Source organism: Momordica charantia (assembly GCF_013281855.1).
Source record: "Momordica charantia cultivar OHB3-1 chromosome 5 unlocalized genomic scaffold, Mcharantia_2.0 BLBB01000005.1, whole genome shotgun sequence".
Taxonomy (NCBI): Eukaryota; Viridiplantae; Streptophyta; class Magnoliopsida; order Cucurbitales; family Cucurbitaceae; genus Momordica; species Momordica charantia.
In genome coordinates this window covers 3,414,250-3,533,425 of record NW_028275163.1, presented here as the reverse complement: position 1 = coordinate 3,533,425, position 119,176 = coordinate 3,414,250, and the positions used below count along the sequence as shown (strand labels likewise).

At 34.4% G+C, this 119,176-nt stretch overlaps 17 protein-coding genes and 2 long non-coding RNA genes across 30 annotated transcripts; 6 read left to right on the top strand and 13 right to left on the bottom strand.

The window, feature by feature from the left end:
* Positions 1–1,775: 1,775 nt before the first annotated feature.
* Positions 1,776–3,235, bottom strand: ATAUX2-11 (AUX/IAA transcriptional regulator family protein). The gene is made up of 4 exons (XM_022291559.2): positions 2,945–3,235; positions 2,641–2,852; positions 2,449–2,548; positions 1,776–2,357 (listed from the first exon to the last, which is right to left on the bottom strand). The coding sequence occupies exons 1-4, from the start codon at positions 3,145–3,147 to the stop codon at positions 2,282–2,284; spliced, it is 591 nt and encodes a 196-aa protein (XP_022147251.1). The 5' UTR covers positions 3,148–3,235; the 3' UTR covers positions 1,776–2,281.
* Positions 3,236–21,663: 18,428 nt separating this feature from the next.
* LOC111016256 (auxin-responsive protein IAA14) lies at positions 21,664–23,521 on the top strand. Its single transcript, XM_022291568.2, has 5 exons — positions 21,664–22,035; positions 22,126–22,331; positions 22,666–22,801; positions 22,926–22,987; positions 23,144–23,521. Exons 1-5 carry the CDS (start codon positions 21,794–21,796, stop codon positions 23,179–23,181), a joined length of 684 nt encoding a protein of 227 aa, XP_022147260.2. The 5' UTR covers positions 21,664–21,793; the 3' UTR covers positions 23,182–23,521.
* Positions 23,522–29,198: 5,677 nt separating this feature from the next.
* LOC111016376 (E3 ubiquitin protein ligase DRIP2) lies at positions 29,199–32,233 on the top strand. The gene is made up of 6 exons (XM_022291763.2): positions 29,199–29,369; positions 29,485–29,584; positions 30,554–31,210; positions 31,314–31,364; positions 31,481–31,553; positions 31,697–32,233. Exons 1-6 carry the CDS (start codon positions 29,252–29,254, stop codon positions 31,913–31,915), a joined length of 1,218 nt encoding a protein of 405 aa, XP_022147455.1. The 5' UTR covers positions 29,199–29,251; the 3' UTR covers positions 31,916–32,233.
* Positions 32,234–32,388: 155 nt separating this feature from the next.
* On the bottom strand, positions 32,389–33,220 carry MPI7 (CAMV movement protein interacting protein 7). The gene has a single exon (XM_022291578.2). The coding sequence runs from the start codon at positions 33,083–33,085 to the stop codon at positions 32,555–32,557; it is 531 nt and encodes a 176-aa protein (XP_022147270.1). The 5' UTR covers positions 33,086–33,220; the 3' UTR covers positions 32,389–32,554.
* A 2,211-nt stretch (positions 33,221–35,431) lies between these two features.
* Positions 35,432–37,361, bottom strand: LOC111016261 (DNA-directed RNA polymerase V subunit 7). The gene is made up of 2 exons (XM_022291574.2): positions 37,171–37,361; positions 35,432–36,159 (listed from the first exon to the last, which is right to left on the bottom strand). The coding sequence occupies exon 2, from the start codon at positions 36,148–36,150 to the stop codon at positions 35,569–35,571; it is 582 nt and encodes a 193-aa protein (XP_022147266.1). The 5' UTR covers positions 36,151–36,159; positions 37,171–37,361; the 3' UTR covers positions 35,432–35,568.
* A 3,780-nt stretch (positions 37,362–41,141) lies between these two features.
* Positions 41,142–45,973, top strand: LOC111016310 (CRM-domain containing factor CFM3A, chloroplastic/mitochondrial). Of its 3 annotated transcripts, XM_022291650.2 has the most exons (9): positions 41,146–42,145; positions 43,158–43,653; positions 43,727–43,857; positions 43,944–44,294; positions 44,571–44,727; positions 44,806–45,098; positions 45,220–45,279; positions 45,370–45,456; positions 45,546–45,973. In XM_022291650.2, exons 1-9 carry the CDS (start codon positions 41,255–41,257, stop codon positions 45,690–45,692), a joined length of 2,613 nt encoding a protein of 870 aa, XP_022147342.1. In that variant the 5' UTR covers positions 41,146–41,254; the 3' UTR covers positions 45,693–45,973. The 3 variants fall into 3 exon arrangements, with proteins under 3 accessions (XP_087980017.1, XP_022147344.1, XP_022147342.1); XM_088123891.1 differs by lacking the exons at positions 45,370–45,456; positions 45,546–45,973 and having other exon boundaries at positions 41,142–42,145; positions 44,806–45,091; positions 45,220–45,280; XM_022291652.2 differs by lacking the exons at positions 45,370–45,456; positions 45,546–45,973 and having other exon boundaries at positions 41,142–42,145; positions 44,806–45,111; positions 45,220–45,280.
* A 1,596-nt stretch (positions 45,974–47,569) lies between these two features.
* LOC111016408 (Ribosomal protein S19 family protein) lies at positions 47,570–49,296 on the bottom strand. The gene is made up of 4 exons (XM_022291809.2): positions 49,148–49,296; positions 48,923–49,071; positions 48,784–48,841; positions 47,570–48,022 (listed from the first exon to the last, which is right to left on the bottom strand). The coding sequence occupies exons 1-4, from the start codon at positions 49,148–49,150 to the stop codon at positions 47,774–47,776; spliced, it is 459 nt and encodes a 152-aa protein (XP_022147501.1). The 5' UTR covers positions 49,151–49,296; the 3' UTR covers positions 47,570–47,773.
* Positions 49,297–50,081: 785 nt separating this feature from the next.
* LOC111016429 (calmodulin calcium-dependent NAD kinase) lies at positions 50,082–53,603 on the bottom strand. The gene is made up of 9 exons (XM_022291834.1): positions 53,394–53,603; positions 53,111–53,293; positions 52,776–52,999; positions 52,618–52,676; positions 52,192–52,413; positions 51,970–52,099; positions 51,530–51,861; positions 51,289–51,433; positions 50,082–50,621 (listed from the first exon to the last, which is right to left on the bottom strand). Exons 1-9 carry the CDS (start codon positions 53,470–53,472, stop codon positions 50,355–50,357), a joined length of 1,641 nt encoding a protein of 546 aa, XP_022147526.1. The 5' UTR covers positions 53,473–53,603; the 3' UTR covers positions 50,082–50,354.
* Positions 53,604–60,457: 6,854 nt separating this feature from the next.
* On the bottom strand, positions 60,458–68,045 carry TZP (zinc knuckle (CCHC-type) family protein). 5 transcript variants are annotated; one of them, XM_088123964.1, is made up of 8 exons: positions 67,776–68,038; positions 65,771–65,846; positions 65,195–65,685; positions 64,863–65,030; positions 62,366–64,565; positions 61,764–61,879; positions 61,503–61,597; positions 60,458–60,870 (listed from the first exon to the last, which is right to left on the bottom strand). In XM_088123964.1, exons 3-8 carry the CDS (start codon positions 65,655–65,657, stop codon positions 60,760–60,762), a joined length of 3,153 nt encoding a protein of 1,050 aa, XP_087980090.1. In that variant the 5' UTR covers positions 65,658–65,685; positions 65,771–65,846; positions 67,776–68,038; the 3' UTR covers positions 60,458–60,759. The 5 variants fall into 5 exon arrangements, with proteins under 5 accessions (XP_087980090.1, XP_022147351.2, XP_022147349.2 ...); XM_022291659.2 differs by having other exon boundaries at positions 65,771–68,038; XM_022291657.2 differs by having other exon boundaries at positions 65,195–65,846; positions 67,776–68,037.
* Positions 68,046–71,713: 3,668 nt separating this feature from the next.
* Positions 71,714–75,658, bottom strand: LOC111016417 (Polyketide cyclase/dehydrase and lipid transport superfamily protein). The gene is made up of 6 exons (XM_022291821.2): positions 75,112–75,658; positions 74,714–74,873; positions 73,574–73,750; positions 73,386–73,469; positions 72,666–72,747; positions 71,714–72,555 (listed from the first exon to the last, which is right to left on the bottom strand). Exons 1-6 carry the CDS (start codon positions 75,495–75,497, stop codon positions 72,125–72,127), a joined length of 1,320 nt encoding a protein of 439 aa, XP_022147513.1. The 5' UTR covers positions 75,498–75,658; the 3' UTR covers positions 71,714–72,124.
* A 3,041-nt stretch (positions 75,659–78,699) lies between these two features.
* Positions 78,700–79,694, bottom strand: LOC148211162 (uncharacterized). The gene is made up of 2 exons (XR_015790975.1): positions 79,332–79,694; positions 78,700–79,151 (listed from the first exon to the last, which is right to left on the bottom strand). It is a non-coding gene; the product is annotated as an uncharacterized LOC148211162 (long non-coding RNA).
* Positions 79,695–81,786: 2,092 nt separating this feature from the next.
* Positions 81,787–83,189, top strand: LOC111016353 (uncharacterized protein At2g34160). 2 transcript variants are annotated; one of them, XM_022291732.2, is made up of 5 exons: positions 81,805–82,333; positions 82,475–82,523; positions 82,615–82,677; positions 82,774–82,838; positions 82,942–83,189. In XM_022291732.2, exons 1-5 carry the CDS (start codon positions 82,136–82,138, stop codon positions 83,011–83,013), a joined length of 447 nt encoding a protein of 148 aa, XP_022147424.1. In that variant the 5' UTR covers positions 81,805–82,135; the 3' UTR covers positions 83,014–83,189. The 2 variants fall into 2 exon arrangements, with proteins under 2 accessions (XP_087980088.1, XP_022147424.1); XM_088123962.1 differs by having other exon boundaries at positions 81,787–82,333; positions 82,774–83,189.
* A 65-nt stretch (positions 83,190–83,254) lies between these two features.
* On the bottom strand, positions 83,255–87,944 carry UAH (ureidoglycolate amidohydrolase). The gene is made up of 12 exons (XM_022291731.2): positions 87,652–87,944; positions 87,484–87,569; positions 86,865–86,939; positions 86,616–86,744; positions 86,283–86,369; positions 85,895–86,097; positions 85,667–85,769; positions 85,007–85,098; positions 84,818–84,880; positions 84,454–84,694; positions 83,635–83,675; positions 83,255–83,455 (listed from the first exon to the last, which is right to left on the bottom strand). The coding sequence occupies exons 1-12, from the start codon at positions 87,856–87,858 to the stop codon at positions 83,358–83,360; spliced, it is 1,425 nt and encodes a 474-aa protein (XP_022147423.1). The 5' UTR covers positions 87,859–87,944; the 3' UTR covers positions 83,255–83,357.
* A 1,856-nt stretch (positions 87,945–89,800) lies between these two features.
* On the bottom strand, positions 89,801–91,879 carry KCS1 (3-ketoacyl-CoA synthase 1). The gene has a single exon (XM_022291673.2). The coding sequence runs from the start codon at positions 91,520–91,522 to the stop codon at positions 89,942–89,944; it is 1,581 nt and encodes a 526-aa protein (XP_022147365.1). The 5' UTR covers positions 91,523–91,879; the 3' UTR covers positions 89,801–89,941.
* Positions 91,880–92,130: 251 nt separating this feature from the next.
* LOC148211161 (uncharacterized) lies at positions 92,131–93,326 on the top strand. The gene is made up of 2 exons (XR_015791047.1): positions 92,131–93,004; positions 93,102–93,326. It is a non-coding gene; the product is annotated as an uncharacterized LOC148211161 (long non-coding RNA).
* A 1,635-nt stretch (positions 93,327–94,961) lies between these two features.
* CIPK9 (CBL-interacting protein kinase 9) lies at positions 94,962–100,338 on the bottom strand. 2 transcript variants are annotated; one of them, XM_022291674.2, is made up of 14 exons: positions 99,943–100,332; positions 99,762–99,824; positions 98,495–98,566; positions 98,224–98,331; positions 98,049–98,129; positions 97,646–97,699; positions 97,386–97,511; positions 97,204–97,293; positions 96,862–96,984; positions 96,527–96,634; positions 95,896–96,012; positions 95,748–95,804; positions 95,382–95,456; positions 94,962–95,275 (listed from the first exon to the last, which is right to left on the bottom strand). In XM_022291674.2, exons 1-14 carry the CDS (start codon positions 100,117–100,119, stop codon positions 95,201–95,203), a joined length of 1,326 nt encoding a protein of 441 aa, XP_022147366.1. In that variant the 5' UTR covers positions 100,120–100,332; the 3' UTR covers positions 94,962–95,200. The 2 variants fall into 2 exon arrangements, with proteins under 2 accessions (XP_022147366.1, XP_087980699.1); XM_088124573.1 differs by lacking the exon at positions 96,527–96,634 and having other exon boundaries at positions 99,943–100,338.
* A 3,631-nt stretch (positions 100,339–103,969) lies between these two features.
* On the bottom strand, positions 103,970–110,676 carry LOC111016320 (DHHC-type zinc finger family protein). Of its 3 annotated transcripts, none has more exons than XM_022291676.2 (8): positions 110,197–110,676; positions 109,634–109,874; positions 109,304–109,395; positions 108,717–108,843; positions 108,536–108,621; positions 108,069–108,134; positions 107,479–107,607; positions 103,970–104,789 (listed from the first exon to the last, which is right to left on the bottom strand). In XM_022291676.2, the coding sequence occupies exons 1-7, from the start codon at positions 110,386–110,388 to the stop codon at positions 107,491–107,493; spliced, it is 921 nt and encodes a 306-aa protein (XP_022147368.1). In that variant the 5' UTR covers positions 110,389–110,676; the 3' UTR covers positions 103,970–104,789; positions 107,479–107,490. The 3 variants fall into 3 exon arrangements, with proteins under 3 accessions (XP_022147368.1, XP_022147369.1, XP_022147367.1); XM_022291677.2 differs by lacking the exon at positions 103,970–104,789 and adding an exon at positions 105,776–106,841; XM_022291675.2 differs by lacking the exon at positions 103,970–104,789 and having other exon boundaries at positions 107,233–107,607; positions 110,197–110,675.
* A 960-nt stretch (positions 110,677–111,636) lies between these two features.
* GIF3 (GRF1-interacting factor 3) lies at positions 111,637–114,675 on the top strand. Of its 2 annotated transcripts, XM_022291599.2 has the most exons (5): positions 111,637–111,788; positions 111,882–111,989; positions 112,896–112,972; positions 113,679–113,763; positions 113,844–114,675. In XM_022291599.2, exons 2-5 carry the CDS (start codon positions 111,912–111,914, stop codon positions 114,252–114,254), a joined length of 651 nt encoding a protein of 216 aa, XP_022147291.1. In that variant the 5' UTR covers positions 111,637–111,788; positions 111,882–111,911; the 3' UTR covers positions 114,255–114,675. The 2 variants fall into 2 exon arrangements, with proteins under 2 accessions (XP_022147291.1, XP_087980701.1); XM_088124575.1 differs by having other exon boundaries at positions 111,661–111,989; positions 113,868–114,675.
* Positions 114,676–114,951: 276 nt separating this feature from the next.
* On the bottom strand, positions 114,952–118,664 carry LOC111016280 (rho GTPase-activating protein 3). The gene is made up of 5 exons (XM_022291598.2): positions 117,905–118,664; positions 116,651–116,771; positions 116,419–116,538; positions 115,929–116,159; positions 114,952–115,785 (listed from the first exon to the last, which is right to left on the bottom strand). The coding sequence occupies exons 1-5, from the start codon at positions 118,573–118,575 to the stop codon at positions 115,267–115,269; spliced, it is 1,662 nt and encodes a 553-aa protein (XP_022147290.1). The 5' UTR covers positions 118,576–118,664; the 3' UTR covers positions 114,952–115,266.
* Between the last annotated feature and the right edge of the window lie 512 nt (positions 118,665–119,176).

The window sequence follows — 119,176 nt, the reverse complement described above, 5'->3', positions numbered from 1 at the left end:
AAAAAAAAAAAAAACTCTAGTCTCCAGCTGAAATCTAAGGTTGAAAAATATCTATGTTTATGTAACAATTAAAATTTTAGTTAAGATAAAAAATAAATAAAAAAAAGGAAAAAACTTTTTTTTTGTTCCTACCAAGACTGTTATGTTATGTTACGCACAAACTTGAACTAAACGCTTGGAGTACATGAAATTCTATTGGATAAAGTCTTTATTTTAATTTTTGCTAGATATTTTTTTTTAAAAAATAGTTTAAAATTTTATCTAGAATTTAAAAGAAACAAACTTGATCCATTAAAATAATAATAAATAATGAACTATTATATTAAAACGATTCCTTTTGAATGAATAATAATGAAGAGAGAAAGAAAAATGTTGAAAAATACTTTTGTTACTTATACTGTGACTAAAGTAACAATTTAATTCCTGAACTTTAGTTTGTAATGATTTAGTATTTGTACTTTCATATTGATAACAATTTAATTTTGAACTTGAATATGTAACAATTTAATCCTTGTAATTTAAAGTTGGTAACAATTTAATCCTTATCGTGAATTTTTTTTGTTAAGTTTCTTATATATATAGATGGATAAACTAAAGAAGGATCAAATATATTTATAACTAGAAATATTAAATTATTATATGATAAAATTTGACACTTAATTTTAATAAAATTGTTTACGATAGGGACTAAATTGTTACAAATTTTAAACTACAGAGACTAAATTGTTACAAATTAAAGTTTATGGACTAAATTGTTACTTTAATGAAAGTATAAGGACTAAATCGTTACAAGTTAAAGTGTATGGACTTATTTTAGTAATTTAACTGGTGCAATTTTCTAGATATACAGTGATGAAGATGTTTGACCTGACTTGACAATAAAAATTTGACAACACTCTACTCTTTTAAAAAATAAAAGAAAACTGCAGTTGGTAGTAAAAATCTTTTATGTATTTTAAAACATGTCATCTGTTTTTTTTTTTTCAAATATAGCACAAATTTTCACTTATATCTGTAGCATATCAGATACTTATATCAGTAGTATAGCATACACTCATATCAATAATATATCAAATGTATATCACATACATATTGTACAAATACTCATATCATTAATATATCAGATGTATGTCACATACATATTGCAAGTATTTCAAACATCAGTATATCAGATGTACATCACATACATATATCAATATTCAAATATATTACAGATATATTACCAATATATATCATTTGGATAAAGTTGTTATTTTAAAATTAGACCTTCATTTCTTTTAAGTGCTATATTTAAAAAACTAAATGTGGTGATTGTTTTATTAATTTTACTAAATATTTTTATATATTTACAACTACCACTTTAAAAAATGTAAAAGATATTTTTCTCGTCTATGTAACATGTGTGAAGATTCTTTTGTTCTTGTTTTTCCTTATGTTTTTAATTTAAGATTTAATGAAGATTCTTTTGTTCTTGTTTTCCTTATGTTTTTAATTTAAGACTTAATGATTCCCAATCAAGCTCATAAATATTACTTGTTATAAATTTGACTTATTGTTCTTGATGAGAATTTTCTCCAACATAATCTTAAATTAATAAAATAAAAGATTAATTAGTGATAAAGAAAAACTATAATTAACCATATGAAACAGCCCAAAATTGACAAATTGAGAGGGAAAAACGAAAAGAAAAGGGAAAAAGTTATTGGCAAATGCCTTGAAGCTTAAGCACTTTGCTTGGACATGAAGAACACAACACATAAGGCCATAAAGGCCAATTTAATGGAATTTGAGTTCTTTCAAAATTAACTAACAATTTCTCATCATACATAAAGAACAACAAGAAGTTCAAAAAATTAATTAACATATTTTTGTTCATAAAATTACAACAACAATAATATCAATAACGAAACAAATCATCTTCTGCCACGTGCAGATCAGCAGATAAATGATTCGATAAAATCCACATTAGAGACGACACTCGCCAAGAACTTCCACAAAGATCAGATTATCAAAATGCAGGAACATCAAAATCTCTGCAAATCTTTATCTCTTTATTTATTTATTTAAAATTTCCCCCAACTGGGTTTTTTCTGTTTGTTTGGCTGCATAGAAAAAACTTCAACCTTTGAAGAAGCTGGAAGATCCTCCCCGAGAAAAATCTTTTACTAAAAAATCCTACATTTAATTTCTTCTTCCACGAGAACCCAAGCCCAAAATTTTCCCTTTTGGCTCTGAAAAGAAAAAAAAAATTTCTTTTTGGGGGTCAGTTTCTTCTCTCTGATCATGCTACACATCCCAATCCCTTTGCTTCGGATCCTTTCATGATTCTTAGTCTCTTGCAGCACGACATAAACATTCTGTAAAAACAAAAACAAAACAACCCCAAATCGTCAGATCATTAAATATTCAGACAAAATTTCAACTTTTTTAAAACGAAATTGAACTTACTCCCATGGAACATCGCCGACCAGCATCCAATCTCCATCTTTATCTTCGTAAGTTGGAACATATTCAGATCCTTTGTAACCTTCTCTCTCGGAATATTCACCTGAAACACCCAAAAACAAATCCAAAATAAATTTCAGGAAACATATAAAAAAAGGGTGAAAATTTTGGTTGAATTAATTACTTATTACACACCTACGGTGAATTTAAACATGTCCTCTAAAGTGAGGAGGAGCTCCGGGTAGGCTTTGTACAAACTCAGATCAATTTTTCTAAGATAAGGAGCTCCGTCCATGCTTACTTTCACGTAATTTCCGCTACTCTCCGGCGCCGCCGCCGCCACCTTCTTCGCCTGAAGGCTGTTCCTTCTGAACGACTGAACCGGCGGCCACCCCACAATCTGGGCCCTACATAAATCAATTACCATCTAATTAACAAACTAATTACATGCACTAAATCAAAATTGATTTTGGAAAATGATGGGTTTTGAATGACTTACTTGGAGGGAGGGGGGGTTTGGTGGGTGGCGTCAGAAGAAGTGGTGTTATTTGAACCGGAGGAGCTGTGGTTGGATTCCGGCAATGGTCTTTTGTTGGGGATGATTCTGAGACTTTGAGGATTGTTGTTGGTGTCGTCGACGCCGGGCGGTCCTAGCCGGAGCTCCGTCGCGTCGAGGTTGAGGCCATGCTCAAACGCCGCCATGAGAATTTGGTCAAAGTTTTGAGCTTTTGGAATGAATGAATGAATGAATGGTTGGTGGGAGAATGAGGGGAGGTGGTTGTATTTTTATAGAGAAGGCTTAAAAGCGAAATGGGGTTTAGTTTAATTTTGAGAAACGAGAGATAAAAATTGAATCTTTTTTGTTGGGTGTGGGGTTTGAATTGAGGACAAAGGCAAGCGAAGGTGTCGGTAGCAAAGGCAGCAACTTTGAGGCAAAGTGTGTGATGGAAGGAGGGGACAAGGGTGGGACAGCCGCGAGTCTGCCCACGAGGAATTGGGGAGTTGGGAGTGGACGGCTCGGATGACTTGTGGTACATGCTGGGAACACATCTGGACCGTTGATTTGTGGAGCATCCCCACGTGAAGAGGGTCCATATGAGTGCTCGGCACTGCCATGTGGGACATACACCCTCTCTTTCTCTAATTTAATTCATGTTTAAGATGTCACTTTTATTGGAAAACTTAATTAAAAGAATATGTGAATAATCTAAAGTTACTTTTGGAATTTGGTTCCTTCGCCATTGAGTTAGTATTACTTTTACAAGTTTAAAAAAGCTTGAAGATGTATATTGAAGAATAATAAATTAACCCTTAGCTATCCATTTAATTTTCTGAGCAAGTATATTGGTTATAGAGGCTAAAATCAATCGATTATGTCGAGTTTAACTTTTTACTCGGGATGAAATAGAATTTAGAGTAGTGTGTTTATGACAATCTCAAGTTAGATAAAATTGTGATAGCAGGAGAGCAAAGAATTGAATATGTCTTGATATGGGGACCAAAAAGCATAGTTAAGGCATCTTCGAGGATGGTTTAGAGATGTTGGAGAGAATTGGAGTGAATGTTATGGGGAAGATAATTTTTCATTAGATCATGTAGCTGTGATGGAGAGGCATGATGTGATCCCTAGATCAAGGGTTGGAACGAAGAAGAAGGAAGGAAGAGGGGCAATTACTCCATCGTACTTTGTTCTAGTTAATTCAAAATGTATAGGTAAAATATTTAAGATTTTTCAATTTTTCTCCGATGCCTTTACATTTTTAGGATTTAAAGATTATAAATACAAAAAAGTAATTAGACCTCCTAGGAAGATTTATGACTCCTCTCTTGATGTGTGATGGAGAGGAATTATGATCAACCAGTCAAGTAGACAGGACACAATTGAAATACAGAGGTGTAGTGTAGGCCTACCAAAATAGAGACAAATATGTGCTACACGTGTCATAGGTACAGCATAACTCAGATGGACTGAACCTAAGATCGTCGTTAGTAGGTCACAAGGAGGCTGGCACTATGTTCGAGATATTGATTCACCCATGAATTGTCCATGCCAAGTTACACTACAACAAAAAAGGTCTTCAGCGACATTAATTAGCGGCGAAGTTTTTTTCGTCGCTTTTCTAGTGACAAAAAGTATTTATCGTCGCAAAACAGCGACGAAAATAATTTTCGTCGCTGGAAATGCGACGAAAACAGCGTTTCGTCGCTGGAAAAGCGACGAAAACAGCATTTCGTAGCTGGAAATGCGACGAAAAAAACTCCGTCGCTGGAAAAGCGATGAAAATTTTTCGTCGCAAAATTGAAGCGGGCGCCAAAACACGTTTTGGCGCCCGCTTTGCCGCGTGTTGACATATGCGACGAAAATATTTTCGTCGCATATGTCAAACGACGTCGTTTTGATGGGAAAATTTTTAATTTGGCCATCAAAACGATGCCGTTTTGGGTGGGCGACGAAACTATTTTCGTCGCCCAGCCCCTCATTTTCGCAACCCTCTTCCTCTTCCTCCTCATTCAACGTTTCTTCTTCCTCTTCGATTTCTCTCCCCCATTTTCGTGTTCCTCCGCCGCCGCCCGCCTCAATGGTCATCCTTGCCGCCGGTTTCTTCAACTAAATCGTCGGCCGTTGGTTCGTTTCAATACCTAGGTAAGTATATTTGGTTTTTGAGTTTTATTTTTATTGATTTATACCTTATATGCCCTATTTTGTGTGTAGAATCGGCCCTCACGGTTTGGGACTTCTTTTCGTCAGAGTTCTTTCATCGATCCTTGTTTTGCATTGAAGGATTTAGCATATTGGTACAAACTTTTCTCTTTTCATTTTATTTAAAGTTGGTTTATTGTTTCAATTGATTTATTGTGTTATGCATGTTTTGTTTATGGTCCAATAATTAAATTTGTGTTAAATATATATGTTTAAATTTACTTTTGATTTTGTTGAGACTTTGATGAGAATTAAGTTTAAGATCGTTCATGTGCATTGAAAAAGTATGCCTATTGTTTAAATTTATTTGTGTATTATGTTTTAAATTTAGTTTAAATTTTATTTATAATTTGCTTTGAATTAATTTTAAGAATGTTTTTATCAAGTTATGTTTAAGTTATATTATTAATGAAATATGTTTGGTTAGAGTTCTTTTTAAAATTATTCTTTGTAGGTTTTTTAATTGGAATAATGAAATTTTCTTTAAAATATGTTTGGAATTAGTTTTGTTGTTTATAATTTGCTTTAAATTATACTTCTAATATATTTGCTTTTGTTTGGTAGAAGATGATCAATGACCTTAAATATATTATAATTTGTATAGGGTTGGAGTAAAAAAGTTTAGGATTGTTAGATTATGATTTTGTTGTGATATAATTTTCTTATAAATTCTGTTCTTTCATTTGTTTAATTATGTTAGTGATTAATTGTATTATACTTTTGACTAGGAAAAGTTATGGATAAAAGTTGGATAAAAAATCCGGATAGGTTAAGTAAAGAATATACGGAAGGAATTAGATCATTCGTTCAATTGTCGAAGAAGCATGTCGATAAAAGAGGGTTTACACGTTGTCCATGTAGGAAATGCCAAAACTTAGTATGGAAACGACCATGCGATGTGGAAGGTCATTTGTACTCGTATGAAATGTGTTCTTATTATAGGATAGGGACTTTCCATGGGGAAACTCGAGAGTTGCCTTCTAAGAGGATACATACAAGTATTAATCAAAACACACAGTAGGAATATGAAATGAGTGAGATGTTAAACGATTTAACAAATGAGAGATACACTGAATTTAGGGGAGACGATCAGTCAATTAGAGGCGAATCAAGTGACAATAGGCAAACTGAAAATACCAAGTTTCAATCAATGTTTGATGAACTTGATCAAGAATTGTACCCTGGATGTACGAAATTTTCAGTGCTAACATTCATGGTTAAGTTAATGCACATTAAAGTCCTTAATCTATGGAGTAATAAGTCATTTGATATGTTGTTGCAACTACTTAAAGAAGCTCTTCCAATTGATTGTAGTATTCCAGAGTCTTATTATGGTGCAAAAAAGATGTTACGAGATTTGGGTTTAGGATATGAAAAAATACATGCTTGCAAGAATGATTGTATCTTATTCTGGATAGAAAATGAGCAAGCTGATGTCTGTCCACAATGCAACTATCCCGTTACAAGACAGACAAGGGTAAAGGAAAAAAGATTCCACACAAAGTTTTAAGACATTTCTCATTGAAGCCTCGATTGCAACGATTATTTCTGTCTAAACATACGACGACAAAAGAAATGAGATGACATAAGGAAAGAAGAGTAGACAATGAAGGGGTTTTAAGACATCCAGTAGATGCAGAGGCATGAAAAGATTTTGATAGACAACATTCATGGTTCGCAAAAGAATCAAGGAATGTAAGATTAGCCTTGGCTACTGATGGATTCAATCCATTTGGAAGCATGAATTTGTCATATAGTACATGGCCAGTAATATTGATTCCATATAACTTACCCCTGGAAATGGAAGTGGTTGAAGTATGAAAGATATGGAAGTGGTTGAATGTGTTTGATGTTTTATTGTTGAAGTTTGAAAGATATGGATTATGTTTATTGTTGGAGCTAAAATATGAATGTGGTTTATGTTTATTGTTGGAATTTGAAACTTGTGAATATGAAGTTTGTTATATAGTTGTTGAGATGGGGAGCTTTTGAATGAGAATTGAATTTTGTTGGATGTATTTGATGTTTAGTTGAAGTATGAAAGATATGGAAGTGGTTTATGTTTATGTTTATCATTGGAGCTTGAAACTTGTGAAAATGAAATTCGTTATATAGGGGAGGGGGAGTTTAAACTTTTGGATGTATGTGATGTTTTATTGTTAAAGTTTGTTGGTCGAGCTTGAATATAGATGTGTGTTCATGGATGTATTTATGTGTACTTTGTTATATTATATATTATCATTTTGATTTTGGATGTATTTTTAAGGTCAAAAACATTGATCACATGAAATTATTTGTGCAGGATTGAAACTAATCGATAAACTTGTAAGGATTCGAAGATTCAGTAAACTTGTTGCTATTATTATATTAGATGAATGTGAAAAAGACTTATATTTTGACACATAACATATGTTTTGCTTTTCAAATTTGGATATTTTGTATTTACACTATGTTTAATTATAAAGTTTAGTGTGATTTATTATTTCTATATTATCATTTATCGTATTTTTTATGATTGCAGGAAATATAGCAATATTAAGTAGTTAATATTGGAGTTTAGTTTTTATTTAGCGACGAAATAATGAAAACGTCGTTCTATTTAGCGACGAAATCGCATAATGTCACCATAAGAAAGGAAAAAACGTACAAGTAAAAAATATATATATAATAAATAAACAGCGACGAAAATATAGCGTCACAATATAATTCCAGCGACGAAAATAAATAATCTTAAAATCAGCGACGAAAATCAATTTCGTCGCTAGCTCGAGCGACGAAAATATCTTTTTTCGTCGCTGGAACTAGCGACGGTAGCGTTTTCGTCGTGCGCGTCCACTGACGACGGCTTTCATGCGACGCGCTTAGCAACGATAATATTTTCGTCGCTGTTGATCATCAATGGTAGTGGTATAACACAATGCAAAGAAGACAAGATATGAATTCCTATGACGTTGAGTCCAAATCTCAACAAGATTACACATTTTTACCATATTTCAATCCTTGAAAGCCATATATATCTTAACCGAGAAAATTAAGTTTGTTGGTCACAATAATAATAGAGTAGTTGAACAAAATTGTAGCCTCCAACTTATGAAAGTGAACAATTTTCTCCATGGACAAATTAAGGACATGAATGAAGATAAGTAATGGGAAATGAGAATCATCCACAGAAAGATCAGAAAAGGATAACTACGAAGCTTCGCTGAATGAACAAATCTGAATAATTTAGGATATTTAATTATGTAACAAAAAGAAGAAGAAAAAAAAAAGTCAGAGGTTGAGGTTTGAGGAGTATAAATGATGTAGTTGCATTAAATGTTTTGCATGTGGTAGGGAAAGGGAAGGCCCTGTCTAATCTCATTTTTTCATATGCCCCGACATGCCGACCTCCTTTGCCTCTTTTTCACTTCTAACTTCTAAATTCTAATTAATGCCTTTATATTCTAACCTAACTCCTAATATTGGTTTTTTTTTTCAAAAAATAATATTACATATTTGTTGACGTTGGATTCTTGATGTAGTAGAGGAAAGCTGACTGATTTAGGTTGATGCAGTGGAGACTCGTCTGTTCGAGATGGTACATGTACCTCAAAACTTAACATCGATTTGGTGCTAGATCGGTTAAATGCACTGATCATAAGCTCAAGTTGGAACTCAAGTCGAAGAGTAGAGGTGGTGAGCTAAAAGTTAAGTGCAGAATGTTGCATCCTTATATAGGATGGATTTGACTCTGCATTTTTCAGAAGAGAGATTTGGGAGCACGAGTTAAAGTGGTTCTAGGTTGGAAAGATAAGACGTTCATTTTTAAGGTAGTTTTAAGCTAGAGAAAATACAAAGAAATTAATTTTTAAGGTAAATGGCCATCATGAATGTATGCATTTATTATCTCTCAATTTACTATAATCTCTCTCGACTAATGAGCTACCCATGATGGTCAGTAAATATATATTTATCAACTACAGAAGGTGGTATTTTTGAAATTTTATTTTTCAAATATGGTTAAAATTTTAATTTTATTATATGTTAAAAAAGAAAAAAGAATTTCAAATTTGACTTAAAAAAATGCTGGGTTTTTAAAATATGTTCGAATATGTTTATTTATTGAGAAAAGAAAAGTAAAAAAAGAAAATATGATGATGAAATGAGTCCTCAATAAATTAAAATCTAGTATTCTAAATTCAATTAAAGGTCACATAGATGCTAATTTCCAACTACTAATTTAGAAAGAAATTATTGTTTTTCAATTATTTTTTTGAAAGGCAGTTCAAACCCAAGTAGACATGAAGAATCTGATTGAAAGAGATCGGGTACAATATGGAATTTTATTATTATGATTTTGAAGTTGGAGTTGTTGTCTCATCATTGTTCTTCAATATATGATAATTTTGAGCCAATATAATTGAAAAATACACAGTTCTCAATTACCTTTAAAAAACTGTTCAAACATGAGTAAATCCAATTCCCTATAGTCTCTAACTCAAAAAATTTGTTGTATGTGAAAAAATAATTTTGAATTTGCACTAACAACAAAAGAATTAAAATGGGCAAAGTAGAAATAAAGGTTTAACTTTTTAATAATATTTTCCCCTTTCTTCTTCTTCTGCCTTGCCTACACTAAAGTCTATACAACCCACTATTAAATTTCTTGTTTTTTTTTTTTTGTTCCACTCTCTTTTTGCTTTAAAAAAGGGGAAACAAAGGGAATGAAAAGACACTGCTTTATTACAAGGGACTTGGGGCAGGTATTTGCCATTAATAAATTAAACAAACTTAATTACAAATTTCTAAGCTGTTTCACCATTGTTGGCCATGGCAGAACTGCCATTAATTGCTTAAAGAAAGGGAAAAAAAAATGTGTGTGGCAAAGCCAGAATGAAGAGCAGCCATCAGATTTAATTCTATACCTTTACACCTGTGTGGATGGTGATGAGCTAAAAGCTTGGAATTTCAGATCCTAGAGAGAGATTTGGAAAATTATGAATTAGATTTTGGTCAATTTCTGAAGGTTGGAAATGATTTGACTTGTCATTATTTAGGGTTTGCTGGTTAGGTTGGGCAGATTTTCTTTGATCCATCACTTTTGAGTTTTGATGCATTGTATTCAAATTTGTGTTTCCTATTTCCTTTTGATATATCATATCTTATATCTTCGCCCTGTTTTTGAATCTTAAATGAGTGGTTCTAAATGTTTGAGGAAGCTTTGCAAAATTTTATTTTCCTTTTTTATCGAAGATATTTTATATTATTTTGTTGGATGTATGCCAAAATTTCACCTTAATTAGAGAAAAAAGATCTACGATATATATAAGTGAGAGTCTAACATATCGATTGATACCTGATTTTTTTGATAAGATTAAAAACAAAGTGACGATTACTAGAATTTATATGTTGAAAGTGAATAATATCACATTTGTAGGCTGTGATTATATTAGAAAAAAATGGATTAAAATCACTCGCTAATATATATATATACACACACTTTTAATGATATTATGTGACATGTGATCGGTATGTTTTATTAAAAACATGTTTTAGTTAGCGTTTTTACGCTTAAAACACTCACTCTAAATATGTACTGTAGCGTTTAGGAAGAAATTTAATTCATTAATTAAATTTTTTAAAAAAGGAAAAATCTTTAATTGAGTTGGTAAGGTTTAGAGGGGTGAAAACTTAGTTTATAACTTTAGGATGCTGGTAAAGCCTATTTATGACTGTTGCGAGTATAGTTTAGTGGTAATTTACATATATTCCAATTAAGAGGGTGCGAGTTCAATCTCCCACCTCCATATATTAATACTAAAAAATATATATTATGAATATGTTAATTTTACGGGTATGAATTCACTTTTGAAACTCATATTTCAAATGGCACTTATTTTCTTGAGATGAAATATTCGACATAATTGAGCTTAAATTTTTACTTTAATCCAAACAAACAAAGTGTAAATAATCAAACATAGTATTATTTTAAACTTTGAAAATATGGTTAAAGATAATGGTACCCTCATACCGAAGTATCTTCACAATTGTATGATATTGTCTGCTTTTGACATAACTCTCACGACTTTGTTTTTGATTTCCTTTAAAATACCTAATACCAATGAAGATAATTTGCCCTCGATCATCTATATATTATCGATCCTGCTCTTCACTAGTCAATGTGGCACTTTGTTTACATTCTCTTTACAAATCCAACGATACAAAATACACCATCCAAATATACATATACAAATTAAGACTTTATCCAACTACAAGCTACAGAAGTTTAGATTTATTTAACAACATAATTGGACTTACTTTCTTCAACTAATTTGTAACTTATTATGCCAACATGTAAGTGATAATTGACATATATACTCCTTCTTTCAAAGTTTAAAGTTCAATCCTATATATCACCAAATTGTCGTACTAAAAAAATTTGTAACTTATTATGCCAACATGTAAGTGATAATTGACACATATACTCCTTCTTTCCAAGTTTAAAGTTCAATCCTATATATCACCAAATTGTCGTACTAAAAAAATTTGTAACTTATTACGCTTTAAAAAATTCAAATAAATGTACACAAACTACGACTTTGTATCGAACCCCAATAAACCCAAAAGTGTAGACTTATTAAATCCGCGAGTCAAACATACGATTTTACACTATATACAACCAAGCATCAAAATCAAGAATCACCCCACTTAAGAAAAAAGGGGATTTGCAAAGGAAGAACCCAAGAAAAAGGGGGGGGAAAAGAAAAATGTGTGTAAAGAGAGGATAAGGGGATATGTTAGATTTAAGAGACAGAACACACATGGAAAGATGAGAAAAGCATGTGTTGTTGGAATATGCAACAGTAAAACAAGAACAAGAACAGTAATGTCCTCTCCTTCCACCCATTTTCATTATTATTATAAAAATAGAAGGAAAAAGAAAAAAAGGGCAGTTCCATTTTGGTGGGACTTGAATGTTATAGAGGTCTCTCTTGTTATGGGATGTGTTTTTGGAAGCTAGGCAAAATTGTTTGTGTACAAAACACAGCAAGCAAAGGCATTTGTCAAAGGTTCTTTGTTTTTTTTTTTTTTTTGGTTTGGTTTTACAGCTCACAAAGTCGGTGTTCCTACCATATCCCTTCTGGTTCTGTCTCTGTGTCTATAGGAAACAAGGCTTAAAGCAGAAGATGATGATTAAATATGAACCGACATGGAGAACCAGAATCAACAATATTTAATTATCACTTTAAAAAAGCTTATGCCATTGCAAACCCTTGTGTCTCGTCATATCTTTGCTTTTGTTTTGTTTCACCCCTAAACCCACCAAAAAGAAGAAAATAAGAAAAAAAAAAAGGTAAAGGGGATGTGTTTCGGTCACGATCGGATCAGACTTGTGTAATTGAAAGGTTAAGAAGTCGAGTATATATTTAGCATGTTAATTTAATTTTCTTAAGCTTTTGATTTGTTCGCTCTTATGAACTAAAAAATTCGTGTTATGTAATATAGACTAAGAAAATTCACAATTTATACTACATATTATTTTTTTGCAAATCATAAACTCACAGATAGGGGATAAAATTTGAACCTTCCAAGTATTTATAAAAGGAGGTTATTGATGCATTAAACCATATTTGAATTCAACTTTGCTGTAAGTCATATTTAAGAGTTATATTTCTTAGCTGAGTTTATTTAGTTTTTTTTTTAATTATTATAATAAATGTAAGGATGAATGATTGAACCTCTAATTTTTAGGAATGGAGCCCGTTGTTCTAATCGCTGAACTAGCTAGAGTCATGTTATCCTTGAGTTTATTTAGCCGAATTATATGGTTAGAAATTTAGAAGAAATTGTTAAAGTTAACCATGTCAATATTGACATATTTAATCACAGTTTAAGAGATGAATAATATATACTGTACTCAAAATCTTTTTCTTCAACATGATATTATTAAATGTATTGTGTTCAAATTCATGTGTAATATCATATCTTTAATTGTAATAAATAAATTCAAACCTTTAGACTTCATAAAATAAGGTTTAAAAAAATTAACGGTACCCTATGTATCTTTATAATAGTCCGATATTAATTGTTTTTGGGCATAACCCTGATAGTTCTACTTTTAGTTTCACCTAAAATGACTCGTGTCAGGAAGATAGTTTTTCTCATCTATATACTGCAAATCACTCATTTGTCTCACAAACGTGAAACATTGTTTGCTTCATAAACCTTCCTTAAATTTGATTATCTCAAATTTAAATTCTATTTTTCTTTAATCCATATATTATACACATATTCTAAAAGCAATTTTTTGGGCATTTCACCAACTTGTGCAAATGCTTCACCAAGTTCCCTGCATTTTTCCTCAATATTCAAAATCTATCATCAATTACACGCACCAAACACACATCTTTTTTTCACGACACAGCCCCCACTTTTTATTATTATTATTATTGGTTAGGGTCTCTTTCAACCATATTTTCATATCATTTCATAATTATATGATATCTCTTAAAACATTTTATTATATATGAACTTTCAAGTAAAAGTTGATATATTAAGCATTCATATATCCTAAAACATTATGTCTTGTCTTCAAACTCATCAATAATGATTGGATTGAATGTTCATCCGATCGATCAGACAGAGAGTTTGAGAAAAATATTTCAAATGTGAAGTTGTCTCTTTTTTATTTTACCTCAATATATGGGTTGTTCTAATCGCTAAGGTGAGTTTGAAATGAGTTTTAGGGGCCGTTTGTTTTTTTGGGAATGTAGATGCTCGGAATTTGAGATGTCCGGAATTCAAGATAGACACGTTTGTTTTGTTGCAAAATTTATAAAGATATTTGGGAATATTTTTGGATAGCCACGTTTGTTTTGCACGATTTATTCTTAGGATGTTGTAAATTTATGTAATGTTCTAAAAATGCCTACATTGATTTAATATAATTTGTATTTATATTAGATTTGTTTTTATTAATTTAGTATTTTCTTATATGTTATTTGTACAATAAATTAATTCATATTAATATAAGATTTTTTTTAAAGAAAGAAAATACCCATGAAGACCCATCTTTTGAATAAAATAGAAAGAGACAGGAACGATGTAGAGAAAATTAAAGAAAGAACTACGATTCTGAGAGTCTTAAAATTGAGTGACAGAGAATGAATGAGATGGCTGGGAGAAAGAAAAATATTTTTAGCTGAATATAATAGGGTTTAGGGGTAGATTTAGTCATTTCATGATTTGGGTGAGAGGAAATCTCAAAAACTCATCTTTTAAACCATAATCAAAATAGCTACAAATCACGGATTCTAAAATGTCCGCCATTTTGGATGCCTTGTCATTTTAGGATTACCACAATTATTATAGATTACCACCAAACAAACAGGCCCTTAGGAGGGTGGAAAAATTTTTTTTTTCCGAACACAATTATTGTTATATAATAAAATATTATTTTTTAATTCTAAAAATATTAAAAAAAATGGAGCACAACATTAAGAAGAAGCATTTAATTACTGATTTTTTAGTTTGAAAGAAAGTATTGTGTTAATAGAAGAAATACTTATGACGTTTTTCTTTTTCTTCCTTCTTTAAACATCATTTTAAACTGATCACTCTTACCTAGTGTAAGAGATAAAAGGAAATTGTCATTATTATTAAGTCGGTACTGATTTATGAATTTTAAAATAATAATACATTTATTCACACCTTTTAAAAAGTGTGATATTTATATTTATTTTTATAATATATCTATCTAAAAGATATTTCTTTTTAAGAAAAGAAGCTAAGCAAATTAATTGTTTTCAAAGAAAAATGTCTTAAAAAGGCACGTTTAATTTTGTTGTACCTAACCATCTCATTCTAATTCCTAATTTCAAGGGAAGTTTACTTGATGCATTTTTTTCCATCACTTCAACCAATAATAATCTAAGTTTTATTATTTTCAAAAAAAAAATAATAATAAATAAATAAAACCCTAAGTTTTGATGCTTAAATACTATTGATTTTCAAAACTATAGTATTAATAATTCATTGGCTCATACGATAATTTTTTTTATTATTAATTTTGAGACTTTATAATTTTAACTTTTCGAGGATTTCAATTTGATACTTGTACTTTTAAAAATTTCATTATCATTTGATTAAAATTTAGACTATTGATATTTTTATAGACTTTGCCATACTATTATCAAAATTGTTCATGGCACCTATATGTTAGTCTTTAACAATACTTCTAAATCAATTCGCATCATTTATTTAAATTAGAAATCCTTCTCCACCTAACACCCCTCAACTATATACTCTACTTGTTCGGTGAGGAACATGAGAGTAAATAGTATTTAATATAAGAGACCATAAATTCATACATTCATTAGCCATCCAGACTATTAAGATTAATGGATTAACTATTAATAAGGTAGGAGAAATTAATTAACTTTTCAAAAGTCAGCAAAAAGAGTTGAGAAATGGAAGTCGCAAAGCTATAATGCTAAATTAAAACATATGCCCAAATTATAAGTATGAAATTGATTATTTAACCTAAGGAAGAAGGAAAAAAAATAAACAAACTTGTGTAGAGAATTGCGTGTGTGACAGAACGAAATGAGATGAGTGAAAATTGTAACATTTCCACGTTTCCAATTTTATTGAGAAACCTAAATATTTAACTATTTATGTTTATTGTTTCTCATTTTTTAGAAATGTTTCCGAAATTTATAAAAAAATTTAGGAAACTAAAAAAATTAAGAGTCTATTTGGTAATGTTCTTATTTCTCATTTATATTTCTTATTTCTAAAGAAAAATAGAATTGCATAGTCCTCACTACACATTGATGCAAGAATCATAAAACAAGACTTTTATTTATGTGGGATCAAATAGAAAATAGCAACGAAAAATAAAAACTTTATTTTTGTTCATTTCAAAATTTCTATACAACGAGAAAGTTAAAAAAAGTAAAAAAGAAAAATACAAGTAGTTGTCAAATATTAGATTTATTAATAAAATTGAAAACGAATTTCTTATTTTTTGTTTCCCACTTTTAATAATTTTATAAAATACAAGAAATAGTTAGCAACGAAAACATGATCAAACGGTGTGGCGTCGGCAAAAGCGCGTGTGGTGCAGGAGAAGCGGTCAGGTCCCATGTGTGGCGGTCTATAGGAGTGGGTCCCACTCAGAATCAGGAAGCCACACGGGAGGTACCATGGGGACCCACCGCATGATATCCCATCCCATTCATTACCATCCATATCACTGTACATCTCTGTAACTGTAACTGTACAAGGCCACCTCTTTTGGGCTCTCGGCCCAGCCCACGTACACCACCCCCTCCTTGATTTTGTGGACCCCTCTTTTAACATGCATGTTTGTTTGTTCCATGCCTTACTTTCTCTCGTCCTATACTTCCGCTACTCTTCACGCGTTCGATTGAGTTGGGTTCGGAAACGTGTTACTATCCAAGTCCATTATTCTGAATGAACAGTTCTAGTTCGATGATGGATCCAACCATCAATCATTTTGTTTGGTTGTTCTTTCACACGTATTAGCTTGATATATATCTAATGTATCTTTATTTACTGTAATAGCTATAATGAAGCAATTCAAGCAAATAAGATATCTATAATGAAACAATTGAGAGATCAAAACGGGAGAAACTTTATTTAATTCATTTTGATATTTATATCCGAATTTAACTATTTAAGAAACTTTATTTAGTTTCCACTATTTGAGAAAAAAATCCAATCACGAACTTGGGCTGGGCCTAAACGAAATTGGGCCCAAACGACATCACAGCCCAAACGATGTCGGTTGAGGTTCTTGTCGAAGGAGGGGAAAAAGCAGATCTGCCAGTTGTCATTATCAAAACAGGAACGAAAAAAAGAGAAACAACACAACTCATACGTCAATTATGTTCAAAAGATTCGATGAATTTGATGTTGCCGCCGCCATATGAACCAATTGAATTTGACCACCATGACTCCAATTTGCAGTTTTTTATACATTTTCTTTTCTTTTTTTTGACGATTCTTAACCTATCAAAATATTACCTATATTCTAAAATTAAATATTTTAAATATTACTACAAGGCTATAATTATATACACATTGCAGCTATATTCTACACATAATTTTATTCATCTCTGATTCTCATTTAATTATTTTCCTTACCCATCTCGAGATGGAAGCTTAAAGATTATTAGTTGAACCTGAACTCTCACAGCTTTGATTCTCTTAATTAGGACCAAATTTCATGTTAATAAATTAAAGGCACTTGGGTTTAGGGTTTTGATGGATGAATCCAATCCAATATCATCGTGTATTTATATTTTAGAGGTATACGTTGGTTTACCTTGAAGCCATCGAATTACATCAACTTTAAAAAATATATATATACTTTGGAGCTGAAGATGGTACGAATATTTAATGTAGGTTGATGAGGACAATTATCTCTACGCCTTTTGGATGAAATCAAAAGCAAAGTCGTGAGAGTCATGACCAAAACGGACGATATTAGAGTCATCGCCAAAAAAAAAACCTAGTTTGTATTCTCTCCAGTTCAACTAGGACCATAGGTCCTTAATTTCTACGCAAATCAAGATCGAGAAAAGGAAGTTTTCCAATCATTGACTCAAACCTATTGTGTGGGAGAAATTATTGGATATGAGACCGAACAAGAGTGATATTGATTGGTGAGCCTAATAGTCATTACGGAACATGTAGATGAATCTCCAAATTAGATAAAAAGTGCTTGAGGTGGCTAGCAAAGGCATGCTCCATGCTCGGGTGACGAGCAATACATGCCCTATCAAGTCAGGGTAAATTAATAGGAAGCCTATCATAATCAGGTAGAGTGATATGAAGCATGGTGTAGCTTTGTTCGAGAGGGAGGAGTTGAGGTGTGTGATAGAACGACCCTCTAGGTGTTCCCACAATGTGATTCGTGTAGTAAGTGTTATATCTAGACGTGATGAATAGAAAGCGAGCTCTCATTACCTGTCGAGAGTAGATATGAGTGCATGACTATTTGAGACGATACAAATGATACTTTGTTCGATGGGAAGATTGTTGAGTTTGTAAAATGAGTGCAAACAAAGTCTCACATTAGCTAGGGAATGAAGTGATCCGTGGTATGTAGATGAGAGCAATTATCTCTATTGGTACGAGGCATTTTGGTGAAACCAAAAGCAAAGTCGTGAGGGTTATGCTCTGAGGGTATCATTGTCCTTAACACCTTGTTCAACCAGTCGAGTCATCAATAATCTCATATAACCAACTCCAAGTTCAAGTTTTGCCCCAAGTTGTTATTTTCCAAAAAGCTGCATTAATTATTTCATGTCAAGTAATTTAGACTTTCGAAACTCTCTCAATCTTCCTGTACACAATTTAAACGCAAGCTACATAAATCCAAACTTATAAACCTAGGGAGGGACCCCGAAATGAATAGACATGAAAACGAAAACGAAAACGAGCAAGGTAGGGTTATTATAGTTTTAATGGAGAAAAAAAGAAGCATTGAATAGAAGAGAAAATTTGTGTTAGCTAGGGTTAGGTTTGACTTGAACAATAAATAGGGGTACGTAGAGGGGCATTTAAGTAATTGTGATGGAAATCGAAGAACAGTGAGGGAAAACGTTTGATTATATTGACTAAAACACTCTTAAAGCAAAGGGTGTCCTGCTCAGCCCCACCCACGGTACCATTGTCTCTTCTTCTACCAACATTTCGAATATTTTGTTATGGTGCGTCCAGATTCTTTCTTAGCTAGTTTTCTTATTTTAATTTAATTTTCTCCCTATATAATTTCATTTTATTATTTTTGTATTTCTTCATCATTTCCATTTCATATTTACAACCAACAAACTCACTCTCCAACTCCATCATTTATGGTACGTTTTTGAGACTATCTTCTCATAAAAGAGAGAAAAATAATTGTACCAATATGTTATGCTTTACAATGATATAGCATTGTGCACTTTTATTTCGAACCTCCGCTTGCATAGTTTGATTACTATAAAAGTTTTATAGTTAAGTGCAGGGTGGAGAAGGAGAGAGGAGGGGTAGAATTGCCCCATTTAAGTTTAATTTGTTAAAGAAAATAGATCAAACTCTCTCGAGTAAAACTAGTCTTGTCTATTTGATAGGTATTGATGATAGACGAAATCTGTCTAGTAGTATATTAGTAATATACGAGGACAAAAAGAGAATTATATACATCAAATATCTAAATATGGGGGCAAAAAATTGTTTTGTAAATATGATCACATGGAGGTGTGACTTGACATCCACTAAATTTTTCTATAAAATAGGCGGAGATTGATTTGGTAGTTTTTCTCTAATTTGCATCCACTAAAATTATTTTTAGAATTAGTATTATAATATATAAAGTTAGTAATTGTCTCCCCTTTCAAAAAAAAATATCTAATTTTGCTCTAATTCATATTACTGAAAGGGTTGTATTTACTGTACCGCTAAACTATCCCTGCACTAAAAAACTTAAGCCTATAGTTATACGTTCTAACTTGACTATCAATTTCAAGGAATTCAAACTCAAAACTGTGTACTTTTGATGTCACGTTTAAACCGCCAAGTAATCCCGAAAGTTAAGCTGGCGGCCGGTAAGGCTTTGTCGACCGGGTGGGCGTTTTAGAAGGATAAGAAAGGAGTTGGCTTGGGAAGAAGGCATAACACAACCACAAGCATTGCAAGGACGAAGAATTGGTTTGTTTGTAATGTGAAAAAAAAGTGTACATATTAAATATATATATATATATAGTCGTGGTTGAGGGTAGTGTTGGAAGAAGACGTACGTACGTGTGGGTTAGGAAAGGATTCACATCAGATTTATTAAGGGGCAGCCCAGCCCAGGAAAGGGCGATGAGGTAAATTAGGGTTAGGGTTTTGAGTTTAAATTTGGGAGAGGGACGTTTGACACTTGACAGAGCAAGGTTACCTGCTACCTTTACAAATGTTTCCTTCCCTCTCTCTCCATGGATGTGACTTGTCCCTAACTCATCACCATATCCTTATTATTTCCTTATATTTTATGTGTCGGGTTTAAGATTGTATCCCGAGAAAACAAACGTACCTTAGTTTTTTTTTGGATCAATGAGCCAACACATGATGGTTTAGAAAAAAAAATGAAGGTTTTTAAAAACTTGTTTTTGTCATTGAAATTTGGTTGAAAATTCAAATATATTTTCGAGATAGGTGAAAACTTACAAGTAAAACTGGATAAAAATAAGCCTAAATGCATAAAACTAAAATCGAAGTGGTTTTTCAAAGGCACCAAAAGTTTGTGCTTTTTTTTTATTATTTAGTCCTTTATTGTTTAAAAAGTTTAAATGTGGTGTTCTCTTATTATAGCTATTATAACACAATTTTCAATTATACATTTGCTAGGTCCCGTATATTTTCAATGTGGGATCTTTAATATGTCCCTCGAGATCGTTACTCTTGTTTGAGCTTGTTAAGCTTTGATACTGTTTATGCAAAGAATTGCACAACGTTGTTTACAAATTAAGCTCGAACCCAGTCCTCGGCTCAACCTGAACCTTGGAGTGAACCTGCACAAGAGGGCAATCTCTCCGACGATCAAGTCAGTATAGGTCGGACTCAATATTAAGCTCGAGATGAGATTCGATACCAGTGTGAAATGAGGCCCTCTATTTATAGGTGGTGGGTCCGACAGCACTTACGACCGGCGGTTATCTTTGTTTTTTTTGTCATGTCGAACATGTCGGGTTTGAGCAGATCGAGCCCCTTCAGGTCGAACCCCGACTTTTTACACAGCCTTGGACATGGACAAATTTGGTCTCCTCAGCAGGTTCGAGGTGGACCTGGAATATTCTTTTATTTTTAAGCACCACTGAGCGCCCTCCACGTGTCCCAAATATTTCTTCCCCCAAACAGATACCATGTTAATATTCATGAGATTCTATCTCAAAACTAATCGACAATAAGAAGAGCAACTCATGTCTAATATAAATTTTTGTTAGCCTAGCTCCTGTATATTATCTTCAATGTGGGATCCTTAACAAAATATACTCAGTGAGTTTGACATAAAACTAGAAGAGGAATTAGACCACTTAAGACAAGAAAACGCTAATTAACTTCTCATAAAATTTTTGTCTCTTCGACGACTTAATTTTTCTTGTAAATTTCGGCCACCTGGCAAAGCTAATAATAGTATGGTAAAACATGTTAATTGTAGCATGATGATTAATTATGAATGGGAAATCAAGGGGTGCATTGGGAGTTAGTGTGGAGTTGTGTGCATGTGATTAATGGTTGACTAATTGAAGGGAGGGAGGGGATCATGATTGGGGGCAAAACCATGTTACTGGCTCCCTCAAAAACCAACCACAAGTTGCTCAAAAGAAAATCACACATCACATTAAAAAATAGCCCCCTTCCAAGATCCAACGCCCCCTCTTTCTCCACGTGGCGTAATCCCACCACTGAGGAACTTGATAAGACATGCACATGCAGCCACGCTACACAAACTTCCACGCACTTAATATTATTGCCCCCCTCCCCTATATTATTTCTCTCCCAACATTGCCCAATTTCTTCACTCTTCAAATTTCAGCACACAAATTAAAAGGTGGCAAACGGAAGAACAACACACCAAGCTTTTACAAGTTATCTCCTCAGCCTTGCCGGAAAATGATCAACATGCTGGAAACTGATCTCTGCCTTGGGCTTCCCGGCGGCGGCGGCGGCACCGAGCCGGAGACTCCGAAAGCTAATGGCAAGAGAGGCTTCTCCGAGACCGTCGATCTGAAACTCAACATCCAGTCCAAGCCAGGAGTCGCCGTTGATCTCACCCCTCAGAATCTCAACAACACCACAAAAACTGACCATGACGACAATCTTAGCTCCAAGGATCCTGCAAAGCCACCTGCCAAGTAAGCCTGATTCAATTTCGATAGCTTACAATATATTTAATCTTTTTATTGACGAAAAAAAATGATTATGATTTTATATATGGTGCGTAGGACACAGGTCGTGGGGTGGCCACCCGTGCGGTCATACCGGAAGAATGCGATGACCCAAAAGAGCCCGGACGGTAGCCCGGCCATGTTTGTCAAAGTTTGCATGGACGGTGCACCCTATCTCCGAAAGGTGGACCTGAAGATGTACAAGAGCTACCAAGAGCTCTCCAGCGCTTTGGCCAAGATGTTCAGCTCCTTCACCATGGCTGGTTAGTCGTACAATCTCGCTAAGAATATGAATAAACGATTAAATTCGATAATTATTCAGTAGATAATTATTTTCAGTTTTATTATTTGAAAATATGTGTGATAAATTAGGTTAGATCTAGGAACAGAAAATCGTGATGCCAGAATATGTGGGATCATTTGGAATCATTATCAAAGGCACATTACAGCCTAGCTAGGCTTTATATTATTTCTTTATAATGATTATTATTATATGCTTAGGATAAAATAATTTAATTAACCAAGTGTTTGCTTTAATTATTATTATTATTTTGTGTGTGTTTTAATATGATAATGTTGAATAATAAAATGGTAAAGGTGAATATGGGGCCCAAGGAATGATAGACTTCATGAACGAGAGCAAGTTGATGGATCTTCTGAACAGTTCTGAGTATGTGCCAAGCTATGAAGATAAGGATGGTGATTGGATGCTGGTGGGAGATGTACCTTGGGAGTGAGTTCCTTTTTCCTTATTCCAACCAACTCCTTCCTTATCTCCACAACCAAACAACACCAATTCTTAATTACCTAATCTAATTACATATATATACTTTCCCATTTTTTTTTCTCTACTGCAGCATGTTTGTTGATTCTTGCAAGCGTTTAAGGATAATGAAGGGATCAGAAGCCATTGGACTCGGTACGTCAATTATTCTCGATGTTAAAATTTTTAACCGGGTCCATACACATATCGTATCACCACGACTGATATGATCTTTTCAAAGCATCTTTTGAAGAAAGTACGATTGCTTTTTAACCCGGGATTGAAAATTTGAAAATTTTTAATTTTTTTCAGCCCCAAGAGCAATGGAGAAATGCAAAAGCAGAAGCTGAAGAAATTGAAATTAAAAGTGGTTTTGGGGAGGTGGTGGGTGTGGCTTATCTCCATGATTTGGTCGACCCATAAGCAAGCAAGACAGATGGATCGAGCAAATATATGGATCTTGTTTGATTGCAATATCTGTACTTTTTTTTTTCTTCTCTTCTTTTTTAATGTTATATGATTCGTATATAGATATTAAAAAAGAGATTTGGGACATTAATTAATTTGTAATAGCCAACAACAAAAATAAACTCTCTCTCCTACCCTGTCTGGCTGGTTGTTTGTTTGCTTTTAAATGTTTGTTTATCAAGGAAAAGAAAAAAAAAAAAACTGTAATGGGCTTTGCTTTTATTATTATGCCTTCTCCTTTGTTAAATTTGCTAGCTAATTTATTATTTTTGTTGGTTGTTAAAGTTTGTTTTGATTCCCTTTATTTTTTAAAAGCTGTTGAGTTAAGTTAATTATGGCTAAAACAAGGTGCTCAATATTAATTAATTCCACTCTACTTTTATTTTATTGTATTAATTATTGCATATTGTAATGATTCTAGGGTGTGGAAGCCATTAGGGTTTATTTATTTATTTATTTTATATTATATAAATTTGAGGAGAGGAGGGAACATGAGCATGTGGGTGCTTATGAAGATGTTTAATATATTATGTGTTTATTATAAGGTAGTTGTTTTTGGCCTGCCCAAGACTAACCCAACAGCTGAGGGGTAAATGGGTAAATTATAACGCAAATACCCTATTTGACTATTGATCACTAATTAATATCAATGAATTAATTTTTTTTACAAAAACTTTTGATCTATTAATATATTATACATGAAAAGGATAACTCAGACATAACATCGTGTTAAAAAAATAAGATATAGTGCAAGCTGTAGTTCAATTGGTAAAAAAATCCTCAACTAAAAGGTTAGGATTTCGAATTCTCACTTTAAAAAAATATATATATTTTTTAATTTTATTATCAACGTTTCGTTTTTTATGAGAGTAATCGAAATCCGAATTTGAAGGGTAAATTCATTTCCACGTGCTCATAAAAAACTAATATATTAATTGATGGAAAAACAATCATATATAAAGTTAATATTTTCGAATTTTAAAAGTATGGTTGTTTTTGTCCTGCTCGAACACGATTGAGAGTTAAGTATTAATAATGAATCATCAAAGTTAGCATAGCTCAGCGATAATTGACATATATCTCCAACGAAGAAACGGTAAGTTTGATCCCACTCCACATATTAGTACTCAAAAAATAATAATAATAATAAATTTATATTAAATAATTAAAATTTCAGTAAGTATTAGATTAAACAATTCCAACCACATAAACTTTTAGAACAGAAATGGTAGCACAAACTTTTAGACTAACCCAACAGCAGAGGGGTAAATGGGTAAATTACAACACAAATACCCTATTTGACTATTGATCACTAATTAATATCAATAAATTAATATGTTTACAAAATTTTTTGATCTATTTATATGTTATACATGAAAAAGGAGAACTCAACATTGATGTTAAAAAATAAGAAAGAAATAGTGCAAGGTTTTTTTTATTATTATTATAATTAGTTCATTGGTTAAAAAATATATCCCCACCCAAAAAGATTGGGAGTTCGAATTCTCACTTCCATGTGGTTAAAAAATATATCCTCAACTGAAATCTAATATCTTCGATGATAAAAAAAATTATATATAAAATTAATATTTTTGGGCTTAAATTCATAGTATAATATCATTGATATAAGGAAAAGGTGGGATTGTTATCTTACCAGGTTTTTATTGACATTGATTATTGATGTGAATTCTTATAAATAATTGATAGTGGAAGCAAATAAAAATGTTTTAGATATACTTCTAATCAACTCTTTAGTGATTTACACATCAAAAATTGTTATTATTATATTCACTATAATTCTTAATTAGCATTATGAATTTATAGTGGGAAATTTTTGTTTTAGATATGTATTGGTTGGATTTTTTTTCAAAGTTATTAGTCGGATGTTGTAATCAAGATTATTGTAAAATCTAAATAAAATGAAAGAGAATAAAGCAAAATAAAAACATTTTCTAGATGCTTAATTGATCCCAAAGCAACCAGCAAATTAACGGAAATAGTATATATAAGACATGATTAATTAAATAGTAAAATTGGCTAGTGAAATAAAAAGAAAATGAATAAGTTAAAGTAGAAAAACTAATAATAAAGTAAAATGTTATAGCAAGTAGTAGTACCATTTAGATAATGTTATTTTTCATCAACCCGAGATACTCGATTTGACGTAGAATATATTTTCCATTTGTAATTTATCGACATATTGTAATAAGTACTTTATCCACCAAGCTATACTTTGGTAGAATGGTTTTTGCTCTATTATTTGGTGCATCTTGCTAGAGAGAAATATTCGCTTATTTTTAAAAATTTTCAGATCTCCATCTTGTGAGACGATACAATAACGAAGGTTTCATCGGGTCATCCTAATCGACCTTCTTTTGTAATTATGACATTCTTACACCCATCTCTCTGAACTAGAATGTTTTTATTTAGCCACCTTTTGATGTATGTTTCCTGCATACTTTTTAAATAAACAGTGTGTTATCTTTTCAAACAATAATACATAACAGCTCAAAATTTACATTAAAAGTAGATAGGACCGAACTTTTCTTTCACATCTTTCTCATTCTTCTGCACATACTCAATTAAGGGGAAAAAAAAAAACTTTTTTGACTGGAACATAATTCTAGACACTGATAATTCTTTTTATTATAAATCTAAAGTTTGAATGTCTAACTATAAATTTAATAATACTCAAGAAAAATCATCCTTTGAACCATTTAAATTGTAACAATGAGATTTTGACTCTTGAAATTTATGAAATATGTGGTCTTCTCTTAACCATATCTTTATCCAATGAATAGGGTATGGATGCTTCTGCTATTGTTTTCCCCATATATAAAAATCCAAAAATAAAGAGAAAAAAAAAAGGTCCATATGTTATTGCTTCCTTTCATTTCTTTGATTTCTTGGATCTGACGCCCTCCATGCATATAGTAAATAGTGTATAATATTATAAGTTCAATGAAAAATATTATTAAAGTATAGTTTATATAATTTCGACAAGAGGGGAAATTATTTTAATCATTTGATCAAATTTATGACATATGCACCGAGAATATGAAATGTACATATCACTCTAATTACATAACTCTTAGATATATGCTTAAAAATGCGAACTTTATTAAATATGATATAATGTAACGTCTAATATTATAAAGATCAATATTTTGTGTTATGGTTCTTACATATCTTAGTCTCCCTTGTCTTCTGCCAAAGAAATCGAATCATGTCGTGCATTAATTTTCTTTTTCTTTTTTTTTTCTTTTTCTTAAAATAAATGTTGGAAGTGGGAATCAAACTGAAAAAAAAAATTTATCAAACCCATTTTTGTAGTAATTAATTTATTCTATAATTATATTTTTAAAAATTAAATTTGATGAGTGTGTTCAACGTATCTTTTTAGAATCATGAACAATTGTTTTAAGTAATTGAAATTATTTTTTAGAATTATCAAAATATTTGACTATATATATACCATGTATGTGAATTGTACCTTCATAGTCAACTATGTAGTTGTTCCTTTTATATAAAATGGTAGAATGTCAATTGGGAAAATCGACAAACTAAAATAAATTTTTTCAAAAATTTAATATATCCTAATGAGTATGTAGAGAGGTAAATATTAATGTTAGGGATATTTCTAAAAAACTCATAAAAATTAAGAAAATAATCATTTTAATGGATAAATACATTATAGTTCATCTTTATTTTGTAATGAGTATCACATCCCATTTAATTTTCAAAAAATATAAGTAATCAGAATTAGTGGAGTTATTCAAACAGATTTTATTATATCACTTTTTTGATCGGATTAAAAAACAATATTGTATCCTTTCGAAAATGAATAGTAATCCTGTAAGTATGATATTAAAAATTAAATTTGAGTTTACGATTTTTTTCTTTTTTATTCTCATTTTTATATAGTAAGCCAGATTTTAAGTTATCATGAGAATTTCATGTTTATTTATTAAAATATTAGTTAAATCTGATTTTGATATTGGTTGGAACTAATCTATTTGCCGGATGAAAAATGGCCTTCAAGCTTCAGGCCCAAAATGAAGTCGTCCAAGGCCCAATTGGGCCGTACATATTTGGAAAATTTAACGGAAATATCATATATATTACCAACATTTTTTTTCCTATATATTGTTAAAAACTTAAAGTCAGTCTCCCACTTTTCTCTAAAACTAATCTTTGAGACGTGACGCTTGTAATTTATTCTGTCATATAATTTATTCTATCATATGATTAATTTATCAGCTTATATTAAATAATTAAAATTTCGATAAGTATTTGATTAAAGAATTCCAACCACAAACTTTTACAACAAAAATAGTAACATAATTAACTATAAATTTTTTCGATTAATTATGTTATGGGAAGAAAAATATAGAACGGACAAAACAACAGAAGAGTCGTCGAAGACCGTCGACTCGGGCCAACCTGGACCGACCCATGGTCGACATCGAGGTGTTCCCGACCAAAAAGCCGAGAACCATAATTCTATTTCCATCGATCCTTGTGCAGTCCAATCCGAAATCTCGTCTGATCTCGACCCTTGATCCGACATTAGGTCAATAACGAAACACATGGGTCCAGAAGTTCATATCTCTTAAAGATACAAGATTCGACTTTTATAAACTGATTCAACTTCTATAAATAGGGGAGTATGTCAAACCTCTAAATTAAGCATTGGAGTTCGTGTGGTAAAAGTCAGTTTTAGTGTTATTGTGTTTTGCAGGTCTCGTCAATCTCTTTATTCTAAAAGATTGGTACGAATTTGACGGAATTTCAAGAGCCCAAAATTTATAACTCACTATTCATTTGCACATAGATCATTTCTCGTGAATATTAATAATTTAATAAAGAGGAAAAAAGACATTCATTTAAAAATGTTTAATTGAATGTTCCTAATTTTTGCAACCAGAGAAAGAGGCAGAAATAAATCACTTGAGGATATCACAACAGCACGAACAAAGCTCAATTGAAAATTTTCTTTTTTTCAAATATTAAAATTTAAAATTCTACGATGCCCAAAAAAAATTAATGTAAAAATAAAAATTCATAATTTCAGTGGACCAAAATAATATTTCTCTTTCTCTATGCTCCGGCTATCATTTATCCTCTTGATATTTATAATTGGGTTCACCGTAGTAACAATTTCAATAACATATTGAATTAAAAATATTTTAAATTCTCCTAATATTTTAAATGTAAAACAAAAGAAAAATATATCTTCTTTCGACCTAACAAATTCATTATATCCTTGAAATCAATTGTGGATAAATTTTTTGGTTGAAATTATATTTTATTGGACTTTCAAACTTTAGTATTAGTTGATAATGATAATTCAATATCTTAATTGATATTGAGAAATTTATTATTGACCAATTTTACATTTACATTAATGATAAAATATGATACATTTATTTCTTCAAATTGTACTTCGATCTTGAAACATTTTATTATATATCACTACTTGAATTTAAGTTCTCTACAAAACATTAATTTTAATCCATATATTTTTAACTTTGGTTCAATCCAGTTATTAGTATTTTTAAAATATTCATTTTAATTTTCTATATTTTTAAAAGTGACTAATTTAATCTTTATGTATATTCTATAAAGACTTTTAATATAAATTAATAGTTACATTTATAAATATTTGTAAAGTAGAAAGACTCTCGTTAAAGAGAAAATAAAAATTAAAGAAAGGAGTTGCACGTGGAGCGTGCATTGGAAGGGCGAGAAACAAACATCCGAAACAAAAGGCTAAATGTCGTTAGTCGTTACGCACGAGAAAATTACTCCCACCCTTAATTTCCCTTTCCCCTTTTTTTTTCTTTTATTAATTAATAACTCTCTTCGTCAAATCCAAACAATCTCCATTATTCTCCCCATCCAACAAACAAACAGCCCAATTCGCGTTTGCCGGCGGCGGTGGCGGTGGCGATGGGAAGTGATGTGGCGGTGAAAGTGAAGAGTGAGAAACTGAAGGCTTGTTTGACATGCCCTCTCTGCACTAACTTATTTGCCAATGCTACCACTGTATCAGAATGCCTTCACACCTGTAAATTTAATTCTCATCACTAATTCTCCTTAATTTTTTCCCATTTATATATTAGTGTTGTGTAAATGATTACGATGTTGGATATATGTGTGTATATATTTGGGTTTGATTGCAGTTTGCAGGGATTGTATATATGACAAGATTACAGCAGACGAGTTGGAGGGTTGTCCCGTCTGCAACACTAATTTAGGGGGTGTCCCTCTCGAGAAACTCAGGTTTTTATTTTTCAATTTTCTGATTATTGGATAATATTTAATACTTAGTTGGGAAGAAATTACAATAACCAAAAATAATGATTTTATCAAAAAAAAAAAAAAAGTCTTTTGAATTAGTTTTGCCATTTAGGTTTTTTTAGTACAACATGTGAGAACGAAGGTTCACTTACCACCTTTTTTTTATTGAAAATAGATATTTTTATTTCAAACTCATGTAGTCAAATTAGATAGCCATGTTAAACATATTAAAAATATGTTAAATTTATTTCAACGGTGTCACGTGAGCTTTTTGTCTATCTAAAATTTTATAGACTAATTGAAGTTTTAAACTTTTTTCAAAAGAAAAAAATTTGAATTTTTAAACAATTTAAGTTTATAGAGTAAATATAGATATTTAAAGTACAATAAATATCTTTATAAAAAAAACAATATCTTGGGTTATTTTTTTAATTTTTTATTTCTAATAGTAGCTTCTAAAATTTCAATTAAAATTTTAAAATAGCGACATATTTTTTAAATACTGCTATTTTAAGCTATGTTTGATTACAACTTCAAAACCATTTGACAATAACTAGCTCTTTAAAACGAGCTAGTTTACTTGTTGTTTTCTTCTTTCAGAAAGCTTTTTCCTTTTTTTTTTAGAAAGTATTATGACGTCAAAAAAATTGATATTTTGACTTTTTTTAATTGAATCTAATTTTAATAATATTTTTCAGACGTCAACTACAAAACAAAGTTTAATAAACAATCATAGTTTCTAAAAAATCATTATTGGTTAAATTTAACCTTAAATTTTACATTTCATCCTATTGGTATTTAGTTAAATTGCCGTTTATTAATTTTTTGTAAGTGTGAGATTTTCTTTTTACGACATTTTGGTATTAGGTGATCTGAAGGGGAAGAAAAAAAAAGTTGTTAAGATAATTCCTTCCAATGGTTTATAAGTTTTTACTGTTTGACAATCCTCAGGGCAGACCACACCATGGATGATCTGAGGGAAAAGATTTTCCCTTGCAAACGAAGAATGGAGAAGGCCCCTGAAACAGCAGAGCACCCAAATTCGCTGCCAGCCAAAAGAAAAGAGAGATCGTTCTCTTCTTTAGAGATCGTCGAAGCGAATACAGAAACTTCATCTCTCAGCAACACAAGAACACTGTCGAAATCTGCAGTACAAGAGAACCTCATCCCACAACAATGCCCTGCCACATTGTTTGCTCACAGAGAACTCATCTTTGTTCCAACTAAGCAGGACAATACCCGAGTAGTGGAAAGGGAAACTGATGTTTCAAATCAAAGAATTCAGGAAGAAGCAAGTGTAACAAGGTCAAATGATTCTAACATACAAGATACTGTTGCCAAGCCAATTCAGATTGATGATAACTGTTGTAATATTCAAGAACATGGTCACAAGCCAATGATGGATAGAGTTGAAAGTGGACTAATTTCTGGAACTTCAGGCTCTGTTGACCATGGAAAATCACAGGATGTTTCTGGGGGACTAAGATTAGCCAACATGAACCGACCCTATGATCAGGCTAGAGGCGACGCTGATGCAGATAGACAATGCAAAACGTTATCAAATGATTCAAATCCAATATGGTTTGCATTAGTTGCTTCTGATCACCAGTGAGATTCATTACTTTAGAATAAGATAAAGAATGGTTCTGTTCATTATTCTACTCGTGCAAATAACCGAACGTTGATCTAAACTTGTAATTGACTTTACCAGGGAAGGAAACGAGCCTTTGCCTCAGATCTCCTCAAGCTACTTGAGGGTCAAGTTAGTAAAATCTCCTACACTAATAGTAGCCCATTTGATAATACCTACCCCCCCATGTTTCTAGTTGATCATTGGATTTCTTGTTTTGGTTTTCCTTCTGATCTTCAAACACACAGAGATGGCAGTGTACCTGTGGCATTTATCAAGAAATATCTCATGAAGAAACTGGGTCTAGCTAGCGAGATCGAGGTAACCCAACATTATTTCCTCCTGTTTGAATGATCTAAAAAGATTCTACATATATATATGCAAAGTATGCAAGAGTGGAAAGTAAACATACATGTCACATGAACTGTTGCATAGAGTAATAACATTTCCATAAATATTTACAGGTGGAGATCTCATTGAAGGGTCAGCCAGTGAGTTCTACATTGCACCTGCATGACGTTGTAGAACTGTGGCGACAGACAACCACAAAAATAGAACGAATACAGATATCTGTGGGTAGCTCAGCCAAGGATTTTGTGATGGTTCTATCTTATGGTCGAAAGGCTCATCCCCCTGAACACTTCCCAAATATTTGTGCTCACTTAGATAACAGAGTTCAATAAGAGACCGAATAGGCACTTTTACGCATCCTCTCATAAGTTTCCCACATAAGCTACAATTTACAGAGTCAACTTCTTTCTTCTACATTAAAATGTGATGACAAGGTAAACAAATCCTAACAATGAAGCATGTATATATATAAGCTAGATTATCGACAATAAGAGTACAACTCACATTTGGGTCTCATGATCCTTCCTACTCACCCTAAATGATAAACATAATCATTAATAGGAAAAAAGTAATCAAGAGAACAATTTCATATGTTTGAAACCCAAACGAAAAGCAATGGATTGTTGGCTCAACAATCCAATTCAGCGGCTAAGGGAAAGACATAGAACAATGATAATATCCGTAATGACTAATCTCAATCACATAGACTAACGGTTAAGAGCAAATGGAAGGCGCCATTGGATCAAACTCTCGGCACCACAAGCTCCAACTAAGTAAAAAGAACTGTTAAAAACTCTGAGCATAATGGACATGAATATTTTTCTGCAATTCATTGTGTTTTGCAAATGTACATTTCATCTAACAATACCAGTATATAGACCAACAAACTATCAAGCTTCTACAAACTAAACCAATTGAAAAGAAAAACAGAACTTAAATTGTTAAACCGTGAGACAAACTCACGGATTCAATCAGATGCCGCTGTAATCACCTCTTGGGCTCTCCAACAGCGCATCCCCAAAAGGGTCTTGCAAATCTCCAAGAAGATCCTCAGTTCCCCTCAAAGCCGCATGCAAGGAAACCACCACAGCCCCAATTGCAAGCGAAATCAGCACATTCACAAAAACCCCTGTCAAAGCCAGCGCCAATCCGGTAGCCAACCCAAGAATGATGACCAATACCAAATCGTCCAACACAAAACCAAAAACCCTAAGTGGATCGTCGCGGGAGAAATAGAGGAAGAACCAGGCGACAAAGACTAGCAAGAAGACAATCATGGAAAAGGGATGGTAGATGAGGCCGAGAAAGATGAGGAGCAAGATGAGGAGGCAGTAATTGGAGAGAAAACGAGTCAAGTTCTGAGAAATCTTCGTCGTAGCGTCGGAGAGGGAAGAAGGAAGGCTGAGAGCCGTCGGGTCTAGGAATTCCCGCCATGGGCGGCGGGTGGCGATGACGGATCGACCAGCTTCCTTGAAACTGACGGCGAATTCAGCGGTAGACATCGGAAATTTTTGCCGGAGCTACGAAATACTGGTAATGAAGTCGAGAAAAAAACCTTCCTTTCTTGTGATTTATGAGTGATGATCCAGTAGAAGAAGAATTTTGAGGTTGAACGAAAAGGAAGAGAAAAATGGTTTGTACCAAATTAAATTTATAATATATAATTAAAATTTAAAGAAAAAAACAAAAAAGGGAGGGCAGTCGACGGTCACATTGGCCAAATTGAACATTCAAAGAAATAAAGATCTCTGTTACTTTAGGAATTATAAATTTAAATTTCGTACCAGATTTAGAAATGAATAACTTATTCAATATAATATAAAATTTTTAACACCAAAGATGAAAACACGACTAAGTGTAAGAATTACAACAAAATTAGAATGTGACCAACATAGATATGATAAGCGCATCAAGAAATCTTCGTCCGATTAGAATTTTAATCTAGATAGTAAAACTTATGTTCAATGAAATGTCGGTTTGATAAATATTTTATTTTTTAATTTATTTTTAAAATTAAGCTGTATTTTTTTTGCTTGGTTATACAATTTTTATAAACATTTTTAAAATCTAGGCTAAATTTTGAAAAAAGAATATTTTTAAACAACTTGTTTTTTTTTCTAAATTTAGTTAATAATTATACGTTTCCAAGAGGATAAATTATATAAAAATAAACCTAATTTTTAAAAACATAAAACAAAACAGGAAAGGATTATTAAACAAGGTTTTAGTATTTACATATACAAAATTTATCCTTTTAGGAAATGACTCTTTACTTCAAATAAAACATTGTTATTAAGGTACAATACAACCATATAAACTTAACATGTTTAGTCTATCTTAATTATATAGTAGGTGATGTGTTTCAAAAACAAAAAACAATTTTTTCTACCGATACAAGAATTGCTACTAATTTAGAGAGTCGTTGAAGTATGTTTGATGATGATTTTGATTTTGCTATTTCTTAAGTTACTTCTATCATATCATTTCTCAAATATTATTGTTCTAAAATTTAAGCAATTTTGGCAATGACAAAATTAATTTTAATCCTACCAAAATCCCCCTCAAACATGTCATTATTATAGTTTCATAAGTGATTTTTATAACTAACAGTCTATTTAAAGGGAAAAAAATCTACTATGTTTGGTGGGAATAAATAAGACACTCCATATGTATGAAATATGAAAAGAGGATACTAAGCCTCTAGAAGCGGGAGGTTTGGGTATTGGGAACTTGAGGTTTAGGAATGAGACTTTCTTAACTAAATGGTTGTGGTGTTTCATTCATGAATCTAGTGCCTTGTGGCGAAGAATTATCGTGAGCAAGTATGGGCGGCATTCGTTTGATTGAGTTCTGACAGGTGGGTGGTGAGTAATTGTAATCCTTGGAAGGCTATTGCTTTGTGTCTCCTCACTTTCTCTCAATCTTTACGTTCTGTTGTGGGGGACGGTTGGAAGGATACTTGGGTAGGAGATAAACCTCGCTGCATTGCTATCTTTCTGAAAAAAGGCTTCTTTACGTGGCTGAGATTATGAATTTTGAGAAATTTTAGAAGATCTCTTTGGAAGATTAAAATTTCGAAGAAGATCAAGTTTTTTGGGTGGCAAATCTTACTTGGGAAAGTCAATACCTTGGATCGTATCCAGATCTCTAGGCCCACAGTGGTGTGTTCTCTATAAGACTGTCTCAGGAGACCTCGATCATTTGGTGTGGACTTGTCAGTGCCGCAGGGTTTATGGTTTCGTTTCTTTATGTTTTTTGGGATGTCCTGGGTCCGTGCTAGGGATTGTATGGCAATGATGGAAGAGGTGTTGTTATACCTCATTTTTGTGACAAGGTCGTTTTTTGTGGCAGGCTTGTTTTCTGACTACTTTAAGGGATACTTGATTGGAGAGGAATCATAGACGATTTAGGGAGTGGAGAAGTCTGTGGACTATGTATGAGATCTTATTAGATTTAATAATTCGTTATAAGACTCGGTTTCTAAGACCTTTTATAATTACCCGCTAGGTCTCATTCTTTTGGATTTGAGTCATTTTCTTTAGAGGACTTCCTCTTTTAGGGTGTCTTTTCATTTTTCTCAACGAAAGTGTTGTTTCGTATTTGAGTCATTTTCTTTAGAGGACTTCCTCTTTTAGGGTGTCTTTTCATTTTTCTCAACGAAAGTGTTGTTTCGTATCATGATTGGAAATATGGGATCATCTTCAACCTTCAGAACTTAAAATAGGAACCTCCCTCCCCCTCTCTCATTTTTGTTTTTTCTCAGCCAATTGACCTCTGAAGTACAAAATTGAAAACATTGATTCTGTTTAGACCTTATAAATCAAAAATCCTAACCTTGGATTAGGATATTCAACAACACAACACAAGAATATTGAATTCTCATTGCCCAGAAAACAGCAAACAGAAAGATACAAAATGAAGAAATCAGTAAGGCATGTAAGATTTTATATTACAATGGAACATTTCCATGTTTTTGTTTCTAGATTTACAAGTCAAACTCATCCGATTCGGACGAAGAAATCGGACCGAGTGAGTTGTTACCTTCTAAGCTAGCAAGCATCACAAACTCCTTTTTGATGCATCCTCTCTTCTCTATCCATCTCACACCAAGCACACTGAAACGTACAACCACGTCGTTTTCTATTGTCGCACATTCGTCACTCGAGAAAAGTGGATTTTTGCCACCGACGTAACGGTAGGTTGGCATTTTACGAGCTGAGAGAAACACATACTTGATAGGTCCACATCTTAAGAGTAATCCACGCCTAAATATGTGACGAACAACTCCGTGCAAGATCTCCCCCTCGAAAGGCAAAAAGGTTCGGCAACTAAACGTCACCGGGAATGAAATGCATTGAGATTGAGACTCATTCTTAACCTCTCCCTTGCCTATGCTTTTCAAGTTAGTAACAGCAAGAAAATAGCCATGATCTCTGCTGGCCTTCTCCTTCAATAGGTTTTCTAATAGACATGTTATAATGTACCTGTGAAAGTTGTTGAAACCATCTCTCTTTTCATTTTCAGCCATGACTTCCACATCTCTTGCTAGTTCCACTTCACAAAACATATTCAAGATCTGCCAAAATTCAAGAAAAATAACAAAATTTATCAATAACAGCTCTTAATCTACTCCTTAAAAGAAAGGGTAAATGCATCAGTGCTGGGGAAACTAATCATAAATGAAACAAACAACTGTTAGGAACTGATGTGCAAGAAACATTCAAGCTTCATCTGATAAATATGCAACCATTAAATGTAGAGAAATTCACCCACTAAGAGAAAAATGCTTCAAACTATGACATTTTTGCCCAAATCTCCAACCATACTTGATATGTTGTGAAAACCAGACTCTGGTCTTCGGCCACTTGAAGCATAAACATAAACATAAACCAGAAAGGAAACTTTGCTTCATGTTGGCCTCTAACATTAGCACTATGAAAAGAACGTAAAATAAAAGATCAGAAATATCCATGAACTAGCAAACAAGAAAGTTCCTCAAGTGTTTGAGGATCCACAACAGACAAGCTGTTTACGGAGGATTGCATCTGCTGCACTAAATATAGTTGCAATAGGGAGAGTACATTAGCACCTAGAAGGATTCCAAATCAGGCAATTGGCACCTCAGAAAATGAAAACTCTTAAGCAAAGTTAGCAGAGTGTTAAAGAATGTCGAGTGAGCGAAGGATTCACCCGATTATGCTTGGCGATTTATGTATTCATGGCTGCAAACCGAAATTTGAATCTCTGTTCACGAATCGACCACGCCAAAACTTAAATTGGACAACGCAGGACAAACTAGAAGTATCGATTATCGCCACTCAATCACAATCCCCAAATAATTTCAACGATCTCAACAACCCAACAAAGAATCGAATCAATAATCAAATTGCATGCGCGAAATCGCAGAGCCTGCCCCGAATGGCAGATGTACAAAACGCATTGAAATTCAATTGTCCTACAATACCCAGATCCCCAATTCAAAATTCGAGTACAAACCCAAATCCCCGAAAAGAAAAATTATGATGCGAACCAAAATCTTCAACACACGGATTGCAGAGGGGTGGAAGAAGATGAGGATTTAAGTTACCTGTTTAGAAAATTTGAGAGAGGCGGGGGAACGGGGAGGCACCGATGACCGATCAGAAAAGTGAAGAACTAGAAAAATGGATTTGGGCGCGCATTACGAACAAATCACATATTTGGATTGGGTGTGGGTGTAGAGCATCGCAGACCCAGTGGATGAGTAAAGGCTGTTGCTTTTGCCATTTTTTATATAAACAAAATCTGGATCTCGGAAATGGAAGGGAAGCTGCTATTTGAGAAATTGGGATTTTTGACCCATTCCAATAACTATTTTTAGACTTTTGACCCTCTTTTTGACCCCTCCACCTCAGATTTCTGACCCCTCCCCTTATTTTGCTTGGTAAAATTACCAAGTTACCCTCCATTTAAAAAAAGAAATCAAACCCAGCCCTCCCCTCCTTTCCCTCCCTGTCTCGGTCCTTCCCCTCCCTCATTCACTATCTCGTTGTCCATCCCAGTCTTCATCCCGGTCTCTCCCTCACAACCAGAAAGTTCATCTTCGTCGTTTCTCCTTTGTCTCCCTCACTTCGTCTCTATCAGAGCTTTCCCCCTTCCCTAATTGAAGTAATTTTTCATCTCGGCTTTAAGCCCGGCGGATTTAAGACCGGGATGAAACCCTGAAAGTCCATTCCAGAAGGATGGACTTTCTGGATTCCATCTAGGGCCTCATCCTGGTTCGAAATAGACCGGGATGAAGACCGAGATGGTATCCAGAAAGACCATCCTTCTGGAATCTATCTTAGGACTCATCCCGGTTCGAAATGGACCGGGACGAGGCCCGAGATAGAATCCAGAAAGTCTTTCTCGATCTCGATGTTTCTCTACCTATTTCACACCCTATAATTGCAAATCAATGGAGCTTCTCTCGTTCTCGATATTTCTCGCTCTCGATCTTTCTAGCTCTCGATGTTATAGCTCTCGATATTTCTAGCTCTCGATTTTTCAAGTTCACTGTCGAGATCACGATGATTCTCGATTTCGCTCTTCCTAGCACACTCACGATAATTGTAAATCAATGGAGATTCTCTCGCTCTCGATCTTTCTAGCTCTCGATTTTTCTAGCTCTCGACCTTTCATGTTCACTGTATTTCTCGATCTCATTTTTGGCTATTTCAACATCAGCCCCCCCCCCTCAGTATTAGTTTTCAAAAACACGATTTTAGTCTCAATCGATTCATTTCCCTGGCGCCGATTACATATTATTTTCCTCTTCTTCGAAAGCCCTAGATGTGCAGTGTAAAAAATCCACAAAAATCGGTCCCGGTCCCGGTCGTATCTGGACATGAAGGATCGGGCTTGAGTTTACCTTCTATCTCGGTCTCAAACCCGGTTCTAAATTTCATCCCGGTACCAATCCCGGTCCAAGATAAATTCTAGACTTCATTTCTGTTTTCCGTAAAATAACGTTTTTTTTCTAAAAAAATGATAAAATTTCGTATCATTACAAGTTTGAAGAAGTACAATATTCTAAAATGATGAAATGGACATACCTATATTGTGAAAACAATGGATTCGAGATAACGGATTATGTGGGGACCGATCGATTGGATAATGTGGACCAACAATCACGTGGAGAAAATCTTGAGTATTGGAAAAAAAAACGTGACTTGCGTGTGTGTGGTGATTTGGAGTTGAAAAAACAAAGTGAGAATTGTTAAGTTGGTGGTTGGTGGGTTGGTTGGAAATTTATTATATCATAAATGCATTTATTATGAAATGAGGGCAATTTAGTCAATTTACATGATAAAATAAGGGGAGGGGTCAGAAATCTGAGGTGAAAGGTCATGAATAAGTAAAAAACAAAAGGGGGTCAAAAATCAATAGTGGTTATTGAAAGGGGTCAAAAATCCCAATTTCCCCTGCTATTTTCGTCTTTTCTCCTCGATATGATATGATCTATGACGTGTAATTAAAAATAATTCCGTCCTTTCCTTTCCTACTTTTTTATGTAAAAATACTATTTTTCATAAAAAAAAAAATCAATTAGATATATTCTTTTAAAAATGTTCAAAAGTTTTGAACCCACTCTCTAGAGACAGTTATTTGTGACCCTCCTAACTTATTTTGGACCCCTTCCAAATTTTACAATGGTAAAATTACATATGATCTTTTTTTTTTTTAACATAACGGTTGGGAAATTGGAATTTTTTACCCAACTTTTAATTTTATTTTGACTTTTGATCATTTTTTAAAAACACTCTTAGGTGCCGTTTGTTTTTTAGGGATGTAGATGACCGACATCTAAAGATGTCCGGAATTTCAAATGTCCAAAATGTTAGATATCCGACATCTTCAAATAACCACGTTTATTTTGTAGAAATATTTTTAAAGATATTCAGGAATATTTGGATAGCCACGTTTGTTTTGCAGAATTTATTCGACGTGTTAAATTTATAGAATGTTCCAAAAATACTCTCAAAAAATTCATATAATTTAAAATTCGTCTACTATAATAGATTTATTTGAATTAATTTAATATTTGTATTTTTTATATGTTATTTTATAGAACAAATTAATTCATTATTAATTTAATGTAAGTTTCATTTTCTAAGTTAATAGTTTTCTAAAATGACAATTATATAATTTAGGTTATCTTTGATAAAATTTATTTATTCTATCATCACATTATATTTTTTTTAAGAGGAAAAAATCTCACGGATATGTTGGCTGTAAAAAAAACGTTGTTTTACAATTATATATTTATGATAATAAAATATTATTAATAATATAATTCCTTAGCAATATTAAAGTTAATTTATTAGACGATGAGTATATTAATTTATTTTAATTATAAAATTAAAAATAAAAATTAAGAAAATTTTAAAAAAACTGATGAAAGAAAATAGATGGAGAAAAAAATAGAGGGCAAAAATGTAAAAAAATGGATGCCCTCGGAATCTTGTGGACCCGTGTTTCAAAAGGGCATCCAAAACTGGTAAGATGCCCTAGGATACCCAGGTATCTTGAGATATCCGGGTATCTTACATTACTACAAAACAAACGTGAGAATCCAGATATCCGTTTCACGGGAATCTTGGATTCCCACGAAACAAACGGCACCTTATTTGTAAATCTTCCATTCTAACTCTGTATCTTGTAAAATTATCAAAATATTTACATTTTAAAAAAATAAAGTTTTCTACTATTTTGACTCCTTCTAGCTCTCACCTTAATCCTCACACTCTCTCCCCAATTTTAGTGAAACAATCGCAACCTTTTAATTTGAAGAATTAATTAAAAATTAGAAAAAAAAATTAAAATTTTAACTTAAAGAATTTATTACCAATCTAATATGAAAAAAAAATCTAAAAAAAAAAACAAATTCAAATTACATAAGATATTAAATATTTAATCGTTCAATATGAATAATTTGATTTGCATAATCGTCGTATAAGATTACATAAATGTCGAATTTAGTTTAAAAAAAAATAGGATTTCATGAATCTCGATTCATGATTGTATAGATGTACAATATTTAATTAACAAATAGGTGTAGCCCATATTTATTTATAAAAAGAACGTGGAATTGTATGCTTTCTCATATCGAGATAGCACAATTCTGATCAGGGATAGTACTATCTCTATTCGAGGTTATGCAATCCCAGTCCGAGATTGTGTTATCCCGACTCGGGATAGCATGCAATTTCAATTTTTATTTATTTATATATTTGGGTATTTATTCTTGGTCCTCCTTATTAATTAAATTCAGGACATTTTTACCATTGGTAATTAATTCTTGAAATTAAAATGTTAATTTTTTTTCCATATAAGAGGTTCGTAATTGAAAAAAAAATGAAAAAGATAAAAAAAAAAAAAGAAGGAAGTTAGAAGGAAAAAGATGATGGGAGGATATTCTAGTCTTTACAGAAGTAAAAAAAAAAAAAAAGTGAAAAGAGGTAAAAGAAAAAATATATATATGCTGTGGGTCAATGGGTCAAAGATGAAACTTAGTTATTGAAATTGGTAAAATCCCAATAAGCCCGAGACGCAAAATCCCAATTGAAGCTCACAGCTTCCATTATCTGATTTTGGCTTTCTTTCTCTGTCTTATTTTGGTCTGGCGAGCAATTATGCTTCTGTAGTCAGCGATGGTTCTCACACACGGTCGTCTATGCCACGCCACCAACTTCTTCGATTCATTCCATACTTCCTTCTCTGAGTTCAATGGCTCTCGCGTCTTATTGAAGTACGGTTCGTCGATTGTCTTCAGAAAACGCTCTTTCTGCGCTCCACACGATGCTTTTACGATCGATACATTTTCCAGTCGAAGCACACGAAAACCCATTTCCGGATATAATTTGAGGAGGAATCTATGTCGTGCTAGTTGGATAGATAGGTGGAACGAAACCACGAAACAGAGCCGCCCAAAACCCCCTCGCGCCGTGCTGGATTATCCAAGTAGTGACAACGAAGAAGTTTCAAGTTCAAATTTGTCAAGAAGTTACAGAGGTAGTAATCGAATTGAGGATGATGGACGAGGAGGAAGTACAATGGAGAAGATTGTGAGAAAATTGAAGAAATTTGGATACATCGACGAAGAAAACAAAGAGAAGGGGCCTGAGAGCGCCATTGAAAAGGGGTCGGTGGAGGACATATTTTATGTTGAGGAAGGAATGTTGCCTAATACTCGAGGTGGGTTTTCCAAGGAATTGCCTCTGGGAGTTGAGAATGTGTTTGGAAGTAATGGGGAGGAGGTTAGGTTTCCATGGGAGAAGCCAAAAAAGGAAGATGAAGATGGGGTTTCAGCTAGGATAAGAAGCAGGACATCCTTGGCAGAATTAACTCTTCCTGAATCAGAGTTGAGAAGGCTGAGGAACTTGACATTTCAGAAGAAGCACAAGATGAAGATAGGCGGTGGAGGAGTGACTCAAGCTGTTGTGGATGTCATTCATGAGAAATGGAAAGCGTCAGAGATTGTGAGGCTTAAAATTGAAGGTCCTCCTGCTCTTAACATGAAAAGGATGCACGAGATATTGGAGGTTTGCTCTCTATGAAGATCATTATCTTGTTTATTTCCATGCACTCTTTTTTTGTACTTTTTAAACAATAGCTATTTGATTTCCGAATGAATTCATAATATTATCTTGCTAATAACCGAAAATTAATCGTACAACTAACTCCCAGGGGTGCCTCAGATGGTTTGGACTGAGATGTTTGGAGATACCCTTCAACATCTTGGGTTCAAGCTTCTAAATTGTAAATCTTAAAATCCTTCTTGTGTCCAAGAGCTAGCCTCCGAGTGGGCAAGCCTGTTTGAGGATTAGTGGGGGTGGACCATGAACATAATGGAAGGAGTAGTACCTCCGATATCCTAGTTATAAAACATAATTGTGGGAATGAAGTTGTTATATAAGATATTGACGTATAAACCAATAAGAAGCTGGCATGGTAGTAGCGGATCAAAAAGCCGTAAGGGCCTCCAAGCTTGCAACCTTTCTGCTTAAAATAGGCTGAATATGAGCATATCATGACAGTTTAAGCGTCTTTATTGTAACAGTTGTGATTACAATTTAGATAACTGTTTTTGAGTCATGTCTCTGCGAGGTACAACCAATGAAAAAGAGAGGAAATTGAATATGACTTTCTTTTCTTAACGTGCTTCCATCTACTGTGAAGTGTGGATTAGCCGATCAAAGCATATGTCAAACAGGCCTGATTTAATGTAACATTCACGAGGAGATGCTGAGAATAAAATTTTACAATGTTTTGGTGGCACCTTGATCTAAGCACACTAGCAATGAAGTAGAGTTACCCTTCAAGCTTCTGGTGTTGATGGCCACCAATAATTGCAAATTTTTCTGTAAGCCATTAGTTATGTTTATAATTTACTTTACTGCAAAGTTGACGTGCAAATTTTTGCTGATCTGTCGTGCACATCTTGGTTTTGAGTTCTGTAAGAAATGGTCGTGTTTACAAACTTCGTTTGAGATATAGATTACTTCGCTGCTAAAGATGTGATCATTTATCTTCTCCCATTTGTTCTTTTAACAGAGAAAAACTGGTGGACTGGTTATTTGGAGGTCGGGAACTTCTTTATCTCTATACCGAGGTGTAAGCTATGAGCTTCCTGATGCACCACAACTTAACAAACGGATTTACAAGAGAAATGAGAATACCCCTTTGCCTGAAACTGGTGTAAGTACTATAGTTCCTTCCAAATCTTCTTCTCACAGCAACGTACATGAACCACAACCAAAGAGAGCAGTGAATTCCACAGTTGGTGGACAATGCAGTGAACAATTGACAGAATTGCAAATGAATTATGAGGATGAAGTAGACAAATTACTGGATAGTTTGGGTCCAAGATACACAGACTGGCCGGGATTGGATCCTCTACCAGTTGATGCAGATTTGCTCCCGGGAATTGTTCCCGATTACAAACCTCCATTTAGAATACTACCCTATGGAGTGAGATCTTCTCTTGGAGTTAATGAAGCTACAGCCTTAAGAAGACTTGCCAGGAAACTTCCTCCTCATTTTGCTCTAGGTATGTCCTTTATTGTATATGTTGATAAAATCTTTAGTGATGTCTGCTGAAGGTGTGATATTTTTGTATACAGGTAGAAATAGGCAGCTCCAAGGTTTAGCTGTTGCAATGGCTAAATTGTGGGAGCGAAGTTCAATTGCAAAAGTTGCACTGAAACGAGGTGTGCAGCTGACTACTAGTGAAAGAATGGCCGAAGAGATCAAGGTAGCGTCCTTTTGATGACTAAACGTAATATATCTGCATTACTTTACATCGAGCGAATGAATTGAGTGTTTTAGTGGTTGATGTAGAAATTGACGGGGGGCATTCTTTTGTCAAGAAACAAAGACTTTCTGGTCTTCTATAGAGGAAAGAATTTTTTGTCACCTGAGGTCACTGAAGCTTTGTTAGAAAGGGAGAGATTGGCAAAGTCTCTGCAAGATGAAGAAGAACAAGCAAGGTTGAAAGCATCGGCCTTGGTGGTACCTGGCATTGAGAAAACAGAACAATCTGGAACTGCTGGTTCTCTTGAGGAAACGCTGGATGCCGATGCTAAATGGGGAAAGCCTCTGGATGACCAGCACAAGGAACAAGTAATGAGGGAAGCCGAATGGTTGAGGCACACCAACCTTGTTAGGAAGTTGGAACACAAGCTTGCTTTTGTAAGTTACTTGAAATTTGGGTTTATTCTGTCAATGTTGCTATCTGAGATGTTCTGTAAATTGTTAATTGCCTTTACTCCATCTAGAATTCTACTCTTGTTATGCCAATCAAACATGTCTTTTTACTGACAGTTTAGAATCCGAGACGTGTTTTTTCCATTCACCATGTGATTCTGACATTATAATTACAATGCACGAGCTGACGAGTTAAGACATGGGGTTTCTTAACTCCATTTTGTAGATTCTTTTTTACATGAATCACTTTGTTTTATCCAGGCTGAAAGGAAGTTGGTGAAAGCTGAACATGCCTTATCTAAGGTGGAAGCGTTCTTAACACCAGCAAAGCTGCAGGCTGAACCTGATAGCATAACTGAGGAAGAAAGGTTCATGTTTCGTAAGCTCGGTTTAAAAATGAAAGCTTTCTTGCTTCTAGGTAAAATGACTCCATCATTACCAACCATCGTCAATTTATCCATAATTTGCTATCATTCACCGGAATGTGTTGTTTCAGGTAGGCGTGAAGTTTTTGATGGCACAGTGGAGAACATGCACTTGCACTGGAAATATCGTGAATTGGTCAAGATCATGATAAAAGCTAATTCGTTTGAACATGTCAAAAAAATTGCATTACAACTGGAAGCCGAGAGTGGGGGCGTCTTAGTTTCTATTGACAAAGTCTCCAAATCATATGCTATAATCGTATTCCGAGGAAAGGACTACCAACGACCTTCTTTGCTGAGACCCAAGAATCTTTTGACTAAGAGGAAGGCTCTGGCACGGTCGATTGAGCTCCAAAGGCACGAGGTGTACCGTTCATGTAACTTTTCATTCAGTAGTAGAATGCCCCTGATGCATATGAACTCTTAGATAAAGGACAAAGTAAACATTTACTAATGTATGGTTTTCTCATCAACTTATTATTCAGGCCTTTCTGAAACATATATCAGCACTGCAAAGTAGAGTGGACAAGCTAAGATCTGAAATCGTAAGTCTCTTTCGACTGCAGGGAGGAATATTTTTAAACTCTCTGGTTGTTTAAGTTGAGTCTTTATTTGATATCTTTAATGTAAAAAAGGAACAAATGGAGACGGTGAAAGACCGAGGGGACGAAGTATTATACGAGACACTGGATTCTGCTTATCCTACTGACAATGATTCCGAGGTATATTTAACTCACTATTCAGATATCTTAGTCTGTAAAATCTGCAGATCTAAGTTCACGTTTCTTATTGATCGTTTCCTTTGTTGTAGGAAGAAGATTATGATGCATATACCAAGGCATATGGCCGGGACAGTGATGCAGAAAATGAAGAGGATATCATGGCCAGGGACGATTACCTGGAAGGGGATGATTTTTCACATGGAATCCAAGTGCAAGAATCTGAAGACGAATACTAGATAGCTGAATCACATCGTGTATAAAAATGTCGAACATGTCACGGTCAACGAAGAAGCAGGAAACAAGATAAACAGGGATGGAGGTTGTAAGTGTTTATAAGAGTTGAGAGTAGTTAACTAGGATTATGTTCAGTGTGAGCTGAGGTCGTGTAAATAAAACCACAACCATTATTCCGTCTCATACCGCAGAAATCCCAATTTTTTTTTTTTTTTGAAATAGAACAAGCGTAAGAAAATTAAAGAATGTAATCCAGACACTCTAACTCAAGTTCACTATTCAACTCTCCTGGCCAATCCTCAATCCAGATGCCATGATCTTGAAACCAAAGAACTCTCTGAGCAAGTATGTGCGCTACTCTGTTGCCGTCTCTTTTCATGAAGGCTGTAGGATGCTTGAATGACTGTAACCACTTCCATTTTGACAGTTTGAACAATATTTCCGGTTTCTGACAAATCCTCCACCTCATGAACGAAAAGGTTGAAGATTCTGGCAGAGTCCGTTTCCAGCTGCACTGGATCTCCAACGCCAACCGTAGGCCCTCCGAAGCCGCTAAGGCCTCTGCATCATCGACCGACTGAACATGCTCTAGGTATTTCGTAGCAGAAGCCATCACTTGGCCTCTAAAATTTCTGATACCCCTTCAATCGATGGAAGCCAACGAGTTTCTCTAGGAGGATGGTCCCTTGATAGATGATTAGAATTTGCTGTTCGAAAAGCTGTGATAGATCATTGGTTGTCCTGTCCAAATCCAGATTAAAAGCCTTGTACCCAAAACTAAGAAGGTGAGAGAACTTAGAGTGGAGCCCATGAAATCTAACATGGCTATAGGGAGCCTATCCAAACATAAACCCAAATAAAAACTTTGATTTTGTTGGGAATCTTCACATTCCAGAGTCCTTTACCCACTCTTAACTATATACACCGTCGTCTTAACTATATACACCCCCGTTTCGTAGTGCCATATCAGTTTATCCCTCCCATTTCGGCTCCCCAACGGGATATAACTAAATCATGATTTATCAAACTATGAACGGGATATAGCTAAATCATGATTTATCAAACTATCAAACTATGAACCATTGACTCAATAGGCAATCTTGAAGCTGATAGAAGTGGTAAATCGTCGAATGAATTTAAAATTTCTGTATCTGGACCAGACAATCTCTTCTAATTCCTTTTGCAAAGACATGTTCTCATCAAAATAAAAAATATATATAAAAATAAAATACTTCAAAAGCTTATTCTCTTCGTTCGGCTATTTTAATTTCTATACTTTCTATGTTTATATTTTCTTTTTTCTTTTACATAACCTCACTCAATCATTTTCTTGAAATGTAACAATAAATTTATAATAAAATATTTTCATTGTATAAATAATTTGTGCTAAGATTATACCAATAAATACCAAAATGATTATTTTTCACAATATAACGATCAAAGCAAACAAAGGCTAAAATAAGAAAAAGTTAAGAGGAAAAGAATGAACATTTTAGACCAAAAATGAATCAAAATAAACATTTAAAAATATATAAACTAAAATCAAAACCGAAGGAACAAAAATAGCATTTAAAACCACTCAAATTACTAATGGAGAACTTTCCATTACATAGCAGTCCAAGGAGGCATTATGCACAGTCGCCCTATTGTGTAAGGGTCTTGTGTAAAACCCTTTTGCACATTATTTATCTTAATTTATCTTCATTCTAAGTAAGCAAGTCCAACAAAAAACCAGTTCTTTATATAATGTCTACTTTCTACCTCTAGCAACAAATAACAAATAAGTGAAGATATACCACACTGTTGCTAAGTAGAGATATACCGCACCAATGAAACATCCACCATGTAACAAAGAGGAGCAAATAACACACAAGGCACATCCTGCAAACAGCTTAAGAATTCTTGGTAATAAGACAAGATCTCTCTAGTTTAACAAGTGCAGCATCATACATCAAAATTACGTTTCATTGTTTATAGAAATTAAATTCAGTCAAAAAGTCGCCAAAAATAGACTAATAAAGAAAAAATAAATATCCATGAAGGAAACCAGAGTATACTCCAAGACTGAAATTCTATTCTCTTTTCACTTCAGAGGAATGAACCTTGATGAGTGAGTAGCACCAATACCAGGTCTGCCGTGCTTGACAGGCTTGTACGAGATAGAAAACTCAGCAAGGTAATGGCCAATCATCTCAGGCTTGATTTCAACTTGATTGAAGGTCTTCCCGTTGTAAACTCCGACAATACTTCCAATCATTTCAGGTACTATAATCATGTTGCGCAGGTGAGTTCTAACGGGTTCTGGCTTCTCACCGGGTGGTGCCTCACGTTTCTGATCAGAAAACGGGAGAAAATATGAGATTGATATAATAATCTCCAGACCACTACCCCATGAAACATCGTCAGTGAGCAGTAACGTTCCATAGTAGAACACAAATAACAAATAGATTCATCTGGATGAAAAAGCCGATAGAAAAGATGAAAATAAAAATTAGTCATGATTAGTTGAGGTATTATTGTCTGCATAAGACTCAGATTCTTGGAGCATCCAACAATCATTCAGGAGATTGCATTTCCATGTCACTACATCTTCAAAATTGAAGTAATGAAAAAAATAAGGGAATTGCTCAAACAATGGGAACCTTCCAAGTGAACTTCGAGTATTTAAGAAAGAAACCAATCGAACCAAACCCCACATTTTCATAAAAGTTGACGTGCTAGGGATAATCAGTGTGATATCCATCTAAATTTCTCACAATTCAGATTCACCCTAGATCTCATATTAACTGAAGTTAAAAGTAGTACAAAAAGACACCAAATTTTTTTCCCAACACCACTCAACGAGTATCAACCGATGAAATCATATAACCGGCAGTCTTGAAAATAGCACTCTATGTTAATGTAGCGCGAGAATTAAATTGAACTTGAAAAATAAAGATCTATTTTTCTATCTAGCATACCCGTAACCAAACTATACATGCACACACCAAAGTTGACAAAAATAATCACATAAACGGAAATCAGAATTTATAATTTACAATTTGTACGCCTCCAGCTACAAAATGCGAGAAAAATAATAAGTGAAACAATTACCGCTTTGCGTAGCTTCTTGATCAGAGCCATTGGCTTTCTTGTCAGACCCCTTCGGAACCTAAAACAGAAAATTGAGGAGAGGGGTCAAGATCAAGTAATAAATCATTCAAAAAGATTAACCATATGTCATTTTCACTACCTTCTGCGAGCCCTGGCAGTGAAGAGCTTGACAAGCTCATCCGTGGACATGTCGAGGAGAGCATCCAAGTCGACTCCGCGGAAACTGAACTTCTTGAACGTCCTCTTCTTCGGCACACCCGCCGCCGCCACATCGGGATTGTCGTCCGCCTATGAACACAGAATCTCGGTTAGAAGAAATTGGAAAAACTTCATACCAGAATGCTGGAATGCCTTTGAGCCCTACCATGGTTGGAGTTCAGATATCGGAATACGCCGTGAGTGCAATTAGCGATTCTGGCTGCTAGGGTTTCGAGTGAAGTAAAATTGTCGATCAAGCTTATATAGAAACAATATCGCGAATGTTGGAATCCCTAGACTACGATTATATTTGCATAAATGGGCCTTTTAACTTGTAGAAATCAACTTTCGGCCCAAAAACTGCAAATTGGACTCGGAGATAACCTACGGAAGAAAATGGGCCGAGTAGATCGAAGCCCAGAAGGAAAATTTTAATAAATTAACACAAAATTGAAAAAAAAAAGTATAAAATTATCAGATATTACAAAAATAGCTATTTCCTTGATCAGTCGCCTTTTTTTTTTTTTGGCAAAGGTCAGTCACATTTTATTATGTACCTTTTCATATTTATCTCGGTTTTTAGATTTTATGTGGATTAGTTTATTTTAATTAGATTTATCTTGTATTTATTTCATTTAAATTATGAGGTAAAGTTTGCGGATAATTGTTTTTACTTAATACGATTTTGGGTTTAATTAGAAACAAAATTTGTGTACTCACTCCAGTTAAATTCTTTTTTTTTTTTTGTATTTCCGTATTCCATTATTATGGGGTAGGAAGAAGGATGTGAGTGATATAAAGATTTGAGGGAGTATTTTTTTTTAAATTGAGATCAATAACATAATTATGTGCGACTTTAATTAGGTTGTAATTTTTCTCCGATTTGAGAGCTTTTTTTCATAATCTTTTGGGTTTCGATTATTTTTTTATTACTCTTACCGTAGGAGTAGAAATTATTTTTCTCTTACAACTACATTTTTGTTAGTTATTCGAATCTTTTTGAGTTAAGCATGTGTGGATATGATTTGAACTTCAACTTTTTGATTGAATGAAGGCATAGATTAACCATTTCGCTGGTAACTATAAAAATACCAACATAGTAAATCCAGAACTTAAGGTTTGATATCATATATTCATTTGGAATGGCCAGCAATGCCTCTCTCACATGGTTCGAACATTCTTACGAACGAATCTACACTTCTAATGAATCAATACGCAAATGTGGAAAAAGGAGAGGCAAAAAAAGAAAAAAAAAATTGTATCGTTCGTCAGATTTTTCAAAACTGCAAACGCTCCTTCTTTCAAGAAAGTGAAGATTTATCATCATTAATTTTACACTTCACCTCAATCGCCATGAAATTTACAAGTTCTTGTCACTGTACAGTTTCATCTAAGATTGATCTTGAACTTTCTAGCTTCTGAATCGCAGATCTGAGCTCTTTCTGAGAATGGATCCTCGAAGGGGACACACCAATTTCTTTCCAAACGGACTCGGGTTCCACAAACGGACTCGGGTTCGGGTAAAGCTCGTAAACAGACTCCGCGGCGGCGTTCAAATTGCTCAGCGTTGACAAGTACGCATGTGCTTCCGGGTCAACCATTTGAGACGGGTCATCGTCGCCGTCTTTTCTAATGAGCAACTGCGAAATTGGAAACACGTTTAAATATTGAAATATTTAATAGTTTAATATAACTGCAATTTCACATTTTCTTGCAAATACATTCAAAGTGGGAATTAGTATTCTCCAAATATTAGTCCATACTTCTAGAACTACATTCATTACATCTCTAAAATTAATTCGGTAATACATTTTTATTTAATCCATGTCATTAACCAAGACTACAGGTAATCTTGTACTAAAAAAAACATAGTCGTTGTACTAAAAATATATAGTTGAATCGATGTTGGTCAAAGGAGATCTTCTGCAGATACGTATAATTCAGAAGAATATGTGAGTGATTCATATACAGCATCTCTTTCTTTTATCAATGGTTCTACCAATTTATATGTTTCCACAAATAATTGAAATTCAATTTCTTGATCTGTATGGGAAATGAAGAAATCTAATATGAAAAGAGAATCGGATTCTATTTGTACTGTATCTGAGATGAATCTTGGCCATTCCCAACAAAAGTCCACAGACCACCTAATTGACACCAACGAGTAAAATCTATCTAGTCTCATAGGAGACGAGCATAGCTACTCGGGGTCACATCACGGCAACTCAATTAAAATTGATTCTATAGGTTTGTCGTGTGGATATAGTTAGTAAAAGCATAGGAATAATTTTATAAATCAAGACATACCTTAGGTGGGTTGCCAATGGAATTTGTGGAGTAGAGCCTGACACTATCAACAACTTCAGAGTATTTTGGAAAAGCATTGGCAAATCTCTTGTGGGATTGCAACTGGGAATTCACCCTCACAGCCCTTCCCATCATTATGGCTCTCCTGTTCAAATCCATTACAGCTTTTATTAGAACCAAAACTGGCCTTAAAATGTCATTACTGTAAGCTCAAGCTTCAAAAGTTGACTTGTATCTTTACCTGATTCCTCTAACAACAGCTAGATGAGCATCACAAACAACTCCAACCAACTCTATTCTATATGGCATTCTATTGTTCATTTCTCCATCCTCCTGCAATTCCTCCTCCTCTTCTTCACTTACAGGTTCCCAGTAATTCTCTGTTATATTTCCATTCTCTACCTTGTACCCAACTCCCATTCGATATCGACGCTTGTGAACGTTTCGAGCCATTTCGATTGTTTGCATGACGTAGGGATCCCAGGACAGGGTGCTGTCCAAGATCACATCCCGTCCCTCGTTTAACGCTGTGACCAGCAAGGAAGATGCAGCGTCGATTGATGACTGGTGTACCTGTTGCGGTTCATCGTGTAGTTAGTTAGCTTATTCGTGTTCAAAAGATTGGGCATGTAAATTGGGGAAAATAAGTGTGTGGTTGTGCTGGAGAGGAGAGAAACTCACCAATTCGGCAGTCTGAAGCATGTCGTCGTGGTAACCCATCGAGCTGATGGCTTTGTAGATAACATCAGTCTCTTTGAAGGCATCTGCCTCTACAAATACTGGGTTTGTTGCTGCTTCCAACCAAAAAGGCCTGCATAATCAGTGACTGTTTATCAACAAACTTTGATCTAAAAGAGGTTTCGTTTTTGCAAAATGAACGAGATTTGAGATTGATTTACGCACTCTTTCGAGATGTCTTTGAGGACAGTGCTCTTGCCAGCCCCCATGCCACCACCCATAAGAAGAAGCACAGGGCTCCTCTCTCTTTGAACTGGCGGTATCGTGTGGGAGCATCTCGACTCGCCCTTGGACGGAGCACAGCCAATCTTCTTCATCTCCTCCACCAAAGTAGAGAAGACCCGAGTCACTTTCAGATCCTTACTCACCCTATCGAATCTCTGCTTCCTATCAGTTAGCCAGAAACCAAAAAGGGAAACAAGAAACTCAGAATCTTCATTTATATTACAGCCATACAGTGGATGTGTATCTCAATTCTAGAAGATGCATCATGGTTCAACAAAAAGGGGTGCTGGTGCATTCAAAGTTCAAACTCAGAAACCAATTATGACTTCTCAGGCAAATTGACAAAAGATGGAAAATGGAAATCACCTAGTCGCTGCCACCACGAGGTCTTTGAGCCTTTTGTGCTCGGAGTCAACACCCAAAACCTATCATTAAATTCACCGTTAATCAAGGGATATGATGGGATTCTAAAATCATGTTGACTTTTTTTTTTTCCTCTTTCCTTTGGGGTTTATGAATTTTACCTGAGTAATCATCAAGGAAGCTTGGCTCCAATGGAATGCGAAATAACTCAAGATGCATTGATCAAACTCCTCCATTAACTTCACATACAGAGATTCTGCCTCGACTTCACTCGCAAAATAGGCATAAATTTCTTCCTCGCACCCCTTCGTCTTCCTCAAATAGTTGTTTGCTAACTTACATAGTTGAGGACACTCATCCGCGTCAGAAATCCCCAATTGCCTCGCTGCAAAAAGTCCAAACAAAAAAAAGAAAACCCCAAATATAAGGGTTAGATTTTCCATTCTACACATAGAGAGTACTTTAATTTATAGATAGTAATGGCGGATGATTTTACCAACATAATGGGAAAATCTCTCCAAGAAATCAACGCGGCCGGACTCCGTTCTGTGTAGATGCGGAACCAACTTCTGATAGCTGGTTACACCATTCGAAGTCCGCCGGTAGTGGCGTTTTCCGGCGGCGGCAAAAGAATGGGTAAGAAAGTGCGACGATGGAATGACTTTCCCGTAACCGCCATCTAATCAATCACAGAGCAAGAGAGTTATAGTTACTACTCCTCAACATTTGGTGAACTTCAAAGATCAAATCAAAGGATTGTTTGTAAAAATTAGCTTTACCTTGGTGCTTCATGATAAAAAAATCAAAAAAGCAGAGAGATCGGAGGAAGAAGATGAGGATCTTTGATTCTTTGTTCATCGGCTGTGATGGTGGTTGGAAATGGGAGCTCCATAAATATATTGAGCTCCACGGATTTGAAAAGTACGTGGGTCAGACTCGCACTTTCTATGTGATTTGAAAGAGTCTGAGAAATCAACAGAGAATTTGGAAAGCCATTTGTAGTGTATTCTATCAGCAATGCCACTACTAGCTGGCCTTTATTTAGATCATAAAAAACAATAACAATATTATTAAATTTTAATTTTTAAAGTCATCCAAACTTTTTAAATTGTAATTCTTTTTGAACTCACAACTATCGATTACACTAAGTTATGGTCACTCCTTACTTTTTGTTCAGAGATAAATGTTTTAACCATTTGAATTATGCTCGGTTTAACAGTAAACATCACCACTTGAATTATGTTTTAGGTGATAATTTATCCAAGCATATTCACTTGTGACTTTTTTTATCGAAATTATATTGTGCAAGAGAATGTTTACCCCAGCGTTCTTGAAAAAGTGGTTTGTCTCCCAGTTTTATTTATTTATTTTATGAATATCCCATAACCAAATTTGTGCTTTTCTTTTCTATCCATGAAAAGTGATAAATTGTTACCCCACTTTTCCACTAAATTCTTTATATTAAAGTTTATAACAGGCAACCACGCACATCACATGCTTTATTTTATTGTCCTATTATTTTTTTAATGAAAATAAATGAAGGTAGGGATGTACAAATTGAGTAAACATTTTAAATTAGTTGAATTTTCACAATTAAATATTTTGTGTGGTTTTTATTTAATAATAAATAAAATAAAGAAATGAGATCTAAATCCAAAATAAGTATTCCTAATAAGCCAAATGATTAATGGACGGTGTAATACGTAAAGGATTAGTAAAGTTTTATCCTAAAAAATATATATTACATAAAGTAATGAAGTAATGTCCAGGTGGATCACGTGCAGTAACAAGCAAACGCGAAAAGAAAAGAAAAAAAAAAAAAACCATCGTTGATCTTTCCTCAAACAGAAAAAAAAAAAATTGGTATAATAGAAATTATGTTTTGATATTTAGAACTCTTAGGATATGTATTTTATTTTCTAAAACTTTTAAAAATATTTATTTTGCCCCTCAACTTTTAAATATATTAATTTTTAAAGAGTATTTATTTCTTATAGTGGATCCTTCCGGTACTTTAATCAATCCATACAATTCTAATACATACCCATGTAAGAAAATTTGATAAAGGTCAAAATAGTAATATTAAAAAAATAGAAACTAAAATAAATTTTTGAAAATTTAAAAAATAAAAATAAAAGGAAGTTGAAACTCTATAGATTAAAATAAACGTTATAGAAATTTTAAAATTAAAATAGGATGATAGTAAATATCTGAGACCAAAGTGAGGTTTGGATCCCAACAAAATTATTTTTTTATAAATATAAAAGCATAAATGTTTATAAAACAAATTTAATTATAGATTATTGGAGATCATGATAAAGGTTCAGTAGTATCAATTTTTCTTCTTGTTTTTTTGAGTTGAGTCGCAGTAACATTTATGTTCTTATTTATTGTTTTATTTCTAATTTTTAGAAACATAAACTTTTGATAATTGTTTTTATTTTGTTCTTGAAATTATATACTTAAATTATTTGTTCTGGTTTCTAATTCCGTTAAAAAATTAAATTAAATTATTATTGACTTATAAATAGGCAGTAAATATAAAAAATTCATAAAAAGTTAAACGGTTTAATTAAAAAATTAATCTCATATTATTTTTTTAGTTTTAAAAGTTTAGAAAACGTTAAAAAAAATGGAAACCAAAAGCACTTATTATTCTTTTTTCATTAAAAAATGATCAAGAAACATTACACAGTTTGTAATTGTATTGAATCTAAAAATAAGCAACATGAAGTTACACACGCTAAATAAAAATAATAAAATTAAACTTTTGGGATTGTCAAATCAAAAGTTTGGATGCTTCCATGGCTAAGTTCATCTCATTCTTTATTATTTCCAACCAAAAAATTGTAAGTTCGAATCTCCATTTTGGTAGCATTAATGGGTAAAATTAAAAAATAAAGAAACTTTAAGAGAATAAATATTTGAACAAAACAAAATTAAAATTTAGAAACATGTTAGATACAATAAAAGTTCAACCACTAAACTTATAATTAAACTTGAAATTAATTGACATATATTAATACACATTAAAAAAAACTTTAAATAGAGTGAGAATGAAAAGACTGGGATATATATAATTCACATATTAAAAAAAAAAGACTATAAATAGAGTGGAATGAAAAGACTGGGAAATGTTAGAAAGCAAGGAAAAAAAACCCGGTTTGACTGGTAAAAGGCAAAGTCAAAGTCAATAAAGACCGGAATAATGAAACTTCCTTGTAATTACTGCGCCGAAATAACAAATAATTTCTCCAGACAAAACACGACCCTATTTTTTTTTTTTAAAGGGAAAAAAAATGTCAACGATCTTTCGGTTAATTTTCCAGCTCATGATCAGTTTTTGGTCTCAACTTTATTTTCGTCTATACGTGCAAAAATTAATTATTATTTCGTATTAAATTTGTATTTTATCTTCAGATGGAAACAATAATATTGATAAATGTCTGTCCCCCAAGCAAGTTCCAATCTTAATATATTGTTTATTTGTTTATTTTTGGTTTTTGGTTTATTATATGCTCATTTTCGTGGTTTAAATATTGTATTATCTTAGCTTGTTAAGTTCACTTGATTTGAAGATCTTGGAAAATAATTTAATACGCAAGCCAGCTTCAATGAGAAAATTGAAAAAAAAAAACTTATGAACGTTTCTTATTGTAATCAATGATAATGTCTCCCAAAGGTCTAGGAGATATCGATTTAATATAATTTTTGAATTTCTTTTAGACATGGAGTGATTATCTTTATATATTATATACGAATTTGAGTTAGATTTGGATTATATTTGTTGATGCAAAATCCTGTCGAGTTGTCGAGGTCGACCACATGGCAATTGATCGAGCTGACGAGGTGCAAGCTCATGCAAGGTAGGACCTGCAAAAAGAAAGTAAAAATTCCGACGCTCGATTAGTCAGTATAGGTGCGAGCTCAAATAGGTCATTCTCGGAATAAAATTGCATACCTGAGTAAGATGAATGGAGATCCTTTTATAAGCGGAGTGAAAGGACACGTCCATTATGGCCGTTACGACAAGGCGGTTAGATGTCGGGCCATAGGTCTCGACAATGATTGAGGTCGGCTATGGATGAGCTTAGTAGCTCAAGCTCGACCATAGGTGAGTTTATGAGCTCGACCATAGGTGAGCTTAGGAGCTCGGCCGTAGGTGAGCTTAAGAGCTCGATGATAGCTTGACCATATCTTGCCACGTAGTATGTCATATTTTTGTCTCTAACAATATTTCTCGTTGCTTGTTTTTCTTAAAGAAAAAAAAATCACTATTAATTATTAATATGTAGTTAGAAATTTATCTTGAAGTTTAAACTTTGCAAATATTGCCCAAACTTTTTGAAAACCATTTCTAGAAGAGTAAGATTTTCTAGAATTAGACTGTGTCAAATATCGAGAAAAGAAAGAAACAAGATAACAAAATCAAATAATTAAGCCCGTGTATATTAGTCTTTTTATATTGGAAGTTTCAATGTGGAAAGAAGAATGGTAAGTAAGATCACATAATATATTAATTATCAATATCGAATTCATTCAATGTTAACTATTATCTTAATGAAAATTTTATTTTACCATTAATTAAATAGTCCGCAAAATTTTAAAGTCATTTTCGAAATTTAAACTAAGTAGACTTTATTGATTATTGTTCTCACACATCGGTCATTATACATACATAAAATAACAATGGATTACTTCTTGAGGATTTTATATTAAATTATAACGTAGTTACTTCATAGATAAGTTATGAATATATTTAACTTAAATTTTGATGTTGGAGTTCCTAACATTAGATGATCGGAGATAAGTTAAAAGATTACATAATGTTAAACCATTCAACCTAAAATATTTGTTAGGGTGGAATTTAGACAATTATATTACTTGATTTTGGTTTTTTTTCCTTTTTTTCCTTTTTTCAACAAATCTCAATTTTTTTTAGTTCATTCGCTTTTTGCCCCTAAAATATTCTTTTAGTGTGTGGTATTTTACCTTTACATTATTCATCCATTTAATTTTTTTTTTATTGATTCAATAAAACATTGAAATAGTGATTAATAAGATTTTTTTTTCCTAAAATATTGACTACACTAGATGTCAGAATGATGGCTTGGACCTTCGATATTGTTGAACTATGCTCATGTTTACTTGTACGTACAAATCTTAATTTTAAATACTTTTTGTTTGTATAGAATGGAATACACTTGAATTAATCTAACTATTACTACTTACACACCACCGCCAACTAATAGAGACAACCACCACTAATAGAAAGTGGATACGACTAAATCGTCGTCTCAAGCCCCACCGCTAATTGAGACACACCAAACTCTCGAGAGTGCTTTTTCTTTCGTTGTTCAAATTTTTTTGATAGACCTATTGATTAAGTATATATCTTGATTAATTGAGTTATGACACATAATTGATGGATATGTGCTTTTTATTAATTTTTTTTCTTATACCATCTTTAATCTCTCACAACATATGTTTCTTTGTTACTTATTCTCTACACATATTTTTTCACTAACATCTCTCTACACATTTGTAGTTAAGAAAACAATTAACAGAAAAAATGAAGCAACTCAGGAAGGAACACGATAAGTTATCAACCTTTAAATTAATAGAGGGGTGAGAGAACTAAATTTAGAAAATAAAACTAATGGAATATTTTGTATACATTATTTACCCAAATATTAATCATATCAACTTTACTTTGAGAAGATGAGGTTGTTTGTTGGCCACTGACTTACACTTCGTAACATTTGTTTCTTATCGGTATGACTTATTTATTCTTACTCGTTTCTTTCCACACCGAGTAATTTTCTTTCATGGATTTCTTTTCCCATGAATTTTCTCTTCCTAATCCTCCCTACACATGCAATTCATATCATTAATCTCTATCTAGGCACATTTAATTTTTTTTATAATTTTTATTTCATGATTTTAATGGTTCGTTGAAATTAGAAATGTTTAAGTAAATATTAATCTTCAAAAGAAAAAAAAAAACTCTTCTAATGAAATTTAGGAACACTTTCGAAATATTAAACGAAATACAAGGAATATTTTATTTCTCAACCTTTTTTTTTCAACTTAAAGAGTTGTAACTTTTTTATGAACGCACTCCAAAAACCTTTTCAAATTCAAACACACCTACACTAATTTGAGAAATTGTTTGAAATCGGCCTTTCAAAATAATAATAATAAATAAAAGAATAATAGTGGAATCTGAGTCAATAAAAAAAAAATTAAAAATCACAACAACAATATTAGGAACTTTCCTTATAAATTACTTCCGTCCAAATAAAGTTAGGTCATTTCCCAATTTCCAAACAAACGCGGCCCATTAAAACAGCCAACCAGCTTCTTTAATATTCGGAATTTTATTTTTATTTTTGAGGTTTTTTTTTAACTTTCTTCTTGTATGAATACGTGCAAAAATTCATTATTATTTGGCATTGAAAATCACGATATTGGAAATTTTTTAATCAATGTTTCAATTTGTGAAGTTCCTTATTTTAGTTTTTACCCGTATGTATGTATATATATAGGTTTAAGTACTAGTTTTGTTTTTGTAATTCTGTCTTCGTTCAGATTGTCAATAATTGTCATCTTGTTCTACTTTTAAAAAGTGATTAATTTGTCTTTATTTACAAAATTTTAACACAAATTTTATGCCTAATGAAAATTTTTTAATTCAAATTTATGCCTAAATTTAAAAAAATCTAGAGAGTGAAAGTGTCATGCCTAAATTATGATCGATCGAAAGATATGTGATAAAAAATTAAAATTAAAATGAATGAATCAAAATAATCACTTATTAAAAGACAACGACCAAAATAAACTACACTTTTAACATGTCCTAAAGTGCTTATGGAAGATTAAAAATATTATGTATCTTTTTACAGTGTTTGGTTAAAACGTTAAAAAGTGATTTTAACCCATTAAAAGTACTTTTAAACATTTTTCAATAATCAAAAGTGGTTTGAGAATTTCCAAAAATCGTTAAAGTGCTTTTGGATGAAATGCTTAATTTTCTTCAAAAATATGCTTAAAAATGTACTTCACTTGGGACGTTTTTTCTTTTTCTAAATGGCATCCTAAACTTCTACTTAGGGTGAATTTAAAATAATTTTTAGATACCCATCTCCAATGTTTTGTAAAAAATAATTTTAAAGCAATCTAATTTTTAAAAAGAATATTCTTAATTTATTAGCAAACACTAAACCAAAAAAAAAAAAAAGGCTTTTTTAGTCATCTAAAATCACTCCTAAAACCGTACTAAAAATATTATATATGATACTATGAATAATTCTTTCAAAAGTGAAAAAAAATGGGATGGAAGACTCGGCTGAAAGTGCTTATTCTTTTTCATATTTTGTTCAATTAGCTGACGCCATCACAGTGATCTAAGGACTAAGCCACATTATTTATTACTTTCTTTTTTCTTCCATTTTATTTAAAAAGAAAATGGTGCCAATGAAAAAGGTGGAGTGGATGTCATGTTTAAGATTTGTAGAAAATGATTTATAGTTTTTAAAACATATTAATTTTCCAATAATACTTTCTATATTTTTCAGTCCTAGCTAAAACTTTATACAGCTTAATTATTATTATTTTTTTCCAAAAAACAATAAACCAAAAACAAAATTACTGAGGCGGCTACGCTCCAATAATTTAAATGTGATAGAATACCAATAGATTATGACTTTAAGAGAAAAAGTAGAGAGAAATTTTAAAGCTAAAAAGTTGATGATTCATTATCCACTCTTGACTTTATGGCTAATAACATCTTTTCTTGCCCAATATCATATGATAAAAACAAAAGAAACAAGGGAAAAAATGATTATATAAAGATGTAATATAAGATTGCTTTCATAAGATCCAACAATAATACACCATATAGGAATAAAATGTGAAGGTATTGTTAAACTTAAACATTTTGGTATTTGTTTGTATCATTGGAAAGCCCATCTAAGGCTAAATAATTCTATGTGCACACCCATCAACAGGAAGCATAGCAAGTTTCTTAAACAACAAATTTGATGACACTGTTCAAATTGAAATTTGAAGCTGTGGGTATGGGCTGTATGGTAATTCTATGTACAGTTTTTGAGAGATGAACTGATATTTGTCCAGACCAAACTGCTAGAAACCCAACTCTTTTTTCTTTTTCACTTTGGCTCTCAAATCTGCTGCTGGAGGAAGCACTTTGCTGCCATCTTTTGAGGCCACGCACCACCATGCCTTCAGCTCATCCTGCAAGGAGTCGTGGGAAGTGGGGTTTAATAATAAGCTGGAGAAATCATCTCATTATTTTCTCAATATTTAGACCAAATCTCCATTCAGAACCAAATGGGGTAGTATTCTCATTTTAACATCTTGTTCGCGTTTTAGTCGCTTGATGTGAAACCGAGTGAGAAGAAATCAGAGAAAGATAGCAGCAAAACGATTGTATAAGCAGATTATTTACCTTTGAGATTGTATTGAATTCAAAAAGTATGACGATCATAATGATACTTGAATATAAATTCAAATGACAGAGAAACAACTTGTGGCTAGATGATACTAGAAGCAAATGGATGTAAACGTCTAAAATTTATCAAAGCAACAATGTCCAACAATTGTGATTTTCGGTCGGGGGTCATGCCGAACCACGAGTATTGGAAACATTAAAGACTAACATAACACAGGAACAATATGGCATGAACAGCAAATGTTTCCCCCACAGTTTTTTTTGCAAACAGTCAACTAAATAGAGGACACAGCAAAAGGATGCTTGAAAAACAAAACAAAATGCTTGATTAAGGTCATACTGACATGTACCTAAAACACTTTGAACAATGGGGGAGTGGGGGTAGCTAAAATAAAAAAAGATCGAACGTCTATACCTCAAGAAAATCATGGTTCGAAATGTACTGGGTTTTAACTTGGCATTCAACCCCTTGAACTAGGACGGAAATAGCGTTTTTTGCGAGTTGTGCACCTGGGAATACATGGAAATGAAAATGTCAGAAGAAATTAGAAGAGAATAATGGTGGGTTAGAAGATAAAGGGTCAAAAAGATTAATCTAAACGGTGAACCAATATGACAGTAAAAGTTAGGCATGGAATCAGAGAACTTTTCATGATAGTATTAATAGGCATTTTACCCCTTATGCAAGCCACATGGTACCCAGTTCCCCCAAGTCCTTCTTCCCACTTCCCAAGCCGAATACGCAAGAAAAAACCATCAAGGTGTGACAGTGACATGTGGGAATTCATAAACCTGGTGCCGATGCCAATAGAGAAAATATCAGTTTTGGAAAAATACACTTCGATAAGGAAAATATCAGCTTTGGAAAAATACACTTCGATAAGGAAGAGGCGTTTCCATGTCTGATCATTGTGAGAAATGAAATTACATAAACTCAGAACATCCTTCAGGAAGTGATATCCATGCAGGGGAGTGAAGTTGTGATGCATCAAACCCAATAAGAACGTTAAATGGCAAAAGAAAGAATGTGTAAACAAATACCTTGCTCCAGCATCTAAAGGACACCAGAATGCAAAGATAATCAAATCTATGACAAACTTAATCACCTATCATTTTATAGTCCATTGTAACTTGATTCAATACTTGAATCATGAATGTATCAAACCGTTGGACTCAGTATCTCATTTTCACTTTGTGAAGTATTAAAGAAGACTTATAATTGCATGAAAAAAGAGTAGCAAGTGAGATTAGCAATGATAGAAATATATTCCTGCTTACTTTAGAATATTGCTGCGAGACAATCGAAGTTTTTTAACTGCGCTGGAGACCACTTGTGGTAGATCGGAATCCTGCTTGTCCATGAAGCTGTCAACATGGACCACCTCACTCTCTTTCAAAATTTTCTCTGAAAATCTTGGAATTGGTATTGCTGCAGACTTCACTTCTTCAGTGACTTTGCATTCAAGTTTAAGATCAGTTTTAATATTAGGATCATCAATATCATCTAGCACAGATACAACCCCATCCATTTTTCTGTTCTCAATAAGTTGAGGTTTTGCACTTAAACCAATCCTACCAGTGTCGTTGCGATCAGGCAAGGAAGCATGGGCCTCAGATTGCTGTTGACCTCTTGAGGCTGCGAGTGGACATGCAATAGCCCAGTGATTGGGCTGAAAGCATCTTAAGCATACACAAGGGAAGTCATCTGTCTCCTTACATAACCTGATATTTCTAGAAAGATCCTCAATTTCTCTTTCTGTAATTTCAGAACAACTTTGTAGATGATGACCTCTTGTGCCGCAAAAGAAACAGGTCACGATTTCATGACCCACATTTACTGTCAAATCTGGTGGTATGATGTGTTTGAATGCACCTAATCTCCTAGCAAAAACGGAAGCAATTGCCTCCGAACTTCTTAAATTAGGAGAACGTAAAACAGAGTTGAACTTACTAATGGATTTCTGCTCATTACGGCTCTTGAATTCCTTATGACCAGGGGAAGCCTTGGTAATAGCTGTATTGCATTTTTCCTTACTAACAGCCGTGTCCAAGTCATCCACGGAGTGATCATCAATGTGATTTTGAGTGGAGTGATCATCAATGTGATTTTGAGGGCAAGGAATAAGTTTAGCGCTATGCATGGAGCCCTGGGAATCATCCTTGGTATTTTGGTTGCAAGTTTCAGGGTTTAGCATAATTCCAGGAGTTTTTGCAGCAAAACGGGAAATCCACAAGTTTTTGAGAGGGTCGCTCGTATTGGCATAAATATAGGCAGTCTTTGCAGATGGTAGATCACAGCCAAAATTCTCTGTACTGTTAGAATTGCTCTTGCCCAGAGCAGAGTTGTGCATAACTTCACCTGTTTTAGCACCAATTTCAAGATTGCACGAATTTCTGTTCTCTTGAGACCTGGTGTTGTGACTCTGATGACTGCTACAAGAAATTTCAGGTGAATTCCTAAGTTGTATTGGTGAAATCGCTGCATTTCCAGATTTAGAGTCTGTGGCGTTCTCGTTATTCAGAAGCAGCTGTTTGCCAAAGTTCTCAGACCCTCCAAAACAGGCTATTGGAGTAGCATTAACATCACAACTCATTTCAATCACTTCAATCTCCTTAGCTTGTTGTTTGGCTTGACAATTTTCACTAGGTGCTCCTTCCTCACCTCTCGTGATTGGATTATACAACAACCGGAAAATAGATTGGAAACCGATGCTGCAGAACCCAGGATCATTACTCTTCTTGAACATTGTTTCTTCATTCAGGCCACCATGTTCGACATCAGGCTTTGCAAGGGCAAGATCAAGAGAAGGAGCCTCATCTTGGACCGGCTCTGAGAGCCCTTTCATCATGTTTGAAATCCAATTCATAAAAGAGCTATCTTGACCGAAGTTCGAACCAGGAGTTTTATCATCTTGCCTTTTAACTCTTTTGTTCCCAGCAATTAACTGTTGCTCAAAGCTCCATCGCCTCTTAGCCGTCGAAAGAAAAGCACTACTACAGCTTTCAACACTTCCATAGCTGTTGTCTTCATTCTTCGACATTCTTCCATGGACATCACCATCAGACAGAGCCTTTTCCTTGCCCTTCCTTTGTTTCCACTGCACTATACAGTTAGCTGGATAAGCTGAATCTCCACTGCCTTTGCAATTGTCTTTTTCATCTGGCTGGTTACTGCCTCTCACTTCTTGGGAAGAATCTGTTATTATAATTTTACTTCCCTCGCACCCAGCAGTTTTATCATTCATATTTTGCAAATCATTTTCTGCAGATGATTCCAATTTTCCCAAAATAGTTGGATGAGAGACAGAAGGCTCAAGAACTTCCACGGGATGAAGAACATCCTTTCCTGCTGTAATATTTCTACTATCTTCATTGATGTCTCCACCAATTGAATCCATAAATAACAATTCATGTTGCACTCTATCAAGCTCAGGTTCGTTTTGTTCCATTGATACCTCATTTATTCTGTTCACGTCAACTGCAAGGAAGATGAAGTCAATAAAATTTCAACCATGAATATTGAAACAGAGGAGACAAACTTTATCCTTTCAGCAGAACGTTTTCAAATGCAAATAATTCTTATTAAGAGAAACAGAATTCTCCTCGAGAGCGGGAAAATGAAATATTCTTTTGAAGCATTTCATGATGTTATTAATTGGGCTTTAAATCATTGAACAATTCCATTGTATTTTATTATCAAGTATTTGAAAAAACTTTTAATTCTACTAAATTTGTATTTCCAGTCCATAAAGAAAATATATTGGTGTCAGCGCACCTGGTAAGCTTGAGCAGTTGTTTTTCCCAATAATCGATCCTTTGATCACCGGATTGTTTCCGGCGTAACCTATATCCATTCCTCCAGTTGCTTGTAAATCCTCCTGTTTAAAACGTACAACAGAGACTTCTTCCCTGCTATCTGTTTTGTTTGCATAGCTCCTCATTCCTATAAGGTAAGTGCATCAGAACTGGGAAAATTTTTAAGGAATAGAAAGAAATATCTAGCATATTGAACAAAATATAGTAAGAGATGCAGTAAAAATATGATCAATCAGTACTCCCAAAATGTACACATAATGTACATTAAAACAATCATATACACAGATATACCTTTCTCCAGTGTATGCATTTTTACTTCATTTGTCATGCAGGCAGGATCACCAGGACTGGTCCTATTTGAAGTTTGTTTACCCTCAGATATATCCTTCAAATGACTCTCTGCTTGTGGCAAAATAACAGTTCTGTTATCAAGTAAATTATTAGCAGAAGACTTTTCAGCTATTACACTTCGTGGCAGTGCAAATCTTGCGTTATTGGCAGCCACATCCCACAAGATCGAGCTTTCCCTATTATTGAAGCTGGAATCAGTGCATCTGAGACTTAAACCTTTCTGTGGAGACCAAACTAATTCAGACAGGGAGTCGGTGGTAACATGTTTCATATCCACCATTGAACCTGCATTTGCACCTACACCTGATTTGTTGGTCAATCTTCCCTGAATGAATTGGTCTGTGTAACCCAAGCCAAGCCCTATTTCCTTCCCGGGTTCAAGGCTTTTATAGTCCTCATTCATCTTCAGTGCAATACCTCAATTTTCAGTACTGTAATGCTATCCAGCTCATGTTAGTTGTGTTTTATTGTGCCTTATTTCTTTTTTAGAAGAAAAAGAGAAAAAAGAACTCCTACCTTCAGTTTATTGCATATGGGGGCCAAATCATGCAATATTAGGGGTTGATACAATTGCTAGCACGTAAATGGATGGCTACGCAACCAGAAAGGAATATGATAGAACAGAAAGGAGAAAGTTAAGCAACCATTATTTCAACTCATGTAAAGATCATTCTAATTTGTTCCAAACTAAACTGACTCAACAGGGCACCTCCTAAGATAAGAAATCATTCAAATAGTCTTTAGAGAGAGATCAGCATTTGTATGCACGTTATGAAGAAACAAGACTATCCAAGTGGTGAATAACCAAAAGATACTGGTAAAACTCGTGTCCACTAACTTTAGCCAGTGTATAAAAGCTATTTTGAGTTTGAGATAAAGTTTGTCGTGGGTTTGAACGATAAAAGCTCATTGTTATGAGGTACCAAGTGTAAAAAAAAACCATGCAATTTTCACATTTGTCAACCTCAAATAGTCACAACATTCTCAGGTCTGATATGCTCTGATATTGGGAACTATATAATCATAAAAATTCAAAAAAAAAAAAAAAAACTGACTTCTGACCCTGCAAGCACTTAATGATTCAGAACATAAAAGAAGAAAGTTAAGCAAACAATGTCGGCCCGTTTGGTAACGTTCTCGTCTCTTGTTTTTCGTTTTCAATTATTTTAAGAAATCTAAGCATTTTGCAACTAACTATATTTCTTGTTTCTCCCTTTTTTTTGGAACATTCTCAAAATTGTACCCAAAACAAGTTTATTCTTTCTTGTTTCCATTTCCAATTTGTTCCAAAATATAAATAAAAGATTGTTTTATCATACTTGAATTCATGAAGGTTGGGACGATGCAATTAATTTTTCTATATTAAAAATGAAGAAACAGGAACGTTATCGAACATGACCATAATGTCCCATTTCATTACCCTAAATTTACACATGTGACTGTTATGTCCTATCATGGTTGTGATATTTCCAGGCTCAAACATTCATTTAGAGAAACTATTGTGCACAATCTTCTCTTTCTAGACATACTGAAAGAGCCTGCGGAGTGTAGAGTGATTTCTATGAGCTCTCTTTACAGAATCTGCACATCACTAACAGTACCACACTGGTGATTTAGAAGTCTTGAGAAGACTAGGAATGGCAACTTTGAATTTACAGGCAGAAGGAAATATATGACGACTTGTATTCGGTCATGATCTATGATTTCCTAGTTACATCAAGAGAATATTCATAAGCTCGTTTTACCAGAGGCTAATGCAATGTTCGCCATTTTCACATAAAAATGCAAGAAGATGATGCTGAAATGGAATGAATTTGAGCATCCATAGTTGAATGCCTAACTACTAAATCCCTTGGTAAAACTTAACACACGTGTCTGTTCAACTTAATGACAATTATTTTAGGCACAAAAAACCCAAAAGTAAAAAAGAGTAATCTGACGACACACATTATTTACAGGACATTACATAAAGACAAGCAAGAAACCTCCAAAAAGTTGATAATTCATCTCAAGGATTAAAAATAACAAATTAACTTGGATAAGATGTAACTGGACAATCTCAACAGTCCCATCTTTAAAAAGTTGGCCACTCTCCATGTGGATCCAATTCCTAGAGAAGAAGAAGAATCAACACGTTTGGGTTGCAGTTTATGTAAAGAGCTATCCAAAGTACTGGAATAGTAAGATGTGCTAAGGTAATGTTAATTCATTTTCTCTCGTATAACTATAATAAAGCATTAAGTTCCAAGCTACTCCATGAAAAAAGATCTCCAACTAAAATTATCACAATCCAAATGTGGCCCAGAGAGAAGCAATCACAAATTAGGTATACACTCAAAGCCATACAAAGCACACCAGAAGTTCAAATTTCACCAAACCAAATTAACGAACCATGGAGAGAAAGGGGAAGGACTAAGAACAACAACAAAAAAACTAGAACAAAGAAACACAAAAAGGGAACAGTCAGCAAAATTGGAAGACACCCATCAGAGCAAACTGAAATCAAGGGATACCCACATACCTCTCATCCCTCAAATCCATAAAAATCGCCTTCTTCTGCTGCTCACTTCAACAGACGACACGAAAATGATTGAAAATATCAAAAATTCAAAAACCCCTTAACAAAAACAACTATAAGGAGACGGAAAATGAACACAGAGAGCGAGGGAGGAATGGATGGATAAAAAGAGAGAGAGGGAAAGTTCAGAGTGAGACAGACGGGACTGCCATGCGTCTTGCGGTCACAGTTTTCATGAAGCTCTCGAGGCTTTTTTTAAAACTTTGATCTCCAAAGATTCTGGAATATGAGGATACAAATTGGACACGTATCTGAATGCATGCCAGTCCACACTATTTGAGAATTATGTGCCCAACTGTATCAGCTGCCAACTGCGCTTAGTGTTACTGTTCTTGCTCAGTTGTTGGGTGTTCGCTTCAGCACCAAGAAAAAAGGGAAAAAATCAAAATTCCTTTTTCGGGACAAAAAATCCCAGAAGAGGAAGAGAAAGCAAAAAGATAATTCAGCTTAACGAAAAAAAAGTTAAAACCATTTGAGATTTCGGATTAAGAGATTATTAGCTTAATGGGGTATCTAATATCTATGTTAATCTGACTTTGAAGCCAAAAGACAAATTTTTGTAGCAAAGAAAACGGCTTGTTTTCTAACCAATAATAGAAAGATTACTGCGATATTAACAGTAATATGGGATATGCTTTCGGGGAATTCTTTATGAAATCGTGTGGACGTTGAAATTTATTAAAAGAAACTAAAAGTTTGTTCTTATTCATAAACTTTTGGTCTTCAAATTCTTTTTTATTAAAAAAGATGTAGAAGTTGAAATTCAAACTCGGACTAAGTTTTACTTAGATTGGCTTATATTTTGGATTATGAATTTTATAATTTGTAAAACAGTTGTTATTGACTTTTACAAATTATTTAATAGCATTAAAAAAAAGCTACTGTATTTAACCATCTGGATTGTGAAAAAGCTATTAAATTTTAGTAATAAAAAATTTATATCGTCAAACTAAAATATTATTTTAATGGTCATGTATTTAGACACGTAAACAAACTATTTAGATGTCTCCTTAGAATAAATGAATGTTTCATGGTGGAGGGATTAAATTTATCCAAATTCACGTATCAAGTGATATTTAGATATTTAAATATCTAATAAAACAAACTTTTTAGCGAAACATCAATTTTTTATTAACAAATTGTCTGTTTGAGTATTTATTAACAAATTGTCTGTTTGAGTATAGTTGATCTGATTAAGACGTATATATGATCAAAGAGTCATGTGTTCAAATCTCCACATTCACATGTTGGTGTATTAAAAAATATATATGGATAAAGTTTAGCAATTTTTTATGAAATAACATTTAAATATTAACTTAAATAAGATAAATATACCAATAAAATATAGCTCAGCGATCATAAATTAAATTTAGATTCTAGAAAATAAAAAATAAGTGAGATTATTTGAAGACTAAGTTAAGAAATTGGTATAATATTGTCTACTTTAGGCACATCCCTCACGACCTTACTTTTGATACTATGAATCATATTTTTCCCTAACCAATGTGGCCTTTTATTTGCATTACCCTTACAAATCCAACGAAATCTACCTAACCTATTTTTAATCAAAGAATAGGGATATGAGCATTTGATTTTATGAGGTAGATTGGTTGGGTTATCTTTTGGCACCACTTGTTGTTAAGGGTTTTTATTAGTGTTTTTTTTGTTTTTGTTTTTTTGGCACCACTTGTTGATATATTTGGCATATGAGTAATGATATTCCTTTTGGTGATAATCCCACCACCCATAGTCATCTTGTGGCCATTATCTTATCCAAAGTTTTATGTGTTCTAATGAAAGCAATTTTTTATACTGTGAATAATCTCTACTAAATCTTGTCGGACAAGCCGCGCGACTTTATAATACCGAATTATAGATAAATTAATAATTTTATCTTAGATAAATGACCACCATACCATCTAAAATTTTTCGTCTTTAGATTAATCTACGATGGTTAGTTAAATAATGATGGGATGATGAATAATTGTAGAAAAAAAAATATTTACCTCCATATGAGCGAAGATAATTGGAATTTTTGTTGACTTTCTGGTGTGAGTTATTTTGTTACTCTATTTTTATTGGTAGGAGTAATATGAAAAATTTTCATACTATTATACAGTATGAGAATTTTTCAGACCAATAAAATTTAATGAGCTATATTTAAATAAGCTTAGAAGTGTATAACCTAAGAGTTGGATCGTGAAAGTTATTGTTAAATATATGGTTTTCTTTTTCAAAATGTTACTCTTTCTTTCTTCTCGATGCTCCACCTATGGTTTTATTGTAGCTCCCTCCTAACATTTTATCTCTCATGTTCTCCTTCAATCGTTCTTTAAAAAGCAAATTTATTGATTTTTTCTCTGTATATCCAACATTTTTAAAAAAGCATATATTTAAAGATTATAAAAGTGGTTTAGAATATAACATTACAAATATGGATGTAAATTTTTTTTTTAGTTTAATAATTGTGAGGTAGAGAATCGGTAGACTTTCTTTTTGGATGGTATTAAGGTGAGAAGCTAAACTTTCCGCTTATACAACTATACTAGAGTTGGATAATGGGTATAGAAGCATTATGAAGGAAACTTGAGAATTCATTGATTTTTGAGTGGTCAAGTTGCTTTCAAGGCTTCAACATTCTAATTTACAACCATTGGTTTAGTTTCTTTTTAGCCATGTGACAAAAGTGGATAAGGTCATTTCCCTAACCCAATAAATGAGTTTGATGAAAGATTCAAGAGTACCAAATTCGCGTTTGGTGTATTTGAATCTCTAACTTTTAGGAAGGTAAGTAATTGTGACACCCGAGTAGAGAGTAGAAGTACATGAATGACCTGATACCACATTAAAATAAGAAAGATCCTGAGATCATCGACTTCTTTACTAGGAACCATGTGACTGAAAACAAAGCATGCTAGAAGGACTTGTGTTGATCTGAAGACCATCTTAGATTTGGATAAGTCTGCATTTTCTAGACTTCACCTCTCGTAAGGTCGTGGGGGTCAAAAATGGAATTTTTTTTTTTAAAAAAAGGAAGGTTAAAAGATATTGCTACCCAAGGAAATGGCTCTTGAATTATTTGAAAAGACAATCTTTTGTGACAAAAAACAATTGTTATGTTAGGGAGAGGATACGGAAGGGGGGATGGTTATGATTATGATTATGGTTATGGTTAGGCTCTAAACGTGATGTGGCAAAAATGGAACTGAAAAGATAGCGACAAGGAATTTGACAAATGGAGAAAGTTGGGACCCCATTTATTAGGTTTTTGGTTAGGGGCCAATGGCAACCACAGATCAGATCCATTTCTTAACCATTCTACACACTTGGGACTAATCAGTTTTGTCTTTGTTGAATGGCTCCACAACACCATTCCTTTGCCTTGCCTATCTTATTAAATTTTTGGGTCATTTCCTAGTTGTCAATGATCACGACCGCCTTCCGTTTGATGTGATGCCTACTTTTACACTCTCAATGAGGTGCGTAAAAATACGATATACAAAGGGGATGTCATAGTTAAATCTGTATTTGGTATGTAAATTCTCTCGGTATAAAAGTTAGTACAGGTCCAAAAATCAAACTTCAAATTTTCTTTTCCAAAAGTTCACAATGATTGGAGCAAAAATCATAATCATCACAAATTGATTGAGCAGCCTTGATTCATTGACAGACATGTTTGTACTACGTTTGTTCTCTCCCGTCTTGCCCCTGTCAGAATATTTGTTCTTTCCTACTTGCTTTTGTCAGTATGTTAGAGGAAATTATGAACTTGATATTCAAATATTAGGCCCAAAAACGAGCCCAGTTAATCCCTATGTGACTACTTGACAAAGAAACATAGCCCATTTAAACAGCTGAAGTCATCTATACACAATCAGAAGAACAAATAAACTGGGTGTTCATCAAACTTCATTATAGGTATTAATACATTAACAAACCTCCCCATTAATTTACATATCCACCAGAGCAGAGCTAATTGATTCTCAAGGAAATATCTCAAGTCCCTATCATAATCAAGTTCAAGAAGAGAAAGGGTGGCTCAAATCTCTATTGAGTTCCATTATAACTTCATATACTAAATCATTTCAGCAACAGAGACACATAAAATCTGGGACTGGGAGGTCAGAAATACAGAAGGTTGTACATGGGGGAGGCTTACTCTATCACAGCCATTCATAAAAATGGGTCACATGTTAATCTCAATAATGGTTGATTTGATATGTCGGACTATTAATAAGAGACATCTCGAGCTTCAAAATGCATAGTAATACAATGCCTAGTTTAAATATCTCTCACCTTCGGGCCATTCTCTGTCCTGCCCCAAGTAGCATTGCCTTCCCAATGGCACCTGTTCGAAGTCCACAGACCACAGCCACAGTCCCACCAATGAGTATCCACTTCCAATCTATGCCAGAATCTTTTTGGTGCTTTCTCTTCATTACTAGAGTTCGTACTTCACCAGATTCTGGATCCGAGGAATCCGTGCTTCTGTCAAAAGATATTTTTGTGGTGATTCTCGCCATCAGTGCACTTCTGGAAACAGAAATATCTGATTTCCTAGCATTCTGGTATGCTCTGAAACCAGAGTGCAACTTCTTGACAGTTCCCCACATTCCATGACGGACTCCCAACTTAGCCACATCCTTGGGAATTCCCATATCCTCGTAATGCACAAGGATGACCTCACAAGCAGACCATAATCCATCTCCTTTACGAGACTCCACTGCATACGTTTTCAGATTCAACAAGTTAGGATATTAATCAAAACAAATTTGCATACCAAATCCTGCAATTTTCAGAAAGAAGAAAAAGAAATCTTCTCTAAGTCCTCACCTGCCCTGATGATCCAACTTGAAAAACAAAGATCTACACGCCTAGGTTTATCACGTCTGGGTAAGCTTGGATATTGCACGCCCTGTAGAAGCAAAGTTCCATATTCTACTTAGACACGTCACAATATGGACAGAGCACATAATCAAATTCCACTTTTGCAAGTCAGCAAGACATGTGTGGAGATCAGGGCTGTGCTTACAATCATAAATCAAAATATAAATTTTATTATGTGAACTCTTTGGAAAACCCAGAGTTGGATGGCAAAAAGAAATAGATAGAGAATGCAGAGCACAAGGAAACTAAGTTTAAGATCTTATTTGATATTTTCTACTACTTATTTACAGGTCGGTCATATAAGTCCTTTAGTCTAACAAGTTTTCTAGCATACGTACAACCAATTGTGATAACATCTGGTAATCTAGACAGGGGCCGAACTAGAGCAACTTAAACTGTTTGCTAACTGCCTAACTGCTATTAGTTTCTTCAATATGTTCCTTCCCTCTGATCACACATGTTGTTTGATGTTTCCCATAGAATCTTCTCACCATCCAAAGGAGATCTAAAAGTTCAGACATCTAGTCTAGGCATACAATCATGCCATAATGGCAGCCAAATATAATTGAAGTAAGCAATGGAGGGTGGCTAGAGCAAGTCAAGACAAGTGTAGCTAGCAACATGGAGTAGCAGGCAAAATTTTTTTGAACAAGGTGCAATATCTACCTTTGTTACGCAATAGTAAGCCTTTGCAGCCTCCCATATTCTACGACCCATGACATATTCTCTATCACTGCAGAAAAAGGGAAACTGCAAAAAAGGAATATAAAATGAGGTATTAACCCACATAAATTCTAAAATAGTTAATGCTATTATACTCCAAAGATATTCAGGTATCTCCTTGTCCTACAAACCTTCTTAATCCAGTGAACAATCATGGTCCCTGTATGAGGGCATTCATCCAATATTTTGAAATACGTAAGCATGGGATCCCATTTAGTCCGAAACTCATCATCCCAGAAAAAATCTCTAACCATCTCTGGGGTTGCATCCTCAAAGACAGTTCTGCTACGATAAATTGTTGGTCTGTTCTGGTGAGGGGGAAAAGAAAGATATTGGAACTTTATAATACATCTAGAACAGAAATCATAAGCTAAAGCTGAAGTGAGGAAATGAGAGATGCAAAACATGGAAAAATATCCTGCACACAAAAAGCCGTGATTGGTCACAACTTGCATTGCTTGCACCATGACTACAAAGCTAAAGATAACAATTTGATATAGACACCTATTGCCCAAAGACAATGGTGCAATGCTACATGTGATATGTGCATAGAAAAGGCAGACGCAGAAAGGACCCATGGCACAGTCCAACATGAAAATGTGGTACCGTACAAATTTTAGAGTAAGAATTTGTGATTAAAGAAAGGCTAACAAGTTTAGGTTTACAATTTGAACCATAGCTTTGCCAAAACTGAACACAAATGATTAAAAGTAGAAAACAAATTTCCCATAATGCAGCTGCCTCCTTACTGGTTAACCAAAAGTAAACCACCTCTTTCTTGAGTCTGAGTTTGAAAATCATCAACAGATTTTAGAAAAACAAGCTAATACTCTTCCAGAAGATGCAATCCCAGCAAAACTTTAGAAGTTTAAGGAGGAATACAGGAGATTCATAAAGACTTTAATGAACTTAAGTTACTATGGTAGCTTCCAAGTGGCATACAATTTTCGAAATTACGTGATTCCCCCTCTTTTGATATGCACCAACTGGAGGTTTTTTTTGTAAAGCTTCCCTGGTTAGAGGGGCTCTCCCTCTCCCCTCTCCCCTCTTTCTATTGTTCTCAATGAAAGATTAAAGAGTTTCTAAGATTAATGCAAAGGGTTTCAAAAGCAACAAATCAAAGAATGTGCAAAATCAAGAACTTTAAAGGATGGCAAAAGACTACTCCAAGTGCGGAAAAAAATGTAAAAAGAGAACGCCAAAGAGCTCTTCGAAATTCTAATAACGCAAAAGATGGTAAATTCGAGCTACAATCCTCATAGACCCAATACCTCAGGCTCAAGGCGCCAAGCTTGATATCCGAAATTTGGGGTGGACCTTTGCATCATATGTTGCCATTCTGCCTCTCCATCTCTTCCTTCAAGAAGTTGCAATAGATGATCTAAATCCTTCTCCGTAACAGTATCCTGCTCCTTTTCCACATCTGTATTGCTGGAGAAGTGAACAAAGATAATTTCGCATGAGAAACTGTTTTATCCAACGGCATACATAACATGATCACAACATGGAATTAATCAAAGATATTGCTTATGAAGCCCAAAGCAGTCATATTACAACAGTCAGCAGACAAGGAATTATCCTAGAACAACAACAGTTATTTTCTTCAAAGATGACGCGGAAGTGACTAATTATAAATATGAACAAGAAACAAAGTAAATTTCAAACTCACGCAATTGTGTCCCCGTTTCCTTCAGCCGAGTGCATTGACATGGATTCCGCCGGAGAATCCGGGGTCGGCGGTGCGGGTATCGCTTTCCTCTTCCCATTAAAATTGGACCAAAGAGTACGGCAGACGGAGAAGGCAGAGAGAGCCGTGAAGGCCAACCAGAGGCGCCGAGCTCCAAACCCCGGGGGAGCAGTCCATAATATTCTGAACTTGCTCCGAAAGCCAAGGAAAAGCAATCCGGTCCACCGAGGCCGCCATGACCAGCCGATGACCAAGCCGATCATGACCGCGAGCCAGATCGGAACTGCGCATAGCAAAATGTCGACGAATGTTTCCGCGATTGAGGGTTTCTTCAGAAACTCCACAAGATCGAAGAAAGTTTCCTCCATTTTTGTTTCCACGGAGCCAGAAAATGAGACGAATCCAAAACGATTGGAACTACATTCAAAATGTGTTCTACGCCTTGTTCCTCAGAAATTGAATTCCACCAGTTTCTGCCCTCTGCGAGACAGATTCACGTAGGAATTAGAGAGATGGAGCTGTTGGATAAAATAATGATTAAAAAAACAGAAAAAGCTGCCAGGCCGGCGATCTGTTTCCAAGCGAAATATACTTATGACGTGGCGCTATCAGAACCGTTGACGGTTCTGAAATTAAAATCACATTTTGTTGACTTTTTTATCAACTTTGAACATTTTTTAGTTTTGATACTTTTATTTATATATATTTCTAGCTGAATATATGTTTTAATTTTTACGAGTTCTTTCCGTTTAATTTTTATTATTTATAAAGTTTTAATTTAGTCCTGTTTTACTTTTAACATTTTTTTAAATTTAGTCTAAGGCCAAATTTTTGCTGCAAAATAAATAGTTTATTTCAATAATAATATATGACCGAAACATAATAGTGCGTGAATTGGTAAAATTCAAAAGAGAAAAAAATATCATTTAAGAGAAGAAGACTCCAAATTTTTATCAATTTCGGTGAAATTTAAATGAATAATTGAAGACTTTTACTCCTCTAAATTTCTATTCATTTATCCAGGTGTATTATGTTATATAAGTTTGTCATTATCCAATTTTAACACTTATCAAAAGTAATGGAGTTATTTGAAAATGGTTAAGACACAATAGACGGTCAAATGAAGATATATGTCAATTATCGATTCATGTTAAAGATATATATATATATATATATTTTAATTTTTTTACAAAGTTCTAAGGACATGTTAAGATATTTTTCCACATTAACTTAAAAAAAAAAAAATTTCCACACGTGATTTCACTTCTTGGGCCGACTCGGGCCCAAGGCCCACGAGTTTTGCACTTTTAGGTAGTACGACCTCTGTGGTCAATGAGCCCGAACAAAAGTACAAAAGTTTCAATATCACCACCACATTATATTGCTTTGCTTCAAAGTTCATAGATTGTTCTAATATTTAAAACTTTAAACTTTAAAATTGAGTCTATTAATATGAAACACAAGAACATAGATTAATAATTTATTTGATTTAGTATTTGTTGAAGGAGATCGAGTATGAAAATAAGCGTTAAGCTTTGACCATTAAATAGTTTCAAAAACACCGTGAAAAATTTCCAGTGATATATCTAGATTGAACAAATTATCTTAATTGTTAAGAAAATATTATGAATACTTATTTTATATTTTAAATCATTGCTTCATTTTGTTTACATGGATGGTAGATTAATATATTTCAGAACTACCATAAAAAAATGAGAGAGAAAAAAATAACATTGGTTGATTTGTGATTCTAGTTGAGATGACATGTCAGCGACAACAACAATAGTGTTATGTGTGTGGTGCTCAGCCACTTACGCTGCGAAACTCAAGTTAATATTAAGTCTGATTTTAGTTTCAAGGTAAACTTAGGTAGAATGTAAGAAGTTTCGTACCTTTTGAGAATGTGAGATTCCATACCTTTTCTAAGAGAGGAGCAATGAGAACTGAGACTCTGTTGTTGTCATACCTATTATTCAACAAATTTTTTTTACCAGCCATCACTCCCAAGAAACGTCAGCAAATTCCTTGCTGGTCAGAATCTTCCCCATGTTAGAACCAAGTTGAACTTTACTTCCAAAGTCGCGGACCCTTCCTCTTCCTCTTCAGAGTATCTTGAACAAACGTGTCCAAACAGGAGAAGGCCACGTGTTGTGCTTAATTTTACCCCATAACAACATTATCGAGACAAATCCTTACCAATCAACTTTATTCTTTTTATTTTTTTGGGCATATATATTTTCTTTTTACCTAATTAAAAAGAGGAATCTTTCTTCAAAGCATATAAGGACCCAAGAACAAGTTCATCCATGAACCTTTTAATGGCAAAATCCACATTCAAGAAAAGAAAAATATATTTTGTGATTGTGATGCCTTACAAAATCCCAATCTTTCTTTCTTTCTATCTTTCTTCTCCTTTTTTTTTTTTCAACAAACTTTTCTAAGCTTTTGTTTTGAAAATTTCCATGTGGAATGGGAATGCTTTTTGTGAGAATTTTCAAGTGGTCAAGTCATGGAAAAAAAAAGAAAGGCATCCATCTCCTCACAAAAAAGTAGTGTGTTTGGGGAAAGAGATTTTGAGAAGAAATTCCCAAATAATGGCTTTTTCAGAGCATGGGAAAAATATATTTCTCAATCTCTCCCTTCATCATCTTTTTGACCCCCAACAGAATTTTCAAGTACATAAATACTTCTATTCCCATTCCTTCTGATAATCCACGTGGCATTTCTTTTCTTTTCTTTTTAATCTATATAAAAGAAAAAATCTTAACAAAAAATTGCAGCCAATAATAATTAATGAAGTTTGCTCCCCTTCCTTTTAAATTTCTGCCAAATTTAAGACCTTTTAGTTTCCTCTTTTAGAAGTTGCATTTGTTATTTTTTCTCAACATTTTCTCAAAAACTTTCTTTTTGGACTTTTTCTATAGCATTTAAACCTTGATCAAAGTATCCATTAGTGAAAAAAAAAATTAATAATTCGAATAGTTAGTCTTAAATAGTATAAACTTGGAATCAGATTATATTCTTTTTTAGTACAACAATTTGGAGATATAAAAGATCGAATTTTCGACCTTCAGGGAAGGAGTATATGTCAATTACCAAACTATGCTCATGTTAGCTAGACTCAGATTATATTCCTTCCCAATTATGCCTTCATAATCATACCCTAAGCTTTGAAAAACATCCCTTAACCATAAAGTGGTTCTCAAAACTTTTTTGAATTCAAGTTGGTCGGGAATGAGGATTAATATTTATGTAAGGGAAGATCTTCTGGTTCTTCTTCCTTCCATAGAGTTTTATATCAAAATCAACGGATAATAAGAAGAGTAGTTCATGCATTTTCGAGGTGAAATTCTTCTTGCTGTATTGTTTATATATCCCAAAATTAGTTGAGTATTCGATATATTTTTGAGGTGTGATCCTTGAAATTTCAAAGGTAGTAATTATGAGGCAAAGCAAAAGAGAAGCACATAAGAAATTGGAGGATTTTTGAAGCCCAAATCTGACCCACACGGTGTTTTAAGAAAGTGGGGAGTGAGCAAGAAACCAAGCAAAATGGCTATCATGACAGTCTTGAGCTTAAAAACCAATAAAGGAAATTGAATTCAAACCCCTCAAACTTTGAATTCCATTTTCTTTCTCTCTCTCTCATTGCTTCATAAAGTGAAAGGTCCTCAAGCTTCTCCTCAGCTCACATATTCTTTGTAACTCTCTGCAAGCAAAGCTAATTTAGGGGCAACATTTCTACACACAAAAGATGAAACCCCATGACTTTTTTTTTCTCCCCCATCCCATCTTTTCAGTCTGTTTTTCAAACTTTCTAATCTTTTTATTATACATGAAGTTTCGCCGACATGGACTTAGTTCCGCCGTAATTGATACATATCTCTGCATGCAAGGTTATGAGTTCGAATCTCACATCCAATTATACATAAAATTTAAGCACAAAACTCTTAGAATACAATATCCTTCTGATCTGATCTCTCCCAGCTTCTCAAAAACAAATTGGGTTCTCACATTTTGTTCTGTAAAAAAAAGAGAGAGAGAAACATGAGGAAAAAATGGATTCACCTAACACGCATCGTTGTGCAATCAAATTTCCTCCTGGGGTTTCTTCAACTCGAAGGAAAAGGTAAGAAAAGTTGATGAATTGATAAAAAAATATGGTGAAAGAAAAAAAAAAACAGCACAAATTAGAAACTTACACATTGTGCAAGAGAGAAAGATCTGCAACCCATTTTTGTTTGTTCAATCTCGAGTTGAGGGGAATGAAGCCTGGTCCGAGATCGTTCCCACCGCGGGGCGATGATCGACCGAAGGGTCTCGAACCAGACAGCATTCCTCTCAACATTTTCATGATGGAGAGAGGAGAGAGGAGAGAGGAGGGAGAGATTTGGAACCATTTGGTATTGAGATGGCCATGCATAGAGAGTTTGTGAAATGGCTGTTATATACGTGAGAGAGAAGAGAGAAAAAGAGAGATATGGAGGTGATAAAGCGTCCCACATACAATAGTTGCCCCAAAAACACCCACTCTAAAGCATGAATTAACTACTCCAATGCCCTTGCTTGTGTCCCTTCTCTTTTGGGAAAAATCAAGACCAAGGCCTTTTATCATAACCAAAAAAAAAAAAAAAAAATTGCATCGACCACCCGTCGTAAAAGGGTAACTTTGATTTACTTTTTTACGTAGTTAATTGTTATTAATACGAGATCTACCAGCTTATATATTAATATGTATATATTGTAAATGAAAGTAAGTATGAGCTCTTCTTTTCTTGAAAAAAGTGCAAAAGACACGTTGTTAATATATTTTTATTATTGTGTGAATGAACATGCCCTAAAGGAATCGAGATTACTTGGGATATTAGGCCAAGTGATTTAAAGGAAAGGAATTTAAAAGAAATAAAATAACAATGGACGGATTAATTCTTATGAGAAATTTCAAGAAATTGTATGAAATAATAATGTTATAGAGTTTGGTGAGGAAATTAAAAACTATCTGTCACAGAGATAATGAAAGTGGTACAAATAGAGGAAGAATTGGTGTAAGATTGAGGTAAATGCAATGGCTTGTTATGGATACCCAAGTTAAGGCTATATAAATAATCCCACATGCCACACTTTACAATTTTCAGAGGCAATGAAATAATATTTACTTTTAATTAGAAGCTTTGTCAATGAAGTTTTGGTACAGAAGTAACCTCCATTTAATGACCCACTTAAATAAGTTTGGTATCACCGTCATAAAATATCAAATATACATCAGAGAATATATATTCGGTCTCTATCTACGTAATCTTAACACAACTTCCTTTAATAAAAATTCATGGCTATATTTTAAGAATTTTTAGTAAGCATAGTTATAATGGAAAGAAATGAGATAGAAATAAAAATGAAAAGACCACCAAATTGATCACTTAGAAGTACAGAGATTAAAATAAACCGTTTGAAAGTATAGTAGTTAGTAACTAAAATAATGTTAAATTCCCCTCATGCCAATGAAGATAATTGTCTCTTCTATGTACTCATGATCATTCCCTTCCCTAATCAATGTGTGACTTTGTTTGCAATCACCTTACAAACCCAACATAAACTAAAATGAACGTTTTGAAAGTATAGGGACCCAAATAAATTAAAATTAAAAATCTCGCTCAATTAAATTAGGGTTTGAAATGAAACGACGTAAATGTTATGAACCAAATATTAGTAAGGAAATCACATGGTGTGGACCATTTAGTGTATGGTCAAATCCAATTTGTTTTAATTGGAAATAGAGGTTGAAGGAGTAGGCACTTTACGCTGTCATGGAAATCCCTTTTTCTTTTGCTTCGTAAGACTTTTCATAATGAGGCACTTACGTAATCATGGAAAAAGAAAAATCATATCCCAACATTAATGGGACCCTCATCCCTCCCTTTGATGATATATAGAAATTGGAATTATTCCATAATCCAACGTCATGTTTAACTATTTTAATTTTATTACTAAAAACGAGTACAATTGAACGATAATAGATCTCAGATATACAAAATTAATAACAATAACTTATATAGTTAGGTAGAAAAGAATCAAATTGATCGATTTAATAAAAAATTTTAAAATATAAGGAAGATAGATGCAGCCTTGAAAGTTCATTAACAACTTTTAGTTAAATTACAAGTTTAATCTTTGAATTTTGAAAGTTGCGTATGATTAGTGTTTCAACTTTAAAATGTGTCCAACAGGCGTTTGAAATTTTAATATTACGTCTAATGAGTCACTAAATTTTAAAAAGAATCTAATAATTAAGTTTTCGAACGTTCAATTTTTTTTTGTCTTTAAACTTTAAAAAGTATCTCATAAATTAGGATTTAGTAGATATAAAATTGAGAGTGTTTTTCAAAATTTAAAACCTATTAAACACAACACTAAAAATTTTGAAATTATTATATATATATATATTTTTTTTTTTAAATTCAGAAACCTATTATACATAGCTGAATGTAATTTAATTTTAAATTGTTTATATGTTTAGAAACATATTACATGCTTCTTAATGTTTAAAGGATCTATGCTAAAATTTAAAAATTTTATTCGCCATTTTTCTAAATTCGTTATATAACTAAAGTTAACTTTAATTTTACGTACTCAAAAAAAGAAAAAAAAAACTTGAAATTTTACTTTGACTAAAAAAAAATTGTAAATTTTACTTCAAATTTATAATATTCCTCATATTTTCCGTTGCTTTCATTTCTTCATACAAGCAGTGGCGGAACAGTCACCGGAAAATGCAGTAACTGCCGTGCCGGTGTATGGCCGCTTAACGAATCCTTTGATACCCTTAACCGCCAAAACGCCTCCATCGGAACGAACACTGATTTCCTTCAACATCCTTCGCCTTCCAAATCCTATATAAATTACTTCTGCAATTCGCTTTTATTGTACCAAAGTTCTTCTCAATTTGTAGTAGAATCTTTTCGTTCCTTCTGCACACTACTCTTTCAGCGACACGCAGAGAAATTCGGCAATGGAGTCCGCCATAGTCGTCTCGGAGGCCACTGAGGTCAAGAGTGAAATCCGAAACGAGAACGAAAAGCTTCTCGTCGTTGCTCCTGATGGTAAAGTCAAGGAGATTGCTGTTTTGACCGAGTTTAAGAAGAAGAAGAACCAAATTCAGGTTTCCAACGTCAAGAAGCCGTTCTTCTACTACTACAATCTTTCCAAGGTAATCTTATATACGTTTCATAATTCGTAAACTTTCTTGCTTCGATTGGGGGAAATTCTGTGGAATCGACTTCTTTGTTAAGCTTCGTCTTTAGAAAATCAAAATCTTGGTTGGGGTTTAACGCTTCCTCCTGTGTTGCAGAGGTACATTAAGCAGTACAACGAAGTTGAGCTCTCTGCCTTAGGCATGGGTATGTGTTCTTGAATCCATTTCTTTTCACAATTTCACAATTTATGAACAGTTCAATGAAAATAACTGACTTCCATTCATTCATAATACAGCTATACCCACAGTAGTGACAATTGCCGAGATTCTCAAGAAGAATGGATTGGCATCTGAAAAGAGTAAGAAATTTTTTATCGAACCCGTTGATCTTCTTTATATCTTTCGGTGAAGGGCAGTCTCTAAACAGAATCAGTTGTTTTGGGAAAATTCTGCAGACTTGACGATATCTTCTGTCAGTTTGAAGAATGGAGAAAATGACCGGCTGGTTATGAAACCTAAGGTAAACGCCTACAAGATGCATACTAAAGAAAATTTGTCTGATTTACTGTGCAATTTCTGGGTCTTTCGTGGCTTAGTGATGTATTCTTTGTTTTCTTTGCTAGATCGAGATTGCATTGGTAAATGCAGAAAAAACCAAGAACATTATGACTGCTACAACAAGTGAAGATTGTTGATACAAGTTTTGATAGCGTAGTATCATTCTTGGGTCTGGCTTGTCTTTAGAGGAAGCAGATTCAATCTAATAGAAGTTAGAACCTAAGGAGAAGAGTTCCTCTTTTTTCCCATACTTCTTTCTTTGTAACTGAAAAACAACTTCAAATTGGATAAACAGACTGATCCCTTTTCTCTCTCTGTGTCTCTTGCACTCACGCACACACTAATTATCCAATTCTGAAGTCACCCACCAGGCGTCCATATGTAAATTCAAAATTTATTATAACAATTCATAAGGGACAAGGCTCCAATTTAACAAGGACTTCAAAGAAAGTATAACTTTACAAGAATTTGGAATAAGATATCACTGCAGCGATAATTTGGCAAGGGTAAGGGCCAGTACCTTAACTCCATTTGCCATATCCTTAGCAGAAGCAAATTCTTCGGGCTTGTGACTGTACCCTGCAAGAGCAGTAGCATTATAATAGGCTCAAATTTTCCCTAAGGGCTCTGACTCATTACAAAGGAAAGATGTTTCCAAAAGTTCTGTCTGTGCTGAAAACATGTTAGAGACAGAAAAAACTGTTTTACTTGAGCATAGTACTGCTATTTACTAGAGGATAGCAGAGTAGATAAATTACCTTTATAGCAAGGAATGAAGATCATACCCATCGGGGATACCCTGCAAAGTAGTACATATGCAAATTTAGCATCGAGTTTCCAATGATGAAAAAAACAGTAGCTTTTCCAAATGAATTGAGTAACTAAGTCGACAATTCCAAAGTTTTTTTTTTTTTTTAAGAAACTTAATATATAGAAAAAAGCATAGACAAAATACAGCCTAAGGGCAGGGGGAAGAGGGCTCCCCCTCCCAGAAAACTAATGAAGTAAAGCACTCCAATCTTGCATAATCGACGAGAGGCTGTAATTACAAAAGAATTTTCTATGCCTAGAACACCACCAAGAAGTGTGTAACTGTCCTGTATTACAAAAAATTTCTAACGTAGAGGACTTATCTTCAAAAATTCTATTGTTTCTTTCCATCCAGAGGTTCCAAATAAGGGCTCTAGCAGCACAATTCCAAAGTTTTCTAGCCATTACTAATCTTCTGCATTGTCCAAGGAAACGAAGAAAACTATCCTGTTGAACAAATTGTGACTTTTTTGAAGGCAGAAGCTAAGTATTTGGAATTTGTTAATTGTCCATTAGTTGTTTTGCACCATTTAGTAGTGTTCTTTTATGTTATTTGTATCTTTTTGACATAGTTTTCTCTAGTTTAAACTAGTGTATAGAGTTCGTATTGTCCTCTTCAGTTTTCCAATTTAATTTGAACTCTTAAATATTTAAGAGAGTGCATTTCACCTTCAGAATCGTTTAATAGGGATGTGATTCCCAAATTATAGGAAGCTCGGAAATTAATAATTATTGTACTTGAAAATTTGATATTAACACTCTGTTACCTGGCCATAAACAGCGAATCATGGTATGCTCTACTAATCATCAGCTTGTTTGTGAGATTGAGCTCTTTTGTTGCAGAAACCATTGCCTCTATTATTGCTCTCTCAGAATGCGCTGGTGGATCCTGGTTTATAATTTTGAATTCTGATAGTTTGACCCGTCGCCTTTGAGCTATTTCAATGGCAGATTCGTGAATCTTCTTAATTACGGTGTTTCTACGCTCTTCATCAATATCTCTAGTGTCTGTTATTAGAAAAGAGAAAACTCAAATGAACATAAAATGCAGTCAAAATACACAACCATATCTTCACTTTTTTCATATGGCTTAAACTTTTGAATTATTAAGATTTACAGGAAAACCTCAACCTATTTCCAGATGAGATTTGCTAGGGATGCTGTTGATTGCTCCAGGATGAAGCTCCAAAATACCTAGAAAAGTTTGTTTTTAATCAACTTCAGGTTTCGCAAGGTAGGTAGAAGAAAATGTTTTTTTTTTTTTGCTAGATATAGGATGTTAAAGAATGACATAATACACACTTGGTTATGAAGAATTACCAACGGTACCGACAGTGTCGATAGATCCAGAGCTCAATACATGCCGCTCAACTGCTAGTGCTAGCTCCGCTGCTGCCAGTCCAGCATCATTTCTGCTTACATTTGAAATTTACAGTCTATTACTGTGATCCAATAATAACTTTTTTTTTCATTTAAGAATTATGTCTCTTTAAGGCGAATGACAGTATAGAAAATATAAGCCGAACAAAAACACATGTGAAAACCGAATAATAAGTTTGAGTTCCACTTGTTCGTGATGGAAAAACAGAGGAAATCAACAAGAAAAAGTGGGGCATTTAGTTGTATGAACATTGAACACTGCACAAAGAGAGGCATTAGAGTTTTTGACACTCTACAACTCATATCAAGATCTCTCTACACCCTCAAGCACCACCCCTTGACCTTTTCTGATCAAATTTTTAATAAAATAGCAAACAAAGCGTTCTGTCAAATAAGTTTCCCATAATCATGAAAGGGAGGATGCAAAATGACTTCATCATAGTATTCATTCTATAATGCAATATGATTAAACCCTTTTTAATATTATTCAATACTATGTAATGAACGAAATGATATGCAGAATCAAAGTAAAAAAAAATGATGTAGGCACTACTAGTACTAGTCTGGATAAGAAATATTAATCTCCATATAATTTATCACCTATATGGCATCAGTACAGCACCGGCATGGCCTCCGGTGCCTTCAAACTCCACCTTTATACTAGCAGGTGCTGCAATTGCAGTCACTACTCCTATAGGTATACCTGGATTGTAGATTAATGTCACTCATGAATGTTCAAAATTCCTATAGATATACCTATATTATAAATTATATATTAATTATGACAAAAATCAGAGGATTTAAGGAACCAAAGTTAAAAGGACATACCTTCTTCCTCCAGAATGGGACCCTGCTCTATGTGCAATTCCAGGAAAGCAGAGTAACTTCCTTTCTTTAGAAACACCGTCGATATCTGAGCTGGATCAGTTAAGTAGCCAGCAGAACTAGCAGCATCAATAAATGATATATTCTGACCATCAACAGTTGTCTCCAAAGCTTTAGCAAGTGTATCACTCCCCGCCAACAAACGGCTACCCACCAAAGAAAAAGTGAATGAGCATCAACTAAAGACTGATATTATTAAAAAAAAAAATTTTAAAAATTAAAACCAAAATTTGGGGGGAGGGGGCGAGGAGGAGAAGGAAATAGTAGAAGGTTGTTATTTGTAAATAATCTTCATTTTTGGTGAACAAGATTGATTGGTAATAATCCTCACCTACCCAAGCAGCTGATTCCAAAGCGTGTAGGTTCCTCAGAAGTGAAGAAGATAATTTCCAGCGACCTTTTAGGTCTAAACCCAGACCTGCCAAAATCTAAGTTAGAGGTTTGAAACTTAAAAGAGTTTCTCTTACTAGTATCCTTCCACATACTTCTTTACACTATTGCATGAAACAATTCATATAAGCTACATAAATTTGAACATGAAGCAGTTAATTTTTAATAACTTGACTGAATAAGGACTCAGCTAAAAGCTACTCTTTTGTCCCAGGTAAGCAAGCGAACTTGCAAATTCAAAGACCCTTCAGAACTGTTTCTAAAAGTAGCAAACCTTTTCAAGACATTGACGGCTTCTAAAGCACCTAAAACACCAACAACTCCATCATACTTCCCAGAGAATGGAATTGCATCAACATGAGAGCCTGTTGCAACAGCAGGAAGCTCTGGTTCAGAGCCATCCCTGCATAAAAAGTAAACAAGAAAAGACTCCATCAGACCTGAGAAAATAAGACGTAGGACACAATTGATCTTATGCTTGATAGTACATAAAGACATGGATGGCCGTTGCAGATTTACTCACCATCTACCAAATATGTTACCAACAGCATCCTCTCTAACAGAGAGACCAGAGAGTTCCATTAAGTTTTTAACGAAACTGCAAGCAAAGAAAGAAGTAAGGCCAACGCACATAATGCAACGAATGAATCGCTGTACAGCATCTCATTCTCTTCAGCCTAGATAGTAATCAGGAAGAAAACTGCAGAATTTAACCGTGAGCACAGTTAAAACACATGGCACCCTTGTCGCAGACTGGTTATGGAGAATTTTAAATAGGACGACCGAAAGACCAAGAGAAGAGTAACACCACGCCACTGGGATTTGAAATGGGAATTCAATAATAGTTGTAACGTATAGAATCTTCTAACTAGCTAATAAACACCATGCCAGTTATAGCAGCAGCCAGCAGACAACAATTAATTACCAAGCACACCTTGCTTCTGCATTTGAGAAATTGATCGGAGAAAAGTATACCAATGCTTTCATGAAACTTGATCAGGGTCATATCAGGGCAACCGATAATCATTCTCATTTTTGTACAAGTAAACAAACAAATAATAATACAATGAATTAAACAAGTAATTGAAATGTCCTCCCTATAGTAAATGTAAATTTGGGATTAGAGTCGACAGAGTCCATACCTTCGTGCCAATACATCCTTCTCAGTGTAAAGAATCCTAGTAACCGATGGGGCAGGAGAGTCCGAGAAAGTAGAAAGCTCCTCAATCTAAATGCTCAATTCCACAAAACAAAAAAATAATTTATAACTGATCAAGACCCTCTACGATTGCAATCCATTTACTTCATACCTGTTTCACCAAGTTCTCCGCGTCAACAGACAGAGAAGTAACGGGATTTGAAACGCCAAAGGAGGATGGTTCGTGAACAGGATACCCAGAGAAAGCCTCCATGGTTTTGATCGTTGGGTCCTCATAATTTTCAGCTAAGGCTGAAGGAAAAGAGGAGAAGAAGATGAAATGAAGCAGGAGGGCGAGGAATCGCAGGAGGGGAAGCATCGGAAGAAATTGGTTCGACTGGAAGAGAAGTGATGAACACAGTGGCAGTGATAAATGGGCCCGTGACTCGCTGGTTGGTGCAAATTCGACTCTTTGCTTTTCGTACTCTTTTAAGCTAAATATTAATTTTAAATTCCACCATTAACATTTTAAACTTTTTAGTGTGCTAAAAAAAAGATATGTATAGAGATTTTAAATCACGATGTATATGAAATAATTTAAAATGTTATTTCATTGATATATTTAAAATATGAAAATAATATTGTTAAATTGAATATAGTTTAGCAGTAATTAGCATATATCTTCACCCAAAAAATTCAAAATATAATATATACATATATATATATATTTCTTAAGAAAATTAAATTTTTATAGACGACATTTGATAAGATAATAAATTAATAATTTAACAAAAGTTTCTTTTTTTTTTCACACCAATATGAAATTATTGAATAACATCTATTTCTTTTCAATTCAGAGATTCAAATTTTATATATCAATTTGTCAATTATCACGGAGTCGTTTTGATATTTTTATTTTACTTTTTCATCCTGATTATGTTTTGAAATTTTGTTTTATTTTGCATATTATATAAAGAAAGTTTCTTTCCTTTGGAAAGAAGATGAAGTTATATAAGGATAAGTTATACAAATAAAAAATGAATTAGGGGAACTTATTAAACTTCCTTTAAAATTATTTAAATCTTTATTGAATTATATAGACTTTATTGATTTTTCGTTATTAAAAAAAATATTTTATCATTTAAAATTACACTTTCTCAGGCAAATAGCAAACACTTCCTTTTATGTTTTATTGATAAAATAAAATTTGTTAGAGAGTAAATATATATTTGAATTTTGAAATTGATAATATTGATAAGGTACACGCCATGAGATATACTTCTTATTCAATATAAATAATTTCAGTTACATTATCTGTTATTTCTAAGTGCTTGAAAAGAAGATTTGTTTTGAATATTTCCTTTTGAGCCCTTTTACATACTTTTTCTTTTGTCAACTATGTATTAATAATGGAAATTAATCTTTTATCAACTTCAATTCATTCTCTTCAATAGTATAGATTTGCATATACGAGTCTTGATGGTTCGGGGTAAGTAATCTTTCTGAATAGGAATTTAAAATATAAAAAAAATTTATCTTTTTTCAACTGAGTTGATTGTCTTTCTTACAATATATTCTAAATTTTAATAATAACAAAATTGTTGTTTAATTATTTGTCCCCGTCACAGTTGAAATCTTGTGTAACAAAACATTCATTCTTCATCAATTATTCCATTAACACAATGATTCTCCTTCTCGATAGTCTTTTCAACTAGTTTTCTTCGCACCCTTACCAACTTCGACGCCAAGAGCTCCGTCCTAGGGCACCCATGTCCCCTCCCCAACTCAAAAGACATCAAAAAAAAATTTTATATTAAACTCACTCGAATATTGAAACTTGAGATCTCTAATTTAGTAGGTCTAAGAAACCTAAAAAGAGTTTGGGCTTTCAACCAATTACAAATAGTTCACATTTTTTTTAGATAATTTTCAAATTCTTATTTAACCTTTTAAAATTCTAAAATTTATTTTTAATGCATTAAAAATTATCAATTAGGTCTTTTAAAAAAGATTGAATTTTATTAATAAAATGTGATATATTGTTAAATTATGGTTTTTATTGGGCATGCAACTCTACATTCCACCCAATAAAATATTGATTTTGTTAATTAGTGGGTCGAATTTTAAAAATGAATTAGTCCAATTTAAAATTAGAATGAGATGTTAACGTGTTGAGATATGTTAATTAAATAATTATTTAACCATTATTATACTTTTTCTTAATAAACTTGTTAACACAAAAAAGACAATATAATATGAGAATTTGAAATACATTAAAGGTAATTTTTTTTAAAGATTAAAAATTAAATCGAGAGACTATGGGGTGTATATTTTGCCTTTATGTTTTCTCATTTTGTTTTTTTTGGAAAGAGAGAATTAAAATAAAAAGGACCCACAGCCATTCATAATCTCCCACGTGGGTTTAGCATTTATGGATACTGTGTATCACATAGAGGCTACGATCATTCAATGGGAACCTTGACCGGAAAACTGTCAATTGAGTCGAGCCACGGGTTGACTCGGTCGCACTCGGTCGCCGGAATATTCCTCAGCGCCTTCCAAACGGCGCTGTTACACTTGAAACCGGCTCCGAACGCCACCTGCCAGATCCGGTGGCCTTTCGAGACTCGATTCTTTGCTTCTGTATAAGCTAATTCGTACCACAGCGAGCTGCTCGATGTGTTTCCGAATCGGTACAGAGTCATCCTCGACGGTTCCATGTGGCACTCACTGAGTTGCAGGTTCTTCTGCAGCGCGTCCAGTACCGCTCTTCCGCCAGCGTGGATGCAGAAATGCTCGAAAGCGAGCTTAAAGTCAGGTACGTAGGGGTTCACATTCGCTTTCAGCACTTTCTTTTTCACCATAGAAACGAAGAACGCGAATTGCTCTGAAAATGGCAGTACCAATGGACCTAGAGTCGTAATGTTGGTCTTCAATGTCTCACTTGCGACCGCCATTAATTCGCGCGCGAGTGAGACTCCGATTTTTCCATTATCGTCCTCTCTCTGATACACGCAATTATAGCTCTTATCGTCGGCCCCTTTGTGAGTCCGAATCGTGTGAACCAACTCGTACTTCGACCGGACTCGATCGCCGGGCTTGTTCGACAACAGCACGGCGGCTCCTCCCATCCGAAACAGACAATTGCTGACCAACATCGAACGATCGTTGCCAAAGTACCAATTTAGGGTTATAGTTTCGGTGCTCAGAACGACTGCGTACGTGTTAGGGTTTGCATTGAGAAGGTCCTTAGCGAGCGCAATGGAGATCAGACCCGCGCTGCAGCCCATACCACTAAGATTGTAGCTCTTAATGTCGGTTCGAAGCTTGTAGTGGTTCACTATCATGGCGGATAGCGATGGTATGGGATTGAATAAGCTACAGTTGACGATTAAGATTCCTATTTCATTGGGGTTCAAGCCGGTTTTCTCGAACAGAGCATCGAGTGCGCCGAACATTACAGTCTGCGCTTCGAAGCGAGATTCGTCAAGACACAAATTCGGCGGCTGAGAAGCAATTCCTCTGGATAAGTAGGTTTCGTCGCCAAGACCGGCTCGCTTTGCTACTTTCGTCATAAACGGAATGGCCTCCTCTTTAAAGGCACCGCTCTCTGCGCTCATCTCGATGAAGCTGTCCACCGTTACCTTCCTCGCATCCTCCGGTTTGTAACAGGCAAACTCCACCAAATAAATCGGTGTGGATCGCTTGGACCAGTAGAGGCCGAGGAGAAATATCGACAGTAAACCGGAAATGGCCGTAGTTGCATCAATCCCATAGAACTGAAATCTTGTGGCCGGCAGTAAGTCAGACACCCGGAAGAGTTTGAAACCGGAAAGCTTGGAAATGAAAAGAGGCAAGATAACGAGCAACATAAGAGTAGTGGCAGAGTTGGATGAGTACCCATATCCTAATCTGACATATTTGAGCTTAACTGACTGTAAAAAGTCCGGCAAGCCTCGCCGGATTCTGATGAGGATGGAGGAGGAGTCCTTAAGCTCTACTTCTGCCGTTAATCCCTCGGTATCCATCTCAATTCTCTCCATATATTATAATCTTTTGCTAACTTCTCTCTGCAATCTTTGTGCAGCTCCCTCTCAAGTCTCACAGTTCTGGTTGAGTTCTTGAAGAACAATCTGTCCCAGCTTATATAACCGCAAGAAGAAGGCGACCCAGAGAAGAAGAGGGATATAGGCAGAAATTAATGAAGGTAAATGACTTGCACACTTACAATAGAGGGGTAGAGAGTCAGAGAGGGTTTGGCACTTGGCAGCAGGCCAAGCAAGGATAGATATAATGAATAGAGAAGAATTAAAAGCAAGGAGGGGTGTCCTCTAAAATAAATGGGAGTATTTCCAAGAATGGTGAGATAGCTCAACAACCACACATCTCTGCAAGTAAGTTGGACAGAAAGAGCTTTCTAATCAAAAACTTAATTAATGTAGAAATCTTTTTTCAATTGTAGTGGTTTTGAGATTGGTAGTTAGAAATTTATTTGCAATTTTCTTCTTAAATGACCTTTCTCCTCACTCTTCTAGTTAGCTATGATTATTAAGATCTGAATCAGTTCCATCTAGCTTCTTTTTTTCTCTCTCTCTGCAGATGAATTGATCATTTATGTTCGTGCCTAAACTTTTCCTCCAAAAAGGTACTCCTATCACTTTCTTGTTAGCTTCTTTGAAAATGAAAGAAGGTAGGAGAAAAGTTCTTAGTTGTTTTGGAAGGATACCATTAGTTGATGTCACTGTTATCATACGACTGCTGTGTGTCCCAAAGAAGCTGATTAGAGGAACCATTTTCTTGCATATTTTCATCTTTCAATCTACTTTAGCTGGTCGTGCCATTTTCTAAGAGTCCGTTTTGATAACCATTTTGTAAATAAAAGTTAAGAGTAGATTTGTTTACGTTTCTCATTCCCTTTCATATTTTTATTTTGTTCATTTTCTTTCATTGTCATAGATCCAATTTCCTCTATGCTAAGATAGACACTCTTATCTAATTTCATTTTGTTTTCCTAAACTACCCTCAATTGAATTTCCTCTAATTTCTCTTTTAGACCATGTACTATACTTTCTATATGCTTCCATTTTCCCTTGATGACTTGTCCAGCTCATCTCTATGCTCGGATTTCTTTTATTTTTTCCTTAAACTTCTAGGCTCCCTTCTTCCTCCCTCCCTTAATTATGCTAAATTTTTAGTTCTTTCATGTTAAATAATGGTCCAATAAATATTTTACCTAATGTACTAAATAAATCTTAATCAATGACTATGTTTAATATTAGTTATTGTTAGTTAATAACAATCATTCTAATCTATCTATTAAAAGTAATGACTAACCACATTCGCCTAATCTGATTATAATGAGGTAATTATTGTTTGGAAATAAATGTGAATTCTTTCTCTTGTCAGGTGTGCCAAATTAAGTTTGAGAAGCATTTGAAGAGAATAGGCTTAGAGAGTGCACTCTCGAATTGCTGTTGGGAAATATACAAGAATAGGTTGAGTTCTATGATCACTAAGACCTAAAGGTATCATATTAATGGCTTTTAATAGAATTAATTTGTCTAATCAACTCAATTGGCTCAAGGTGAATATGTATGCAACTATTTGATTACCTTAAAACAGAACAGCACAACTTTTCGGAATCGCAGAGGAGAAGTGATGGGTACCATACTCGAGGGATATTTATGTGGACCTGTTTGGTAATATTTTTGTATTTTGTTTATAGTTTTATTGAGAAGTTTAAGCATTTGACAACTATTTATGTTTCTTGTTTTTTATTTTTTTAGAAACATTCTCAAGATTGTATAAAAATTTTGAAAACCAAAAAAATAAGGGTTTGTTTGATAACGTTTTTGTTTTTTGTTTCTCGTTTTTAAATTTCTTAAGAAATCTAAGCAGCTAATTATATCTCTTGTTTCTCATTTTTTTTTAACATTCTCAAAATCATATAGAAATTTTAGAAACAACAGGAAAAAAATTTTTCTTTTTGTTTTTATTTCTAATTTATTCCAAAACATAAATCAAAAGATTGTTTCACTATGACCCAAGGTCTTGCAATTCATTTTTCCTTATTAAAATTGAAGAAACAGAAACAAGAAACATGAAACATGATTGTTACCAAACAGACTCTAAGTTTTTTTGTTTCTTGTTCCCGTTTCCAATAAAATCAAGTTTTCTTCTTTTTTTCAATAGAAAATATGAGAACAATTTCGAGTTTCCATCTAGAGTTCGTGAGTTTCGCAGTCAAAGTTTGAATAATTGCACTCTAAGAGTAGTAATAGAACGGGTAAAGTAGAATGCTTTATTAAGCTATCTCTTAGCAAATGTGACATTATCATAGGTTCTCCAAAAGAGTCTTTGGAGCTAAATATGATCATCGATGATTATGATTTTGCTCCAAGAACTCTATAAATATGTTTCCCTCCTAATCTAAACTCTTTAAGTTGGATTTTTTTTTTTTTTTTTTGTCAACTAAAGGCTTTTATGACCATTAGAAAAAATTATCATAAAGATAAATTAGCTACGTTTCCAGCTTAACTTTCTTTTGGGGAAAATGCAATGCATTCGGAATTATATAAGACCAACTCTAAAAGAATAGACAATTTATTTAATGTAGTCACATCGCAGCCACTCTTTCTTGACTCTTGTATCAACAGTTAAACCATAATTTTTAGTTTTTCTCTCCTGCATCCAACAATTTAAAATTGTCGAAAAAAATATCATGAGCTTATTCAATTATTCTTCTAATCAATTTTTCTAGTACTTTTATTATGAAATATTGTTATTTCTCTGGTTGATGTTTTCATATTATGAAATATTATAAATTTTTTTATGAGGAACATGTCAAATCAACATTTCATACAAAGATAGAATAAAAGTATAATTTATAGTTTAAGAATATGATAAGATTGTCAACATGAGTATAGTTAAGTAGTAATTGATATGTACTCATTTCTTCAAGGTCGAAGGTTCGATCCCCCCACATTCCCAAATTATTGTACTAAAAAAACATGATGAGATTAAATAGACACTTTAGCAACTAAAATTTATAATTTAATCTATAATCTACGAGCTTCATAGAGATTTTAATTTCAAATCCCTCAAATGATATATCCTTCCCATTTTCTTAAAAATAGTCCTTGTGTTAAGCTTTATGAATCAAATTAATACTTCAAAACTAAAAAATTCCTAATGAGAGATGCAAAAGTTTCTGCAGATAAATTACTTGGAGAGTTTTTTTTTTTTTTTTGACTTTTACTTGGAGAGATTTAAAAGCCTAATGAAAGTATAATTTTCAATATCACAGTACAATATTAGTTTGCTGGAGAGAAAAGATACTCTGCCTCAGCTTCACTAGTTTGATCTCCATTCTTGATAGCTACGGACATAGGGCAGAGAAGAAGTTTTGTCATGTCATCTATTTTTGTGTTTCTATACGAGTTTTGTGGTAAAACTCAACAGTAGATCAAAGTAAAAGCACTCTTAGATGCAAACAATTCACTTCTCTCATTTCAGAAACTGATATTATTTGTACAATTACTCTGTATATAATGAGTTCTGAGAGATGAGAAAAAAAAAAGGTAGACTTCTTATGCTTCTATAATTCATACACCACGTTTCGATGTTGTTTCGACGTGTGTGACTGACAACAGAAATCGACCCATTGAGGATATGTTGCCATCGGCTTCGTAACAGCAAGAGGAGAGGGAGAGAGAGAGAGATTAGCTCCCTTCAACAGTATTTTCATCAGTTCTCCACATTATGTCTTTTAGTCCCGAAGAGAAAGTTTTGTAGAACTGTCATATGGAAATGCAAAAGAAGTTTAGTATATAGCATTGTACAATTTAGCTATGAAATGATGAATTTACTTTGCAATTTTGAATACGAATACTGATGACATGCCTTGTGGAACTCAAGCGTGTCGCCACCAGTTTTCCGAAGCTCGACCATATGCAAGGAAGGAGCCACCTCAAACACCTGGAGTTGAAAGGGCAAACATATTTTGCATAATGCGTGGAAAGAAAGCCATATAACTTCAAATAAAGCTATTTGTGGGGAATTTGTGCCAACCAAGAAAACAGTTTCATGCCTTTGGTTCTAAATTTCCAATCACTAAATTGAGCCTGATGATGATGAGGGCAACTTATGTTAATTCAGAATTAAGACTCTCTAGAAGCTCTGTCCTTTTGCATTGTCTTGAAACGAGCTCGATACACCAGATAATGAAACTAGTTAATAATGTTCACCATTAATAATATTTTCCCCTACCTCAGTAGCTATGGAGAGTTGTCCTTTCCTCCCAGTCTTGTCACCTTGCAACTTCATCTGCAGTGGTATCGCACCTCATTACAAGAGTTCCAAAAAAACTCATCTCAGAAACATAGGTATCTTACACCTTCAGTCAATTTTGGGTTACCTTATAGTCCCGCTTCCGAACATTGAAGCCCAAAGGTTTTGCAGTCTCTTCAATCTTCGACATGATCTCGTTTGCAGGGCTTTGTGAAGTAAAACGAGTTTCTCTCTTTGCATCAGCCTATAGATAAATTTTTTCAGTCAAGAGAATTGATAACCACTAAGGAATTAGTCATCCAACCAATCCCCCTAAAGAAACGGGATATGGACAGCTATATTATTGCAAAACTATCATTTCGTTAGGAGGCTGTGTCTTATAAGTTTTAACTAATTTAACATGCTTCAATCAACTGAATCCACCTGTCTTTGTTCTTTCAACCGGGAGTTGGAGGTTTACTCCCCAATACCTGGAGGCATCTACGCCCGCTTCAAGGCCCAGACCCAGGAGATATAAGAGTTTTTAGTATTAAGCTCATCTAAAGGTTCGGACTTGAGACCCTTAAGTTGGTATGACAGTCCTTACCAATAAGGCCGCCCTTAGGGCTCTGAATCTACTCGTCATTGTAACATCAAAGTTCAAAGTCGAACATGAATCTTTCTTCTACTACTTAAAAATTTCAATTGCAGTTTTGCATTGCCATTAATACATGTATCACCAATTAACTTGCTACACAGAAAAATTATGATATAAGTACCTTCTGCTTCTCAAATAAATTTTCGAGACTGAACCCCGGTGACCTAGAGATAAGCTCAAAAGCATTCATGGACACTGGCTTTTCTTTTCTTTCTGTTATAAGGTTTTCCTGAGTAAACAATTAAAAGAAAAAGAGAAGTTAAAGAAACAACTTTTGAGGGAACTTTAGTCTTTAATAGGATTGAATCAAGTGTGTGTGTGAGGAAGAAAGCAACCCAAAAGAAGAGATTCAAGAAAAGTTGTGTGTTATGAATGCCAGTAATGAAGACATTAACTCTTATTTACACCAAATTAACCTTTGGCTCAAAGCAATTAGTTTGGTTATAAAATTCTCACCCTCGAGCTGCTAAATGCGGCATCAACATCATCGAGAGTTATATCCTCTTCCACTTCAAAATGAGCAGGTGTGAAGCCCTTTTTGAACCATTCATTTTCTTGAATTTCAGCTATTGTTATTCGCTGCAGTGTAATGAAAAGAAAAGGAGGATTATATAAAAGTAACAGTTGACACATTCGAGGCTACAAAATTACAACTCTTCGATATACCGAAATATGTGAGGGATCATTTCCTATCTAACCAAGCATTCAGAAATATCACTATATGGGACCAGTGGCATACACTTTATGGAAGATCACACCAAAAGAGGGAGTAAATTAAAACAGGAGTCATAAACTTACTGTAAGAGGGTTTGGATCAAGAATGCGACGAACTAACTTTTTAGCACCATTTGAGAACCATGGTGGAAAGCTGAAATCGGCCTTGGAAATCTGTTATTCATATGAAATATACTCTGAGAATACTCCTCTCCGTTTAGTAGGAAAAACAAAAAAATAAAATAAAATAAAAAATAAAAACTAACTTTTCTATACAAAGACATTAGATTTGGCTCATCGAAAGGCAAGAAGCCAGCCATTAGAACGAAGAGAATGACCCCGCAAGACCAAATATCTGATGATGTACCATCATAACCTTTGTCCTTGAACACCTGATATAGTTTTTCATAACCAGAGGCAACAACTTAGTACACTTATGGATGAAATATAACTCACATTCTTCACTCAGATATAAAAATAGAAAAATCATCCCAACCGAAATAGAAGTACGAACAAGTATATATACCTCGGGAGCTACATAGTTTGGGGTTCCACAGGCAGTGTGAAGCAGGCCATCCGCCTGCAATAATTGTGTCAGTGATATCTCTCTTGACATTATAGGAAACAGAATATTTCTCGACTGAAATCTGATACCAAAAAAACCAGTAATCCCATTCTATGTTTGAGGCATCTAATGTATGCTACAACGTATTTTGATAAAGAAAATTCAATGGAAGCATCTTCGAACATGCCCTTACTAACAATTTGGAATCCGTTATTTTCAAAAAAATTTCACCCACAAGATAAGAAACTAAAGTGAAAATGAAGAAAGAGACATAAGCAACTGGGAAACAACAGCGCTGAAGAAAGAAAACACTTGTCCAAAGCAATCTTGATAGAATGTCTGGCAAAATATGAGTAATACTCACTCGTACTTGCTGCGGAAATGCACTCAATCCAAAATCTGATACTTTAAGAACATCGTGTGAGTCCAGAAGAAGATTTTCAGGCTGCAAAAGTAGACAGAGTAGTAAACTAAGGTCCACTAATCTAATTGCAAACACTAAGTTAGGTTTCAAGAAAGATCAGAATATCATCTAAAACCTTCAGATCTCGATGGTACACGCCTCTACTATGGCAGTAATCTACAGCATTAATAAGTTGCTGGAAATATCTCCTAGCTTCATCCTCTTTAAGCCTTCCCTTTGCAGCCTATAAATCGAAATTATCCAAGAAATATATAAATGTACAGGCAATAATAATGGCTGCTAATACAGAAACTCTTACAAATAAATTTAGGTAAGAAACAATAGAGAACATCCAAGTACAATGTGAAATACAAATATGAATATGAATCTCATCATCGATGCCTTACTATTTTGTCAAAGAGCTCGCCTCCATCCACAAACTCCAGGACAATGTAGATTTTCGATTTGCTTGCCATAACCTATCAATAAGAACAGGAGAATTCAGACACAAACATACAAAAAGTATCTTACTTTCTTTTCACTTTTTTGACTATAATATTGAAAACAATGTACTAAGAAAAGTATGTCTTTCAACTATAAACTAGCATATCAGTTTTTCACAAGAATCTTTACTTCTTTTTTTCCTCTTCTGTGGACAAATAAGGGGAAAAGAAATCTACTATTTATCTTGAGATATAATAATGATGGCATCTTGTTTCTGATGCACCATTTTACAATGTAAACAATCTGTAAGCAGCACAATGTTCAATCGCACATGTAAAACCTGTTAATCCTGTGAAATTATATGGCCTATTTACTACGCTCGGAACTTCAAATCAATGAAGTTTGCAAAGACAACATTACTAATTTAAGTCTAACAAAATACTAAAACATAACTTCTTAAGTAATTAAGAAAAATACTTAGTGAAGAAAACGTATATATCTATAAGGGGCTCCTCTAAGAATATGGAAAGAACAGGGCAAAAGTCACACAAAACCACAACAGCTATGGAAATAAAGTAAGGGAAAAAAATAAAAAAGAAAAAAAGAAAAAGAAAAAGAATATCGAAGTCGTATTTAATGGCAACAACCCAAGCTAGAACAAGAGAAGCTAAGCGACATGTAAACAGAAATACTGCATCATAATACAACCAAACGTTCGAATTAAATGTTAATTCCATGAACCCACTCAAATTGGTTTTATCCTAAATTCAATCTCTTTGTAGAGCAATAAACTCTCATCATAAAGATTAAACTACTACCAATCTCATACATTGACTTCGAAATTGAACTAATCTCACACATTTCACATAAAACTACAAACATGAGCGTAACTTAATGGCTAAGGCATCAACAATAACCTTAATCCAACATGAGCATTGCTCAATGGTTTTAACCCTCACCCCACAATTGTTCATGCTCCACATACAGAGCAGTCGCAATTGATCAATAAATGCCTTTTCACGAGAAAGAAGTCCATACTACTAATTTCACAATCGCTCAAGCGTAACAACCTTCCATACCAAATTAGTAGCAACCAACTCGCCAATTAGTTTCATTTAGAAGTGAAATAAAGCCTTTTAAATCAAGTACGTGAACCCGTAATCTTTACAAGAAAACAAACAATGTCCAACATAACAAGGAAACAAAATCAGGGTAAATCGATCACGGTACCTCGTAAATCTTAACAACGTTCGGATGCTTTATCAGTTTCAAAGTCGATATCTCTCTTTTAATCTGCCAACGCCAACACCAACGCCATCGCCATCATCAATAAACAATCAAGCTCGTGGATCCGGACAACCGACGAATAACAAAACAAGAACAACCCCACGAAACAAAAAGACCATTTTACCTGTTCGACCATCTTGTGGCGAAGAACTTTTTCACGGTCGAGAATCTTGATGGCGACATAATCACCGGTCTCAACGTTCTTCGCGAATTTGACCTTTGCAAAAGTGCCCTCGCCGAGGGTTTTACCGAGCTCGTACTTCCCAACCCGAGTCCGCGTCGCCGGAGTTTTCACGTTCATTCTCCACCCCCCGTCGGCGAAAAGGAATATAAAGAATTGGGAAACTAAATTAACGATGTTAAATCGGCAATGCTCCAAAAACAAATTGGTCGTTTGGAACTGATTCAGGAAATACAAACAAAAAAAAGGTGGAATCGGAGGAATTGGGGAAAAAGACGCGCGAAGGAGGCCCAATTGGATAAGGTGGGACCGTCGTTTCGGAACGAAAGAATGTTCCGTGGCCGATCTTCTCTCTTCCACATCTTTTCGTTGCATTTGTTTATTTGTAATCATTCAAAAATGGATCTTCTCTTCTATTGTATTAATATTAATTTAACCATATTCCAAAAATGCATGCTTTCAATTCAACGCATGCTCAATTCTAATAATACATTATTTATCACAAATATTATATTTTACAATACCATTATTCTCACTGGCTGGAATTTTAACCTTAAAAATGTATTAATTAGTTGAATTATAATTTTTGGATAAATTTAATTTGTGATGTTCTTTCGAGATTGAACTCACAACCTCTTAGTTGCTCACTTTGTCCAATTTAATTCGTATGTTGGAGAGGGAATTCAAACTTACAACGTCTTGGTTGGAGGTATATGTCATTTACTGAGCTATGCTCGCTTTGACAATTTAATTCGTAATATTAAACTTGATTTTGTATTAATTTATATATTGTAAGAAACAATCTCGGGACTTTTTAGCTCATCTAGTTGATGATATTTATTTATAGTTATAATAAATTTTGGCTTACATGAACGTAACTCAACGTAATTGACATATACTTCTTCTCTTGAGATTGGAGGCTCGATCTCTCATATCTCTAAATTATTGTACTAAAAAATTTGTTGTAATTTGTGATCAGTCAAAATCTATTGCTCAACATTTATGCTGACAGTTTTATTAAATAAAGATATGATACAATAATACCCTTTTAAATATTTCATTAGTATATCGTTACCTATGTGTAATTTTATTAAATTTAAAAAACAATCTTGCTCCACCCAACGCTATGTCAGCCGCGAACTATATGCCTTAAATATATGTCCATGTGTCCATATAGTATATAAAATCATGCCATCTATATATACTAAATTAATGGAAAAGTAATGATTAACGATTTAAATGATTGGTTTTTTATAAGTTCACGAATCAAAATAAAATAAACTTAAAATTTTATATCAAAAATGAATTTAAAACCTTATAATAGAAGATATGGATAGTCTCGCAACCGTTAAGAGTGATAAAAACACTTAATATATATAATATTATAAACAAGGTAAACATATTACATTTCTATTATTGATGCGAGATATTTTGGAAAATTTTAATGGATGGCAGATTGTCATATTTGGAAATATAGTAATAAGATTATGATTTTGCAAATATTATATTTTCTAAAAGTATAATACGTGTCTATTTAGATATTTCTATATACTTTTATTTTTGAGATAATATCTTGGTAGGCCTGTTTTAGAAACTTGTCTAAATCTCTATAAATTTACACTTTTAGATTTCTGCAGGTAAGATTTTAATTTAATTCCGTATTTACTCCTATTTATTGCATTTTCATTTATTAATGAATTTGAATTTTTTAAATATTAAATTGTTATTTCCATAAATTAAAATCACAATCATTTAATAAATGTGGGCCCCGTAGATATTATCTCAATTCAAATTCCTTAATTCTCTCCTCCAAATCCCTCAAATAAGATTTATTCCATTTTTTTGTTTCTCGTTTTTTTTTCTTATTCCTTCACCGCCCAGGGATTTTCTTCTTCGTTCATTTTTTTTCTTCCATTTTTTCTTCTTCGCTACGATGCTACGAACAGTTTCCCTTCGATTTCTGCTATGGTCCACGGTGCTACAATGTTTCAAAATGGTAATTTAAATTTTCTGCACTACTCTCACATTCGAACTTGTTCAAAAAAAAAAATCAATATGCTGTTTGCACGCCACTGCCAAGAGAAACAATCCTAGTTCAAGGCCAAAAAAGTTCTATAAGACATGATATAAAATATAACATATTGAATATATAATATATCCGATATAACATAGACTACACATCATGAGATATAAAATTTATCCATTTGTATTGATGTAAATCCTTAACGGTATATATCCAATAGATTTTTAACTTTAAATCACCATCCGTATATATCGAGATACATAAATCTTGATATATAATATATATCCTTATCTAAACACTATATATCCCCACACATACATTACTCAGAACAAACGAATAAAGAAAAATATACTCGTATATACCAATGTAATACCGAAGTTCCCATGTAAAGTTCAGATATATTATATATCCTAATACATTTTCCATGGAAATTGTTCCTAGATATATATTATATATCCTAATCAGTATCACTATATTATATATACTCAAATATACAATGTTATAAATGATAATACCATATAGGAATAGATAATGGAAACATAGAGTAACATATTCTGTCAAAAAAAGAAACCTAAATTGAGCATATACAATAAGAAATATATACCTCGATTCTGTGCAAAATTGAAATGATGTTCACCTATAAATGCAACGGAGGCCGCCGGAGATCAGAAGCTTGGGTACGTAGCCGGTGACAAAAAAAAAAAAAGATGTTGCCCTATAAATGCGACTAGCCGGTGTCGAGTTGCCCTATAAATGCGACGTAAGCCGCCGAAGATAACGTTGATGAGAACCTTGAAGATGAGAAGTCTTCTGAAGCAACCGGCGGAAATGATGGAGATGACGGGCAAGTCTTCTGATGGTTGGGTTTCAGTCGAAGTGGTGAAGATGTAGATGAAAAGGTTATGAAAATTTGTTTTCTAAAAACAGTGGGTTACGAAATTGTGGATTCTAAAAATCTGAATTAGCTTAATTTTAGGGATTTGGTATATTTTAATAAGTATTTACCAATTTCATATATTATTAATAATTTAATATTGAGATGGATATATTATAATTTCTATTATGAGTACATCAATTTTGGAATTATGTTAGACAAAAATGTAAATTCTTTAACTTTCAATCCTTTTATGTAATTAGGTCTCCTAAATAGACTATGTATGTACTAATCCCTTTATTTTTCCCTCTCGTGTATCACTCATTTACATCTATCAACTATATAATTGATATATTCTAACAATATTGATAAATGTTTATCAACGATATAGTCCATCAGATGTCTATTTAATGATATAAACGTCTACCTTCAATATATAATCTATCAATATCGGAAAAACTTGTTGGTGCTCATAGGAAGAATATGGTTGAAGAATCAAATCAATTTTTTTTTTTTTTTGGTTTGCTTTGTTTGTTTCTCTAAAAAGAAGAAGAAGTTGACTTTTTTGTTTGTTTATGATATTTCGGAAGAAACGTTCAGTGGAGTGGCTATATGCAGTTGGGTCCTTTCTGTAGTTTACAGCCAAAGTTGAATATTCCATTAAATATAAGCTGAACCCACATCACATATCACATATTCAATTGGATATCTCAAACCAGAAAACATGGTTCCAATATTGCAAATGGAAGTAGTTTTGCATAGGCTTGTAATTATAAATCAGTAGGCTTTATTAGAAAGACCAAAAACCACTAACAAAACAGCTCACATATTTGGATTAAACTTGTAGACGTAGGATTCCGACAGGGTGACACGTCATGGGATGACTGGCAACCTATGAATAGAAACTTGCTATGGATAGAAACTTGCACCGATGTGGTGCTCAACCATATACTCTGAAGCTTAGAACTTAGTCTAAACTGACGTCGAGCTAAGATTAAGTTGAATGTAAAGAGATTGCATACCTTTAAAAAGGTAGGACTCTGTCTTTTATAGGGGACTATTAGAAAACTTGATAATATAACTGCAGTCGTCGTTCCTGTATCTGTCATTTAGTGGATCTATTGTTAACATAGCAATTGACTTTATGCAAACTTACCCAAGTTGCAATCAAGCTAAGGCCCAAGCAACACACGTGTCACAATGGGAGAGAGCCACGTGTTTGGTTTTACCCCAACAAAGCTTATAATACATCAAGTATTAACCTACACTTTGAGTCCAAGATGATCTCAAATTTGAGGAGAGAGTTGTTTACAAATCGAAGGGCTTAGCGCATTGGTGGGCGTGGCATATATATTATATCATAAAAGGCAATGAAAATCTAACCCCAGATAGCTACGTCAAATTTCTGATTGCTAATTTCAAACCTTGATAAAATCCCACGCTTTCTCTCAGGCCTACAAAACTTGCCAATTCCTAATCCCTCTGCAGTAATCTCTCTCTGTTTTTTCCTTTTTTTTTTTTTGGTTGCTTCAGCCATATCCAGTTCTTGCAGAAGCAGGAGGTGGGTTCGGAAATGGAGTCAGGAACGAAGGAAGAAGATGAGAGAGAAGCTGGGAAGATGAAGAAGAAGAGTTGTTACAAGCAGGTGGGATGTTGGGTTTCAATGGCGGTGGCAAGCATGGTGGGAGGGCTTGTTTTTGGGTGGTGGGAGATTCAGTTTCATGGAGAAAACAGGCAACTGTGGATGGTACCTTTTAGTCTTGTTTTGATGATTGCTCCCATCTTTGTAATGATGTCTGTTTTCATCTCTAGTTTCTGCACTGCTTCCATGGATCACAGCACTGCTTCTGCTACTTTGGGCAGCTCCACCATCACACCATGTCAGCCATCAGCCTGTTGAAACTTCAAAATTTTGAAATTAGATGATGATGATGATCAACAATGGAAACTCTAAATCTGACCTTGATGGTAAGCTTAGTGTTCAACGACACCTATTCATATCTCTATAATGATAGAATCTTATCTTCTTAATTTGTGCTTAAAACTTACATGTATTTGCTTTTGCATCTACTTAAATGATCCCAAACTAATAAAAAATATATCGTTCTTGTTCGAAAATTTGAAATCTTTCAACTTTTAGAAGACGAAAATTAAATATGAAATAAATAAATAAATAACGATCCTTGGCTGTTAGGAATGACAAAGCATGATTGCATATGGACTAGAATCTAGAAAAAAGGCCAAAATTTTTTGCTGAAATTTGATTCAAGTAGTAATATTATATATATATAACATGACCAACCCTAACCCAGTTGTGGTATTCACAATATTATTTGAATAACCATTGTTTGTATTTTATTTGTATAATAAAGGAGTTGTCATAAGTTTTATCCCACGCCTGCAAAAAGAGACGGTCTTGTCTTCATGTGGTTAAGGTTTTTGTTTGCTTGAGTTTAATTGGGTGTTTCAAAGGGGGATTTTGCTGGAAAGTAGGGCAGTTTTTTTCTTCTAAAAATTAGTAAAAACAAACCGATTTTTTTTAACTTATTTAAGAAACCATGGTTTTCTGAGTTGGAATGAAACGCGTTTATGATGAAGATGCATCTGACAGAGTTGACTAACATAAGTGAAAATAAAAACCAGGTTGAATTACAAGTTTAGTCTATAAATTTTAAAAAATATTTAATAATCTATAAATTTTCAATTTTGTGTCTAATAGATTCGTTAATTTAAAATATGTGAATGGATTAAGGATCTATAAAACATAAAATTGAGAGTCAAGAACTTAATTAGATACTTTTAAAGTTGAAAGACCTATTATAAACAAACTTGACAAAACTTAAAATTTAACCTTAAAAAAACAATCCCACCTTCCAAAATAGAAAGAAAATCTCATCCATCACCCACAATTTAATACAAAATTTTAAAATGAACACAGTGTAACTGAATATATAGAGAAAAAAAAAACCAAAAAGTTGCCTGATAACCTTAATTATCTCACCAACCTGAACATAACTCAATTATTAAGATATTATACATTTATCCTAAAGATCAAAGGTTCAAATCAGGTCAACATGAATATAGCTTCAGTAATTGGCTTTTATTCAAAGGCTCAAATCCCCATACCCCACATCAGCTTAAAAAAAACAAAAAACCTTGCTACTTGCTTATGGATGGAGAACAGTAAACCTATGAACAGAAGCTGAAATTGAGCTGCATGAGAAGAAAAAACAATGAAAGAGTTAATGAAATGAAGAAACAGAGAGGTGTAGCCGGTGGGTGGCATGGCACGACAAAGGCAATAAATCAATGAAACTCTACCCCAGATACAAGCTACGCCAATTACTGATCGCTGCCAATTAATGCCGATCCTACACTTATATTTATATTCCTTTAATCGACAAAACCAACTTTGATCAGCCACGCGTGACGTTCTACTCAATGCGACTTTCTTATTTTACTTGCAAATCTCTCTCACTTTCTCTCTCTTTCTAACATCCTCAAGCACAGCACAGCACTGCACAGGCCTTTTCCATTAAAGCTAGCTAAGATTATTGGGGTTTCTCTCGTAATCCGTCTTCTTCTTCCAATGGATCATTTGTGAGTTTTCTTCTTCCTTTTCTTTGTCCCACACAAGAGAAATGCAGGCGGGAGCAGAAACTGAACCTAAGGAAGAAGGAGAGAGGAAGAGGAAGAAGAACACAGAGCCCAAGGCGGTGTGGGCATGTCTGGTTTTAGTTTTGGCAAGTGTCTCGGGGGGGTTTTTGATGGTTTGGTGGGCGGTTCGGTTCCATGGATCACAGAACCAACAGTGGATGGTACCTGTCAGCCTTGTTCTGATGATCGCCCCCATCTTCATTTTGATCTCTCTTTTCATCTCTGGTTTCTGCAGTTCCATGGACAGAAGTTCCTCCTTGGTTTCATCCTTGGATCATGGTCAATCACCTGAAATTAGATGATGACCAAGATTTACTCTTTTTTTGTTTTGTTTGTTTTTTGGGGTTAATGGGGATATTGGGGCTCCACCTCCATCTATTTCTAGGCAGACCTGTCTGCTCTAAGGCCAGTTCTATTAGGTTTCAAGGGGACCCACCCACCCTAGATTTGTCATTTGACCCAGATTTACATGTTACAAAACTATATAACGAGCAATTCTACTTCTATATGTAAATAAGCTATTGCCATCACTGGTATACAATTTTTCTTGTTCAGTGTAAAATCATAATTGGTTCATAAAATAAATTTGACTTCCCAAAACATGAATATCAGTTCATGCAATGCGCTTTTCATGTTTCTGCAGAATTACTAGAAAAGAGAAAAAAGAAAAAAGAGAGACTTCATGAGAATATTAAAGGCTCCTATAGGCGAAAAATGAACAGTTCTACTCGGTGCAAAACAACCTAAAAATGAGTACAGCTTAACTTCTGGGAACTACGAGCTGTTTTCTACATTTCATTCTAAAAAAATTTCAAATTTATAAATAGAAACACCCACAGAAGGACCATACAACAAGGTTTCATGCGCGATTGGTTACATAAGAAAATAAACAAATGAATACAATATATTACACTGACTGGAGTACCGGGAAAAAGTGTCAAGCCTCCACATCAGAACGAGTTGGGAATTCCAGGCCTCGAAGCGCAGGAATTTTTTCTAAATCCTCCTTTGAGAACAATGGAAAAAGCCACAGTGCCGCCTTTGTCCCAAATACCTTAATGGGGGAAGAACATGAGACACGACATCATTATAAGATCTAAACACGAGACTAAACTTCTGTCATTATACCAAACATTGGAAGATCAATTTCCAAGAGGAAGATGTAACAAATGCATTCAGAGAATCAGAGACATTGATATCAGATATAATACCAGAATGACACTTTGTTGTCTTTTTTTTTTCTTTTCTCCCTACTAATAGGACAAAACTAGTTACATTTTACATTAGGAATTCTCAATATCCAATAACATGCTGTATTCTCTTCCCACCACAAACTACTGCATCCTGATTCAACTAAGAGTGCAAACCTATGTTTTCAGCAGATAATATAAAACTGTACCAGACAAATACAAATAAAATATTTTCACGACAAAAACATTAGATTCTTAAAGATATGACAATTATCATCTACTAATGAGAGAGAGATTCAAGATGGCATATACAAAGGTGTATTACCTGCTCAAAATTTTTCTTCTTGCCTAGGTCATACTTCCATTGAACTGCTCTTCTCTTCTCGTGAACCTGAAAATGTAATGGTGAAATGGGAACCTTTGCTAGTAAAAAGGAAAGACTGGCATCTGCAGAGCTTGATAAGGCAGTCAGGTCTCTCAGTAATTAATGACTCAATTAGTGTAATGGTTACTTAAATTTGAGGCCACAAAGGTTCGAATTGCACATTTGAAAAAGTGTATTAGAAGAATGATTTTTATCTTATTCGTGACCAATAATCCAGCAATTCTAGTTCCACCAGGTGATGTGACATATATCTTGCACTTGTGGGAAAAGACCAATACACAGTGCACGATGGGGAAAATAAGTGAGATTAAGGCGACAGTAACCAGCTGGAGGAAAGGAAATTGATAATCCAATCTGAAGCAAACTTAAAGAGAAATATAAAGCAAGTGCAGACTCAAGTTCATTACCTCAATTGATGTTGTGTTGCTCAACAGGAGAGTTGCATGCATAACTACGAAACAAAGAAGACTGAGTGCGAAGGCTAAATTAAGAACTGCATCAAGGTACAAACACATAAAAATATTGGAAAATCAAAGGGTAAGTTCAATTTTATATAAACGTAAACTACAAACCAGTTGAACTTCTTACCAAAAGCTAAAAAAATGATCACAAGATTGGCAGGAGAACTGGAGTGACTCTTAGCTTGATCAAAAAATTTGATAAAACTAGGCAGCAAAACAAGCGTATCCATTGTTGTCTCCAAGAATGTGTAAAGCTTGGGGGTGAAACAGGGGGAAGTAGGTTAGAAGAGAGATTTCACATAGCTATAAATAAATGATAAATATATACACATATATACATATAATTTTCGACATGCTTTCTCATCCATCCAAAAGTCAAGTCTTATATTATAGATACAAAACAAATATGTTGAACTTTATATAATAGGACAAAATGATTTTGAACTTCGGTTACTGTGAACTTCTTGAAACAAAATCACAAATTGGAGACAAAGTAATTTCACCAGCAACACCATGCCATATCCTGTGCTTGTTCCAACACCACTGCGCCCCTATCATGCTAAATTCAGTAGAATGAATGGAAGCCAGAAACTATACTTCCAAATTTCCGTGGATTTTCCATCCTACAGAAAAGGAAAGAAAAATTCCTACAACATTTCTCACGTACTAAGGCAGAAAACTCGCTGGCAGCCAGGAGGTGGGTTGAGATTTTACCAAGAAAAGAAGAAAGAACTTGTAGTTGCACGCTCCAACACAATTCACTACCCAAATACAATGATGATCCATCTTAAGAACACATCTTTGACCTACAGATCATTATGGAAAGATTTAAATAATCCTTAATAATTTCAAATAAGAAGATGTTAATAACTGTAAAAATAATATTAAGAGTGGAATGACATTCAGAAACAAAGCGAGATTAATGAATAGGAAAGAGTAGTACAAATCAGAAGACCGATAACTCATTAGGAACAAAATCATTGCCATGGGATTGTGTGAAAAAATAAAGAGAAGCAGGAATGGTATTGAAGCTAAGTAGCTTACAAACGGAGCAATGATGACAGCGTGGTGGCTTTCCATTTTGGCATTGACGACAATAGGCTGTATGTCTTCTCCCCGCACCATCTAAAGTTGAATAAGTGGAAGCCTCGGTTGGATCATGTTCCGGCAATGACGAACTACCAGCCTCCATATTCTCTGCTTCACTAGTCAATATCCAATTTTCTGGTACCGGACCGGGATCTTCAAGGAGCACCATAAAGTAGCTCCATGACAAGAGTAAAAGCTGCAAAACAAGATGGCAGTCTTCACATAATTTGTCTCGGTGTCAAAGTTCGCTAGTTCATAACTCGTTACTTCCCCCCCCCAGATCAGAATAAGCGCCATTGTATGCATCTAACTAAAAAATGCATTTCTCCGATCCCATTTGTAGAGGCATCTACCGCGGAGTATCATAATTGATGCTAGAACCGCATATCTAATTGATGCACGACTAAATTTAACAAGCGTGTAGAGTTCAATTCTTAGGTGGCTAGGAACAATTACTCCAAATGAAATCCGAAATTCAGTTCAACAACCAAAAACATCAAAATGTAAAGAATCAGTACCAGAACATGAAATAAAATGATGATGGAGAACGCTAGGAAAGAATTGAGGCCTCCCATGAGTAATTTGGGGCCCCAAGTGAGCACTACAACAGCATAGTAGGACACTGCTACGATGGCGAAAACCAAGACAACCATGAAGTAGCCGAGGAACTTGAGGCCCGTACACAGCTTGAAGGGGTTGAGAACTTCCATTCTTTGATTGAGTTGCCGACCAAGCCGGAAAATCGGGGTAATCGGAGCAGATCTTCTGCTTCTTGGCGCGAAAAGTCGCTTCCAGATATCGGACGCCAGGTTTAACTTCGTCGCTTGATCAGCATACAACTTTCTTCGAAGGAATTAGAGAAGAAATCGAGTAGCGACGAGATTTGCAGAGTCCCTGCCCGCGGCAAGTAATTGAAGCCATCCCTCAACACGAACTTGAAGAAGCTAACGAAGTTCAAATTGGGGAAATTAGCTAAATCATTTTGCATAACACTTTGACTTGATTTTTCTTCGTTTTGTAAAATTAAAGTTAGGTTAAATTAGTCAAATTTTTAAATACTACAAATGTGGTGCACGGAGATTTGAATGTCAAATACTAAACTATGCTTACTTAAAATTACGTCGAAGTTTGAGATATACATCAATTGTCGAGCTATACTCGTTTTGACACTTAAAGTCTATTATCGACCTCTCTATATGAAAGCGTGCAAACATGCCTTCTCCCATAGGCTCAGAAAGAAGGCAACTAATCAAAGTGAGCGTGAGCTACCACTCATGCAGCGGCAAAGACCCGCAACTCTCGAAGAGGAAGAGGCCACCAACTGCCCGAATCACTGTAGCAAACCCTCCCTTTACTCAATGAATAGCGCTTTTATCCTCTTTCAAGAGAAAAAAGAAGAAATGAGGGAGAAACTAGTGATGATTGTCATGAATGCAGCCTTCGAGAACGTGTAAAGTTATGTCGGTTAGTGGTGTAATAATAATGACAAAATTATATTTCTCAAAAAAAAAATAATGACAAAATTATATGTCATTTAGATCCATTATAATTTGACACTGTATTTGAATTAAATTACAAGATATTAAAAATTCAATCGAGGGAAATCGAGTCAAAACTCATTTGAAACCCATAAAAAATTATATAAATAGAAGGATCAAGAGCCAACATGAGTTTAATTCAGTAGTAATTGACACCTGTGTCTTTGACCGAAAGGTTAAAAGTCTGAATACTTTTTATCTTCGATGTATTAAAAAGAAATTTTAAAAAGAAAAAAAAAACCACCAAGAACATCCAATAAATTTAAGAACAAAAAGAAGGGGAAGGGAAATTGGGTCAGGCCCAAGTGAAGGTTTGAACAGTGCGACCATATCAAATGTCGAGTTTGGTGAAACAAGAAACTCCAAATGGAAAACAAATCTTAAAAAAAAAAAAAAAAATCTGTTAAATTTATTATTTAATCTTCTTGTCCTGTCCTGACTTTTTCCCCATTTGTTTTTGTGGGATTTTTCTTCCTTCCTTCCTTTCTTTGTCTTTAAACCTCAGCGAGCGACATACCAGAGATTTTCCCTCAAATCCGCTCTCACAGAACTTCTATTTCTGCGATTGACAGGTTCTTTCTCCCTCTGCCTCTTCTGGGTATCCATTTTTTCCCCTTCTTTCCTCACCCCCTGTTGACTTGGGAAATTTCTTTTCCGAGTGTTAGGGCTAGGGTTTATATCCAGGAAAGCTGAAGATGCAGCAACCACCGCAAATGATGCCCATGATGCCTTCATTTCCCCCCACGAATATCACCACCGAGCAGATTCAAAAGGCATGCTCTTCTCTCTCTTCTTTACTTCTTTCTTAAACGTCTATTTTACCCACTTATGGCAGTGACTTCACCCATTCGGGTGGTGGGTTTGATTTGATGGAGCTTTGTTATTGCCCGTGGATGTGGTCTACTGCAAAAGTGCCTTTGTTTTTGATAAGTTAATAGTTTCGATATGAATGGGTCCTTTGATGACTAGATATTTGCTGATGGAAGGAACCAAGTTAAGTAGGCACCTTGATTGGGGGTGGGGTTATTATTTTAGCCATGGATATAGTAGCTCGAGATCACCATGTAATTATTTTGTACCCCTTTTCATAGGCTACCTGAATCGCATGGTTTATCCCTGCTTTCACTAGTTTTACCAGTGAATTTTTTCGTTAGAGGAAAACAGGGAGGAAGCATATGTGGGTTCACTTATAATGCTTTTCTATAAAGCTTCTATCACTATCCTTCTCTTGTTAGAAAGGACAAGAGGTTATTGTTCTTGCTAACTTGAAATGGCATATTATGAATTCATGTCTTTAATTAAGAATTGAGAACGACAGGGTAATTTTCTGTTGGACATATGGGTCGGGGATTGAGTTTTGTCACAGTGCTAGTCTGCTAGACTGCTAGTTGAGAATTTAATATTGGAGGTCGAAGTTGCAGTGGCCGATTATAATTTTGGAGATTTTTCTCGTCTTTTATAATTTTATTAGTGGATTCAGAGCTTTTCTTCACATTTTCTTACTGTATAAGGTCTGAACACTGGTTTTTCTTTCTTTTCATCGTTGGATATTTTAAAGTTAGGGTGTTAATCGAAATAAAATAATATGAATTTAGTTAAGTGATCCATGTCAGATCCTTATTAAGATGCTTGAGTTTGAGTTACAGTTATCAACAATGAATACTTTCTACTGCATGCAGTATCTTGATGAGAACAAAAAGTTGATATTGGCTATACTGGACAACCAAAATCTGGGGAAACTAGCTGAATGTGCTCAGTAAGTTACCCCCCCTTGGTGAACATTACTGTGTATGGTGTTTGTTATGGACTCTTTGAAGTTGTTGCATTTCTTTTATGTAATTGCCGGTGGTCCTAGAAACTTGACACACGATAGTATGGTATCTTTTTAGTGAGATCCAGTACAGTTCTGAGAGGTTCATGTCACGTAAAAGCAATGATTTACCATGGATGTTATGTGAAAGTAAGGATGTTGTAGCTTGGAGTTCAGGAGCTGGAAGCATCTATGGGTGCAAACTCTCCTTTTGGGCGAGGGTACTACCCTCGGCCACTAGGCTGTTGTGCTTGCCTTTTTGTTAACATACCCTGATGTTTCTTACCAAAGAAAAAAAAAAAAATCATTATAGATCTTGCTTCTAATGCCTGAATTTCGTAGTTAGGGGTCTAGATCGAGTATGCATTTCTTATCTAGAATGGGATCAACTAGATACTCAGAATTTATACCGAGGTAGTATTTTGTGCATATATATATATATATTATTTCGTTTTTGAGCATCCTTTTTCGTGCAGCAGTCATGTGCTTGTGTGTTACATGGACTGTTGAAGTGTTGGGTTTTTAAAATCCATTTTTCATACATGGCTCTCAATTTTCCCAATTATAGTATGCATTTTGCTCGAGTTCAATTCCCTCGGTACTTGTAGTGTGCATAAGCTTGCACTCGAGTTAATACTATACTTGTGATTAGGTATCAAGCTCAACTTCAGAAGAATTTGATGTATTTAGCTGCAATTGCTGATGCCCAGCCGCAGGCACCAGCTATGCCTCCACAGGTTGGTAATTAAGTTGGCCTCTGTTTTCACTAATTTGATGGTGTTTTATACATCTTACTCACCTGTGTTATAATGGTCAGATGGCCCCACTTCCTGCTATGCAGCAAGGGGGTTTTTATATGCAGCACCCTCAGGCAGCTATCATGGCACAGCAATCGGGACTTTTCCCTCCGAAAGTCCCGTTGCAGTTCGGCAACCCCCATCAGTTACAGGATCCCCAGCAGCAGTTACACCAGCAACACCAGCAAGCAATGCAAGGCCAAATGGGACTAAGATCCATTGGGGGGGCCAACAATGGCATGCAACACCCACATTATACTGAGGGTGCCCTTGGGGGTGCTGGTGCTGGAGGCCCTGCTAGAAGTACAGGGCAAACCGATGCCCGTGGAAGTGGCAAGCAGGACTCTGCTGATGTGGGAGGTGCTGATGGTCAGGGGAGCTCAGGTGCTGGGCGTGGTGGCGGTGGTGGTGATGGAGATGAGACGAAGTAACAGAGCCTTACCGCTGTTTCCACATGCACGTGTGGCTGTTAATAGTAGGTGCGTCGTACGGTAGAACTTCCATGCTCTGGTGATATTAATAGATTGAGCAAAGAACCCGAAGTTGTCAATTGTTTTAGTTTATCTAGGTAAGTTGTGCTGTAAGAGTCATGATATGCAGTTAATTCCACACTTGGCAATAGATGGCAGACGTAGTTCGAAGAGGTAATGGTGGGCCAGTCGAGGCAGGTTCTCCCATTTCTCTCTCATTTTGTTAACAACCTGCGAAAAAATCTGTAGGGTTGGTTAGAATATGATTCTACTGAGGTTTTCTAGCAGTCGGTTCTTTAACTGACCCCAAACTTTTGAATGCAAAGGAAAGTTGTCCGACAATGTTGTTCTTCCATAAGGTATGGTTATTTCTTTATTTCTATTTTCTTCAGTGTTGAATCTTATCTAGACCAGTTGCTTATACTTATCTGAAAATGCAGCCATACCAAATTAAAACAATGATCTTAAAAATAGACAGGTAAATTTGAAGCGAAATTTAATCTCAATAGCTGTATGAGCATGCTGTTACTTGATACTGTAATCTGATTTCAGCATTTTTCTGAAGTGCGCCAATGATGACATGATGACCAAAATTATGACTCTGAACACTGGAAGTCCCTGTTATTATATGTGCAACTTGGAACATTTAATGGTTCAATTAATAAAAGAAATGGATACTCTTTCATTACCTCGGGAATCAATCTCAGTGATCTTAATTTCATAAGGGAAGAAAGACGACTCCATAAATGCAGTTTCCAGTTTTCTTCTTACTCTAGAGATCTAAAGCACTCGGTTGTTCAGGAACATTTGAGATTTATCCAATTCCAACCAGTTAATAATCACACACTCGCATCTGTTTTACCAGAACTGTTTACACAAACCCAAGCAGAAAGTCTAAGGAATAGGTGGACAGGACACAACTTCCTTCCTTAGCAGTCGGCAGATGTTCTATGCAAGGTTTCCCCCTTGTTTCCTAATACTTACAAGTTACAACTCCAAAACTTCTATTCTTTTTAGTTGGCTTACTCAGCTGAAATACAGGGTGCCTGCATAGCTTCCTCACCCCTTTTCTCAAACTTAGCCAGTCACTTGTTTCATATCCTTCTCTACATCCACTTTGTAACGTCTCGATTCCGTATCTGATTGGAGTACTTCTTCCAGAAGCTGAATGGTATTGCTCTTCTTCTTCATCTTTCTCTTCAAAGCTTTCAAAGTTTTGTCCGGAGTTGTGGTCAGTTGCATCCAAACTGGTGCATCTCATGTCGTTGCTTGCAGATTCTGTTCCAGTGATAGCATTCGAATGTAGCTTTGTGGGTTCACCACTGGTTGAATTTGAAGATGTGGTATTGTTCTTATGGCTGGGAGGATCCACGCAAGAGGACTGCTGCCTAGCCTCTGATTCTTCCCTTTCTTGAAGGATCTTAAGAATAAGGGTCTTAAGCAAGTTCATTACTTGTACAGCATGAATTAGTGCAGTCAAAGGATCAGCCATCTGCACCAAATTAGGAGAACTGCCTTTAGTTCATAACAGTGCCTGGATTTAGTGATATTGCTAATCTAATAGAAAGAAATCATCATGTATTTGAAGGATAGATTTCTTGCAGTCATTAAAATAACAATGGTGATTACACCCACCTGAGTCATGTTTGGTGCGAAAACCATTGCAATGTTACGTGCATTCATCTTGTTGTACGTCTCATGTTGCACGACATCCGCCATCAAATTGATAGCCCAGTCAAGGATAGCAGCTTCCATGGGAGGGAGTAACTTGACCAGTTGAGTGCAGTCTTCCTCTGTGTTGCAATGCATCACTTGTTCTGGGGATAGCGTGTCGAGCACTCCTGTAGGAAGTTCTCTAAGCCATGCCTGTAGAAGAGATGAAAGCCAGCTCTCATAAAAAGATCATATAAAAAATGATAAAACCAAGAAGCCAAGAGTATCGAATATTGATTATCTTTGCAGATCCAACTTTTTGACAGTAAACCTTAGAGAACAATCTTCTAAAAGCTAAACAGCTCGAACAAAAACATGGAAGTTCTGATGACTGCGTCTGAACGGTTTTTCCATTTCATGATTGAAACAAGAAAGTTGATTATATCAGTTGGTTAATTTTGTATGAGATTACCTTTATCAAGCCTGCTAAACAGTGAACATCAATGCCTTGTGGCACTACGCCTCGGTTTAGTTGGTTTCGGACAAACTCTTCTTGACTATTTTCAGCATTTATTCGAAATATTCCTTCTGCCTTCAATAGTAACAAGAAAGAATTATAATTAAACTTTTGAATAGTGAAGTTAGCAAGAGGAATGTACATGTCCCAGCAATCTAGATTAGAGTAAAAAGTACTGTATACATACTTTTAGACCTCCCTCTGAGTACAACCGCTTTTGCATCATAAGAAGAATTGTTGGGACACTATTTCCTCTGTCATCAAAAGAACACTGCATTGACTTGGCAGAAACTCCGAAAACGCTAGCACTGGACAACAACAAAGCGATTGAGCGACATAGACAGTTAGTTAGCATAGAGGGGAAGCAAAACGGTTCAAACTGCATTAGAAATGTCAAAAGTTCAAACAGGTTTGCCTACTCAATGACCAACCTCAGGAAGTGTTTCAAATCATATGATAATATTTGCATCAAGTTGTATTAACATGATAATATTGAACGCATAAATTCAGGAAAATGAACGAAGAATGCCAGCAAACGAACTAAGTTGGATTCTTAGTCGAATGGAAAATACTCATCGACATGTAAACCTATTAAGTTCAACACAATCTTATGCAAAATGACTGACAACGACATCCAACAATAAGCATGTCTAGTGACAGCCATCCTTCATAAATTGCTCTCGCTCTCGCTCTCACACAAAACTCCTTATCAATACTCCTTATCAATGATGGAGGAGGAATTATAACATAACCATATCTCTCTACCAGTCTTCTGTTTCCAGTCCTGCACTGCTGAAAACATTGCCTTTAAGGTCTCATAATCCAAAGAATTTTAACATTTCTCCCCTCTTCTGTAACATGAAGCTCAGAAAGCCAAGGATTCTCTGGATGTTGTGTATGATAAAACTTTAGAGAGAGAAATACAACAAAGGGACATTTTCTTGTCCTGGTTTTTGTGCTGAAACTTGAAAAGATTTTGTAAAGCAGATTCTTTCGTTGGGCGAAAGGCACTCTAAAGTAACCGTCCTTGGAATGCCTTCCAAACATCTACCTGCCATGGCACCTCAAAAGCTGCAACTTCACATCTTGATCTAGCTTTGAGATCACACGAATTCCAAGAAACCCAAGAGAGAAAGGGAGAGAGATGACAGATGGAAGAAGTGAAAAGCTACAAAACGAAACCAAAACAGAAGTAAAACTCCATCTCCCTAATGATTTCACCAGAAAGAAAAAAGAATCACCAAGGCACCAAACTGCAAACTGGTTCGTTTTTTGCCTTCAATTTGGCCAATTCAAGCAGCCAAAAGAATGACTTAAAGTTTTAATCCAACTACCATCCAATACCCAGAAACAGTAACCAAAAATTCATCGCAGAGAAGAAACTAATTCCACAAAATTCACTCGCATTCTCAGAAATCAAAAGTTGGGTTCTATCACTCACCTAGCGCTGGGAACTCTGGTGGGCAGCTCAGGCTCGAACTCAGTAGGCAAACCCAGAAACCCATTGAACCTATCAAACGTAACATGAGAAACGTGCCTCACATTCACCGGCGAGCTAATATCCATCGAACAAACATCATCCGTCTCCACACTGCAAGTAATCAGCGATTTCCTCAATGCCGTGACCAGAATGTCTAGAATCGGAAACTGATTCCCATTATTACCATGCCTAGTAGCTTCCTCCCGCTTCTCGTCTTCATTATCAGAGACCGAATTTCTCAGAATCACGCCATACCCATTTTCATTTACCCCAACCCCATCATAATAATCGTCCTCTTCTTCCTCCTCATCCTCTTCTCCTTCGTCCTCATCGTCACTGTCGTAATACGAGCTCGGCGGCGGCGGCGGCGGCTTGAATTCCGCGATTCTGACGTGGCCGCACGATTTGGATCGAAATAGGCGAGTCATTCCTCTTCTTGCTTGAAAACAAGTGATGGGTAAAGATGCAAAAACAGAGTGCGGTGTGGTGGGGTGAGTGAGAGGAGGAGGAAGAAGATGACGGATGGATGGATGAATGAATGAATGAATGGGGAAAAGATTTAATGGGGGGATTGGGAGAGAAAAGGGAAGGGGATAAAGACAGTTGGTTTGCAAAATTTGTTGGGTTTTCATATATTTTTGTTGGTGCCAATTTGGTTGTTGTGATGTGCATAAGAGTGTGATTATGTTTTGGAAGCTTTATGGCTGTTTTTCTATACGTTACAGAGTGGAAGATGGAAGATGGGTCAGTGATGAATTCAATCAGTATTTGGAATTGGGACCCCTTCTTTGAATCATTGCATTACATGTCCCTTTTTCTCTTTTTTCTTTTTTTCTCTTTGGTTTTGATTTTTGCTGCCATGGATTTTCAAGCACAAGTCTGTTGTCTGTCTCATCAATGGCTTTCTACAGTATCTAAGAAGATTACCATTTTTGTATCACCACCCTCAAACACTTTTACCATACTTCTTTTGGTACTACTTTCTCTTCTCTCTCTCTTTTTTGTTTCTTTCTCCTAATTCTAAGAAAATGGGAGCTTTTAACTTAATCATGATGATTCTAGAGTCTCAACTAATTTCAATTCTCTTATGTGGCCATAAAAATAGTGGGAAATTAAAGCAAATGACGAAGTCAATACTCTTCTTTGTTGGTTGAGTTGCTATGTTTTGAAGATATTTGTTGAATCTAAGAATAGATGTTTTGATCATTTTGATTAAGGTTGGCTCTTTTTTAG

Coding starts and splice junctions, on each gene's coding strand:
- TZP (XM_022291659.2), bottom strand. CDS start 65,657: ATGAATGAGGACTATAAAAGCCTTGAACCCGGGAAGGAAATAGGGCTT. Junction 61,880..62,365: donor TCTCGCAGCAATATTCTAAA/GTAAGCAGGAAT, acceptor CATCGGCACCAG/GTTTATGAATTCCCACATGT. Junction 60,871..61,502: donor CGAACCATGATTTTCTTGAG/GTATAGACGTTC, acceptor GACTCCTTGCAG/GATGAGCTGAAGGCATGGTG.
- LOC111016310 (XM_022291650.2), top strand. CDS start 41,255: ATGGTTCTCACACACGGTCGTCTATGCCACGCCACCAACTTCTTCGAT. Junction 42,146..43,157: donor GGATGCACGAGATATTGGAG/GTTTGCTCTCTA, acceptor TTCTTTTAACAG/AGAAAAACTGGTGGACTGGT. Junction 44,295..44,570: donor TGGAACACAAGCTTGCTTTT/GTAAGTTACTTG, acceptor TGTTTTATCCAG/GCTGAAAGGAAGTTGGTGAA.
- MPI7 (XM_022291578.2), bottom strand. CDS start 33,085: ATGTCTACCGCTGAATTCGCCGTCAGTTTCAAGGAAGCTGGTCGATCC.
- GIF3 (XM_022291599.2), top strand. CDS start 111,912: ATGCAGCAACCACCGCAAATGATGCCCATGATGCCTTCATTTCCCCCC. Junction 111,990..112,895: donor CCACCGAGCAGATTCAAAAG/GCATGCTCTTCT, acceptor TACTGCATGCAG/TATCTTGATGAGAACAAAAA. Junction 112,973..113,678: donor AAACTAGCTGAATGTGCTCA/GTAAGTTACCCC, acceptor ACTTGTGATTAG/GTATCAAGCTCAACTTCAGA.
- LOC111016408 (XM_022291809.2), bottom strand. Junction 48,842..48,922: donor ACTGCCAGGGCTCGCAGAAG/GTAGTGAAAATG, acceptor TTTCTGTTTTAG/GTTCCGAAGGGGTCTGACAA. Junction 48,023..48,783: donor TCAAGAAGCTACGCAAAGCG/GTAATTGTTTCA, acceptor TTTTCTGATCAG/AAACGTGAGGCACCACCCGG.
- KCS1 (XM_022291673.2), bottom strand. CDS start 91,522: ATGGAGAGAATTGAGATGGATACCGAGGGATTAACGGCAGAAGTAGAG.
- LOC111016429 (XM_022291834.1), bottom strand. CDS start 53,472: ATGAACAAAGAATCAAAGATCCTCATCTTCTTCCTCCGATCTCTCTGC. Junction 52,677..52,775: donor CTTCCTTGATGATTACTCAG/GTAAAATTCATA, acceptor ATTTAATGATAG/GTTTTGGGTGTTGACTCCGA. Junction 52,414..52,617: donor CTCGTGGTGGCAGCGACTAG/GTGATTTCCATT, acceptor GCTAACTGATAG/GAAGCAGAGATTCGATAGGG.
- LOC111016320 (XM_022291676.2), bottom strand. CDS start 110,388: ATGGAAGTTCTCAACCCCTTCAAGCTGTGTACGGGCCTCAAGTTCCTC. Junction 109,396..109,633: donor CTGTCATCATTGCTCCGTTT/GTAAGCTACTTA, acceptor AATGATCTGTAG/GTCAAAGATGTGTTCTTAAG. Junction 108,135..108,535: donor GCAACACAACATCAATTGAG/GTAATGAACTTG, acceptor TTACATTTTCAG/GTTCACGAGAAGAGAAGAGC.
- LOC111016280 (XM_022291598.2), bottom strand. CDS start 118,575: ATGAAAACCCAACAAATTTTGCAAACCAACTGTCTTTATCCCCTTCCC. Junction 116,160..116,418: donor GTTTAGCAGGCTTGATAAAG/GTAATCTCATAC, acceptor TCTCTTCTACAG/GCATGGCTTAGAGAACTTCC. Junction 115,786..115,928: donor TCGCACCAAACATGACTCAG/GTGGGTGTAATC, acceptor AATTTGGTGCAG/ATGGCTGATCCTTTGACTGC.
- LOC111016376 (XM_022291763.2), top strand. CDS start 29,252: ATGGGAAGTGATGTGGCGGTGAAAGTGAAGAGTGAGAAACTGAAGGCT. Junction 29,370..29,484: donor ATCAGAATGCCTTCACACCT/GTAAATTTAATT, acceptor GTTTGATTGCAG/TTTGCAGGGATTGTATATAT. Junction 29,585..30,553: donor GTCCCTCTCGAGAAACTCAG/GTTTTTATTTTT, acceptor GACAATCCTCAG/GGCAGACCACACCATGGATG.
- UAH (XM_022291731.2), bottom strand. CDS start 87,858: ATGCTTCCCCTCCTGCGATTCCTCGCCCTCCTGCTTCATTTCATCTTC. Junction 86,745..86,864: donor GGTAACATATTTGGTAGATG/GTGAGTAAATCT, acceptor CTTTTTATGCAG/GGATGGCTCTGAACCAGAGC. Junction 83,456..83,634: donor CTTCATTCCTTGCTATAAAG/GTAATTTATCTA, acceptor CTGCTCTTGCAG/GGTACAGTCACAAGCCCGAA.
- ATAUX2-11 (XM_022291559.2), bottom strand. CDS start 3,147: ATGGCGGCGTTTGAGCATGGCCTCAACCTCGACGCGACGGAGCTCCGG. Junction 2,853..2,944: donor CAAACCCCCCCTCCCTCCAA/GTAAGTCATTCA, acceptor TGATTTATGTAG/GGCCCAGATTGTGGGGTGGC. Junction 2,358..2,448: donor GTCGGCGATGTTCCATGGGA/GTAAGTTCAATT, acceptor TTGTTTTTACAG/AATGTTTATGTCGTGCTGCA.
- LOC111016417 (XM_022291821.2), bottom strand. CDS start 75,497: ATGGAGGAAACTTTCTTCGATCTTGTGGAGTTTCTGAAGAAACCCTCA. Junction 73,470..73,573: donor TTGTTCACTGGATTAAGAAG/GTTTGTAGGACA, acceptor CCTTTTTTGCAG/TTTCCCTTTTTCTGCAGTGA. Junction 72,556..72,665: donor AAGTTGGATCATCAGGGCAG/GTGAGGACTTAG, acceptor AAACGTATGCAG/TGGAGTCTCGTAAAGGAGAT.
- LOC111016256 (XM_022291568.2), top strand. CDS start 21,794: ATGATCAACATGCTGGAAACTGATCTCTGCCTTGGGCTTCCCGGCGGC. Junction 22,036..22,125: donor CCTGCAAAGCCACCTGCCAA/GTAAGCCTGATT, acceptor TATGGTGCGTAG/GACACAGGTCGTGGGGTGGC. Junction 22,988..23,143: donor ATCAGAAGCCATTGGACTCG/GTACGTCAATTA, acceptor AATTTTTTTCAG/CCCCAAGAGCAATGGAGAAA.
- LOC111016261 (XM_022291574.2), bottom strand. CDS start 36,150: ATGTTTTGTGAAGTGGAACTAGCAAGAGATGTGGAAGTCATGGCTGAA.
- CIPK9 (XM_022291674.2), bottom strand. CDS start 100,119: ATGAACGTGAAAACTCCGGCGACGCGGACTCGGGTTGGGAAGTACGAG. Junction 98,332..98,494: donor GCGAGCTCTTTGACAAAATA/GTAAGGCATCGA, acceptor TTCGATTTATAG/GCTGCAAAGGGAAGGCTTAA. Junction 97,700..98,048: donor CATTTCCGCAGCAAGTACGA/GTGAGTATTACT, acceptor CAATTATTGCAG/GCGGATGGCCTGCTTCACAC.
- LOC111016353 (XM_088123962.1), top strand. CDS start 82,136: ATGGAGTCCGCCATAGTCGTCTCGGAGGCCACTGAGGTCAAGAGTGAA. Junction 82,334..82,474: donor ACTACTACAATCTTTCCAAG/GTAATCTTATAT, acceptor CCTGTGTTGCAG/AGGTACATTAAGCAGTACAA. Junction 82,678..82,773: donor TGGATTGGCATCTGAAAAGA/GTAAGAAATTTT, acceptor AAAATTCTGCAG/ACTTGACGATATCTTCTGTC.